Source organism: Sciurus carolinensis, chromosome 16, assembly GCF_902686445.1.
Source record: "Sciurus carolinensis chromosome 16, mSciCar1.2, whole genome shotgun sequence".
Classification (NCBI taxonomy): domain Eukaryota; kingdom Metazoa; phylum Chordata; class Mammalia; order Rodentia; family Sciuridae; genus Sciurus; species Sciurus carolinensis.
In genome coordinates, this window is record NC_062228.1 from 59,938,608 (window position 1) to 60,082,786 (window position 144,179).

General features: G+C 41.9%; 3 protein-coding genes and 1 pseudogene across 18 annotated transcripts; all 4 read left to right on the forward strand.

The window, feature by feature from the left end:
• Window positions 1-17,386: 17,386 nt before the first annotated feature.
• LOC124966178 (cofilin-2-like) lies at window positions 17,387-17,733 on the forward strand (annotated as a pseudogene).
• A 16,507-nt stretch (window positions 17,734-34,240) lies between these two features.
• Znf613 (zinc finger protein 613) lies at window positions 34,241-53,524 on the forward strand. 6 transcript variants are annotated; one of them, XM_047527108.1, is made up of 6 exons: window positions 34,241-34,902; window positions 39,141-39,176; window positions 40,756-40,957; window positions 43,717-43,843; window positions 44,116-44,208; window positions 47,602-53,523. In XM_047527108.1, exons 3-6 carry the CDS (start codon window positions 40,943-40,945, stop codon window positions 49,287-49,289), a joined length of 1,923 nt encoding a protein of 640 aa, XP_047383064.1. In that variant the 5' UTR covers window positions 34,241-34,902; window positions 39,141-39,176; window positions 40,756-40,942; the 3' UTR covers window positions 49,290-53,523. The 6 variants fall into 6 exon arrangements, with proteins under 6 accessions (XP_047383064.1, XP_047383062.1, XP_047383063.1 ...); XM_047527109.1 differs by lacking the exon at window positions 39,141-39,176 and having other exon boundaries at window positions 34,650-34,667; window positions 34,802-34,902; XM_047527110.1 differs by lacking the exon at window positions 34,241-34,902 and adding an exon at window positions 34,937-35,101.
• A 9,117-nt stretch (window positions 53,525-62,641) lies between these two features.
• LOC124966020 (zinc finger protein 432-like) lies at window positions 62,642-75,950 on the forward strand. The gene is made up of 6 exons (XM_047527105.1): window positions 62,642-62,739; window positions 63,711-63,893; window positions 66,512-66,737; window positions 68,876-69,002; window positions 69,262-69,351; window positions 71,880-75,950. The coding sequence occupies exons 3-6, from the start codon at window positions 66,567-66,569 to the stop codon at window positions 73,571-73,573; spliced, it is 2,082 nt and encodes a 693-aa protein (XP_047383061.1). The 5' UTR covers window positions 62,642-62,739; window positions 63,711-63,893; window positions 66,512-66,566; the 3' UTR covers window positions 73,574-75,950.
• A 13,312-nt stretch (window positions 75,951-89,262) lies between these two features.
• Window positions 89,263-129,283, forward strand: LOC124966019 (zinc finger protein 615-like). Of its 11 annotated transcripts, XM_047527103.1 has the most exons (7): window positions 89,263-89,294; window positions 89,696-89,791; window positions 103,468-103,594; window positions 103,865-103,960; window positions 108,651-110,580; window positions 118,381-118,385; window positions 127,407-129,283. In XM_047527103.1, exons 2-7 carry the CDS (start codon window positions 89,765-89,767, stop codon window positions 128,396-128,398), a joined length of 3,177 nt encoding a protein of 1,058 aa, XP_047383059.1. In that variant the 5' UTR covers window positions 89,263-89,294; window positions 89,696-89,764; the 3' UTR covers window positions 128,399-129,283. The 11 variants fall into 11 exon arrangements, with proteins under 11 accessions (XP_047383059.1, XP_047383048.1, XP_047383053.1 ...); XM_047527097.1 differs by lacking the exons at window positions 89,263-89,294; window positions 89,696-89,791; window positions 103,468-103,594; ... (1 more) ...; window positions 108,651-110,580; window positions 118,381-118,385 and adding exons at window positions 117,829-117,901; window positions 118,448-120,119; window positions 120,349-120,545; window positions 122,745-122,871; window positions 123,146-123,238 and having other exon boundaries at window positions 127,038-129,283; XM_047527098.1 differs by lacking the exons at window positions 89,263-89,294; window positions 89,696-89,791; window positions 103,468-103,594; ... (1 more) ...; window positions 108,651-110,580; window positions 118,381-118,385 and adding exons at window positions 117,829-117,901; window positions 118,448-118,621; window positions 119,949-120,545; window positions 122,745-122,871; window positions 123,146-123,238 and having other exon boundaries at window positions 127,038-129,283.
• Window positions 129,284-144,179: the final 14,896 nt, after the last annotated feature.

Here is a 144,179-nt window from a genome sequence, read left to right on the forward strand (position 1 = left end):
CATTTCCCAGATCCTCCTTTAATGCACCCAGTGATGTGGACAGCAGAATCCATCCCAGTATTTACTAATGATACTCACATGATGGGAAATTTTAAAGATAAAAATGTTATAATTATTCATGCTACTAGACTTAATTATACTGACTACAGTGGGAAATTACCTATATTCTGGTCCAATAATAAATATGCTGGCTATATAAAGGTAACTTTTGAGGAAAAGACAGCACAGGGAGGACCTAGAACAATCATACTGGCCCTTGGAACTTAAGGTTATATGTCTGAACAGTTATTAAAATGGGTCTTTCTCATGACAAGCCAGTCATTTCCACAGAATATCCACCAATATCTTCCCACCTTAATTCTGCAATAGAATTTGGCACTTTTCCTAAATGGATAGAATGTGCAAGTGTCTTGCCAATGCAACATAAAATCTCTAAAAGTAGTATATATGTTTTGTATTGATCTTCAAAAATTGATACATGACAGTTAAATCAGAATGTCACTTCTTCCAGAAGGTCCAAAGCCAGTAGGGCTAAGCATGGTAGCACTGCCACTAAATGTGTTTTGCTCTTACTTTTTCTTGAAAAGAATTTACAGGCAACAATGTTTAATTTGAAATTGTAATGTAGTAGAAGATCTAAGTAACTAGGAAAATAGTTCAATTATCTAGAACTATATTCAGAATACAAAAATAAGAATAGATATACAATCATTTTGATTTTTTTTTTTTGAAACTCCATGTGATCCCTACTGTATGGGTAATGCTTTGCACTACTAGTAACCATGTAATGAAGACCAAATTAGAGCCCAGCAAATTGATGTTACCCTAGAAAGATGAATATTTCACATTTGGGCTTCTAGCAGTTATTTCTTATTTGATAATAATTTGGGTCCAATATATTTTAATGTAAATACTATCTGTTCCCACATTCACTATATCTAGAGGCATGGTCCATTCTGGCAAGGCACTATGATCCCTGGAAGTTAAGTATTGATGAAAAGATTGAGATTAAGCTAAATGCTTTAACAGCTACTGTTACAAACATCAGTAATAAACTTTCCACCCTCAAATTTAAACAAAGACTTAAATGCCATAATGACTCTATGTATGTCTGTGTTACTGCAGCCAAATATGATACTTCCAAATTGGACTGGGAAATAATTAAGAATCATCAAATGGGGTGGGGATATAGCTCAGTTGGCAGAGTGCATGCAAGGCATGCACAAGGCTCTGGGTTCAATCCCCAGTACCCCCCGCAAAAAAGAATCATCTAATGGGCATTTGACACAGTAATAATAAAAGCCTGGATTTTATGGAGTTACATCATCACATCCAGAATATTCAGAAAAGCAGGATAAATTTCATGCCCTACATTTCTAGCTGAATAAATCCTTCATGAATTAATTGGTTTTAATCTTAGAAACATGCTAAACATTCTGCATGGCATATCATTGGAATGATATGTTTGCTACTAATTCTTTTTTGTATCATGATAGTAGGTTGCCGTACCCTAAGAAGCAGGATTTTGGAACTTGAAGTAACTGCCTATCATTTGCTTTTAAAAAATAGAAAAGGGGGAATATGCAGGAAGCCACCCATGATGACGTGCATGAGAACTGAGTGTAATTTGAGCCATTAACCAGGAATATCTGGCCTTAGGATCTCACAGTTGGAGAATGACTATTTGAAAATGCCTGGGTCTTGTGGTTTTCCTACATTGGCTGACTGCTCAAGTTCAAATACAAGCATCGGATGTTGGAGTGAACCGCTAGAGCCAAAGAGTTTGTTTTCCACCACCCACCCATCCTGTTTTTCTTGAAGAAGCTCCTACCAGTCCCCTTTGATCTGTACTGAGTATAAATAAAGCAAGCAAGGGCTCCTTCCTTTGTTAGTCAGAGCCTCCTGGAAGGCTCAACTGATCATGTCCCTGCTTCAAAAATAATTTTGCCTTCTGTCTTTATTTCTAATAAATAAATTTCATAACTTTTATTTTGCAGTCAACCCATCCCTCTGACAAGAACACTTTCCATCACCCATGCAGGACATACTCAAGAATAGAGTACTTGCCTAGCATGTGTGAGGCTCTGGGTTCAACTCTCAGCACCACATATAAATAAATGAATGAAAATAAAGATCTATCAACAACTAAAAATATTTTTAAAATAGTGATGAAGAATGGGGAAATTTTAAAATCCAACCAAGACCAAATCTAGGGGGAAAACTCAGCAACTAACAAGAAATGAATAGGGGTTCATTTCAAGAAAATAGAAAGAGGTACAGTTTCCTCTAGATTCATACAACAAAAAGAGCACCCCTATTTGGGGAGTACATGCAGGCTGATTCATGTCCTCAGACATAACTGGAGTGTTCTCCAGTATGCAGTTTCCCCTCCCTCCTCTTTTGCTGGTTTTCTCTCACTGTCCTGTATGGGTTTGACTGTGCATTTAATCTCCTAATGTCCATGGTGGTTCTCCTCATTCCAACTTGAAGAAGGCATCTAGCTTGCTGGCCAGAAACCCTGTGTGTGGGCAATGAGGGCAGACTTAGGCTCACTGCACCACACTAGGCACCTCTGATATCAAACAGAGAGGTATCATTCTGGGGACATGCAATTTGCAAGTCCATAAAGGAAAGCTTTTTTCTAGGATGAGAAGAAGTTTACCTCTCACTTTGAGGCCAGAGAGGGACTGAAAATATACCACCTGAAAGTACAACTGGAAAGGGAAGGCCAAAGGCTGGCAATCTCTGAGCTGCACAGGGCAGCTGTCCTTACCCACTGACACCAGGATGTTGCAGTTCTCCAACATCACATCTCAGTACAGGTCCTTCTGAGCAGGGCCCAGGATATGCCACTCCTCTTGGGTAAACTTCATAGTCACATCTTCCAGTGTCAGTGACCCCTGTAACAACACAGTTCTGCTCAATGAGTACTTATCTGCTTACCAAAATGGAATGTAAAAGAAGATAACCTGCTCATTTATCATGCAGACTCAATCCATCTTCCTATTTTTTTGACATACTGTGAAAGAAGAAAAGTCATGTTAAAATATTCTGAAATTATGCAGTCATCCTTTAATTCAACAAATCCTAAGCATCTGTAACATGTAGCCATTGAATCCTCTTGTTAACCTGAGGACATGAGCTGTGTTACATTTCAGCACCTATATGCCAGTCACCAAACTCCATGCCACTGCATCACTCACAGTCACACAGTACATGCAGAATACTCTGTTCATGTCAACAATACCAGAATATCAAGGAAAACAGGGCTGGGGATACAGTTTAGTTGGTAGAGTGCTTGCCTCACATGTACAAGGCCCTGAGTTCAATCCCCAGAACCATGAAAAAAAAAGTATTCATTGGCCTTAAAAAAGCCATGTACATGTAAACATTTATGTACAAAGATATATGTGAATGTATACACACATGTGTTTGTGCACACAAATACACAGACAAAAGATATTCACAGGTAAACTTCTATGACACAAGAACAAGCATTTGTTAATGATGTGCTAAGGAAATAGGGAAAAAATATATGGGGGGTGCTTTGTTTAATCACTGTGTGCACTGTGATTTCAGTCCTTTACACCAAAAGTGTACACATGAGTCTATAGTTCTGACACCAAACACATAGTGTCTTTTTCAATAATTTCCAACTGATAACTCCTAGATGTTGAACAGTTCATTTCTTCTGTAACACTAACTACCTGAAGTTATCATCAGACTCCACAGGCTAAGGGGCTCAGTCCCACATGAGTGTCTCATATCAGAAACTAGTTGCAAGCATCAGGTTGCCAGGTCACCTGCACTTCTGTCCAACTTCACCACAAATTTTAGGATTCCCACACATCCCCTCAGGTTTGATAATTTGTCAGAATGACTCACAGAACTCAGTAAATGTTTTACTGAAGAGGGACATAAGGTGAGGTACTAAGGGTTCCCAGGTGCAGGAACCTCTGTTCCTGTGGAGTTGGGATGCATTGCCTTATTCCATATCAATTCAGAAACTGTCCAAACTCCATTGGGGTTTTTATGGAGTTTTCCTGTGTAGGTTGACTGATAAAAATTATCCACCTCTAGTGACAGAACCAGAGGGTGGGACTCAAAATTCCCAACCTCTAAAACAGGACTGGTCTTTCTGGTGATCTGCCTTCCTCCTGGACTATCTAGGGACCCACATTAATTCACCTTATAAGCATAAACTCAGGTATGGTTGAAAGCGACTTGTTATGTGTTGCCACCCGCAGCAATAATCCCACGGGAATTTATCAGAGGTGGACTGAGAATGAACTACTTCTATTTCTGAGCTGCTTCCTTGCTTCCTTGCTTGTTCACTAGTTTATAGAGGAAGAGAGGCTTTGCTGAGAGGAAGAGAGGCTTTGCTTAGAGGAAGAGAGGCTTTGCTTAGAAGAAGAGAGACTTTGCTTAGAGGAAGAGAGGTTTTGCTTAGAGGAAGAGAGGCTTTGCTTACTTTTAGAGGTGCTACACTTTCAGAGAGGCTACGCTTTCAGAGGTCTGCTTCTTAGAGGTGAGTTGCTTCTTGGAGGTGCAGGGTGCGGCGTGTGGCCTGCAGCCTGCAGCCTGTGTCCTGCAACCTGCGACCTGCCCAGGTGAAGAGAATGTCTTATATACTTAAGGCAGCCAATCAACTTAGTATTAGCACAATTGAAGAACGCACCACTGTATCAATCAAGAAAGAATGAGGAACATCTGTTGACCACTAGCGCAGTGGAGACATTAACCAATTAGGCAAAAGGTAACACTAATTATTCACCACCTCTTGGCCCAATGCCAGCCACCATTTTAGGGCTACTTAAACATGTCTCTACAGTTATGAATTACAAGATACTCCTTTCACTCAGGAAATTGAGGGTTTTGAGAACTGTGCCAGAAAGCAAAGACAAAGACTGAAATATATACATAGAGGTTTTGTAATATACAATGCCACAGGAACCACTTACATAATCTTTTGAATAAAGGTAATAAGCTGGGTGCAGTGTCTTATACCAGTAATCCCAGCTACTTAAGAGTCAGAGGCAGGAGGATCACAATTCTGAGTTTCAGGTCAGCCTCAGCTGTGGGGGTCTCTCTGCCATGTCCCATGTGGATGAGAAAAGGGTTAACTGATGGAGGAGGATGCTGGATGTATATCACTTAATTATCCAAAAAACTCATCTACTCAATAAACACACAAGAGCCAATACTCTTTAAATGAGAGGGGTCATGATGGGTCTGGCCGTACCAGCTCTGGCTTCTTACAACAACTTGCCCAACACTCCTTTATTTATAAGAGACAGGTAAAGGAGACAAAGACTGGGAGGAGCTTCTTCTGTGATGGACAGGATAGGGTGGAGTTAGGGGAACCATTCTCTTAAGGGGGAATATTCCAGAAGGAGACAGGAAACCACTCCCACATGCTTCCCGGCAGTTCCTAGAAGCCAGGCATCTGCATCCCATGGCTCAACCTAGTCTGATCCTGTTAAATAAGGATGTCTTCCCACACTCAGCAACTTAGTGAGACCCTGTCTCAAAATAAAAAGGGCTGGGGATGCAGTTCAGTGGTAGAGTTCAATCTGGGTTCAATCTCCAGTAGCAAAATAAATATGTAAATAAAGGCAATAAAACAGGTGCTGTGGTTTGGAAGTATCCCAAATTCTTATATTGAAGGCTCAGTCCCCACCCTGTGGTAATATTGAGAGGTGATGGAACTTTCAGGAGGTGGGACCTAATGGAAGGAAGTTAGGTCACTGGGGACATGCCCATGAAGGGGATATTGGGAGCCCAGTCCCTGCTTTCCTTCTCTCTGTTTCCCACCTGTCCTGAGGTGAGCTGCTTTATTCTACCATTCTCTCCTTTCCATGATGTTCCACCTTACCACAGGCCCTCAGACAATGGAGCCAAACAACCACGGACTGAAACCTCTGAAATCAGGAGCCAAAATAAACTTTTTCTTCTTATTAGTTGATTATCTCAGGATATTTGTCACAGTAACAGAAAGCTAACACAAAAGTAGGGTTGGGGTTGGGATTGTGGCTCAGTGGTAGAGTGTATGCCTAGCATATGTGAGGCACTGGGTTTGACCCTCAAAGCACCACATATAAATAAATAAAATAAAGGGCCATCCACAATTTTTAAAAAAAGAATGAGAGGTTAATAACTGAACACTGGGAAGGGCTCTGTATTTTCTGAAACATGGTTAAGTTCTGAAGCTTGCAATCAACAACCCAAGCCATTACCAGACTTTCAACACCCTGGGCCTTACCTGTAACTTCCATGATTTTCTGGTGATGATGACTGTCAGAGATACCAGATACAAGATATGAGTTAATGTTACCAACAGAGTTATATAGATCATAGTACATTCCAACACATGTTACGTTTCTATGGAAAGCATTCCTGTGTGTGTGGTCAGGGGTACTGGGGGTGGAACCAAGGGCCATGTGCATGTTCAGCACATGCTCTTCTACTAAGATGCAACCCCAGTCCAAAAATATAATCCTCATCCTACTTTGTTTTGATTTTAAAGATAGAGCCCCACATTTATTTCACCCCAAGCCCATTTTCTCCCATTTATACTTTTCATTTAAATGAGTTGATTTCTTTGTGTATGTACAAATCCATCAGAAAATCAAATTAAGAATAAAAGAAACCAAGTCACCTGGACCTTTGTCATTTTCTACTTTGGGAAATCACCCATAACTGGGATGCTTTGTCTTTAGTCTCTTGTGGATCTGCCCTAAATTTTTATTCAGAAATCTTGAGTCTCTGGTCAAGAGTATCTCAAGAAATAGTTTCCACATCCAAGAACCTCTTTCTTCTTTCAGTCAAATGCCCCTGCTCCAGGAGAGCCAGGCACTGTGGGGGAAGAGTACATTCACTTGTGATGCAGTCCCTTTGGCCCAGATGCTGTCACTATTGCTGCTAATGCATCTTATGTCAAGGTCAATACTTCTAAACTGGCTCTTTATTCCATGCCCCAAAGTCTTCACACCCTGGGACAATAAAACATGACAATATGAATATAGGGGAGGTGTGCTTTTCTTTAGCAAGAAGCAATATGAAAGGAAAGGTGGGAAAGAGAACAAGTGTGACTGGGAGACTCAGAGGCAGGAGACTCTTGGACACATCAAGTTGAGGTCTTAGAGAAGGTGAAGAACAGGGATGTTTTCCTTACAGTCATGTGTGCCCACAAACCCACTTGTATGGGTATAATGTGAGCTGAATGGTGGCCACCCAAAAAAATCCCCATGTCCTAACCCGTGAACATGAACTTCTTTGGAAAAAGGGATATTTTCAGGTATCATAAAGTTAAGGATCTTGAGATTAGAACATCCCTGATTATTCAGGTGAGCCCTATGTCCTTATAAGAGACTTATCAGGGAGAAACATCTGCAAGGAAATGAAGATGGAAGCAGAGATTGAATTACTGCTGCTGCAAGCCAAGGAACAGAAAAAAATGGAGCAGTGAATGCATGAATGTTGGGCAGGTGCATTCAGGACCTTAATGACCACTTCAGGAGGCAGTGATTTGCTAGAGGCCTCACACATGTGGCAGGTAAACCCACTCATGGCTATGGTTTATTAGCAAGAAAGGACATAAACCAAAAACAGCAAAGGGAAGAGGCACATGTGGCACAGTCCAGAAGAAACCAGACCCAAGTCTGCTTAGTACTTCCAAGCAGCAAGTTGTGACAACACAAATGACATTGATCACAGAGGCCTGTTAGAGACTCAGGGTCCACAGCTCTTATCAGGCACTGGTCATGTGAGCACTTTCTGCCTAACATGCACACCAAAGGAAACAGGTGTTCAGGATAAATCATATTGAGCCTGTTGCATCAGGAAATGGTGAGAATACCTCCAAAACTCTTTTAAGTTCCCAAATGTCAGCTGCTATGTTTTAAGTATTTGCTTTCTTCTAGAATTCATGCTGAAACTTACTTCTAATGCAATAGAATTAGGAAGTAGAGCCAGGTGTGGTGATGCACACCTGAAATACTTCTGACTTGAGAGACTAAGGCAGGAAAATTGCAAGTTGAAGGACAGTCTCAGCAATTTAGCAAGGCTCTAAGCAATTTAGTGACACCATCTCTCAAAATAAAAAGTAAAAGGGCTGTTAATTTAGCTCAGTGGTAAAGTGCCCTGGGTTCAATCCCCAGTGGCCCCTGCTGCCCCAAGTAAAGAGTGGGGCCTTCTTTAGGAGGTGATTCAGTCCAGGAGGGCCCCTTCCCCATGATTGGGACAGTGGGATGGCACTCTTATGAAAGAGGCTTTGCCCCTTTGGACCTTCCCCCTTCCTCTAAATGGAGACATCACAGCTAAGAAAATGCATGTACCAGACACCAAATCTGCTAGTGCTGTGTTCTGTCTCCAAAACAGAAAAATAAATTTCTACTGTTTATAAATCATGTAATACAAAGCTGCTCCCCCACCCTTTACATTGCATCACAACCTAGCTTGTCAGTCTGAAAGCTGCTCTCCTTGCCCTTTCCACTGCATCACAACCTAGCTTGTCAGTCTGAAAGCTGCTCTTTCTGCTGCAGCCATTTCCCCACCTCCCAACCATTTGTCAGTCTGTGAACATCCTAGCTAGCTATTGGTTCTTCAGCTTGCCAGTATCCTTCTCCGTTATTGGTCCCCTGTTACTCCGGTGGAATTCAACAGCTTAAGGATAGCTTCTCCACCATCTTTTCTCTTGCTTTCTCTCTCCTACTCACTTTCTTTCTCTCCCCTCCTTGCTTTTCCACTCTCTCTAGCATACACCCTTTCTTTTTTCCTCTCATTTTCTCTCTTAACTTGCAGGGAGACACTTTGCTTAATAAACTCCCTTATGTGATTTCCCATGTCCAGCGTGGTTTTCGTAGGTTTCTTACAAATCACCCAGATATAACTGGGCAGCAGATGAAGACACAAGCAAAGAAAAGCCTTGTAAGGTTTTTAGGAACTATGTGTCAGGAAATAGTACAAAGACAAAACACATTTCTTATAAGTCACAATATCACAACTACAATTCCCATGTGTTTTTGATACACATGCTAAGTGTGTATGTATATGTCTATACATACACATTTAGGGTACTTATAAATAAATGCATGTTATAAAACAACTTCAAGATAGCAGTTGTCTTAGTGTGAACATCCCCTAGAATTCATGTGTTGGAAATTTAATCCTTGAGGTTATAGGTAATAGCCTTTGAAGTCAGGCCTTTTGGAGGTGATGGGTTATGAAGGCTCTGTCCTCAGTGGATTAATCCACTCATGAACTAGTAGACTATGGAGGAGCGGCTTTGTTATAAAAGCAGCTCTGACAAGCTTGTTCTTGCCATGTGATGCTCTTCACCACGTCATGATGCAGCAAGAAGGCCCTCACCAGGTGCAGAGATGAACCCAGTGTCATGCTCCTGGAATTTACAGTCTCCAGAAATATGAGATAAGCACATTTTTTTTCTGCCATCCTGGGGACTGAATATAGGTCAATGCTCATGCTAGGTAAGTTTTCTACTACTGAGTTATATACTAAAACCCCCTCTTTTTTTCATACCATGGATTTAACCCAGGAGTGCTTAACCACTGAGAAACATCCCTGGCCTTTTTTTTTTTTTTTTTTTTTTTTAATTTCAAGACAGGGTCTAAGTTGCTGAGGCTGTCCTCAAATTTGTGATCCTCCTGCCTCGGCCTCCTGAGCTGTTGGATTAAAGGCAAGTGACACCATACCTGGCTATCCTCAGCCCTTTTTATCTTGAGACAGGGTCTTGTCGGGGTTTCTAGAGCCCCCAGCCTTAGGCATGGTCAAGATGGCGTCTGACGCTGAGCCAAAAGTGGCCAGCTATACAGTAAACAACCAGCGAATTCCAATGATTGGCTAGTTAACGATGTGACTAGAGCATGCCCCCCTCGTGTACCCATCCTGTGCCTGCAGCTGTCCGCGTTTATCTCGTGTACTCTCCCCTGATTGGTTGAAGTGTATATAAGCCTGGTGGGTGGGAGAGTAGACGGGAAGGAAGAAGCGGCGGCGGCGGCGGCGGCGGCGGAGGAGGCTGGAGCTGAGCTGAGCTGGAAGCTGGGAGTACGCGGGAGCTTGAAGAAGCTGGGAGAAGGGAAGCTGGGAGTGCGCGGGAGCTGGAAGAAGCTGGGAGAAGGGAAGCTGGGAGTGCGCAGAAGCTAGGGGTAAGAGAAGCGTAGGAGAGGAACTGTGCACAATAAACTTCCAAAGCTTCAGACATTTGTCGTGTCTCTCTCTGCGGCCAGAGGGGACGTGATAACTGGTGCCGAAACCCGGGAAGATGAAGGCCTTATAAAAAAAAAAAAAACAAGGTAAGATATTTGAAAAAAATTTTTTTTTGTATACAAGTTGAACCGGTTATAAAAAAGTTAAAGGGTGTCAGGATGCGCCATTGGCGGTCCTGGGGACACGCGGAGTGCGGTCCGGTTGAAAGGTATCGGGGTCCTGACGCGTGGAACGCGGGTATCGGGACACGCCATTAGCGGTGCTGACGCGTGGAATGCGGTCTAATCAAAGTGAAAGTAGAAACACGTTTGGAGCGGTCCAATTAGGTAGTACGTGAAAAGCCGCTATAAAAATTTTAATGCGCACTTGATAGTTTTCCTTTCAGTAATCTCGTTGCTCCTGGCAGCTAGGTCACTGTTTGTTATTGTAATTGCCATAACTAAAGCTATTCAAATTAGTAACAATAGGGTCTGAATGCAGCAACCCCTCAGGGAACTATTAAAAAACAATGGGATGCCATTGAGAGAGAGAGAGAGAGAGAGAGAGAGAGAGAGAGAGAGAGAGAGAGAGAGAGAAACAGCTAAAGTAAGAAAAGCTGTTCAGTGTGCCACAAGGGGGATCTTCATGAACAGGATCTAATAGTAACAGAAAAGAACGCTTAAAAAGAATAAAGTGAGGAAAAATTGAGTGGTGGTGACCTAGAAAATAATTGCTCAAAAAATCTAAGAACAAGGGAAAAAGGGGAACTAAGTCTTACACAAAGAACCCCCAAAAGGAATAACCAAGTGGTAGTGAAAACTTAAGAACAAGGGAAAAAGGTAGGAGAAACCTAAGCCTAATAAAAAGAGCTTCAAAATCTGTAGAACCTGCCCGTATTTGAAGAGCAAATGGAGATACCATCAACCATTAGAAAAACTTTAAAGAGGCAGTTAAGACTATTGGAGACAGCTATGCAGAGCAGTGTTATCTGGAGGACAATGTCTAATTGGAGAAGCTCAGTAGCAAGAAATAGCTGTTGAAACTGCTTGCAGAAACATAGTGGCAAGGTTTCCCGATAGAAATGTTAATAGGAGAAGGCCAATACGTTTCAATAGATGCACAAAATCAGCAGCAAGGAGATAATGCCCTAACAAAAGATAAGAGATAACTATAGTAAAATCTGTTACACCTTATGCCCCAGGGCTATGTCCAAGATGCAGAAGAGGAAGTCATCGGAATAGTGCCTGTCAGCCTATTAGAGATAGGGAGGATAATTTCCTAGGGTTGAACCCTGAACTTCAAAAAAACGGGAGACAGGGCCCTCCCCGGGGCCCGCAACAAATATACGGGGTAATTCAACAAGTTCCCCGACGATGGTATCCTCCCACAGAGAAGGGGAGCGCAGAGCCACCTCAGGAAGTGCTGGATTGGACATCTGTGCCACCTCCAGACTCATACTAACCCCAGATATGGGGGTGCAGATGATTGATACTGATTGGCATGAAAAAATCCCACAGAACAGTGTAGGACTATTACTAGGTAGAGGTTCCTCAACACTAAAAGGACTTATAGTACACCCAGGGGTTATTGATCCTGATTTCACTGGACAAATAAAAGCCTTGGTCTCTTCACCAAAAGGAATTACGGTCATCTCTCCAGGGGATCGCATTGCACAAATGCTTATATTGCCAAGTCGACATTCTTTATGGCCCAGTAAAAATGCAAATAAAAGACAAGGAGGTTTTGGATCAACAGGAACCACTTTAATAAACCTTACTATGGATATGGAACAGAGGCCCCTCCTAAAATTAAAAGTGGGAAATATGGAATTTACAGGTTTATTAGATACGGGAGCAGACAAAAGTATTATTAGCGCAATGGTCTGGCCAAACCACTGGCCATTGATCACAACAGCTCAGAGCTTGAGAGGCTTAGGAGTAGCAGAGAGCCCCAACCAAAGTGCTTCCTCATTATCGTGGAAAGATACAGAGGGACACACAGGAATATTTCAGCCATATGTCTGTAATGTTCCTATTAGCCTATGGGGATGAGACGTCCTGCAGCAAATGGATATGAAACTCACCACTGACCAGATTTACCAAGGGACTCCTGTAAGAAATATGTTACAAAATATGAATTATGATGATAAAAAAAGGATTAGGAAGACATAGCCAAGGATCTACCCAACCACTGCCTTTACTTCCACCAAAAAATGATTCTCATGGATTGGGTTTGTCCTAGGGGCCACTGATAAACCATCAATCCCTATAATATGGAAAGGTGATAAGCCTCGCTGGATTCCACAGTGGCCCCTAACAAAAGAGAAGCTAGAGGCAGCTCATAAGTTAGTACAAGAGCAGGTACAAGCAGGTCATTTACAACATTCTACCTCTCCTTGGAATACCCCAATATTCTTAACAAAGAAAAAATCAGGAAAATGGAGGTTATTACATGATTTAAGAGCCATAAACGAACAAATGTACCCTATGGGACCCATCCAATGTGGACTCCCTCTTGTCACTGCACTACCAAAAAATTGGCCTACTATTATTCTGGATTTAAAAGATTGCTTTTTCTCTATACCCTTACACAAAAATGATTGTTGGAGATTTGCCTTTACTTTGCCCTCTCTTAATCACACTCAGCCTGACCAGAGATTCGAATGGACTGTGTTGCCTCAAGGTATGGCTAACAGTCCTACTATATGTCAAATATACGTAGATAAAGCATTAACAACTACTAGACAAAAGTTTAAGAGATTGTTGATTTATCATTATATGGACGACATACTTATTTGCCATCCAGAAAAAGAAGTTTTGTTAGAAGCATTACAATTTATAACTCAAGCATTAGAAAAGAGAGGACTAACGATAGCCCCTGAAAAATTACAATTAGAGGAGATCCAAGAATATCTGGGTACAAGGCTCACTGCTACTACAGTCAGACCAACAAAGTTGACCATCAGGACAGATCAATTGAATACCTTGAACGATTTTCAGAAACTCTTAGGTGACATTAACTGGATCAGATCCTATTTAAAATTATCCACAGGGGAATTAAAACCTTTATTCGATATATTAAAAGGTAATCCTGACTTGAATTCCCCTAGGAAACTTACTCCTGAAGCACGGATATCCTTGCAGCTAGTAGAGAATAGACGTCAGCAGTGTTACGTTGATCGTTGTGATCCTACTCAACCATTAAGTTTAATCATAATCTCAGAGAAGCATACCCCTTTTGGCATAGTTTGGCAGGGAGGACCTCTGCAAAGTATAAATCTCCCTAGCTCTCCGGCTAAAACATTGCAATCATATCCCCAAGCTATTGCTCAGGTAATATTCAAGGGAATAGAATCTTGCATTACTGTTTTTGGAATCCATCCGTCTATTATTATAACTCCTTATTCCACTCAGCAAATGAAATGGTTAATTAATAATGATGATGATTGGTCAGTATTATATTGTTCCACTTCAGCTCAGTTCGATAACCATTATCCCCAACATCCCTGGATTCAATTCTGTAAAAATACTCCCATAATTTTTCCAAAAGTGACTAGTGTCCAGCCTCTTAAAGACTGTGTAACCATTTTTACTGATGGCTCCAAAAATGGAGTAGGTGCAGTACTTATCAGTAAACAACTTCACACCATAATAGTTCCACCCAACTCCGCACAGGTTACTGAACTTGCAGCTGTAATATTAGCCTTTAAATTAGCAGATAATCAGCCATTCAATCTTCTATCTGATAGCTTATATATCGTTAACGCTTTACAGGTTCTTGAAACGGTACCCCATATTTCTTCCATGTCCACGGTAGCTTCTTATTTTACAATGCTACAAAACCTTATCCTACAGCGTAAACATCTATTCTATGTAGGACATATTAGAGCTCATTCTAATTTACCAGGACCTTTGGCCAATGCTAATGACTTGGTAGATATGGCCACCAAATCAATTTTTGTTTTTTCCATAGAGGAACAGGCAAAACTCTTTCATGAAAAATTTCATGTAAATTCCACTACTTTGAGCAGAAAATTTCCTATATCTAAATGTATGGCTCGACAAATAGTAAAAAATTGTCAACATTGTGCTCCTTTAATCCCAGTACAATCCTTTGGAGTTAACCCCAGAGGACTGCTGCCTGGTCATATTTGGCAGATGGATGTAACCCATATTTCTGAATTTGGTACTGTTAAGTATGTACATGTGTCAGTAGACACTGCTTCAGGGGTCATTATGGCTTCCGCTCATTCTGGAGAAAAGGTAAAAGATGTCATTCAACACTGCCTACAAGCATTTGCTGGCTGGGGCATACCTAAAGTTATTAAAACAGATAATGGTCCTGCTTATACTTCCAAAAGCTTCCGGTTGTTTTTACAAACATTTAACATCCAATCAGTCACTGGCATCCCCTATAATCCTCAGGGACAGGGCATTGTGGAAAGAGCACATCTTACTTTAAAAAATTGTCTAAATAAACAAAAAGGGGGAATAGGAGCCTCCTACAAGTCTCCTAAAGATAAACTTAACTTAGTTCTTTTCATTCTAAATTTCTTAACTCTGGATAAGGACGGCCATTCTGCAGCTGATTGACATTATAATCCCCATAATACTCCTCAAGTATGGGCAAAATGGAAAGATATCCTGACAGGTTGTTGGAAAGGACCAGATCCAGTCCTTCGTTGGGTCCGAGGGTCTGTTTGTATTTTCCCACAGGATCAACAGACTCCAGTCTGGATTCCAGAAAGGCTAATCAGAGTTTTACAGCATGCAAGTGATGCTGCTCCTCCTCGCAATGGCGAGTCTGAGCCTTCCTCCAATAACAAAAACTCAGACGGAAAGGCAAACCCGGAACCTATGGGCCATTGTTAGCCTGGCCATATTTTTCATTTCTAACTAACATATTTTTTATCCTTCCTTTTCTTGTTTTTCACCAATTTCTCTACAAGCCTGTCAATTCTACTGATGATTTTTCAGGTCGTGCTGTTTTTGGTGACAAGGATATTTCTAGCCTTTCTTTGCTTTAACAGGAGGAATTTCTGCACTTTGCCGTTGGAATCATACTACAAATCAGACCCAGAGTAGAGCAACTCGTTCTGCTGACCCTAGCTGTGATATTGCTTTTCCTCCCACATCAGCTTGTGTATTTCCTCCCTTTTATGTTTCTACCAACTAACATTTCTAATAATACCTCTTAACTGTTCACTAACTGTGTGCTATCTTTCACAATACTGGAATGATTCTTTTGCCACCCGTGCAATTTGCACATTTCTATCTTCCTACCAGTCCTAGTTTCTGTTGCAGATATAGAATTGCCAGTGCTATTATCAAGAAACAGAAGAGGCTTTGACATTGCAACAGCCGTGATCATTGCCACCACAGTCCTTGCAGTAGCAGCATTGACACAACCATAACAACGATCATTTGGTCGAAGATACAGCTGCAGCCTTACAGACCATAGAGATTCTATCAGAAAATGGACTCATTATAAGAACAAGTGGATACCCTGCAAGAACTTTTGGGACTGGGATGCGTTTATTCCCTGAGAGCTGTTTTGTGTTACCCATATTGTAACTCCATTGGGATGTATATTGTTTCTGTATTTAATATGGCTATATGGTTCTTCTTCTGTTTATAGACTTGTCAAACAGCAGGCAGGCTTAGGAGCTATGGTGGTACTCCTCTGCCTTGGCCTTCTTCTCTTCATTCGTTTTGGCATGCATCTGCAAGCTAGCCAATAGAGAGATCAAATTATCTTTCATCAGGCCATGACCGCCCTAAAGGCCGACAGCCCCCCATTAGTATGGCTCTTGATGCTGGATCGGTAGTCAAAGACGGGTAATGAAGGAGGTGGCTGTGTACCGACCTAAGACAGGAGCTGCAGCATGCTCTGCAGGCTCTGATGACGGGTAAGGACATATGCTGACCACTCAGCCTAAGACAGACACGGTCCCGAGCCTTAGTTTAATATTAAAGAAGGGGGATCTGTCGGGGTTTCTAGAGCCCCCAGCCTTAGGCATGGTCAAGATGGCGTCTGACGCTGAGCCAAAAGTGGCCAGCTATACAGTAAACAACCAGCGAATTCCAATGATTGGCTAGTTAACGATGTGACTAGAGCATGCCCCCCTCGTGTACCCATCCTGTGCCTGCAACTGTCCGCGTTTATCTCGTGTACTCTCCCCTGATTGGTTGAAGTGTATATAAGCCTGGTGGGTGGGAGAGTAGATGGGAAGGAAGAAGCGGCGGCGGCGGCGGCGGCGGCGGCGGCAGAGGCTGGAGCTGAGCTGAGCTGGAAGCTGGGAGTACGCGGGAGCTGGAAGAAGCTGGGAGAAGGGAAGCTGGGAGTGCGCGGGAGCTGGAAGAAGCTGGGAGAAGGGAAGCTGGGAGTGCGCAGAAGCTAGGGGTAAGAGAAGCATAGGAGAGGAACTGTGCACAATAAACTTCCAAAGCTTCAGACATTTGTCGTGTCTCTCTCTGCGGCCAGAGGGGACGCGATAGGGTCTCACTAAGTTCCAGGCTGACTTGGAACTTGTGATCCTCCTGTCACAGTCTTCCAAGAACTAGGATTACAGTTCAAGTATGCACTACTGCACCAAGCAATACTTTTCTTTATAAATTACCCAGTCTCAGGTATTAAGTTATAGTAACTTAAAAATGACTAAGACAGCAACTATCTCCAGGTAAGAAAGAAAGGGAAGAATAGGGGATGATATGACTTAAATTGTATTTGTATTAGTTACATCTTTCAAAAGTAAAAGTGTAAAAATAAAAAATAAAACAAATCCAACTGAAATTGAGTGACAAAATCACTTTCACATCTGGGCATGGTGGCACATAACTGTAACTCCAGTGACTTGGGAGGCTGAGACAGGAGGATTGCAAGTTTGAAGTCAGCCTCAACAACTTAGAAAGGACATAAGCAAATTAGACCATCTCAAAATCAAAAGGGCCAGTATTTAAACACCCTGGGTAAGTATTTAAACACCCCTGGGTTCAACCCCTGGTATTAAAATAAATAAATCACTCTAAACAAAGAGCAAGGGGAGGTAATAGCAGTATAATTATTTTTCACTACTGTTCTCAAAATGCTTATTAAAAGAAAAATGTAAGAATGCAGCACCACACAGCCTTGAGTGTAAGCCCACTGTTTTAACCTGATTTTGGCCTCCAAGGTATCTGGAGTTACAGTGAATGATGAAATTATCAGTTTTTTAATGATATGAAAGTAAGGAGATCTTCTTCAGAGGAGATCAAAAAGAGCAAGCAGTTTTTTTTTTTGTTTGTTTGTTTTTTTAAGCAATGACAGAAGACAAATAATTATAGAAGAAGCAAAGCAGATCCTGGGCTCCTGAAAGTGCACTCTTAAAAAAAAAAGCATGATGATTTATGCTAGCTCTAAAGATACAACAAAAAAGAAATATAGGTATTAAATATAAGTGGCAAATAAATGGCTTGGATGTTAAGCACTGTTCAACACTTAGAGAAATTGGGAGACAATAAAGTAGTTTTGCTTGAAGGAAAATCATAAAATAACCATCGAAAGCCATCTCAATCTTAAGGGGTTTTCATTACTCCAGCTTAGTTCACTGGAATAGCATTAGGCTATTTTGGTGGTTTTGATGGTTTTTCCCTTTCCACCAGACCCTTCCCAGACAATGAATGAAACAGATGTGGTTCATTCAAGCAGCCTGCCAGGGATCACCAGGGATCACCATTAGATGCTTTAATATGGTTACTTTTATATAGAACTCAAGGAAGTTCTTCCTGTCTTATTTTAGCCAAGAAACTGGTTATATGCCTCCCTTGGAGCAAGCACTACAATGAATGTGATTGTCAATGTAACTAGCTTAGAATACTGCAAAGGGCACGTGCCCTGAATGCTTTGAGTGTGACCCAGTGTCAGTCGGGGGACTTTTTTTCAGATTATTGATCATTGCCTTTGATTGAAGTTCTGTGGGGCTCTGGCACATTCATATGCTTCATGTGCCTTGGAAAGTCTTTTTTATGATACAGCAGTACAATATGACACTATGCATTACAAGCACTTTTTTACATGAGTTTAATTCCCCCAAAGGAATGTCAATGAAGTTGCATTAACTGTGTCATCAATTTATCCTAGTACCTAGTGTTCATTCCTGTTATCTGCATATTGTCCTAAAAGAAATGCCTGTCAATAATGCCTTTTTATTTTCCACTGAGCATACACCACCAAATAAGTGTAGGAATTTTGTGTTTACCATGTGAGTCTTGCAGCACTCAAGATATTTTGAATATTGGTCATGATGGCAATTTCTGTATAAAAGAACCTTAAAGGGAACATTATTTTGAGACCAAACTCCCCACCCTCACATAAATGACCATGTTAAAATAAAAACTGGCATGTTACCAGAAAACAAAACAAAACAAAACAAACAAACAAACAAACAAACAAAAAAAAACACTAGAGAGGAGGTGATAACATCAACATTTGTCCACTATGACTAGTAATGGAAGATCCTAGAGATCCACCAGAATAGACACCCAAAACAAGACTACTTGATTAGCTGGGAGGTCCTACATCTACATAAGAATGGATAGCACTGCAAATGATGACATCAGTAAAAAGGAAGTGAACACCGCCATGGGGTGTGCTCCTTCCAGGCACCAAAACACCTGAGCAAAGACAGAGTCGACCTCACTGGAACACAGAAAGGGAGTCCGTGGTGAGTGCAAGAAGCACTCAGATGGAGAGAATGCTGTGGTATTCTAATTAGCCTAATTACCCCTACCCCAGCAACAACCTTGAGAGGGAACTATTTACACAAATGAAGAGAAGACTCAGGTTTAGTAACTTACCCAGGTCATCCAGTAAAAGCATAAATTTGAATTAAAGTCAAATGAATCCTCAGCACCACAAAATTAATGAATTTTTAAAAGGTCAGATTTATTTCATTCCAAAATTCATGCCTTTGCCCCTGGGCCAATGCTATTCTGAGATAAAATAAAATTGTTCACTTTGCCCAGTAGTGCACACCTGTAATCCCAGCAGCTCTGGAGGCTGAAAAAGGAGAATTGAGAGTTCAGGGTTGGGGGGATAGCTCAGTTGGTAGAGTGCTTGCCTTGCGTGCACAAGGCCCTGGGTTCAATCCCCAGCACCACACACACACACACACAAAGAGAGTTCAAAGCCAGCCTCAGCAAAAGCAAGGCACCAAGCAACTCAGACCCTGTCTCTAAATAAAATACAAAACAGGACTAGGCATATGGCTCAGTGGTTGAGTGCCCCTGAGTTCAACCCCTGGTACCCAGAAAAATATAAAGGAATAAACTAAAAAGATCTCAGAACCCTACAATAGGAACACTGAAGTATTTAGAGCTACATATGACACTGCAACTTCGAAGAGCACCATTTTTTTTGAAAGAGAAATAAGGTGAATTAATGAATGAAGAGATGGATAGATGTTAAGTTTAAAACAAGAACATTCTTGAGTACCTGTTTGCTTTTGGTAAAGTCTTATTTAGGCATAGAAAAAGATACCCCGAAAAAACCCTAGGTTTCAGAAACATGAAAACTAAGTTGTTGAGGGGAAAAAAGAGTAATCAATGCAGAAACATTTCTATAGTTTTTCTGAATTACAAAAACTATGCAGAGAAAAGTTAAAGAGAAAATCTGAAATACACTAACATTTCAGAGTTTTTTGGGGGAGAATAGGGCTTGGAGAACTAGAAATGTTTTATCCATGTCAGAAAAACCACCCACCCACCCACCCACCACCACCTCAGAGGTGAAGTGAAGTCATCCTATGTTCCCAACACCAGCCCGGACGTTGCACTGATGTGACCATGCATTGTCCTCCTTGGAGGCCACCTTAGCCTCCAGGTCTCACCACATCACCTTGGCTGCAACCCCCAAGAAGCCCAGCTCTGACCTCAGGCCTTGGTGACTGGGCACCACTGGCTTCTGACTCAGCAAACATGTCCCAGGCCACAAACTCCCACGGGAGCTGCCTCCAGCAACCAGGGCTGTCAGCACCTCCACTTCTGGCTCCAGGCACTGGCCTATGGCAGCTGATGAGGTCAAAAGTCCTTCCTTCTGAACTCTGACCTGGGAACTTCGTGTGCATTCAAGTCCCTGAGTGACTCACTGGGGTGGCCTTCTGGGAACATTTGCCCTATGGAAGGGTTTTGGGATTTTTGCATCACTAGCCTGGGAGAGCTCTTGTTCAAACAAAAATCTGTGGCACAATAAAAAAAATTCATGTTGTCTTATTCGCTCCCTGTGCCTGAGGCCTAGCTCCTCATGAAGGGTTATGGAAAATAGTATTTCTGCACGATAGCCCTGGAAGAAAAATGAAGAGAGGTGTGGCTGGGAAGGAAGGGAAATGAACCAAGGAACAATGGGCCCTGGGGGAAAGGGGTGGATACTGAATGCTGGGTCCTAAACTTTGAACTTCCCCCAAGGCTAGTTAGTTCTGAACGGAAGCACAACAAATACCAATGGGTGAGATTTAAGTACTCATTCCTCCCAATCTGGACTCTTATCTCCCCAAACAATGAGTTTCAATCTTTTTACAATTACTCTCCTAAGTTAAAGTTTTAACCTGTTCAACTAGCCCCTGATGGTCAAAACCGCACAAGCACAGCTTCCATTAATTATATATCATTATACCCTATAAAACCAAAATAACCTCTGAAAGCACCCAGAAACCACTCTGGACATGGGAACTCATGCAAGAGATCTTATTAAGTGTCAGGCAGAGTGTCTGTCTGCAGGGAGAGAGAGAGAGAGAGAGAGAGAGAGATAGAGAATGAGTGAGACAGTGAGAAAGAGTGAGGAGGAGAGAAAGAGAGAGAGAGAGAGAGAGAAGAGAGAGAATGAGAGTGAGAGCAATTGAGAGAGTCAGTGAGTGAGAAGAGAGAGAGAGAGGGAGGGAGAGGAAAAAGCGAGGGAGAGAGCAATAGAGCACATGCAAGAGTAAGAGCAAGGGAGAGAAGAGAATGGTGGTGGAGCTATTCTTAAGTGGTTTAATTTCATGGGCTAATAACAATGGACCAATGACTGCAGAGAATGTTCATTGGCTGATGAGTGGACCAATGGCTGACTAGGATGTTCATAGACTGACAATCTAGGTTGTAAAATGGTGTGTGTGTGTGGGGGGGAAGAATACTGGCAGCAGCTGATGTCAATATTCCTCCCTTTGTTTTTATAGATACTGGGGTGGAATGATGGTCTTACTTCTGTAGCTTCTCCCTGCTGGTTAGGGGTGAAGAGTCTCATTCATGTAAAAAAAAAAGGGGGGGGGATTAGGGAGGGCTTTAGGTGGGAGCAGAATTTTTGGAGTGAGAATTTTTGTCAATATTGAATCACAGGTCTTGACTTGGGGTGTCAGGGGCTGGTAGTCTTGAAGGAGAAGCGGTTGATTGACTGATTGGCTGGTGAACTTGTGTGTGTCTGCCAGTTCTGGAACTTGTTTATCTTATCTTGTAGAAACTTCTATAGGAAGTTTACCAGGCATGTTCCTTTTTAGGAAGATCTATAGACCTTAAAATGACCAAAAATTTCTGACTCTGGCAGTTTCCTGCCTAGGAATCTCTTTTGTAGCCTCCAATCTTACTTATTCTTGGGGCTAACACAAGTGTACATCTTAAGTTCCAATAAAGAAACTATTGTCTTTCCTTTTAAACTCAGTTTTATGCCTGTATTTTGGTTATAAATGTTTTTGCTAGGTGTTCAAGACCAAGCTGGTCAAATTGACCTTGTTCCTATCTGCTGTTAAGGGTCAGCTGAATTCCCACAGGAGTTACTCATGGAGAACTTGAAAGCAGCTTCTTAGCTTCTTTAGTGCCATTTGCTAGGTAGGGTCTCCTTGATGAGGTGCCTCCATTTTTCAATGACCCTCCTCTGCAGCTGGTGTGCTTATCAGTTTCTCATCCTCTAGTGGTCTCACCAATCTCCCTGATTAGGAGATCAAGTGGTCCAGAGTTACAAAGCTCCTTAGAGAAGCTCTCCCACTCCCTGGGTTCAGGCTGACTCAGAGGGCAAGAGGCAAATACTGTTTTTTTGGTTTTTTTTTTTTGTTTGTTTGTTTTTGTTTTTGGTGCTGGGGATCGAACCCAGGGCCTTGTGCTTACAAGGTTAATCTTGATCTTAAACTTGATTTTAAACATCCAGCAAGCTACTCTCACCAGTCATAAAGTAAGGGTACTGAGTTTTAACTCTAATATTTATGACTTTATAGTCATTTACCCCCTTTTATTTAATTGAGGTCTATATTATCTTGTCCTATAGGTGATGGCTTATTATCTCAAGTTAATTTAGGTTGTTTGTTCTTGAAGCAGTACTTCTGCAAAACATTAATCAGGCAATAGTTACAGAGTTTACAAGGAAAATACAAAATGGAATTAACAGTAAAACATTTAATTTGTGTAATAGCTATCTTGAATTTTGCCTGAGATATACATGATATCCCCTGTTTGAGATCACAGTAATTTTACAACAAAAAACAATCTTTAGAATTTCAAATAAGCTGAAGTCTGGTTTATTTTGGAGCCATTATGACATGCAGCAGGATGGGACACAGAGCCTTATCTCAGGTAAGACCGGGCTCTTTTCAAATCTAAAGTGTTCTAGTTCTGAAGTTGATACATGTATTGTTTCCTGAGTCTATGTGAATGTTAGTTAACACAATGATATTACATCCAAAACATAAATCAAGGAAAGGCCGAGAGAGATTTTAATTGTCCTTTTGTGCAGCAAAGTGGCAAAATGTTTTCATGTTTCAAGATATTAACCTTTAAACAAATCAGACTCTAATAGGTCCTATTATAGAACATTAAATGATATAAATAAATCCCCAATACTATTCTTATTGACACAAAGAGGGGTGAGAGTGAAGAGAAGGTTTGAACATAGTGAATCTCTACCCACTTGCTGCTGCATTGACAGAAGTTGTATAAGTCCCATTCTCCAGCCAAGAGGAGTCTAACTTATATTGGGGTCAGACTGTGTTGCAATGGAAAATGGGCCTGTGAGGTTTGAGACCTGGAGTCAAATGGAGAGGCTAAATGTTTTTGAGGAGACAGCCAAGGGGTAGAGGTTGTAGAGAATTTTAGATTGGACAGAGCCCATGACTAAGAGTTCTAAGGAGCCCAGAGAAGGGAAACAGGAGAGGAAGGGACATTCCCACAACTTTTCTGGTTTCCCACATAGGAGTGGACCATCAGTGAGGGTCATTGCCATCCCTGACAGGTAGGTCTGTGGCCAAAGCAGAGGGAGACCCTTGTAAGGAAAAATGCAGCTCCCTAGCAGCGCCCCTAGCGGTGGACAGTTGGGCAGGTCTAGCTGGCTGAAAGGCTTTGGCCAGCATTTGGTATTTTAATTTTTGGTTTTTTTCTTCCCTTCCATTATAAACCTTGAATGCCACTGCTAGAACCTCTGCAGTGGGGTAAGGGACCCCCTATCCAACTGCCTCAATGTAGCCTTTATGTCAGGGTAACTTTGGGAAAAATAATAAGTCATAAGTAACTGCCATCCCTCTGGAGTTTCAGGATCCTGGTTAGTATACCTGAGCATGGCCTCTGTGAGGTGACTTAGAAATGCTGATGGGTTTTCAGTTCTGTCCTGTATTACTTCCTGAAGTTTGTCATAGTTAATGGGTTTAATGGCAGCTTTTCATAGACCTGCAAGGATGCGGGTTTGAAACTCATCCAGCCGCAGACACCCAGCCTCTGTATTATAGTTCCATAGGGGTTCCCTATCTGGTACTTCTTCAGCCCTAATGGGGTGGGTTGGGGTCGATTGATGAATCTCATCTGCATAATTGTGCACCTGTTCCCAAACTCTCCTGCATTCCTCAGAGGTTATGGTTTTGGACATGATCATGTAAATGTCATGCCAGGTAAGGTTATAAGACTGGGTAAGGTACTGAAATTCCTTAATGAAGTTTGCAGTGTTGGAGGTGAAGGAGCCTAGCCACTTCTCTATTTGGGACAGATCAGACAGTGAAAAAGGAACATGGACTCTGATTACTCCCTCCTCGACAGCCACCTCCCATAAAGGAGCTAGAACATGTGCACCAGACCACATGGTGGGAGGACATGGTGCACCGAGTGGAGGAGCAGAAGGAGAAATGGAATGAGGCAAAGGAGAGGAATGAACAGGGGTTTCTGCAGCAGGAGGCCTGTAATGGGATGATTCATCAGCTGGATCAAACTCAGAAGAGAAGGAAGTGTTAAAAGTGGGAGGAGAAGCCAAGAGAATGTGTTCAGATTTTTAAGGAGAGCAAAGATTAGGTTTAGCATGAAACAAAGGAAAAACATGAAGGGGAAAAGTCTCTTTCCATTCACCAGGTCGCCCACATATGTACTTAATTATACCTAGTATAATTATACATATAATTATACCTAGTATAATACTGGGATCTAGGATGTCATAAATAGACCATTCTGATTTACTATCTAAAGGACAGGTTGGCTCTAATTCAGGGAACAGGTGAAGGTGCTTGGGATTGTTTAGTAAACATCTCAAGGGCGAGTTTGCCAGGGTAGAGGTCCTGGATTCCATGGCAAAGACTGAGAAACACCTAAGTTAGTGCTCAAGGCATCCCATGAGCACATGTTAGGTAATGAGAAGGTAGTGCAAAGGTCTGGTCATCACACAGTACCAGGGCCTACCGGGCAATAGCCGAGAGGGTTTGAGGACCTGATCAGGATTTCGAGCGTGAGAAATGAGCCTCAACCCTGAGAGAGAGTCTCCATCATAAAATCAGGAATCCACCCAGCAAATAAGACCAACTATGGGGACCAACTGTAACTTTGAAAGTTGTGGATGGGGGTACCCCCACACCTCAGCAGCCTCGAGAGCCCCAGATACTCAACGGTTGCTTCTTAGGTCAGCAGAGGTGTGTTTTAGTCAGTCTAGGGGGACCTGCCTAAGGGGAACTCACCAATTTGAAGTCCAGTGTTGCATGCAGAAAACTGGGTGTCCAGGTAAATGGAAGGTGAGGTGAGTCTGTGTCCACAGGCACTGGGGCATTGGATGGGGTTCCGCTTACTTAGTCAGCAGAAGGACCCATCTCAAGTCCACTGCACCAGATGTAAGGAAAAATGCAGCTCAACCTGGGACCTGGCAGTTCCAGCCCCTCCCACGGAACTGCTGCTCCGCACGCCCATCTCAGTTGCTGCTTGACAATAGCTCCCAGAAAAATCCACGGTGGACACAGGGCCTCACGCAAGATACTTTATTAGCATCTGCTCCGGGGTGAAAAGAAGGGAAAAGAGAGAGATGGTGTGGACGCTTCTCCCAGATATTGGAATCTCCCAGGCTGGAAGGAACCAATAGTAGAGGAGAATACTTACAAGCTGACTGATGAACCAAAAGCTTGCTAGCATGTTAGGACTTAATGTGGGAAGCAGGAAAATGGCTGTAGCGTAGGCCGGAAATTCCTGTAACGTAAGAGGCGGGCGGAGCACAGATTGACGAGTGGTTGGGAGGCGGGGAGAACTGGCTGCACCTGGAAGGGCAGAGTATCGGTTTTGTATTACAACCCTGACTCAACAATGGGGCTGAGAGAGAGAGAGAGAGAGAGAGAGAGTGTGAGTTAGTGAGTTAGTTTAGGGCCACTGTAGAAGCACTCTGAGGACTCACCACAGTAGAGGGAAGGCTGTCCAGAGTCTAATTCTGTGGTGGGCAAGGAGGTCAGTAACAGCAAGAGACAGAAACACCCTATGGTGGATATTGGCCAGGGAGGAGGGGGCATAGTCAAGGCAGCTCAGATCTCCACGAGGAGAGAGTCAGCAGGCAATGATGGTGGATCCCATCTGGGGTTTCATCACAGAAAGACTTTCCTATCCAGAAACGTTTTCTTCTCCCTTCTCCCTAATCCAAAGTAACTGTCTTTGTGAATGGGTAATGATTTCACAGAAGAGCTATGTTCTGGAAAAAAATTTGTTTCTTCTGTAATTAGAGAAAAGGGTAACTTCTACATGGTTTACATTTTAAAGACAGAAAGAGAATTAAGTTTGATCTCATGTTTGTGTAAGCTCAGGGGCATGGTTAGCGGCCAAATTAAATCAGGCAGAAAGTGGCCAAAGCAAGTTTTATTAGAATTTGGCCCTCGGGTGAAATTCCCAGTCCCCAGGGTAAGGGTAGGGAGCTGGAGAAAATCGCGTGTGGCCCCGGCTGCCCAGGGTCTTTATAGGCCAGAATGGGCAGGGGTCCTGCTGAGTGACAGGTGGAGTTAAGGGTCAGCAGGTGGAGTTAAAGGTCAGTGGAGTTAAGGTTCCACAAGTGGAGTTAAGGGTCAACAGGTGGAGTTTTGTTGTCCGTTTGATGGATTACCGTTTGGCCCACTGCCCTTCATCTCAGTTGCTCTGCTCTCTCTCCTACAGTCGCCCAAATTCTGACCCAACAGTTTGAAGTGACAAACTAAAGTTAGCTTAGGTTTAAATTCTTGATGAACTTGTACACTACTCGTCCATTTGGATCCTCAGGGAAAAGCCAGGAAATTCTTAAGGCTTTATGGGAACATGCTCTTTTTTTTTTTTTCTTGCAGTGCTAGGGATTGAACCCAGGGCCTTGTGCTTGCAAGGCAAGCACTCTACCAACTGAGCTATATCCCCAGCCCCTCTTTTCTTTTCAGGTGCTTGATACTAAAGAAAAACATCTTTTTCTGCTTCTACTAAATATGTTTTTATACCTAGAATCTTTATTTTTTTGTTCACATTCTGAAACAACTCTTATGAAATTTCTGCATTTAGATAAATTAAGATGAAATATTTTGTTGTGTACCATACTCTGAAACAGTTGAAATTTTGGGATCCCTTTGTACATAGAATTAAACCTGTTAGGGCTTATGTCTTAGTAACCTTGTTTTTAGTGATGACACAAAGCAATTTTTTAAGGAGTTCGCATGTAAATTAATCAGAGTCTCTAACAAACACATTTGAGTAACCCCATACATGTCAAATCTAATGAAAAAAAAACAAGATATCAGACAAGTGTATTGTATGGTTTATGCTGTCTCTTTCCTGTTGAAGAAAAGTCCTAGAAACAATTGATATTAGTCATTTTATAGACATAACATTTTATTAATTTGGCCACCTGGAGACTTGTGAGGTAAGTAATTTCAAAGACATTTCACCTTCATTTGTTTACCCAATATTAAATTGGCCCTTTTTAAATTATGGAATTTGGATCCATTTTAAAATTTTAGTTCATGAGTGCTATATTCAGATGCACTTATATAGACAAACAAGAGTTGAGAACCTGACGTCAGAATTTTTGAGAGAGAGAGAGAGAGAGAGAGAGAGAGAGCGCAAAATGGAGCCTCAATCCTAGAATTTCCACCATAAAAATTGGGGACCCACCCATCAGAGTCAAAGTTGGAGTAGGAGGAGGGATTAAGAGGGGGAGAAGAAGCCAGAAGGAGGTGTTCAGGTTTGCATGAAGACCAAAGATCAGGTTTATCATGCAAAAAAGAGAAAGCTTGAAGATAGGGAATTCCTTTCCATCTGCCCACTCGATCACAGAAGTTGTATGCCATTATATGGTCATTTTGGATTGATTATCTAAAGGATAAGTTTTGGTGGTTTTAGGCCAGGGGTCAGGTAAAGGGGTTTAAGATTGTCTAGTAGACATCCCAGGGGTAAATCTAGGGGAATGGAGGACCCAGATCCCATTGTGGAGACTGATACAGCTGAGTCAGTGTCCAAGGTGTCCTGAGGTCACAGACTAGTCAGCTGGAGACAAGAATGCAGCACAGTGATGGGGTCGTCATCCGACCATCAGTGGGTGCTGGGCAAGAGTCAAGAGAGTTCAGAACCTGATGTCAGAATTTTCAAGAGAGAGAGCGCAAAGGGGAGCCTCAAACCTGAGAATTTCCACCATAAAAATTGGGGACCCACCCATCAGATAAGGTCAACAAAGGGGGCCAGCTGTCATGGCTGGGGAACCCCCACTCCTGAACCGCCTTCAGGGCACCAGAAAATCAACAGTCACATCTCAAGGTCAGCCAAGGAGTGTTTTAAGTTGACCTAGTGGAAAACTCACCAATCTGAAGCCTGTTTCTGGATATGGAGGATTAGTGTCCAGGCAAATGGAAGGTGAGACCAACGTCCCAGAATCTGGGGCAACAGATGGGATTCCATCTGTCTAAGTGGCAGAGAAGAGCCCATGCAAGTCACCGCACCAATGAAAGCACCCATAAACCACTCTGGATGCGGGAACTCATGCAGGAGATTTTATTAAGTGGACAGGCAGAGTGTCTGCCCACAGAGTGTGTGTGTGTGTGTGTGTGTGTGAGAGAGAGAGAGAGAGAGAGAGAGAGAGAGAGAGAGAGAGAGAGAGAAGAAGAAGAAGGAGGAGGAGGAGGAGGAGGAGGAGGAGGAGGAAGACAGTGATAGAGCGCATGCAAGAGTGAGAGCGAGGGAGAGAGAGAGAGAGAGAGAATGGTGGTGGAGCTATTCTTAAATAGTTGAATTTTGTGGGCTAATAACAATGGACCGATGACTGCCGAGAATGTTCACAGGCTGAGGAGTGGACCAGTGGATGGCTAGGATGTTCTCAGACTGACAATCTAGGTTGTAAAATGGTGTGTGGGGGGGGCACAATACTGGCAGCAGCTGATGCCAATACCCTATGTAAGTGAGGGCTGTTTTCCCAGCTGGAAAGTGCATCCCTACAGCACTGGAGTCCACGAAGGAATAAAGTCTTCTCGGGATCCATAGATTCCTGTCCTTTTGCACTTACACCTCCCAGCTATAACAGCAGTAAGCTGCAGCAGAGAAAATCAAACACTGTTTAAACACTAAGACGATATAAGTTGGCCTAATATACCTTTACGGGCATTTCCAAAGTCATTAAAACTATCCCAGCCAGCTTGGCCCACTGTATCCCCAGGCATAGTGTGTTCGATGCCCCAGGATCAGGGTGCTGAGTATTGCCCCCACCACCATTTTACAACCCAGATCATCAGTCTGTGAACATCCTAGCCAGCCATTGGTCCACTCGTCAGCCTGCAAACTTTCTCAGCAGTCATTGGTCCAGATTGTTAGCCCGCAAACCTCCTCATCAGCCATTGGTCCATTGTTATTAGTCCATGAAATTCCACTATTTAAGAATAGCTCCCAGGGTTAGGGTTGTGGCTCAGTGGTAGAGCACTTGTCTGGCATGTGTGAGGACCTGGGTTCAATCCTTAGCACCACATATTAATAAAATAAAAGTCCATTGGCAATGAAAAAATAAATTAAAAAGTACAGCTCCCATATGATAACACAAATGGTTTGACTCTACTTTGTGTACTATCAGAGAAACAATAGTTGTACCCATTTTGTGTAAAATCAAAATATATAAAAATGAATAGCTCCCCCACCATTCTCTCTCTCTCTCTCCCTCTCCCCCTTTTCCCCTCTCTCCCTATCTCCCTCTATTTTCCCCTCACTCTCACACTCTTGCTCTCTCTTGCTCTCTTTTTCTCTCTCTCTCTCATCCTGTGGACAGACACAGCCTGTCTGCTTACTAAAATCTCTTGCATGAGTTCCCACATCTGGAGTGGTTTCTGGATGCTTTCACTGAGGACACAGGGGTCAAGGTGTCCACAGGCCATTTCTCCATGGGGCCATGCCCTGTGTGTAGAGTCCCCAGTGGACTTGAAGTGGCCCTTGCTTTCCTCCATCTCCCTCCTCATTCCCTCCCCTGCCCACCAATTTCAGACTTGAACCTCGGTCCTGGTGCTCCATAGCTGGTGACAGGAGCCAGAAACTCCTGTCCTTTGCCTCCTGGTCCCTTAACAATGCCCATAACTGATTTGGGCTTTGTCCTTGGACTGAGACCATGTTCTATACCCTTAAAAGATGAAATAAATAGAATGTAGGATTCAACAGACATGGTACCTTACTTGCAAAGCATAAAATACTATTTATGGCCCTATACCAAAAATGTTCATTGACCTTTAGGGTCAAAGCATTGTTTCTGTAGGGAATAAAGTACAACTTGATTTTATTTTTCCCATGGTATAATTCATTGCCCTAGCACCCTTCAAAAAATAGTTGTAATAAAGAATTTGATGGGTCTTTGTACCTGTGGTCAAGGTTGGAGCTTTGAGCCATGTGATATCAGTCTGACCTCTGGGGAGTGGGAGAGAGATTGAGTTCAACCCAATTGATCATGCCTATGTAATGGATCTCAATAAAATTATGAATGGGAAACTCAGGAGGGATTCCCTGGTTGATAATACTCTACTAAATATTGTTAGCCATCAATGCTGGGAGGGTAACACATTCCTAAGAAGACCAAAGATTCATGTTTGGAACTCCCACCCTTCCCTCTGGAGTCTCCTCTTTTGCTGGTTCAAACTTGTATTCATTATAAATAAATCTGTAATCCTAAGTATAATGCTCCCAGTGACTTCTGAGTCTTTCTCACCTAAGGTGGTGATCTGTTGAACCAGAGGCTTGTGGAAAACCCCAAATTTGAAGTCAGTTGGTCAGAAGTGTGGATTGCCCAGGGGACTTCTGAACTTGCAGTTAGTGGATGAATTGAGAACTGTGTTCTTTTGAGGGGGAGTGGGAGTAGGTACTTGGAATTGAACCAGGGGTGCTCTACTAATGAGCTACATCTCCAGCCTTTTTTTTTCTTTTATTTTTTTGTTGCCACCCACAGCAACAATCCTGTGGGAATTTATCAGAGGCAGACTGGGAATGAACTACTTCTATTATTTTTTGCTGGGCTGCTTTTTTGCTTGCTTGCTTGTTCGCTAGTTTATAGAGGAAGAGAGGCTTGCTTGCTTTTAGAAGTGCTATGCTTTCAGAGAGGCTACACTTTCAGAGGTGCTACTTCTTAGAGGTCTGCTTCTTCTTCTTAGAGGTGCGCCTTAGTGGTGCATCCTACGTCCTATCAGAGGTGCTGCTTATCAGAGGTGCTTCCTATAGGTGCGTTCCTTTCCCAGCTGAAGAGAATGTCTTATATACACTAAAGCAGCCAATCAGCTTAGGATTAAGTAGCACGATTGGAGCACGGCCACAGTACCAATCAAGAATGAGGAACATCTGTTGATCAACCAATCAGGCAAAAGGTAATGAGAGATCACGCCATATTAACACTAATTATGCGCCACTTCTTGGCCCAACACCAACCGCCATCCTAGAGCCACTTAAACATGTCTCCACAATTTTTGAGACAAGAATTTGCTAATTTTCTAAAGGTAGTCTTGAACTTGTGATCCTCCTGCCTCAACGCCCCTAGTAGATGGGATTACAGTCATGTGCCACCACTTCTGGTGAGGACTATATTCTTAACTTCAAGTTTGCTAGTTCTGTATAATAACCTTTTTGCACTGATTTGTAATGCTTAGTTATATAGCCAATTTTCACATGCATGGGTAATTTTCTGAGTTGTTATATTTTGGAATATGTACCTATCCCTGTACCGAAATCACACTTTTATTTTCTATAGATGGATGATAAACTTCATTTTACATTAAATACAGAAAAATCCTTAATATATTTCTGTGTTAGAATTGTTTAAAATATTCTTGATTCTTTGTCACCTGTGAAAATTTTAGAACTAGTCTGTCTAGGATTATAAAAAGTCCTGTTGAGAATGTTTTTTGGTTATGTATCAATAGAAAACCCAAATCCTATACCATACTAAAGAGACTGTAACTTCATTTGTTTTTTAAGTCCATAGAGAGTTGGAAAACAGTTTAAGGGATTTCCAGATTGCATGAGCACTTGAGTCTGTGGACAAAACCAAAGATTTACTTCTCACTCTTAATGCATGTGCATGAGGGTGGGTTGTCTGGGAGTTCTATTCACACCACCATTGTCCTCACTCAGGCAGGACCCAGGTGGAAGGAAGGAATCACTTCCTGGAATATTACTGGTTACTAGGGAAGATGGAACCAGAACATAGGAAAATATACATTGGTTCCTAAGGCTTCTATTGAGAAATAAAGGGCTCTACTCTTGCTTCTTTGACTACAGCAGATCACATGCAGTTAAGAAATGCATGAATGTATTTTTCAAATGAGTGGAGAAATACATTCCTTCCATGTATCTGTAAGGACAGTGATTTTGTATGTTTATGAACAGCCCCAGTGATGATGTTTTCAAAGACTGAACTACTGGGGGTATGGAATATAAAAGGGTGGCAGGAATGGAGGTACCACGGTGCATATGACTGCAGTCATAGAAAGCTTCATTGGCATTTTAAATCAGAGGGGCTGAACCACATGTCTGAAATTACACTGACAAAACTAAGGACATCATGGCCTAAACTAAAACTACTAGATTAAAAAGGACAAGACATTGACTTTTGTTGCTGCCCGCAGCAACAATCCCACGGGAATTTATCAGAGGCAGACTAGGAATGAACTACTTCTCTTAGAGGAAGAGAGGCTTGCTTAGAGGAAGAGAGGCTCGCTTGCTTTTAGAGGTGCTACACTTTCAGAGGTGCTACTTCTTAGAAGTCTGCTGCTGCTTCTTAGAGGTGCTCTTAAAAGTGCATCCCAAGTCCTATCAGAGGTGCTGCTTATCAGAGGTGCTTCCTATAGGTGCATTCTTAGTCCTCCTCCCAGGTGAAGAGAATGTCTTATATATAAACAATCAGCTTAGGATTAAGTAGCACGGTAGGAGCACGGATGCCATGCTACCAATCAAGAAAGAATGAGGAAAACGTGTGGACCATGAGTGAAGAGACATCAACCAATCAGGCAAAAGGTCATGAGAGATCACACCATGTTAACACTAATTATGCGCCACCTCTTGGCCCAAGGCCAGTCACCATCCTAGAGTCACTTAAACATGTCTCTACAGATTTTATCAAAATTCTTTGCAACATCTTCGGAACACATGTACATTGGAATAGCCTCACCCACACTAGGAGAACTAAACTAGTTATCCAGCTTATGTATTAGAAGGTTAGTCAGTAATACCAGATGTACACTTTTGCCTTCTCTCTTCTGGTCCAATAATTTTATAAATCTCTGGGATATTGTGTTCATTATTTTTACTTCATATTATAAATTGTCAATAATATTAAAAAATAGCCCATAATTCTTGGATATACCCACCACCCAGCATCATACCTTGCCTTCTTTTTGTTAAGATTGTTTCTGTGATTGAGGGATTGTGAGGCACAGCAGCAATCCTTGGGTTTATGTAATCCACTGCAGGGTGTGGGCTGGGAAATAGTCTTGATGTCAAAAACACGGGAATCCAACCCAGTGATGACAAAGGCCCTCAAGAAGAACATAACCAGCTTAGTACTTGAGGGACACATCTCCAACATGCCAGCTCTCCTGAAAACCCACTACCAGTTTGGGGGCTGTCGCCTGATAAAATGGAAAGGTACAACTGGAGAAGCGTGTACCATGTAGTCAGAGGGAATCATGACAAACTCCCCAATATTTATTGTTTCTGAGGCGTCTTCCGACCAGCCCCCATATTGCTGATAACTGGCAAAGGTGAACTAGTGATTCTGAAACTGAACCTTCCTCCTCTTGTTCTTCTCCCTGGAGAAGCTAGGGTGGCAAGAGCACCAGAACACCAAATGATGGGGTCAGCTGCACGCTCTACGGTCACCAACCCACATCACGGTCACCGAAAACGGGATCACAAGTGCTGGACTACGGACGAGTGTGCCAAGCAGGGGGAAGTTTATTTAACCTTCGGCCTCGCGAGATCATGGAGACACTCTAACGGGTAAGTTTGGTTTAGAATTCTAATCCAACATAAAGAAGGATTGGCTTTTCCTTTTCCTTCCTTCTCTCTCGACCCCCGACGCAGGGCTGTCAGCTCAGCGGCGCGGTCCGCTCCGATCCCTTTTCCTTATTCCGCCGCTCCTCCTCCCCGGCGCGGTCTGGCTTCCTTCCTCGCACCACTCTCTCCCGGCCTTCAGCCTCGGTGGGGCACGTGATGTTGGCGTCTCCGGACTTGGGAACCGCTCCAGCCCCGGGGAGAAGCCCCGCCTCCCGCGGGATCCGCTCTCCCCATTGGCTCGCTACTTCTCCGCCTTTCCTGAACGGAAACCACGCCCCGCCCACAAAGGGAAAGGAGGTGGCTCCTCTAGGACGCTAGTTTTCACTTCACTTCCCGAGGCCGGGATCCTTCTACCGCGGTTGCCTCTTCAGACCCTCTTCTGCCCTCAAAATCGTGTTCCGGTCCTTCCCACGCGGCCAGAATCGTTCTGCGGTGTTCATCTGCTGGTCGGCTTGCTCTTTTTCCTCGCGGAGGGAAGCCTTTCCATCTGTACGGACACCTCTCTTGGAAGATGGCCGCGCCCGCTGTGCCGTTTCCAGCGACTTCCTTGTGCAGGGTCTGATGTTCCTGAGCTGGCCGTAGCTTACCACGTGTTTATCTAATGGGAACTTGAGCCTCTGAAAGCCAAATCCGGGAGGGGGACGAGATTGAAAGTGCAAGAAATGGGGTGGCTTCAACAGATCAGAGACGTGCTCACTAACGGGCAAAACGGCCGCGTTGCCGCCTGTAAGTCCAGTACTGCAAGATGGATGCCCCCACCATCCGCGGCTGAGTGGGCGCCGACATATTCCCTCCCCTACGTACAAGCCGGAAGTCTTGGTGTCCGCGCTGGCAAAACATTCTCAAACTCTCCCTTGTAGGCCGCCGTAGGCCGAGCTCGGAGGCTGGCAGGGTCCTGGACTGGGAAAATTGGCGGAAGTGCAACCTCGCCGAAGGTCCGCTGGGTTCCGGGGAGACTCAGGTGAGTGCGGGTTCTGTTGTAGAACAGGTCCCGGGGCGCATCGTCCGTAGGTGTCGCGTAGGCGGCGCCGTTAGCGGGGACAACCCTGGGAGCCTTTGGGCTGGTCCTGAGGGAGCCTGGCGGTTAGCGAGTAGGCCTGTCCCGGCTTGGTGTCTGCGGCTCGCCGTGGGGCGGGGTGACAGAACTGGAGCCGCGAGAGGTGGGTCTAACCGGGTGTGACTGAGGGGGAGGGCTCGGGAGGCCCCCGAGCCCCGTGCTCTGTCGGGGTGCGGAGCCGCGCCCCCCCAGGCCCGAGCCTCAGCGCAGGGCTACAGGCCCTCGGCTTCGCGCGTCTCGCATCCCCGGTCCCGGTGAGCAGGAGAGCGATGGGGGAGATCGGGGGAGTCGCCCATCCCAAGTGTGCCCCCAGGGGTGGCGTTGGTGACACTGTTACGTGTTTCACATTCAGGCTTCATTTTTCTATGCTCCGCGTTTACAATTAAGACAAACTGCTGGAGTATTGGTATTGGTAATTTTTTTTTTTTTTTTCTTTTTTGGTACCGGGGATTGAACCCAGGGCCGCTTAACCACTGAGCAAACATTCCCAGCCCTTTTTATTTTTTATTTCGAGACAGAGTCTCCCTAAGTTGCTCAGGACCTCGCTAAATTGCCTTGAACTTGCAATCCTCCTGCCTCAGCCTCCTGAGCTTCTGCGATTACAGAGGCATGTGCCACACCGCACCGGGTGGTTCATTTTACTTATTTGATTTCATATCCTGAACGTTAATATACTTGGCATGAACTTTTGTTTTAAAAGTAGTTTTTATAACTTTTTGTTTTAAACATTAATTTTTAAAGAGTTTAGTGATAGAGCCAGACATGGTGATACACACCTATGGTCCCAGCTGCTCAGTTGGCTGAAGTGGGAGTAGTGCTTCAACCCACCACTTTGAGACAACCTGGTGAGACACTCTCAAAAACAGAAGAGAGTTCTGTGATGGTACGCACCAAGAGGCAAACCTGTGCCATGGGGACCAGATTCAGTAAGTGTATGCGTATACTTAGATAGGTTATTAATATTTTAAAAGTTATCATTTTCAAGGTTAGGTAATGAGACTGACGTCATGGCACGTGCCTGTAATCCTAGCTACTCCCAACTATTGGGGGCGCTGAGGTAAAAGGATCACAAGTTCAAGGCCAACCTGGGCAACTTAGTGAGGTCCTGTCTCAAAATTGAAAAAAAATAATAAAAAGGGCTGGGGATGTAGCTCAGTGGTAGAACACTTGTCTAGCATGTGGGAGGCTGTGGGTTTATCCCCTCGTAACACATGAAAAAAAAAAACAAACAGGTTATGAGGGCTGGGATATAGCTCAGCTGGTAGAGTGCTTGCTTTGCAAGCACAAGGCCCTGGGTTCAATCCCCAGCACCGCAAAAAAAAAAAAAAAAAAAACAAAAACAAAAACAAAAAAAACCAGGTTATGATTCTGTGTTAACCCCAACGTTTTGCTCCCTCTGATCTTTTTTATTTTTTTCAATTGTAAATGGTGACTTTTGACCTTTTTGCTCTCTTAGTTTACTATTACATAGAAGAGTAATTAGTTTAAAAATAGTTTTTTGCTTGTGATTACCTTACTAAACTCTTATTAGTACAAGCTTTACCAACCTCTAACACACTAAAAAATTTTGAACATAACAAGGTTTGAAGAATTTCATAGTTGAATGCCTGTGTGTCTACCATCTAGATTTTATTGTTTTCTTGCTTCTTTTATCATGTATCTATTTGTGTATCACCCTTTCTCCTCATTAACACTAAGTATTGGGGGTTTTGGGGGGACATTTCAAAGTAAGTTGTAGAGGTTCATACTTTTCCCCATAAATCATTACTAGTTCTACTGGTAGCTTTTTCTAACTATTCACATACGATAATTCACCCATTTAAATTGTGAAATTGAGGGGCTGGTGGCTCAGTGGTAAAGCCCTTGCCTAGCATGTATGAGGCACTGGGTTCGATTCTCAGCACCACATACAAATAAATGAATGAAATAAAGGCCTTATCAACATCTAAAAATTAAAAAATAAAATAAAATGTGAAATTGAATTATGTTTCCTATGTGGAACCATCACCAAAGTCTAATTTAGAGCTTTTTTTTTTTTTTTTTTTTTGCAATACTGGTGATTTACCCAGGTCCTTGTGCATACCATGTAAGCATTCTACTACTACATTACATTTTCAGACCCAATTTTAGAACATTTTTATCACTTCCCAAACAAACCTCAAAACTTTTTGCTATAACTCCCTATTCCCCTTTTCCTCCTTCCCTACCCCACCTTTAAGCACCTACTAATATACTTTTAGTCTCCATGTATTTACCTATTCTGAACATTTCATATAAATGCTATTGTAAAATATGTGGTCTTTTGTGACTGGCTTTTTAAAGAAATCCTACTGTTCTTAAGGTTCATCCATGATGTAGCATACTGTCTGTACTTTATTTGTTCTTATACCTGAATAATATTTTCTCATATAGATATAGTCCATCAGGTTTAATCCTTCACCAACTGGTAGATATTTGTATTGTCTCCTCTTTTCTGTTTTAAGGGATGCTTTTGTAAACATTTTTTTGTAAACTTTTGTGTGAACATATCTCTATTTCCCTTGTATGTAATCCTAGGAATAGAGTTGATAGTTTGAGTACAGTTTAAGTATTTGAGAAACTAGTAGGCAGTTTTCCAAAATGACTGCACCATTTAATATTTCCACCAGCAGTGTATGAGAGTTCCTATTCCTTCATACTTATCAATAGTTTGTTTTCAGTTTATAATTAGGGTCATTCTAGTGGTGTGAAGTGGTATCTCTTGACTTTCTCTGAAAGACATGCTGTTGAGCAACCTTTCACATGCTTATTCTAGACAGTTTCCATTACATGTAGGCTCCTAGAGTTTTAAATTTGTTTTGTTTGTAAGCTGGGATCAAACCCAGAACCTTATGTATGCTAAACAGGTGCTCTTCTACTGAGCTCCATCCCCAGCCCTAGGTTGTTAGTATTTTTAACAGCTGCATAGTGTTTCATTGGGTGTATAGCTTTACTCATTCAATTACTTCTCTGTTACTAGACCTAAATAATTTTTATGTGTGTGGTACTGGGGATTGAACCCAGTGGTGTTCTACTGAGCTATACTTCCAGCCCTTTTTGTTTATTTATATGTTTTTATGCTTGAGATAGGGTCTTGCTTGGTTGCTGAGGCTGTCCTTGAACTTGCAGTCCTCCTACCTGAGCCTCCTGAGTAGCTGGGATTACAGGCGTGTGTAACCGGCTGACCTAAATAATTTTACAACAACTTCATGTGCATATGCCAGTATTTCCTTTGCAAAACTTCTTTAAGTGAATCTGTTTAATCACTACAGATTGTTAAACTGTTCCCAAAATTGTTTCATTCTTTAGTATTAACAGATGTGTATTTTGGAATTCTATCATTTTTTAGATATAAACTCTGTAATCTTCCATCTGACTGAAAACTTACATTGAATATGTTCAGTTGAATCTGTGAAACTCTGACTTGTGTAGTCATATTGGGCAGTGTCCTATAATTTGCTTCCTTTTCCTCTAATATTGATTATTATTAGTTGATTCTTTATATAATTAATTAGGTAATATTTCCAGAATAGCTCTAGATAATAATGGTGATGCTGCTTATCCTTCCCTTGCTCTTGACTTTAGAGAAAGTACTTATATCATACATATGGGCATGTGTAGGATATGTTTGAATTTTTTTTTGTTGAGGCAAAATTTACCAAGTGTATTTGTGTTTATAAAGTGTTTATATTCTGTTTTTCCTTGATTTTTTTAAAGTGTCCGTGGAGGAATGGGTCTACTCTGGCATTTTTTACTCAGTGGTATTTTCCTCTGTGATACACATGATTTTTTTTTTTTTTTTTTTTTTTGTGGGTGCCGTTAAAAAAAAAAAAAAAAAACAAAAAACCTTCTACATGTGTACCTTCAGTGATTCCTCTAGTCCATGCTCTCCTCCCTCCCCAGAGGTGATTGCTTTCTTGAACTTATTTTACATCATGCATGTTTTACTAAATGTGAGCGTGTCTGTGTCTGCAAATGAGCTTTGTTTTATATATTTAAAATTTTTTTTAATTTTTTATTTGCTCTAATTAGTTGTACATGACAGTAGAATGCATTTATACATTTTGATAAATCATACATAAATGGAGTGTAATTTCTCATTTTTCTGATTGTACATATTGCAGGATCACATCGGTCCTGCAGTCATACGTGTACCTGAGGTAATAATGTGTATTTCACTCTACTTTCCTTCCTACCTCCATACCCCTTCTCCTTCCTCCACTTCCCTCTACCTAATATAATGTAACTCTATTCCTCTCTAGCACCACCACCCCTTATTGTGAATTAGCATCCCTAAAGTTTTTCTATTGATTTCTTTTGTTGTTTTGTTTTCTTCACATAGTGATGATTATGGCCTTTTTAGGAATGTTGTTCTAGAGTTTGTGGAAGTTTCTGTGTGACTCCCCATGTGTATATATGTATCTGTACTTTCAGGAACAGTACTCCCCCTTTCAATGGAATGATCCAGCGTCTAGAGGTAACAAATGATTATATTCCACAGAAAAGTTTTAAAGGTTAAAAATGAAGTGGAAACTTCTAGTGTTTTTGGATGCAGGCTGTGGAGATGTGAGAAAGGAAGCTTTACCATTTAAAGTACACATCTGGATGCCTCTGAAGCGTTGCCCCCACTACCTCCTGCTCAAGAGCCTTACATCATGTAGGCTCTGCACATTTCCATTGGTGTTCCAAGAAGACAAGTCTGAAAGTTCTGCTGCCTCATTGATGGGCTTCTGGGATTAAAGAGGGAGGGGAGAATATGCAGTCATGGGTTGGAGGATGAGTAAGTTCAGGCCCTGTGGGTTTGGAGGATCCAGGAAAGTCACAGGGAACTTGTCATCTTGCTTCTAGCCAGTGGGGTAGAAGGAGAACTCAAGGTGACTCCTCAAGTTGATGCTGTTCCCATGTGAGCTTCTCACTGGAGCTCTAGAATTTGACCCTAAAGCCTCTAGGCTGCTGATTCCCTATGACTGCCAGGACAGGTGTGTGGCATGAACTTTTCCACTTGTTTTTGTGGAAGAAGGTATTGCATGTGTTAAGGGAGCTGATTCTAGAAGTTTAAATTGTATCTGACTGAGTGGCCATTCACCATGTGACCTTGTGCCGTGTAAACTCTCTGAAGGTAGTTGCGAAGAGAGAAGAGGCTTAAGAGGTGCACAGCCAAGGGAATACAGTGGCAACTGAAGTCTTAGAGATGGGCAGCTGAGTTCAGATTCTAGCTTTAACACATGGTGTGTTTTTAGGAAAGGTAGTCAATCCCTAAGCCTTTGGTTAATATTGGAATTGGCAATAATGATTTGTAGTTTAAGGTGTAATAAAGTGGTTGACAATAAAAAAATGAAGATCACGCCTGTGTTTTACTTGGTACGTTTATCTTTAACAGTATGCATATGCACAAGATGTACATGAACTTTCACACAGGTACGTGAGTGCACATGTTTTTAAAGCAGTAAATTTCCAGATCTTCACCTTCTATATGTCCTCTTTCTAAACACAGACCTGAGAAGTCTCTTGGTGTTTTGATAGTTTGCTTTTCCTACATCTTCATTCAGTCATCCCTCTTCCATTTCATAGAAGAGAGACATTCCCATACATTTAAAATAGTGGTGTTGCACTCAGGTATTGACTCCCAAGTTCTGGGGCCCCAGATAAAGGTTAGAAGTGAGTTCAAAATAAGTATTTGCAATAGTGCCAGCCTCTGTTCCCAGAGGGGATGTATGCTCAAATGTATTTACTCTTCAGCACACAGGTAGCTCCTGGAGCAAGATATATCAGGTGAAGTGAGGAGGTTCCTGGACCTGGTATCGCCATTTGTGGAGACACCATTGACTGGAGACTAAGATTTCTAACCAGAAATTTAGAGCAGTTCGAGAAGGAACTAAAGACACGGCCCCCCAAGTTACTGGCCATCTCCCAATAACAGAAGAATATGATCAAGGCCCAGGTGACTTTGGGTTTGCTTTAATTTTCTCTTCATTGCATGATTGATATCTGGAGGACTTTAAACCTAATTTCAGCATCAAGGGAAAGTGGGATCATTTGTGGTTTGTAGCTGTGGTATGTAAAAAAGATATTTGGTTTTTGTCCCCAGGTCCTGGCACAGCTCTGAAAAGCCTTGGAATTTTCTGAGTGTGATAGGATGATAGAAGCCTCTTTTGTTCTAGTATACTGTGACTTTTAGTGGATCCTGGATAGCTTCAGGATGGAGACTGGTCACCAGAAAGACCAAACCTTGTTTAAAAGCTCAAACTTTGAGCCTTACCGCATTCTCTAGGGAGAGAATGGTACTGGAGATTGAGTCTACTCCCCCATGGCCGGTGATATAATTAACCACACCTGTGTAATTCAGCCTGCATAAAAACCTCTGAATGACAGGGTTTAAGAGTCTGGGTTGTGAACACATAGTGGTGTACCCAGGGAGGACACAGATGTTCCCAGTCCCCACATCCCATGCCTTACTTACCCTGGGCATCCCTCCCATCTGGCTACTCCTTGGTTTTACCCTTTATAATAAACTGGTAGTAGTGAGTAAATTGCTTTCCTCAGTTCCGAGTTGTAGAGCATCATTGAATCTCAGTATGGGTTGTGGGAACCCCCAGGTTTATAGCCAGGTCACATAGAAGTGTGACTAACTGTATAACCTGGGGACTCCATGCTTACAGCGGGTATCTGAAATGGGGTTAGTCTTGTGGGACTCAGCCCTTAACTGATGGGGTCTTCACCAACTCAAGAAATTGGTGTCAGAATTGAGCTGAATTGTTGGACACCCAACAGTTCTGATACTGTGTCAGAAGTGTTCCGAATAAAAACAGTAAATAGAATTCATAGTGAATGACTAATACTGAAGCATAATTTGTTACTGGAGTGTCCTGTTACTTATTTTAGCTGCTCCTTCTGTCCAGTGTCTGACAGTCATCACAACCAGAGAATCACGATGGTCATGTGCACTGACTCAGAAGAAAGCAGATCAGTTTGTAAGAGGTGTCACATCATAGCACTTAGGCCTTCCAGAAGTAATGTGATTGATATATATATATATATATTTTTTTTTTTTTTTTTTTTTTTCTCCTGATGGTGCTGGGGACCAAACCCAGGGCCTTGGGCTTGCTGTGTGCATGCTCTACCACTGAGCCACACCCCTGCATGATAGATGATATCTTTAACTGCAGCTTTCTTATAAATGCCAAGCACAGTTCTCCAAAGTCTCCTTTGGGAAGAGGCCCAGAGAAGTCAGGACATAGTTGTTCATGGGGCTATAGCAAGGTCACCCTTGGACCCAGCCTTAATGGGTGTTAGGGTCAGTCTAGGAATAAAATGTAAATGAACTAGGAAAATGAAAAAATTGTGTGACTTCCTTTAGGTCCTGTATGAACAGGGGCTAAACTGATGTTTGAGTGCATCTTTGACAGGGAGTTGAAGGTATTGTTATATGTTAAAAGCTTGAGTTGATGAGATCCAGAGGGATTGCTTTAAAACTTGCCCCTAGCCCAGACAGTACACACTTCTTTTCATTTAAAGCTAGTCCTTACCTACTGACTCCTTTATTACCTTTTTTAAAAAATTAATTCTACAATTGTGCATGAGTATACCAAAAGGTTAAAAGATTCCCCTTCATACGTTTTTTTCCTAATCCCTGGTGCAGTTTTAACCAGTGGGTATTGGTGTGTACTTCATGTACCTGTGTGTGTCTCTCTTTGTGCGTGCGTGCGTGCATATGTGTATAATGTATATTTAAGTCCTCAGATCTCTGGATAGTACATTTTCATTATTCTGTTTTCTCTTTCCTAATGAAATTGGTAAATGCGAGACCTCATCTGTCCTCCATATTTAGTAATCTTTTATATATTTCATCATTTTGTTCTTACACTGCATTCCAAAGTAGTTTCTTCAGATCTGCCTTTCAGTGCACTAATTATCTCTTTGATGTATGCTGTTAACACATCTGATAACAAAAGTTTTTAAAAGGTGTGTATGTGGCCTGTTATCCCAGGCAGGGGTGGGTGTGTGTTTTTTATTTGCATGTGTTTTGGAAAGATACTTTTATTCCTAACACATAAAATGTATTTATTTAATGTGTCGTTTCTTACAATGTCCAGAGTTTCTTTGTGGTCGATTCTTTTTTTTTTTTTTTTTTTTTTTTGGTACTGGGGATCGAACTCAGGGCCTTGTGCTTGCGAGGCAAGCACTTTACCAGCTGAGCTATCTCCCCAGCCCCTTCTTTGTGGTCGATTCTGATATTCAGTATGAAGATCCATGGTGAATGTAGGAATCTGCTTTGTTCATCCTAATATCACTAGAATATATCTAGTGCCTGTCAGACACTTACTCAAACAAAACAAGGAAAATTAGCAAGAAGATTCAATGATTAGTTATTACAGAAACTTCTCCTTTGCCTCTATTACTGTGTGTGTGTGTTTGGTCCTGGGGATAGAACCCAGGACCTCTGAGCTGCATCTCCAGCCCTTTTTATTTTATTTTGAGGTGGGTCTTCCTAAGTTGCTCATGCTGCCTGAGCCTCCCCAGTAGCTGGGTAACAAGCCTGTGCCCCTTGGTCCTTCACAGTATGTTTTTAAAAAAAATCACAACACCTGGGTATATAGATACAGGTTATGTGGTGAAAATGAGCACAAGAGCATCCTTCACATTCCTTCCATATCAGTGAAAGAGAAAGACTGCATATTAAGTAGGATTTTTTTATTTCAGGAATTGCTGAGACTGGAGGATGTGGCTGTGGTCTTCACCCGGGACGAGTGGCAGCTCCTGGGCCCTGCTCAGAAGGACCTGTACCGGGACGTGATGTTGGAGAACTACAGCAACTTGGTGTCAGTGGGTGAGGACGGCTGCCCTGTGCAGCTCAGAGGGTGCCGTTCTGTGCCTTCCCTTTCTCAGCATCTGAGAGCCTTCCTGGGCCTATGGTGTCTCAAGGGTGGTCTCAGTCCCTCTCTGGCCCCAGATAAGAGGGTGCATTGTTCTGCCTTCTGAGAGCAAAGCCTTTGCTTTGCAGATATAAACTACATCCTTCCTAAAATAGAACTTTGTCCCCTGTTGACAGATCACAGCCCATTTGGATGAGCCTAAGACTCTGTCATTTCCCATGAACAGGGTGTCAAGCCAGCAAGTCAGGTGCCCTCTCCAAGTTGCTAGGAGGAGAACCATGGACAGTGGAAGATGAGATCCACAGTCACATTTGTTCAGGTGAGTGAGTGCAACCTGCAAGGAGGGTGGACCGGGATGTCCCAGTCTAACTGTCTGAGGTGTCGCAGATGTGAGTGCCTGAGGGTGCGTAAACAGCCTCCACTAACCCTTCTCCCCACACAGGACCATTTTCTTTTAAGATATTTAGAGCCTACTCCTCTTTATCTTTTCTTGAATTTAATCACTTTAGGTCTTGGTTTTTCTTTCTAGGTTTCTTTTTAGGATTCTCAGTTCTTGCCATTTTTGCCCCACCAGCATACCACTACCTGTTTCTTCTTTTTCTGTTACTTTGGAATTCTACCTTCCACACCTTTCTCCAAGGAGAGATCTTTGGTTTCTATGCGGTCCTCATATTATCCCTTTTGACTCTGTAGGTGATGTTGCTTTTCCTTCCTAGCATCCACCCCATCTGGGTTTCTGTGTCCTGGGTAGCCTGGTCTGTCCCTGTGCACTTCTTTGCCTCCTGAGCTTTTCTTTGCCCATTCTGAGATCCTGCAAAGGTTTAGTTTCCCAAATTTTGCTTTGTTCTTGAGCCTATAAAAATTTCCACCATTCCATTGTCCTAAACTCTTATTCTCTGTGGAGACTCTCAGGTCAATATGTCCCTTCATGTTCTTCTAAGTGCTAAGTGTTTACTCATTTCCACTGCACTCCTTGAGTCAGTGCTGGCCACTGTGGAGCAACCTTGAAACTCCTACTTATTCAGCTCCCTTCTTTAATTTCCTCTTCCTGTTTTTTTTTTTTTCCCCCAACCCAAACATGATCATTGAGCCTTATGCCTGCTTTGCTTTAATTTCCTTGTGCAGTTGTTATTTCTGATCATTGTTTTAGTTTCTCTTTAAGTGATATTACTGGGATTTTTCCCTTAAAGCTTTCCTTTTCTTACCATTATCTGATGGAATTAAATCCTAGTTAATCATAGTGGTCATTCACATGAGATGGAAATTTCTCTTCTGTCAAGTGATGTTCTGGATAAATCTCCATGATTTAATAGAGGAGAGCTCTAAGTGTAATAAATGTACAGAAGTTCAGTTGTTGAACTGGAGGCATCTTCTGCTGCAGTACAGGACTGTGTGAAGTTAACTGTCAAAATAAGCAATAAGATAGGGAATACATTAGAAATTTAGGGAAGACAGCTTCTGGTAACCCATAATGGGGAATGAGAGCACAACATTTAGGAGATATATCTAGGGTTTGAATGAAGAATATGATGAAGGGCAAGGAGTGAAGGCACTACATGCCTGCGTACTTATGTAGAGGAATAGATTTGTTAAGTAGGTGGATCGTGGTGGTCATTTTACACCATGTACATATGTCCAAACATCAAATTGTATACCTTAAATGTACACAATCTTTATCTGTCACTGGCATTTTACTGAAAGTAAAAGAATTAAGATGTGACATTAGAAATATGCAAGGCCTTGTGAGGAACTGTCACGAGATTGGCCTGACCCAACCCCATGAAGGTTGGAAGGTTTTCAAAGGGGAGTTAAATGAGCGTGAACCTGGGTAAGTGGGGAAAGTTATGGTAAATTTTAATTTTTAGGCTGTTGTGAATATTTATATGTAATTGAGGTAGAATTAGTTAAGTTTGTTTCAGATTTATAGCCTTCCCCCCCCTTTTTTTTTTGTTTTGGTACTGAGGATTGAACTTAGGGCCTCATGCATGCTAAGTATGCACTCTACCGTTGAGCTCCACCCCAGTCCTGTAGTCTTCCTTTTAAGTGGGCGGGTAGGAGTATAACAATAAAGTACATCCAGTATTTCCTAGGAAAATAGAAGCAAAACTGGCAGAAGCCTTGGTCTGGGGTCACAATTGTAATCCTTCAGGATCCCTTAAACTAAGCCATTTACATAGAAGTTTGAAAGACAGTGTGGAGAGTGCCAAGTAGTGGGTTTGGGCTGGACATGGTGACAACTTGAGAGACTGAGGCAGGAGAATTGCAGGTTCAAGGTGAGTCTCAGCAACTTAGCAAACCCTGTCTTGAAAGAAAAAAAAAAAAAAAAGACTGGGGATATGACTCAGTAGCAGAATACTCCTGGGTTCAATCCCCATTAAACCCCCAAAAAAGTGAGTTTAGGGATCGTTACATCAGAGACCCTGAAAGAGGAACAGTTTGTACCAGTACAGAGTGTGATCAGAAGAGGCAGCTTTTCCCTGCCTAGTGCAGCAGCATGTCACCTGAAGATGACGTGATGTGAGTTCCATGGGATAACTGTTTTTTCTCTTTTTCAACTGATAAAGGAGAATGTGTCACAGCCGTCTAAAAAGTTGACGTGTTTACTGCAGAAGTTTGCTTTTAAATGTAAAATTGATGCTTTGGGAGATTTGGTTTGATGGTAGTCTATGGAATGAAATATTAGAACAATAAAATGACCACCAAGAGTCTTACCAGTTTTCTTGAAATTGGACGTTGAATTTATAACATTCTAATTTAGGTCTAATGATTTTAGTGTATCTCTACTTATTTCCCTTGTCAGTATAGTCAGTGTTTGGAATCCCTCAGTGAACTTTTCAAAACTCAAACTCTAAATGTTACAGCAATCATAAACTTGTTCCTGTGCCTTCATCTGGTTTTTCCAAACCTGATCTTGCCCAGTCCTCTTTTCTTCATATTTACATACTGGTGATTTCCACAGAATTTCCATCTGTGACCTTTCTTGATTTATATATCCTTCTCAAGATGATTTTCTTTAAAGTGCATACTTCATTACCCCACATTCAGAACTTCAGTGTTATTCCCCTTCTCAGGAAAATGGGTGCTACTCCATTAGGAATGATTCTTAATTCCTATTATTGATCTCCCCATGTTGAAATCATGAGTGAGCCTTGTCTTTTCTTTCTGCAAATTGTATCATGATTTCCACCACTTCCCTCTCTATTGCTACCTCAGCCCAACTTCTATGATTTGTTCCTACTTTCTGTGTTTCATTGTTTCCTTGTTTAATTTTCCCTAACTAGAATGTATGCTCAGAGAATATAAGGAATATATTACTTTATCAACATCACTAGCACAGTGCTTGGCACAGTCTTTATTTAATGAGGATTTGTGGATATATGAATTTGCCCCTATTGTGAAACAGATACCCCTCTGATTTCTGTGACCTAGTGCTCACAGTGGCTTCATTTTTTTATTTTAGCATGCCTCGTAGTCACATTTATTCATTTTGAATGATGTAACCTTGCTTATACTCTGATCATTTTAACCTCTTTTTGTTTGAACTGTTGTGTTTTATTCCTATCCAAGTGATAATGAACATATCCACTTGGAGTTTCTTTAACTTAATATAACAATGCTGTCAATAAAGAACCAATCTATACAGAGTAGTTTGTGAAGTGGTTTTATTCTGTTCCATGCTCATAGAATGATTTATTGTTCTCTTCTTCCCTAGAAATCAAGAAAACTGATGATCATCTACAGGTACAGTTGCAAAATCAAAGATGTCAGAAGAAAGTGGAACAATGCCATAAATACAGTGCGTCCAGGAATATCATTCATCAGAGAACAAATAACTTTCCTTTAAGACAAAATCATGATGTATTTGACTTACACAGGAAAAGACTGAAATCAAATTTAAGTTTAGTCAACTGTAACAGAAGCTATGAAGTAGAGAGTCCTGTTGAGGTTAATGGAGATGGAAAATCATTCCTCCATGCCAGGCACGAACAGTTTCATACTGAAATTAAATTTATCGAATGTGGGAATTCTGTAAATACAAGTTCACATCAGATATCCCAAAAGACAGATAAGCCTCATGTATGCACTGAATGTGGGAAGGCCTTCCTCAAGAAGTCTCGTCTCATTGATCATCAAAGAGTGCATACAGGAGAGAAACCTCATGGATGCAGTATATGTGGGAAAGCCTTCTCCAGAAAGTCCCGGCTCACTGAACATCAGAAAACTCACAGAGGAGAGAGACGGTATGAATGTGCTGAGTGTGACAAAGCATTCCGCTGGAAATCACAGTTCATTGCACATCAGAAAATTCACACAGGAGAGAAACCCTATGTGTGCAGTGACTGTGGGAAAGGCTTCATCAAGAGGTCTCGGCTCATTAATCATCAGCGAGTTCATACAGGAGAAAAACCTCACGCATGCAGTCTGTGTGAGAAGGCATTCTCCAGAAAGTCCAGGCTCATTGAACATCAGCGGACTCATACAGGAGAGAAGCCCTATGAATGCACTGAGTGTGACAAGGCATTCCGCTGGAAGTCACAGCTCAATGCACATCTGAAAACCCATACAGGGGAGAAATCCTATATATGCAGCGATTGTGGAAAAGGCTTTATTCAGAAAGGCAATCTCACTGTCCATCAGCGAACTCATACTGGAGAGAAGCCTTACACTTGCAACGAATGTGGAAGAGGCTTCATCCAGAAGGGCAATCTCCTTATACATCGGCGTACTCACACTGGGGAGAAACCCTATGTATGCAATGACTGTGGGAAAGGCTTCAGCCAGAAAACATGCTTGATCTCACATCAGAGGTTCCACACAGGAAAGACTCCCTTTGTGTGTACTGAGTGTGGGAAATCCTGCTCACACAAGTCAGGTCTCATTAACCATCAGAGAATCCACACGGGAGAGAAGCCCTACAGGTGCGGTGACTGTGGGAAAGCTTTCAGAGATAAGTCATGCCTCAATAGACATCGGAGGACTCATACAGGGGAGAGGCCCTATGGGTGCTCTGATTGTGGGAAAGCGTTCTCCCACCTGTCATGCCTTGTATATCATAAGGGAATGCTGCATGCAAGGGAGAAACAGGTTGATTCAGTCAAGCTGGAAAATAGTTTCTCAAAGAGTCACAGCTCATCACATACAGGTGATCCCATGCAGGAGAAGAGTCTTGTTAGCATGATGAGTATGCAGATGCCGTCTTTGGCAACTCAGACTTCATTAGGCAACAGTGAGTTCCAAGCAGATAAGAGTACAGCCATTGTGGGACACTCAGATGTCAGGTGTTCACCCTCAGCAGAGACTAGACCTTGCACCAGAGAGAAATCTTACAAATGCAGTGAATGTGGTAGTGCTTTCAGTGATCAGTTACATCACATTTTATGTCACAAAAAACAGGAGTAAATCATCATACATTAAAGAAAAACCCTTGAGAAATATAGCTCATTATATGGCTGACAAGTGTATGCAGGGAGAAAAATAGTATGAATGCAAGTTGAATAAATCTATCGGTGATCACAGATCTGTGGGTTCAGCGTTGGTAGAAATATAATGACCATGGAGAAGTCCTTGCCCAAAAGCAAGATCTCTGTAGGTGTCAGAATTCATGCAAGAGAAAAAGAGTTGGGAGACGCTTGAAGGCAGTGAAAGTGGCAGGGCTGCCAGTGGTACGTTCTGTATCATACCAGAGGAAAGCAGTAATAAAACTGAACACTGAAACATTTCAGTGAAAGCATACTTGAAGCAAAGAAACCTGTGAAGATGAAGAATGGAGATTTTTACCTCAAGTCTAATATTTCATGAGAGATAATGCATAAAGGGCATTTTAGGACAGTGTACCTTGAATCAAACAGTTAACATGTCAGTGACTTCTTCATTAAAAGGAGGTGATCTGTGTTAGTTATAGTGCACCTTATCTCCCTTTCTGGTTCATGTCTTCTATTTCCACCCACGATCATTATGATTAGTTCTTACCTTTTTTTGGTTCTAAGAAATGAAGTCTTTCAAAAAGAAACAACATATTTAATTCAGAAAGGGAATACAGCCTGTTCCATAGGTTTAAAATTTAAATACCACCCCAAGGGAATGAACCACACGAATAACTAGCCTCACTCTGAACCCTGGAGGTAGTTCTTATCCTAACCCTGTAGTTTGTCTCATTGGTAAACACACCACACAGGAAAATGCTTACTGTTTACTTTTCCTGGTGCTGCTGTAGAAATGAGGTGATAGCAGTGATGAAGGAAACAAAAGCCCTGGCTGTGTTTATACTGGGGATCGCACCCCAGGATGCTCTACCACTGAGCCGCATCCCTACCCTTTTTCATTTTGAGAGAGGATCTTGCTAAATTCACAAGGCTGGCTTTGAATTTATAATCCTGCCTCAGCCTTGGGTCACTGGGATTACAGACAATGCCACCATGCCTGTCATCTAGGTGGTTTTGAATGGGCATTTCTTTTTGGTTGGGTCATGTGCACATAGCATTTTATCTTCCAGTGCATGTGGTCAGGTTGTAAATGCCTAACTAGTTAAAAATGCACAGAGTTGGAGGACAGATGATTAACTCAATTATACTCACATGAAGCATAAATTCCTTTATAGATAATTGTATTTTCCCAGTACATAACAAAATAGAGATTAATTGTAGATTTGGAAGGTGAAGGTGCATGAATGACTTAATTGACTCATCGAAATGTCATGGAAGGAAGCACTAGTGGGGAAATTCTAAGGATTAGTACTTGCCCCACAAACTTAAAAAATAAAAATCTTAATTGTGACTTGCATCTGGCATAATATGAAAGGGGCAGACCATAGAATCCACAGAATAAAGGGGCTGGGAGTGTAGCTCAGTGGTAGGACACATGTTTTGCATGAACAAGGTCCTGAGTCCAATTCTAGTACCTCTCACCAAGTCACAGGATGTGCCCAATTAAAAAATAAAAAAATCATGCAAACAGGATAGCAGTATGTGAGATGGGTCAAAGTAAGACTATTTGGATATCTTGGAGACGAATCATTTGTCCAGAGGTCTCAACCTAGAGAGTTGCCATGATTTCGCAGGTTTTGGCTTCTCTGTGACATGGCAAATGAGAAATGTGATTTATATTTGTTCCTCCTTACTCTGGAGAAGGGGACCCTTGACATGTCACCCATACTCAGTTCATTTTTTATCTAATAAAGACTATCCAGGTTAGAAAGTCCTTTTTGTAAGGAAGGGGTGGGAATTTGACATAAAATTGCCTCACAGTAGAATCCCACACTGGGAGCTTTGATAATCCTTTACAAATATTTGGGGAGCACCCATGTCAGGCACTACTGTAGACACTAGTTTAGCTGGTGAACAAAATGTGCAAAGTAATAGCCTGTAGCTGCATTCAGGACAGGTGCTCAACAGCAAAGAGAAACGCCTCAGCCCACACTTCAGCTGGTCTTCGCTTACTGTCATGAATCTGCACTTCCCATGGTGACAAGTTGGGGCACCTAACTCCCGGCGCTCTTCAGTCAGGGCCCAGAATGAATGGAGAATGAATGGGCTGCTCAGGCCTCCCTTGAGAACCAGGTGGGGAGTTCCCATCAGAGGCTGGCATCCCAGAGAAAGTGAGACAATGGCAGTGCCAACTTAAATCCCTTTTGGCTTCACCATTCACCAGGCCATGGCTAACATGAAGCCTGCCGTGTCCCAAAGGGAAACTGTATTAACTGCTTAATACTTTCCTGTGCTCCATTTCCAACTTCATGTGTGGTAGGGTAAATGACCGATTGCGTGTGACTTCTCATCCCTTTCTTCTCCCAAGTAACCACATGCTCTTTGGTTGTGCTTGGCCACTGGTCTTCACCGACTGCCCTACGTTGGACCTCTGTATGATTCTCTCCATTCCCTGATGAGACAGGCAAAATGTCAGGGGCTTTGGCCCACTCGGACCACTGCCTCTGTGCCCCGCATCGGCCACCCCGCCATGCACAGACCTTGCTGGCCCTCCAGGGGCACGTCCAAGCTGGAGGCCCCCCCAAGTACTCGCGGATCTCTCCCAGGAGACTATTTGCCGAGTGGAAAACGGACACGCCCTAGGATGACCTCGCCGCCAAGTGTGCGGGAGGGCGCGGCCCTAGTTCGGACGCCTCCGGGGGACCCCCGCGGGGACCTGTGCTATGGGCGCGGCTTCCGGGGGGTCGTTGCTGGAGCCGCAGGGACCGGGGTTGGGAAGGCCCGGGCGTGGCTTGGGAGCGGAGGGCCACGGACGTCTGGTTTGGTGCTGGGCCAGGCGGTCAGTGGTTAGAGGTGTCGGGGAGGCTAAGGCCCGAGACCGGCGGTCAGGGCTGTGGTGGTCGAGGCTGTGGTGGTCGAGGGACCCCGGCGGCACGGAGGGAGGCGGTGATGCAGAGGCGTCCTTGTCTGGCCCCGGTGCCTGTGCGCTCCGGCGGCGGGAGCTGCGGGCTGGGCTGCTGGGCTCCTGGGCCCGGGGCTGAGGCTCAGGGTTGGATGCTGGGAAGGCCGTGCTGAGGCCACGTCTACCGCCGCTGCATGTCGGGTTCAGTTCTTCAGGTCCGAGTTCGCCCTCGCCACAACAGTAAAGCGCTTGGCATCCTCACCATGGCACACTGGTAAGGTAACTACCAAAGACACTTTTTGTTGTTACTGTTGTTTTGACTATATCCTCCAGGAACCAGTGAGAAGAAATCAACCAAAGAGACAAAATGAGCCTTTTCTCCCCCCCAGGATCTAGGCTTTCCCCTCTACCAAGGGATGGATGCTGTTACTGGCAGAGTGAGGGATTAGTGTTTTAAGGACTTTAAAATGGGACCAGTTCAGATGTGGCCTCTGTTCAGGTACAGCGTGTAGAATGTGAACAAGTTCAGTTCCTTATTTGGTTCAGAAACACATCTGCTTCTAGAGACATCTGTGTGGTCCACTGCCGCACTGCAAAGTGCCCAAATGATTGCTGCCTCTCCTCTTTCCTTTCTTTAGAAATATAAAGACTGTGTCCACAGATAGTCAGAGGTTGGACACTGAGAATAGGTGTTTTCCCCTAAACAAGATGAAAATTAACTTGATACTACAGATGGAAGAAAAGGAATGAATTTTAGAAGTAGACTATCACGAATTTCGAATTTCAAAACTATCACAGATGCACTGAAATGAAAATGCTGCAGACTTGACATTCTGACTTGCCTCTTCAATACACGTTTTCAAACAAGTTATTCACTTATTTTTCTGACTAGTATAGTCAATATGTGGTTACCCTTAGTGGGCTTTTCCAAACCAAAAGTCGTAATATTTGCATGACTAAAATATTGGTTCTTTGCTGCAATCTTTCATCTTTGCATTTTACCTTCTGTGGTGCTGGTGGTTGAATCCAGGGCCTCATTAATGCTCGTCAAGCACTGGGGAGCTAACTCCCCAGACATTTGTGTGTGTGTGTATGTATGTGTGTTTGTTTTCCTGGTACTGGGGATTGAACCCAGAGTTGCTTTACCCACTGAGCCACATCCCTAGTCCTTTTTATTTACTTAATTTATAATTTTGATACATCTCAGTAGGTTACTGAGTGCCTGGTTCTACAGGTGTGTGTCATTGTGCAGGCCTGGCTGACTGCACTCTTTGAACATGATTTCATAGTTTCTTTAATCATAAAATATTTATATTTGGAGATCCAAGATGGTGGACTAGAGGGAGACTGCATTCCTTGTCGCTCCATAACTTGGGTTTCAAGCAGAGGATATCTGTTTCTCGGTGAGGCAGTTTTTGCTACTTATCAATCCCCTGCTGTTTACCCCATTTGTCCTCTACGATCACCTGCAGTCTGCCAGCATATCGACTACATTTTGAGTGCAGATTGCTCACTGATTGGCACCTACCATCTGCCATTTACCTGCCTCTTTCCTGTCCATCACCTGCCTTTCACCTACCCATCACCCAACACCCGAGGTTCACCTGCCAATTGTCCGACAGCAGCCAGCAGACCAACCACAGGCCACCAGTGGAGCACCATCTATCTGCGGTTGCCTGGAAATCCACTGTCAACAGTACCTGCAGGTTGGTTACACATGGCTGCCGCCATTTTGAGACAACAGCCAGGACTGCAGGACCCTGGTCGACTGACGAAGCCCCATCTCCAGGACCCCTCAGCTGGACCAAACACTCCCTGCCTCTGTGACCCCCAGACTGACTGCTTCCAGCTGCCAGGACCCCCAGACTGACTGACTATGCCCTGCCTCCAGGATCCGACTATGCCCTGCCTCCAGGGCCTCCAGCCTACACATCCACACCCTGACCTGCACCTCCCCATTTGCCAACACATTTGGAAGCCAGAGTGGCCATCTTGGATTATCCTGGAAGGCATATCTCACATCTTTAGGTGGGGCAAATATCATCCTGAGATGCCTGCTGGGGACTGGAAGCTCATTGGCAGGTACCTCTCATACATCAGGCTACTGAAGACTAGGAGGTTTGAATACTATATGACTGTTACAGTGTAGATTTATTTTTTTCTCCTTTTTGAAAATTTTTAATTTTAATTTTATTGCTTTACTTATCTGTTTTCCCTTTGTTTGCCTGTTTACTCAGAATCTCTTTCTCCCTTTTCTCATGCTAAAAACCAACTTCTTTTGATTACACTTTCACTCTTTCTACGATCTAGAACTTCTATATACTCTTTTCTAATCCCATTAACATCTACATCCTACACCCCTACCCATCATTTTGTCTTCCATTAGAAACTGCAGGTCTTATTGCAAATCTGTTTGTTATACCATAGATAATAATTGAACTCATTCTGTTTATTATGACAATATTGTTAACATCTTCATGGGGCTATTTGGTTTAGGGTTGTATATTGTCTGTACTGGGCACTGCTAATATTGAGCTCCCCCTTAAAGAAAAGATTTTGGAAACCTATAGGGTCACTATAAGCCTATGGGGGTAAACTGCAATACCCCAGATCTGCACTGCTAGAGGGGAAGATACATGAACAACATGAAAAAACAAGGGGAGAAAATGATCCAAACAAATCTAGATTCCAATGACAGTATGGTAAAAGAAATGTCAGAAAGGACTTCAGATTATACATGATTAAGATGATTCATGAAGCAAAGGATGAGATAAGAGAGCAAATGCAGGCAAAGAATGATCACTCCAATAAGCACTTGAAAGAGCAACTGCAGGAAGCAAAAGATCATTTCAACAAAGAGATAGAGATTTAAAAAAACAAACAGAAATCCTTGAAATGAAGAAAACAATAAACCAAATTTAAAAAACTCAATGGAAAGCATCACCAACAGACTAGACCACTTGGAAGACAGAACCTCAGACAATGAAGACAAAATATTTAATCTTGAAAATAAAGTCACCCAAACAGAGAAGATGGTAAAAGAAATCATGCACAGGATCTCCAAGAACTATGGGACATCATGAAAAGACCAAATTTAAGAATTATTGGGATTGAGGAAGGCACAGACATACAAACCAAAGGAATGGACAACCTATTCAATGAAATAATATCAGAAAAATTTCCAAACCTGAAGAATGAAATGGAAAATCAAATACAAGAGGCTTACAGAACACAAATGCACAAAATCACAACAGATCCATACCAAGGCACATTATAATGAAAATGCCTAACATACAAAGTAAAGATAGGATTTTGAAGGCCGCGAGAGAAAAGCATCAGATTACATATAGGGGGAAACCAATACAAATATCAGCAAATTTCTCATCCAGACCCTAAAAGTTAGAAGGGCCTGGAACAACATACTTCAAACTCTGAAAGAACATGGTTGCCAACCAAGAATCCTATACCCAGCAAAACTAACCTTCAGATTTGAAGATGAAATAAAATCCTTCCATGATAAACCAAAGTTAAAAGAATTTAGAAATAACCTGCACTATAGAATATTATAGGCAAAATATTCCATGAAGAGGAAATGAAAAACAACAATGTAGATCTGCAAAGGGAAGAACTACCTTAAAGGAAGAGCCAGTCAAAGGAGAAACCAAGTCAAGTTAAAAACCAAAAATAAGCCCAAATGACTGGGAATACAAATCACATCTCAATAATAACCCTGAACATTAATGGCCTAAAGTCATCAATCAAAAGATATAGATTGGCAGATTGGATTAAAAAGAAAGACCCAACAAAATTCTGCCTTCAAGAGACTCAACTCATAGATAAGAACATCAACAGACTAAAGGTGAAAGAATGGGAAAAAAACCTACCATGCACACGGACTCAGTAAAAAAGCAGGGGTTTCCATCCTTATTTCAGATAAAGTGAACTTTAAGCCAAAGTTAATCAGAAGGGATAAAGAAGGACATTTCATACTGCTTAAGGGAACCATAAATCAGGAAGACATAATGATAGTAAATATTTATTCCCCAAACAACAGTGCATCCATGTACATCAAACAAATCCTTCTCAATTCCAGGAATCAAACAGACCACAACTAAATAATTCTGGGTGACTTTAACACACTGCTGTCACTACTGGATAGATCTTCCAAACAAAAACTGAATGAAGAAACCATAGAACTCAGTTACACAATCAATAACTCAGACTTAACAGACCTATATAGAATATTCCATCCATCAATGAGTGAATACACTTTCTTCTCAGCAGCACATGGAATCTTATTGAAAACAGACCATATGTTATATCACAAAGCAACCCTTAGGAAATGCAAAAAAAAAAAAAAAATAGAGATACTACCTTGTGTTCTATAAGATCATAATGGAATGAAATTAGATATCAATGACAAAATAAAAAACAAATTACTCCAACACCTGGAAACTAAACAATATGCTATTGAATGAAACATGGATAACAGAAAACATCAGGGAGGAGATAAAAAAAATTCTTAGAGGTAAGTGAGAATGACGATACAAATCATAATCTCTGGGACACTATGAAAGCAGTACTAAGAGGAATATTCATTGCATAGAGTGCATTCAAGAAAAGAATAAAAAGTCAACAACTAAATGACCTAACATTGTATCTCAACACCCTAGAAAAAGAAGAACAGAACAACACCAAAAGTAGTAGAAGACAGGAAATAATTAAAATCAGAACTGAAATCAATGAAATTGAAACAAAAGAAACAATTCAAAAAGTAGACAAAACAAAAAGTTGGTTCTTGGAAACAGTAAACAAAATAGACAAACCCTCAGTCACACTTATAAAGAGAAGGAGAGAGAAAACTCAAATTACTAAAGTTCATGATGAAAAAAGAAATATCACAGCAGACACCACTCAAATGCATAACATAATGAGAAGCTACTTTGAAGATCTATACTCCAACAAAATAGAAAATGCCGAAGACATCGACAAATTTCTAGAGCCATATGATCCTCCCAAACTGAACCAGGGGGACATACACAATTTAAACAGATCAATATCAAGCAATGAAATAGAAGAAGCCATTAAAAATCTACCATCCAAGAAAAGCCCAGGACCAGATGGATTCTCAGCCGAGTTCTACAAGACCTTCAAAGAAGAAATTATTCCAATACTCCTCAAAGTATTCCAGGAAATAGAAAAGGAGGAACCCTACCAAACTCATTCTATGAAGCTAATCTCACTCTCATACCCAAACCAGACGAAGACACATCAAGGAAAGCAAATTTTAGAACAATATCTTTGATAAATATAGATGCAAAAATCCTTAACAAAATCCTGGCAAACTGTATCCAAAAACTTTAAGAAGATAGTGCACCACGATCAAATGGGGTTCATCCCTGGAATGCAAGTTTGGTTCAGCATTTGGAAATCAATAAATGTAATTCATCACATCAATAGACTTAAGGATAAGGATCATGATTATTTCAAATGACACAGAGAAAGCATTGGACAAAATACAGCACCCCTTCATGCTCAAAATACTAGAAAAATAGCGATAGTAGGAACATACATCAATATCGTAAAGGCTACTTATGCTAACTCCACGGCCAACATCATTCTTTTTTTTGTTTTCTTTTTTTGGTGGTGCTGGGGATCGAACCCAGGGCCTTGTGCTTGCAAGGCAAGCACTCTACCAACTGAGCTATCTCCTCAGCCTCCCAACATCATTCTTAATGGAGAAAAACTGAAACCATTCCCTTTAAAAACTGGAACAAGATAGGGATGCCCTCTTTCATAACTTCTATACAACATAGCCCTTGAAATACTAGCCAGAACAATTAGACAGACTAAAGAAATTAAAGGGATACAAATAGGAAAAGAGGAACTCAAGCTGTCACTATTTGCTGATGACATGATTCTATATTTAGAGGATCCAAAAATTCCACCAGAAAACTTCTATACCTCATAAATGAATTCAGCAAAATAGCAAGATATAAAATCAACATGCATAAATCTAAAGCATTTTTATACATAAGTGATGAAACATCTGAAAGGGAAATGAGGAAAACAACTCTGTTCACAATAGCTTAAAAAACAAAACAACAAAAAAACAAAAAACAACAACAAAAAAAAAAAACAAAAAAACTTGGGAATCAATCTAACCAAAGAGCTGAAAGATCTCTACAGTGAAAACTACACAATATTAAAGAAAGAAATTGAAGAAGACCTTAGAAAATGGAAACATCTCCTATATTCTTGGATAGGCAGAATTAATATTATCAAAATGACCATACTTCCAAAGTTGCTATTCAGATTTAACACAATTCCAATTAAAATCCTTATGATATTTCTCATAGAAACAGACAAAGCAATCATGAAATTCACCTGGAAGAACAAAAGACCCAGAATAGCCAAAGCAGTCCTGGGCAGGAAGAATGATGCAGGAGGTATCACAATACCAGAACTTAAACTCTACTATAGAGCAATAGTAACAGAAATGGCAAGGTATTGGCACCAAAATAGACAGGTAGACCAATGGTACAGGATAGAAGACACGGAGACACAGCCACATAAGTACAGTTATCTCATACTAGACAAAGGAGCCAAGAACATACAATGGAGAAAAGATAGCTTCTTCAACAAATGGTGCTGGCAAAACTGGAAATCCATATGCAGTAAAATGAAATTAAACCCCTATCTCTCACCCTGTACAAAACTCAACTCAAAATTGTATCAAGGATCTAGGAATTAGGCCTGAGACCCTGCGGCAAATAGAAGACAATGTAGACCCGAATCTCCATCATGTTGGCTTAGGACCAGACTTCCTTAACAAGACCCCCATAGTGCAAGAAATAAAAGCAAGAAGCAATAAATAAGATAGATTCAAACTAAAAAGTTTTTTCTCAGCACAGGAAACAATCACTAATGTGAAAAGAGAGCCTACAGAGTGGGATAAAATCTTTTCCACACATATTTGAGACACAGCACTAATCTCCAGTTTATAAAGAAGTTAAAAAACTTTACACCCAAAATGAAAAGAACCCAATCATTAAATGGGCTAAGGAACTGGGCAGACACTTCACAGAAGAGGATATACACGTGATCAACAAATATATGAAAAAGTGCTCATCACCGCTAGTAATTAGACAAATACAAATTAAAACCACACTAAGATCTCATCTAACTCCCAATTAGAATGGCTATTATCAAGAACATAAGCAACAATAAGTGTTGGTATGGATGTGTGGGAAAAGGCACACACATTCATTGTGGGTGGAGTTGCAAATTGGTGTGGCCATTCTGGATATCAGTATAGAGATTCCTCAGAAAACTTGGAATGGACCCCCTATTTGACCTAGCTATCCCACTCCTCAGTTTATACCCAAAGGACTTAAAATCAGCATACTACAGTGACACAGCCACATCAATGTTCATAGCAGCTGAATTCACAATAGCTAGATTGTGGAACCAACTGAGGTGCCCTTCAACTGACGAATGGATAAAGAAACTGTGGTATATAAACACAATGGAATAATAATCAGCCATAAAGAATAAAATTCCAGCATTTGCTAGTAAGTGGATGAAGTTAGAAAATATGCCAAGTGAAATAGGCCAAGCCCCCCAAACCAAAGGCTGAATATTTTCTTTGATACGTGCATGACAATATATAACGAGGAGGGTGGCAGTAGGAAGAGAATGAAGGAACTTTGGATGATGTAGAGGATAATGGGGTGGGATGGGTTGGGGCACAGAAAGAATGAAACAGTATTACCCAATGTATATGTATGATTACATGAATGGTGTGACTCTACATTGTGTACAACCATAGAAATGAAAAGTTGTACCCCAATTGTGTACAATGAATCAAAATGCAGCCTAAAAATAAAAGATTTTAATTAAAAAATATTTATATTTTATCTTTCATATTGCTATATCCATTCAAGCCTTCCTTAGTATGTTTCCAGTTGGTTACTTTGCACTTTGATATCAAATAAAAATACAAATGTTTCTATTCTTCAAAAAGTTCATTTATTCCCCACATTCAGGAAGTTTCTACTTATCTCTTGATGGAGTAAACCTTGGTTCTTCAATTTGTCCTTTCATCTCTAACTTATCCTTGAGCCTTGTCTTAATCCACAATACACCCTCATTTTTTTTTTTTTTGGCCTCTCCATCTCATAAGTTTTTCAAAACACTTCTCATGATTTGCAGTTGCCTCATTTTCTTTGCTTGTTCATTATGTTTTCCTTATCAGGAATGTGAATTCAGTAGAATAAACAATACGTGCTTCTCCAGCACTGACATCAGGGCCAGCACATAGTTAGCATTTAATTAGAATTTGTAGAACTGATTGCAGCCGTCTTAATTTTGGATCAGTTTTTCTTCTACTCTGCTCCTTTCGTCTAACAAGTTTTTGGTTTTTACTATCTTTACATGTTTCACAAGGTGCTATTTGTAGTGTAGCCAAATCTATATTCATTATAAATCATTGTGAATAAATAAGAAGGAAAGATTGATGGGACTAACCCTTGTGATCATTGTGTGGTTAAAATTTATGATCATACTTTTCTCCAAGTATACTAGAGGGGAAATTAGTAGCTCAGGCACACTAAGATGAAGTTTGCCTGGTCGCTGACCGAGCACCCACATTAACATATTGACCTGTAGATGAAGCCCCCAGCAATGGGATTGTCACCATGACAGTTCCAGGAAGGACCAACTAGGGTCAAAAACTTGATGTGAAGAAGTTAAACATCCGATTGATGAAGACTGTAGAAAGTGGACCCCAGTTCTCCTGGTAAACATTAATAAATTTGGAAATAGCATTGTTTCCTTTGTCATTATTTTGCTTGGAGATGATCCCCCCTCTCTCTTGTGTTCTTATTGAGTCTTGTTTTCACAATTCTCTTGCTTGGCTTTTGTGTCTAAATTTTCTTTTGTTCAGATGTAACAGGTTTGGAGCTTCAGTTCCTCACTCCTCTGTGACACTGTGGAGTGCCAAGGAAGCTGAAACTGACATGTTCTCTGGCTTAAATCTAGGTAGGTGTATCTCCTGGCTGCTTTTTTTCCCTTCTTCTTTTCTTTCTATAAATGAAACTATTTCTGTAGGACCTATGGAGAAACAATCTAGGGGTTTCTCCCCAGTTTGACCAAACTGTATCAAATTTCTTTTTCCTTTTTACATCCTTTTGCTTTTTTTTTTTCACTTATGGTGGGCCTAACTTGGCCAGCTGGGATCTAAGCAGGCGCCCTGGCTTGTCTGCTGGTAAGGATGACACTGGAAAGATGATCACGATGATGGAGACAGACAGAATGATGGGAACACAAATTCAAGAGGATAATTATATAATCTGGACCCACTGTGCTGACCCCCACATGCTGTCTTTCCCAAGAAGCGATTTAACTGCCTGGCTTTAGTGGACAAGATATGGTACATTCTCAGCAAACTACCTGTTATCTGTAGGGAGAAATTCTCAGGCTGGGAATGATGTTAAGGATACAAGTTACCCTGAAAGGGCAGGGGTGGCAGGGGAGAGATTTTGTGACACACAGACCAGATCCCAGAATCCTGAGAGAAAAAGATCATTCCCCATAAACATGAAATCTGAAACAGGTTCTAATTAGAACCAATCGGCACAGGCCAAAGTGAACTAGAATGGCAGTGGGGACTTGAAAATCTGATGTCATCCTGCTGTCAGTCAAAAGTCAAGGTGGACCTGGGCCCCTCCCCAAAATAAAACCAGAGCGCAGGAAAGGCACTGTCCCTGTCCTTATAGAGGTGTCCTTTCCCTTCCATAAATGCACCCTGCCTGTTACTCTGAGTAACAGTCTGAAATCTTCCTGACTTGACGGTGAGACTCCCCGTCTGAATGGAGGCAGCCTCGCGGGAGGCCCCGGCAGGGTAACGACAGTCACCCTTCCGTTCACTCGGTCTGGCGTCCCAGGGCGCCGCTCCCCTGCGGCAGCAGCCGCCTTCTCGGTCGCGCTTCCCTGGGCGCCACCTCATAGCCCCACACTGCGGCTCCCACGTACGCCGGTTCTTTGGTCCAGCACGTTTTCACACGGCGTCTGAAACGGTTCGCTTTTGGAATAGCGAGGAGGCGCCCAAAGGCCGTCTGAAGTTCCACCACCCGCAAGGGCGGCAGCGACGCCTTTCCCGGGCGCGGGCTCTGGCCTTCCAGGTTTGAGCCACGTGCCGCACGGGAGAAGAGCTTGCCCACGGCCATGTCTGCCGTGTGTGAGCGCGAGCAGCGGACGACCTCTCCATTCCCGGCCGGGGCTTGGTGCTCGGCCGCCGGACGAGCGGCGGCGCTCGCGGGTCCCAGGAGCCAGGGTGGCCGCCTCCCTGCCTGTACGGCAGGTGCCCAAAGATGGCGGGACCCGTGCGCTGCAGCGGCGCTATTCATGACGTCACAAGACAGAGCCGGAAGCCGCGGTCAGCGGTCGCTTCGCCATAGAAACGCCGCTGACCGCGGGCCCCGGTCGTTTCGAGGGGGAACCGAAGGGCAGGAAGTTCGGGAAAGTAAGTTCTGCCCTTCTTGGCCGCCGCGGGATCGGAGGGGCCCGGGTCGGTTGGGGTCCCCAAGAGCGCCGGGAGGGAGCGTTCCCTGCGCCCCTGCAGGCCATCGCGCCTCGGCGGCGGCGGGGCGGCGGCGGGGCGGCGGGGCGGCGGCGGCGCGGCGACCCGGGGGGCGGGCCCAGCGGACGTCTTCCTCGGGGCGGCTCGGGGCGGCTCGGGGCGGGGTGGGGCGGGCTCCGGACGCCAGTGATTGGAAGTCGGAGCCGCAGGCCGCCGGGGGCCCTGGGGCGGGGCTGCGGGGCGCTCGGCCTGCGCGGCTGGGTGGCCGCCCGCCGGGGTGCGGTTGCCGGTGCCGGCCGCCTCTCCAACCCTGAGCCTTGCACGGAGCCCCGCCGTGCTGAGCCCAGGAGTGCAAATGCGGGGGCTGGTGAATGGTTCGGACGTCTAAGATTAGTGTTTTCTGTTGGCTTTTAATCTTTCCCCTGGCAAGTTTACTGACTATTTCCTGGCAGATTCTGTATGAGTATAAATGGAAATATAGGTTCAATATTTTTATGAATTGTTTTTTAGATTTATATTTATGGCTCATGCTCTTTCTGTTTTTTTTTTTTTTTTTTTTTTTTTGGTGTTCATCGTTTTTCATGTTGAAGTCTATGCACAAACAGGGCACATTTTTAAAGAGGTTATGTAGGCAACATAGTCTGCCTGGGCTCATCTCTAAAACTGATTTGAGAATTACTTGCCCCTCAGACCTGTGCTGGGCAGATTCTCCTTTGTCACCTTCCTTTGAAATTCATATTCCTCCTCCAGTTCAAGGGGAAGACCTTGCTCCCACACAACCAAAGGCATATATTTTGGTTGGCTGAAGTTTGAAATCTGGGGAACCAAATAAAGAGTCTTAAATATTTGGGACCATGTATTAAGTTGAGTGCATAGGAAGAGAATGCACTCTTAAAAGTTGTTTTGCTCTTCAGTCCACAGGTCCTGGCAAGGGCAGGAAGTGAATGAAGAGTTGGTTCCAGGACCTAAATATCATTTCTGGAGACACCCTTCACTGATGACTGGGATTTCTTACTAGAATATTAGGGCAGATACAGAAGAGACAGAGTATCCCAGTTAGCCACTTAACTAGACAGAAGAAAATGATCAATGTTCAGGTGACTTTTGTCTTGTTTTATTCAAATTGCCTTATATTTGCTAATAGATTTGCAAATGCCTGTAAATTTTTTTTATCACAAAGTGTCTAGAGAGAAATTAATTTTGACTCTTAACTCCATGAGTTCTTATGATTCCCACTGAGTGACTGATGGAACATCATATATGAATCAAAAGGGTCTTGTGGGTAGCATAAATGTCAGCTTGTGCCTCATAGCTCTGACAGCCACCACCACAGGAGAATCACACTAAATTATAAGAAAGTGATTATGAGGAGTAAGTAGACAAGTTCCTGTGGGAATGATGTCGCTATTTCATGGCATGTAGGTCTTAGGAAAAATTTGATATTCTTTCTAGAGGTGATGAGTGGACACGAACAGTGTTCTTATAAACACAGGGGTATATTTCCTATTGCTGTTTATTATAGGTTCCTCAGAGACACTTGTGGGAATAGACCAAACTTGGGACACAGTTTATCAGGGTTTCAAAGTCAGGTCACTTAGAGGACTCAGCTTTGTGCCTAAGCTTATCTAGGAATAAAATATAGGCCTAGGAAATGGAAGGCTTCCATCTATCTTGAACAGGTGGATTAACTGGCATTTAAGTACAGATTTAGCATTAGCAAATTTTAAGAAATACTGTTGGATAAATGCTTAAGTTCTTGGATTCTTCAGTATTTGTCATTTCAACATACAGAATCCTCTACTTTCAAATTTTTTATCTACTTTTTATTGCTTTTTTTTGGTAATTATATAACATACATTTTAAAGAAAAAAAATTTCAGGGCTGGGGATGTAGCTCAGCTGGTAGAGTGCTTGCCTTGCAAGCACAAGGCCCTGAGTTTGATCCCCAGTACAGTTAAAAAAAAAGAAAAAAGAAAAATTTCAACACTGACATTTATATTAACAAAAAGTAAATTCTCTCTTCAGATGGACAAGGGGATAAATTCCCAGTAACTCAAAAGATTGAGGCTGGAGAATTGATTGAACCCAGGAGTTCAAGATCAGCCTGGGCCACATAGTGAGACCACCTCCATCTAAATAAAAAGGAAAATTTCCTAACTGTATCGTAATTCCCTCATACTGGTTTTGCAAATGTTTGGTAGTTACTCAACTGTCACCAATCATGTGTTTTGTGTACATATGTATGTGTGTTTACAAGTATGTGTACATGTCTGTACATAAGCACATGTATTTTTTTTTTTTTAAATTTAATTTTTTTGTGTGGCACTGGGGATTGAACCCAGGGCCTTGTGCTTGTGAGGCAAGCACTCCACCAACTAAGCTATATCTCCAGCCCACGTATTATTTTTTAAACATTTTTTGCACCAATTGAATCATACTTAAAAGAACATAACCCATTGGCCTAAGATGGTACAGTTTAAAGATGTAAAGGAGTAACAGCTTCAATTGAAGAATGTTCACTATGTAAAACTATATTTGATTATAGACTATAAAAAAGTGAGTTAATATGTATAAAGCATTTAGATGAGTGCCTACTATATGATAAGTGATATGTGGTGTCATTATGCCTTAAGTCCTTCTTAACACTTAATGATGTTACCAAGTTTCATAGCTTGTGGATTATGGTGGTGCACAAGGATCACAAATTCAAGGCCAGACTGGGAAACTTAGATAAGACCTTATCTCAAAATAAAATAAATAAAAAGGACTGGTGATGTGGTTTAGTGGCAGAGCAACCACTTAAAAAAAAAAGCATAATTTTCAGTCTTCTGAGGGGCCTAATGTTCTTTTTCCTTATTTTACATTTTCCTTGTTACATGTAGAGTTGAAATTTTTTGTATAGTTTTTGGTTAGTTGGACTTATTTATTTTGTGAAATGCTTGTCCTTATTTCTATACTAAAAATGTTTTTACTTAGCTTAATAGAGTTTGTTTATATCCACCATTTATTGATCTTTTTTTATTGAAAATATTTTTCTTACCCCTCAGCTTTTCTTTCAGCATTGTTTATTGCCTTTTTCAATGCAAAAGTTTTTATTTTTCCTCTCAAAAATGTTGTTGCTTCTTTTTTCCTTTAGAGGCTTTTGCCTTGTGTATTTTCTAAATGGATTTGTTTCATGTGAAGTAATTCAGACTGTTACAGTAGCATTAAGAACTTGCTTGTCACTCAGTGGTAGAGCACTTGACTAGCATGTGTGAGGCACTGGGTTTAATCCTCAGCACCACATTAAAAAAACAAATAAAATAAAAATACTATGTCCATCTACAACTTAAAAAAAAAAAAAATAGAACTTGCAGCATTCCTGGGTGCAGTGCCACCTGGTAATTCCAGTGGCTTGGGAGGCTGAGGCAGGATGATGAGCAACTTAGCAAGACCCCATCTCAAAATAAAAAAAAAAAAAATAGTAAAAAGGGCTGGGGATGTAGTCCAGTGGTAGAGTGCCTCTGGGTTCAGTCCCTGATACTGGGGGAAAAAATATTGTAGCCTTAAACCAGGAACAGTGACTTGTAGTCGCAGCTGCTTAGGAGGCCGAGGCAAGCTTGGACAACACTGCAAGATTTCATCTCTTTAAAAATATTTTTGAAGCCTTTACTTAGTCTGCGTTTTTTTCTGTGTAATTATCTCTGCAGTAACATGGGGATAAAATGTCTTTTCAGTTTTCCCCTAGGCTTCCCCATCTCAATCTCCCACACTGCTGTATGATTGCAAGCCATGTTGAGACAGAAGAGTGGCTGCTCAGTGTACAAGCAGGTCCCACTTCATTCTCCAGTGGCAGTCAGAGCTAGGCTGCTTTGCCACATGAAGATGCTGCTCTGCACTTCTCTGGATGATACTGTGTTTGTGGAGAAGTCACCTGATAGTACTTATTATCTTTTCTTTGTGGTAATGTTTTTCCAGTGTTTTCACAATTTTACTTTTGCATCAGTGTTGTGTACTTTCCATTTGATGCTTGGCTTTGCTGATTAATGGAACTAATTCTGGTTGTGGCATGTTTTATCAGTTCTGAAAATTGCTTATTCTTCAGATCTTTATATATTTCTTCTCTATTTCAGTATGAATTGTGTGTAGGTTTATATATCACTGTTCTCCATATTTATCAAATTTGCCTTTATATTTTATCTCTCTTTGTGTTTCTGCTGTTGCTGCTGGGTTTCTTTTTTTTATTTTTTTCATTTTAATTTGTTTTTATTGTAAACAAATGGGATACATGTTTCTGTTTGTACATGGAGTAACAGCATACTATTTGCGGAATCATACATTTACATAGGGTAATGATGTTTGATTCATTCTGTTATTTTTTCCTTCCCCCCACCCTTCCCACCCCTCTTTTCCCTCTATACAGTCCCTCCTTCCTCTATTCTTGCCCCCCTCCCACCCCCCATTATGTGTCATCATCTGCTTATCAGCAAGATCATTCGTCCTTTGGTTTTTTGAGAATGGCTTATCTCACTTAGCAAGATATTCTCCAGTTTCATCCATTTGCCTGCAAATGCCATAATTTTATTATTCTTTATAGCTGAGTAATATTCCATTGTATATATATATACCACAGTTTCTTTATCCATTCATCAATTGAAGGACATCTAGGTTGGTTCCACAGTCTGGCTATTGAATTGAGCAGCTGTGAACATTGATGTGGCTGTATCACTGTAGTATGCTGATTTTAAGTCCTTCGGGTATAAACTGAGGAGTGGGATAGCTGGGTCAAATGGTGGTTCCATTCCATGTTTTCTAAGGAATCTCCACACTGCTTTCCAGAGTGACTGCACTAATTTGCAGCTGGGGTTTTTTATCTTATCTTTTTCTTTTTTCTTGTTTTGTTGCGGGTCTTGCTGTGTTGCCAAGGCTGGCCTTAAACTTGTGGGCTCATACAATCCTCCTACCTTGGTTTCCTAAGTAACTGAGACTACAGGTGCACGCCACCATGCTTGGTTTTCTGCTTCATTTTGGTGATTTATTGTTTATTTTTTGATACAAGGGATGGAACTCAGGGGCACTTAACTAGTGAACCACATCTAGCCCTTTTAACAATTTTTTATTTTGAGATGGGGTCTTGCTAAGTTGTTTAGGACCTTACTAAGTTCCTGAGACTGGCCTTGAAATTGAGATCCTTTTGCCTCAGCCTCTAAGTTCCTGGGATTATAGGCAAGTGCCAGTGCACCCTGCTGATTATTTATTTTTTAAAAATACATAATCTAGTTCACTATCTCTTCAGTTTGTCTAATTTAACCTTTCTGTAAATAAATAGATATCTGGATATATAGTTGTGTGTATTCTTCTGTATACATGTATTTAATACATATAGTTTCAAGAATAATTTTTTCAAATTTGATTAGTCTATGACAGTTCCTTTTTTTTGTGTGTGTGGTGTTGGGGTTTGAACCCAGGGCCTTATGCATGCAAGGCAAGCACTCTACCAACTGAGCTATATATGCAGCCCTACAATAGTTCTTATGCTTTATGTATATTTCTACTTTTTTTGTTGCGTTCTGTAATTAAACACTTATATAGTGTCCTGAAGTTCTGGCATCTTGAGTCTCTTACATATTATACTGTGGTGTTAGCCGGGAAGACTCACAGTAGATAGAGCAATGTGTTGTATTTGTCTGGATGTCACCAGCCTTTAATTTTTTCCTTCTTTTTTTTTTTGGTGCTGTTGGGGATTGAACCCCAGGGTCTGGTGCAGGTCAGGCAAGCACTGTACCCACTGAGCCACATTCACAGCAGTATTTAATATTTTGATTGTCAATAGATGCTGAAATGAAAAATTATACATAAAATTCGTTTTTAAAGAGCGAAGTTAATGGCTGCATGTTTTAAACCTTACACTTTGTTGGGTGAATAGCTCACTGCACAATTGTAGAATATCTGGAGAGTGATTCTATACTATGTATTAAAAATACAGTAGGCTTATATATTCACTCTATTTATCTTATTATGAGCAGCACAACTTCCTTTACATTCTTTATGAATTAGTAAAATAATAACACTCAAATTTAACCAGGATTCTATTATTTCAGGAGTTGCTGACACTGGAGGATGTGACTGTGCCTTTCACCCTGGAGGAGTGGCAGCTCCTGGGCCCTGCTCAGAAGGATCTGTACCGACATGTGATGTTGGAGAACTATAGCAACCTGGTGTCAGTGGGTGAGGACAGCTGCCCTGTGCAGCTCAGGGGGTGCCAGTCTGTGGCCTTCCCTTTAATAGCTGCTTAATGAACCAGAGCCTTTGTCATGCTTTCTTGTAGTAGATTCTTGGTTCTAGGCAAGAGGGTATAATGTGTTGTCTCCTAAGAGAAAAGCCTCTGCTTTGCAGATGGAAAAGCTGTCTTAAGCATAACCTCTCCCATATTGACACATCTCAGCCCAATAGCTATGTCAAGTCTTTTCTCATTTCACACAAACAGGGTGTCCAGTCAGTAAGTCAGCCCTCTCCAAGTTGGAACGAGGGGAAGAACCTTGGACAGATGAAGAAATGCACAGTTGGATCTCTCCAGGTGAGTGAGAACCAGAAAGATGTTTAACCACAGAATCATATTTTGGGCAGTCAGAAAAAGCCACCTGGGTGTCTGAGTATACAGAAACACAGCTTCCTTGGATCTCTTTCCCCATTTCAGAATGTTTCTTTTAGGTCTTGAGAGGGAAATATATCCTTTTGTTGTCTTTGGAGATCTGATTCCTGCCTATTTCATCTTGCTTTTTGTTTGTTTTGCCTAATTTTGTTCTTCCTTGGATTCTTTCAACCTGACATTTTAAATCATTTTTTTCTCTTCACTTTTTTTATACCAGTCACAGTGTCTCTGTCTGTTCTTTCCACCTTCCTATGGAATTCCACCTTCCAGACCATGCTCCATGTAGAGATCTGTGAACTTATCATCTGTCTGACTTGTGCTTTCCTGCTCCATTGGGAAGTACCAATTTCTCTTCCAAACTTCCAAACCCACCATGTATATTACGTCTTCACTGTAACTTGATCTTACTGTAAAGCTAAGTGATTCCTTAGCTTCTTTTCCCCCATTCTGAGGTTCTTCAGTGATTTTTCCGTTTTATTTGTTTTTATAATCCTTAAATTTGGTCTTTGTCCCATGATTAAGCTTTCTCTGTTCTCTGAATGAGACTTCCAAATCGGTATCTCCCTTAATAGTGCCTAATATACACTTTAGTTCTACATGTTTTGCTTTTATCCATGGCAGCTGGCCTGTGTTTCTAGCTTCTGAGTGAGAAATAGGAATCACCTTCCCTCCACAAAAACCCATCTCACCAGGATTGGGTTATAGTTCTGTGGTAGAGTGCTTGCCTAGTGAAAGAATGAGGCGACGCCAACTGTCCGTCCACCGGAGAAGTTCTGCTTTTTTCAGAGAATGTGCACACTTTTACAGAGTGGAGAGAAGTCTCATAGGCCAGGGTATGGGACGGGACGGTAGGTGATTGGGCAAGCTTTGTCACTAGGGGATTGAGGCAGGGCGGTGGAGAGTGATTGGGTGCGGGGCCGCACTGGCGGGAAACTGACACTCCGGAAAAGAAGCAGGATATGTGCCATATTGCCGAGGTGTGGTCCCAAGGGGGGGGGGGAGCTTTTGCAGCTGCTTGTGGGGGGTTAGGCCTTATTCCTAGCTTGTGTAAAGCACTGTGTTCAGTCCTCAGCACCACATAAAAATAAATAATAAAATAAAGGTATTTCTTTTTTTCTTTTTTTTTTTTTTTTGGGTGCTGGGGATCGAACCTAGGGCCTTGTGCTTATAAAGCAAGCACTCTACCAACTGAACTATCTCCCCAGCCCCTAAAGGTATTTCTTAAAAAGCCCATCTCACCATCCTTTTCATGCTGGTGGCATCTTGTGTGTTATAAAGTCCTTTCTACACATGAATTTAGCCAATTTAGGGTTAATATTATCTAAATTTAAATAATCCTAAGATGCATTTCTCTTATTATGGCTAAAAGTAAAAATAAAAACCATTTCGAAGTTTATGCTAGACAATGTACATGTTATTCTGCATGTTCTCTCATGGTAGTGTTCCCCATCTCACTATGAGACACTTTCACATCTCCATTGGTTCAAACCCCATAGCAAAATACTCCTATTTACTCATTTACTACTCTCTCCTTGAAGTCATCATTTAGCTTTATTTTTTCTTTATACAGATATATTCTGATTTTGCCCCATTTCCATCAACTGCTCCTTCAAACCACATTTTAACTATTTCCAATGTTCTTCTTTCTTCATTTCCTCATTTATTCATTTCCCCAACTGGAATCTGAGATCAGTGGGAATATGGCATATTTTCTATATCTTAAACATTAGTAGAGTATTTTGTTTTGGACTTTCTAGGGATCGAACCCAATGGCACTCTACCACTGAAGTACATTTTAGATTTTTTTATTCTTTGTAGTGCTGGGGATCAAATCCAGTCCATTCTATTTTTTAATTTGGGAAAGCATCTTGCTAAGTTTCTCAAACTGACCTTGAATTTGAAATTCTCTTGTTTCAGCATTCCAAGTAGGTAAGATTACAGGGTGTGCCCCTGTGTCCAACCAGTAGAGTATTCTGTACATGGGAAACATTTAATAGTTATGGAATGAATAAGCAGAGTCATCATCATTTTTGATCAGTGTCTTTTCCATTTTTATGGTCTGATAATCTCTCCAACTTCTGTGAAACAGTGTTCCTCTAAACCCTCTCATTTGCTCACAACGATGACTTGCTTATATTTTACTGCGTATGTGTGTTTCACAAGATCCTACATTGAAAGCAGCCAAAATTATATAGATTGTCAACTACTGAAATGTACATATGGTTTTAAATTTTTGGCTTATTCATATTGTGATTTTACCAATAAGTTATAGAAATAAGGAACAATTGTACATGGAGTTTTTTTTGTCTTGTTATAGTATTTTCACTAAAAAGTTTTTTTTCTAAACTTGCAGTGCTGGGTATTGAACCAAGGGTCTCACTCATGGGCAAGTGCTCTTTTATGTTTTATTCCACACAAGTTATGAAAAGATTCATTGTTCTCTTGTTTTCTAGAAAATGACAGAGTTGATCATCTTCAGAGTCACTCAGAAAATCAAAGAATGCTGAAGAGTGTGGAAAACTATCATGAACTTCAAACCAAAAGTAATTTTCCTTTCAAAGAGAATCATAATAGGGTTGAGTTATATATAAGGACTTTGAAGTCAAATTTAAGTTTAGTCAACCAAAACAAAAACTATGACATGAAGAACTCTACTAAATTAAAGGAAAATGTGAAATCATTTGTGAAAGAGAAGTATGAGGAATTCCATTCTGCAGTTAAGTTTCCTGTAAGTGGAAAACCTGTTAGTGGTAAGTCCCAAGTCATTAAGCATCAGAGAGTTCATGAAATAGATAAAACCCATGTGTGCAGTGAATGTGGGAAAGCCTTTTTCAAGAAGTCTCAGCTCACTGATCATGAGAGAGTGCATACAGGAGAGAAACCTTATGGGTGCAATATGTGTGCCAAAGTATTCTCTAGAAAGTCCAGGCTGAATGAGCATCAGAGAATTCATAAAAGAGAGAAATCCTTTATATGCAGTGAGTGTGGAAAAGTCTTTACTATGAAGAGCCGATTGATTGAACATCAGCGAACTCATACTGGAGAGAAACCCTATGTGTGCAATGAATGTGGAAAAGGCTTCCCAGGCAAGCGTAATCTTATTGTACATCAGCGTAACCATACAGGAGAGAAGTCCTATGTGTGTAGTGAGTGTGGAAAAGGCTTCACTGTGAAGAGCATGCTCATTATACATCAGCGAACTCATACAGGAGAAAAGCCCTATATATGTAGTGAATGTGGGAAAGGTTTTACCACAAAGCACTATGTCATCATACATCAACGAAATCATACAGGAGAGAAACCGTATATATGCAATGAATGTGGGAAAGGCTTCACTATGAAGAGTCGTCTGATTGAACATCAGCGAACTCATACTGGAGAAAAGCCCTATGTATGTAATGAATGTGGAAAAGGATTTCCCAGGAAGAGTAATCTCATTGTACATCAGAGAAATCATACAGTAGAGAAGTCCTATCTATGTAATGATTGTGGAAAAGGCTTCACTGTGAAGAGTATGCTCATCATACATCAGCGAACTCATACTGGAGAGAAGCCCTATATCTGTAGTGAATGTGGGAAAGGCTTCCCCTTGAAAAGTCGACTGATTGTACATCAGCGAACTCATACTGGAGAGAAACCTTACAAATGCAGTGAATGTGGGAAGGGGTTCATTGTGAATAGTGGACTGATGTTACATCAGCGAACTCATACTGGGGAGAAACCCTACATATGCAATGAATGTGGAAAAGGTTTTGCCTTTAAGAGCAACCTTGTGGTACATCAGCGAACTCATACTGGTGAGAAACCTTTTATGTGCAGTGAATGTGGAAAAGGCTTCACCATGAAACGCTATCTTGTTGTACATCAGCAAATTCATATAGCAGAAAAATCCTACATATGTAATGAATGTGGAAAAGGCTTTTCCGTGGAAACTGAGCTCAGTTTACACAAGCAGGTTCATACTGGAGAAAAACCATATGCATGTAATGAATGTGGTAAAGGCTTCACTGTAAAAAGTCGCCTAGTAGTTCATCAGCGAACTCATACTGGAGAGAAACCCTTTGTATGCAGTGAATGTGGGAAAGGCTTCTCCTCAAAGAGAAATCTTATTGTACATCAGCGAATACATAACGGAAATAAACCCTAACGGTGTAATGCACATGGTAATGCCTTCAGGTAGAAAACGCCTTGTGCAATATCCAAGATTTCACATAGAAAATACTTCTTTATGTATAGTGAGTGGAAAAATTTTACACACCTTCCATCTCATCTACCAAGGAACTTACATGGGAGATGAACCATATTAACTGTGGGAAAACCTTCAACATGAATTCAGTGCTTAAGTTCCATGTTGTACCCAGTGTTCATCAAAGAATTCATACAAGGGAGAAGAGACTGATTCACTGATTGGGGGACCATGCTCTCCTGTCAGACTTCATCAAAAATATGACAGTAGTAATTCTTTGCACAGACTCTCAACTCATTACATTCAAATTCATGCAAGGGCAAACTGTGTTAGTACTTTGAACTCATCAAATATCACTGCTTCTACCACATATGAATATTTAGCCTAGAGCAGTCTGTTCATAGATTTTCACCCTTGAGACATTGTGGAATTTCCATAGGTGTGAAAATTTAATGAATACAGAGAAAGTATTAGTGCCTTCAGTAATTACCTCACTTTACATGTGAAAAAAATAGAAAAACACTGATACATTTAGGGCAGAAGTCTTGAAAAGTCTATGAGATAAATGGGGAGACTAGAAAGGCCTTCTAGGATAAAATAAAAACTCTCATTAATTATCAAAATAGATACATCAGTGAGCTCATACATAGTAGCAACATAATGATCATAAGAAAGCCATTACCTAGCAGTAAAACCTTAGTTGTGAGGTATTTTACTCTGGACAAAAAAAATTTTCAAATGGCAGGATCTCAGTGATATGTTCTGCTGCTTTATCTGTTATTAATGCACACAGAAATAAAACTTAAGGTCACAGTAAATGTGGAATGACTTTTTCAGGGGTGGATTCTGGGGATTTAACTCAGGGGCACTTTATCACTAAGCTATATCCCCAGCCCTTTTTAATTTTTATTTTGAGACAAGGTCTCACTGAGTTTCTGAGACTGACCTTAAACTTGCAATCCTCTTGCCTTAGTCTCCAGAGTCACTGGGATTACAGGCATGTGCCACCATGCCCTGAAATGTGGAATGGCTTTAGCAAAATGTCAAAATTGATGAAGTAAAGAAGTTTCATGAAAATGATATATATTGGAAGGCTATCAGAGGTCTAAAGTCATCATACTTGATGCCATTTTGGGACAGGGTAACCTGAATAATGTTCTCAATTATCCATAATTTTAAAGTGAAGTGTTTTAATCACTTATTAATTAGTATTGCCCACCAATCCCCTTCTGTTTACCCATTTATTAGCCGCAATCACCTGCCATCTACCAGCATATTACCTGCCTTTTGAGTGCAGATTGCTCACTGACCACTGCCTATCAACCACCAATTGCCCATTTGCCTGCCCATTGCCTACTGCCTGCTGCTAGCCTGCAGATCACCAGCAGATCACCTGTTGCCTTCTTTTGCCTGGAAGCCCATCATCAACAATATCTGTAGGTTTGGTTACACATGGCTGCTGCCATTTTGGGACAACAGCCAGGGCCTGCAGGCTTGCTACCATAGCCACTGCCATCGCAGGCCATGGCCACCTTGGCCTAGGGACCCAGACCAGACCTGGAGATATATTGGGGTACCTGCAGGTCTGGTTGCACCTGAGATCTTTCTGCTTGGTGTGGTAGTAGCTTCCATCTGGCTGCCTCTTTGCAGGGTTGTTCCTTTGAGTGTATTCCTGGTGGTCTCTCTGCAAGTTGAAGGGACATTTAGATCTTGGAACTGCAGCCAGACAGGGCCTGGGGAAGCTAAAGCCCAGTTCCATCAGATTGATGCTGGTTTTGCATGGGCCAGTCCAGGTCTGGCAAACCTGTGGAAAGGTAGAGAGTAGGGACAGTTTCCTGGGGGAGCACAGGTTGAAGAAACCTGGTGCTCTCCAGCTCAGTGAGCCCTGAAGTGTGCAGGGATGAAGGGGCTGGCTACAGCAGGTGGGAAAATTGTAACAGGGTATGAGGGCATCTTGCTATCGGCTCACCCATGCAACTAGCACCCACTGGACTGGAGCTAACATCAAATGTCAGATGACCCCACCTATCAGTGGAGAATGGAAGCTGAGAAAACCTTTGAAAGCCAACAGAAGCAATCATTCAATTTTCCATTGAGATTTTCCTTTTTTTTTGTTCTTTTTTCACCGCTCTCACACCTCTACCATCTTTGAATCCACATATTTTTCATGCATCAAATTTACTGAGGAATGAGATGTCCAAATACTCTTGACAGTTTTGTTGTTTATTCTTATATTTTTACTTTTTAAAAAAAAGTTCATTTTTTTTCCTCTCATCTGTCTCCCTCGATTCTTTCTCACTTCTTTCATACTAACAACCAACCTCTACTAATTCCTCCCTCACTCTTACTATAAATTTTTACCTCTATCTTCTCTCCTTCTTCCTCATAAACATCACATCTTATACTACTTCTGTTCCCTCATTGTCCATCATTTGAAATGGTAAACCCTTTTAGCAATCTTACTATTTATGTTGTAGACAATAATTGAACACTTCATTTCTGTCTATTGTGACAAAACCATAAAGGCCTTAATAGGAGTAATTTGGTTTAAGGTGGTATATTGTTTCCATTGGGTGCTGTAAATATTGGTCTCCCCCTGAAAGGTGAGGCATTGGAAGGCTTCAGGTACACTGTAAGACTGTAGGGTAGAATCTGTACTGCCTCAGCTCTATACTACTAGATGAGAAGACACACAACATGAAAAAACAAGGGAACAAAGTGCATCAAACAAACCAAGATGTTCCAACAATAGAATCCTTAGACAACCACAGTAGAAGAAATGTCAGAGGAGTTTAGAGAATACATAGATTAATCTTTGAAAAAAAGGATGGTATTGGAAAGAAAATACAGGAAGTGAAAGATCACTTCAATAAAGAGGCAGAGATTATAAAAAGGAATCAAGCAGAAATCCTCAAAATGAAGGACACAATTAACCAAATTAAAAATTCAATGGAAAGAATCATCAACAGAATAGACCACTCTGAAGGCAGAATCTCAGACAATGAAAACAAAATGTATACTCTTGAAAATAAAGTTGGCTGCACAAAGATGGTAAGAAACCATGAGGAGAACTTCCAAGAAATATGGGATAACATGAAAAGACCAAATTTAAGATTTATTGGAACAGACAAATGTGTGAAGATATAAACCAAAGGAATGCACAATCTTTTCAATGACCTATCAGGAAACTTCACAAATTGAAAGAATGAAATAGAAAATCAAATACAAGAGGCTTACAGGACCCCAAGTGTACATTATGTACAGCTGACCCACCCCTAAGCACATTATAATAATAATTGACATATAGAATAAAGATAGAATTTTAAAGGCTGCAAAGGAAAAAAATCAAATTATATATAGGGGAAAATTAATTCAGATCTCAATTGATTTCTCAACCCAGATCCTCAGTGCCAGGAGGTCCTGGAGTGACAATATATCAAGCTGTGAAAGAAAATGGATGCCAACTGAAAATTTTATATCCAGAAAAATTAAGCTTCACATATGAACATGAAATAAAGACCTTCCGTGATAAAAGTTAAAAGAATTCACAACTAGGAAGTCTGCACTACAGAACATTCTCAGCAAAATATTCCATGAGGAGGAAATGAAAAAAAAAAAAAAAAAACAATGAAAACCAGCAAAGGGAGGAACTACACTCAAGGAAAGATCAATCAAGGGAGAAATTAAGTCAAGTTAAAACCAAAACAACCCCCCCCAAAACAAACAAACAAAAAAACCCAAAATGACTGGGAATACAAATCATTCCTCAACAATAACCCTGAATGTTAATGGCCCAAACTTATCAATCAAAAGACAAAGACAGGCAGATTGGATAAACAAACAAACCAAAAATATATGTCTTCAAGAGACTCACCTCCTAGGAAAAGACATCCACAGACTGAAGGTGAAAGGTTGGGAACAAATGTATAACTCACACGGACTGTGTAAACAAGCAGGGGTTTCCATCCTCATATCAGAGAACGTGGACTTCAAAGTTGATCAGAAGGGATAAAGAAAGACATACTGCTTATGGGAATCATACACCAAGAAAACAAAACAATCATAAATACAAATGCCCCCCAAAATGGAGCATCTATGTACATTAAACAAACCCTTCTCAATTTCCAGAATCAAATAGACCACAACACAATATTATTGGTAACTTTAACACACCTCTCTCATCTCTGTATAGATCTTCCAAACAAAAACTAAACAAAGAACTATAGAATTAAATAATACAATCAATGATATAGACTTAATAGACATTTATACAGTATTACATCCATCATCAAGTGAACACACTCTTTTCAGCAGCACATGGATCCTTCTTTAAAAGAGCCCATATGTTATGCCACAAGGCAACTCTCAGCAAATAGAAAAAAATAGAAATACTACCCTGCATTCTATCAGATCATAATGGAATGAAAGTAGAAATCAGTGATAAAATAAAAAATAGAAGCTACTTGAAAACCTGGAAACTAAATAGCATACTATTGAATGATGAATGGATAAAAGTAGAAATCAAGGAGGAAATAAAAAATACTTAGAAGTAAATGAGAATACCAATACAACATATCAAAATCTCTGGGATGCTATGAAGGCAGTGCTAAGAGGACAGTTCACTGCATTGAGCTCATGCATTAAAAGAATAAAAAGTTGACAAATAAATGACCAAACTTTACATTTTAAAGCCTTAGAAATAGAACAAATCAACACCCAAATCAGCAAAGTTAGGAAATAATTAAAATCAGAACTGAAATCAATGAAATTGAAACAAAAGAAACAATCGAAAAAATTGACAAAAAGTTGGTTCTTTGAAAAAATAAAACTGATAAACCCTTAGCCACACTAACAAAAGAGAGAGAAAACTCAAATTATTAAAATTCGTGATAAAAAAGGAAATATCACAACAGATAGTACTGAAATACAGAAGATAATTAGAAACTATTATGAAAATTTATACTCACAATAGAAAAACTTGAAGACACTGAAAAATTTCTAGAGAGTGATCTACCAAAACTGATGGAGGAAGACATACACAATTTAACCAGATCAACTTAAAGCAAAGGAATAGAAGATGCTGTCCAAAGCCTACCAACCAAGAAAAGCACAGGACCAGATGGAGTCTTCAACTGAGTTCTATAAGATCTTCGAAGAAGAATTAACACTAATACTCCTGAAATTATTCCATTAACTAGAAAAGGAGAGAACTCTTCCAAACTCATTCTATGAGGCTAATATCACCCTGATACCCAAAACAGACAAAGATACATCAAGGAAAGAAAATTTCAGATCAAAATCCCTGATGAACATAGACACAAAAATTCTCAATTCTCACGAATCCCATACAAAAACATATTAAAAAGATAGTGTACCAGGATCAAGGGGGGTTCATCCCTGGAATGCAAGGTTGGTTCAACATACAGAAATCAATAAACATAATACATCAATAGACTTACCTCCATCTCTCACCCTGAACAAAAACCAACTCAAAGTGGATCAATAACTTAGGCACTAGAACAGAGACCCTGTGCCTAATAGAAGAAAAAGTAGGCCCAAATCTTCCTCACGTTGGCTTAGGATCTGATTTCTTTAAGAAAACTCCTAAAGCCCAAGAAGTAAAATTAAGAATTAATAAAAAGGACAGATTCAAACTTTAGTTTCTTCTCAGCAAAGGAAACAATAGTGTGAAGAGAGAGATTACAGGATGGGAAAAAATCTTTACCATGCACACCTCAGATACAGCACTAATCTCCAGGATATATAAAGAACTCAAAAAACTTAATGCCCCCCCCAAAAGAAAACCCAATCAATAAATGCACTAAGGGACTGAACAGACACTTCACAGAAGAAATACAATTGATCAACAAACATATGAAAAAATGTGTCTATTGCAATTAGAGAAATGCAAATCAAAACTAAGATTTCATCTCATTCCAGTCAGAATGGCAGTTATCAAGAATACAAGCAATAGTAAGTATTGCTGAGAATGTGGGGGAAAAGGTACACTTGTACATTGCTGGTGGAACTGCAGATTGGTGCAGCCACTCTAGAAAGCAGTATGGAGATTCCTTAGAAAACTTGGAATGGAACCACCATTTGACCCAGCTATCCCACTCAGTTTATACCCAAAGGAATTCAAATCAGCATACTATAGAGATACAGCCACATCAATGTTTATAGCAGCTCAATTCACAATAGCTAAGCTATGGAACCAACCAAGATGCCCTTCAACAGATGAAGAAGAAAAAATGGTACATATATACAATGGAATATTAGCCTTAAAGAAAAATGAAATTATGGCATTTGCCAGTAAATGGATGGAACTAGAAAATATCAAGCTAAGTGAAATAACCCCCGCCCCCCCCCAAAAAAAAACCCAAAATCTAAAGGGCAAATGTTTTCTCTGATAAGTGGATGCTGATCCATAGTGGGGGGTGGGTAGAGAAAAATGAAGTAACTTTGGATTGTGCAGATGGGAGTGAGGGGAGGAGTGGGGTGGTGGGTATAGGAAGGACGGTAGAATGAGACATTATTACCCTATACATGTATGAAAAAACTTGTTTAAAAAATAAAAAAAATAAAAATTAAATTTCCACAACAACTAGGATGCCAAACAGTTGTGCCAACACTAGGAAATGTCATCCTGGTGTCCCTTTGAGTCACATTCCCCAACACAAAGCCGCAGTAACCACTTACCAGTTACCTTCCTCCAATAATTTTGTCATTTCACAAATGCTATTAAATTAGAATCATTCAATAGGTAACCTTAGAGATGGGTCCTTTATTCACTCAGTAAATTGCCTTTTAAGATCCATTCAAGTTTTGGGGGTTTTACTTGTTGTTACGGAGTAGTATTTTGTAGCGCTGTACTACGGTGTTTCTCCACTCACTGTGGACAAACATTTTGAGTTTTCATTTTCTGCTGTCAGGAATACATATGCTGTGAACAGTTGTGTATCTAATTTTGTGTGAACATTAAGCCTTTGGGTCTCAGATGAAGACCAAAGAGCAGGGCTGCTGGTTCATGTAAGTTTGTTTGTAAGGAACTGCCAAGCTGTTTTCCACAGCGATTGTGTTCTCGTTTACATCCCCACTAACCATGTATGAACACTCCCATTTGTCCCAGGTCCTTTGTAGCCCTTGGCACTGTCAGTTACTTGGCTTTACTGGGTGTGTAGTGGAATATATGGCAAATGTCTGTCAACATTTCGACATCCACTGAAAACCATGACTATAATTTTTGGTTCCAACCGAATTTTTAAAATTCAAAAGCACAACCTATCATATTTGATGATATATTTACCCCTTTTGTTGCTTTTATTTCATTCCTAATGTATTTCCTTCCATTATTTCCTGCTTGCCAGGACGTCATCAATTCTATTTAAGTCCATGTGCAAAAAATTCTAGTTTTCCTAGGAACAAGGATCTTGTTCTTTCTATCCAGTTATTTCCCTTGATATTATTAAGGTTACTTAATCCAGCTTGTAAATACTGAGTCATCTCATAACAAGAGAAGTGGATGTCTGCCATGTGGTGGTTTGGCAGAATTCAGTCTCTGTTGGGAGCCGAGAATGAATGTGGACTTGTCCGGGTCACCGCCAAGCGGAGGTGTGCCCCTCGGAGAACTCTTCATGTCATCTCAGCAACCTGAGACCGCTCCATTGCCTCGACAATGTTCTGTTCAAAGAGAATTCTGTGATACCATGGAATTTATTGGCTGAGAGCGCCCTAGATTCAAATGCAACTCCCTGGAGGTGGAAAGGGCTACCAGTGTGCCCAACTAGCCTGGAGGCCCCAGCAGCCGGGAGGAGAAACTACTGTGCAGGTGGTAGGTCTCATTCAGGATGACTTCCCCACAGCCTGGAAGAACCCTCCCTCCCTCACAATAAACTCCTCAGACGTGTTTCACTATCAATAAAGCATTCCTGGGTTTTTTCCTTTGTTAGGATCAAACCCATCAGATCTTTTCCACCCATAACACATTTCCTTGTGTCCTTTGTTTTTATTTCTCAATGCTACTTTTCAACCTTTTATTTCCAGCCAGCCCACACCTCTGTACAGTTACTGATTTCCCTCCCCACACAGGCTGCGGTGAGAAATTCCCAACTCAACATGTTGAGTAGTTCATTCTTTGAATTTCTTTTCCTTTAGCTTCTATACATTGCCCGTCTTGTTTCACTTGTTTGATGGGAACACATCCAAACCAAGCAAGCAAAGTGATGAACTTGACGGAAGCATGAGGAGACGGGCACACACAAAGCAATTTAGGTGATAAGTGCTAGGAAGAAATAAAAAGTCTGGTATGTTTATCAGTTGTACTCAAACAGCTACTTTAGTAAGTTCTCAGGGAAGGCTTTTCTGGGCAGATGCAATTGGAACCAGGACTTAAGAGTATCAAAGGGAGATATATTTGTAAGTCTAGGACACTACAGGACTCTTCCTGAATGTTTCCTCTAGGATGCTGTATTTCTAAAAGAAGCTTTCTATTCTATAATCCTGGAGGGAACATCATAACTCTTTAGGAAATTGAACAAGCTGCATGTGGTGGCACATGCCTGTATCTCAACAATCCAGCAGGCTGAAGAAGGTGAATTTCAAGTTCATGGCCAGCCCTGGCAATAAAGCCAGAATAAGGACAGGTAGTTAGTGTAGAAATAGGGGATACGGTCAAATCAAGGAAACGAAGGCCATGAAAGACATCTGCCTCTGGAAGTTGAAGACAGACCCTGGGAGAATGGAATGTCAAAGATCTCCAGAGCCCATTGATTACCAAATTTACCTGCCTTTATCAAGGACAGCAAGCAAGGAGCTGCTAATTAATGCTCCCTGGGCACTTAACTGCCTGAATCACCTTGGCCCTCCCCCTGCCCATGGCTTCTCACTTAATGCAAAACCAGGCCTAGACACATAGGTAGGAAGGAGAGATAATCGGGGAGAGAACTAGAGAACAAAAGAGACTTTAACCTATAAAAGATGTAAGGTGTGCTCACTTCTTGGGACTTTAGAACATCAGCCATGGCCCCCTTCTTCCTGCCGGGAGAAATCTGTACTATTACCTTTAAATAAAACCTGCTTAATATGCTCACCTTGGCGTTCTTCTCTAGTGTTCAATCTTCAACATTAGAAGCAGAACTCGTCATCAGTGAACGGCAGTATGAGCAACTTAGTGAAACCCTGTTTCAGGATAAAATTTAAAAGGGCTGGAGATGTTGCTCGGTGTTACAGCATCCCATTTACAAAAAAATAAATAATAAATTCTTGCATAGAAGTTGGAAAATACATTTGATCTAACTGAAGAAATTTCAAATCACCATAACTGTACCTAAGAATTGATAACTATATTCTCCCACAATGTTCAAATGCATGTAAATGTACTTTGTGAAGGAAAAATAAGACTAGTCTTCTATATTCACTGTGTGGTGAACTGCATCAGTCATCTAAAATCTTTTTTCTAATGCCAACATTTTTATAATAATGATTATGTTACCTTAGAACTGCAAAAACCGTTTTTTCCTAAGTAAGCACTTACGATATTCTCTACTTATTAGTATAAACCTTAATGCTATTAAAACAATCTCAATTTTCAAAAAAAACCCTGATTCATACCAACCCTGCAGGTTGCTTTTTTTTTTTTTTTGTTACTCTGAAAAACAGTGAAATTTTCTACTGACAATTGCAATATATTCTTTTTTCTGTCCTCATTCCCGTCCAGCTCCATACTGGGAATTAAACCCAGTATGCTCTTCCACCGAGCCACATCCCCAGCCCTTTTTATTTGGAGACATGGCCTCCCTAAGTTGCTGAGGCTGGCTCTGAACTAGAGATCCTCCTGCCTCCGCCTCCAGACCCGCAGGGGCGCTCAGCCAGAACCAACATCAATGTGCTTAAAAACAAAACAAAGGCGAAAACTCGGTAGCTACGCAACGTAGCAGGACTGCAGCCTCACCGTCTCGCGTTCCCAGAGCGCACCGCTATCCCGGCCTACTTCTACAAGAAATACAAGCTGCGGCCCTAGCCCCTCGCCCCTGCCCCTCAGGAGGCGGCGGTGGAGTCCCGGGCAACCGCAGCGACCCACCGGCCGCGCCCACTCCCGGGGCGCCTTCCCCCATCCCGGCTCCCCGCGCTCCACGCACGCCGCGCCACCGCAGCCTAAGCTGCCGAGTGCCTCTGCGCGCATGCCTCGTTCAACGTCTCTCTCGCCGACCGCGCCTCTTCCGGTCCGGCCTGGGCTCGCCCTGTGTACGGACGCTGTTCTGCTCCACCATGGCTGCTTCCATGGCGCGAATGGGCGCCTCCATCTTTCTTCCTTTTCGGCACCACCAGCAGGATGCCGCCGGCGCTCCTTTGACCTCCGACAGGCACTGGCCTCTGAGAACGTTCGCGGGGAACACGGCGTAGCACAGCGTCCGCCGCAAGCAGGAGGGCGAGGCCATGAGGGGGCCGGGAGGGCGGTGCCTCTGCTCAGAAGCGCCGCGCTGGGCGTGGCCTGGTTGCCTCACAGAGGGCGGGCGGCGGGTACCGGAGGTTCCGGCTGCGCGGCGGATCCCGGTAGTGTCGCGGCCGGGCTGGGACTTCCGGGTGCAGAGGCGATCGGGCAGGTAAGCCTCGTCGGGGTCTCGCGGGAGGCGGGCGGGGACCCCGACCCGGGTTAGGCTGCCCAGGCTCCGGTTGCGGGACAGGCGAGGCCACGAGCGCTGGGGCCTCCGCACCGCGCTGCTGCCTCCGCGCAAGTGAACTTCACCCTCACCTTCAGCTCGAGCGGAGGCACCTGTGTTCTGGGCTGCTGGGGAGGCCCAGGCAGGAGGGTCGCAAGTTCGAAGCCAGCTTCAGCAATTTAGACCAAATAAAAAATAAAGGCCTGGTGATGTGGCTTTGTGGTCAGGCGCCCCTGGGTTCAGTCCTTGGCAACAAAAGAGAGAAAGAGAGAAAGAAAAGATTCGCCTGGGTTATTTGGGACTGGAAGTGTTTCCAGACATTCCTGCCCACGTTTTGTCCTTGACACGCTGTTTCCGTGACCGTTTTTGCAGTTATTTACAGTGCTGAGCATGTGCTCACACCGACTGTGGTCCCCGAGGCCGTGTGATGGCTCCTCATTTCCTCTTCGGAGCTCTAGAAAAGTCTCCAAGTTCTACTGAGGTTCGGTTTACGTGCTCTTCAGACTCGCCGAGTGTAACTCCCCACCCCGGAGTCGTGCTCTGCCTGCGTGCTCTCGGAGGGGAGCTCGGCCTGCAGGGTTAGTGCGAGCGGGTGGGCGGTCAGGCTCCTGCGAATCCCGCTGCCCGTCCGTTACGTCTTCCTTTCGGTTGGGCACAGCTCTAGAAGTCCAAGGCTAGATCGTGCGGTTGTATGCGTCTAGCTTTTGGAGGAGCTGTGAACAGTTTCTCGGGGGTTGTCCTGGGCGCGCGGGAGCCCAGCACCTGCAGGCGGTTCTGATGGGCGCCTAGTGCTGCCGGGCAGTGGTAAGCGTTTCCTCACCGCTTATTTGCGATCACGTACCATCTTCAGTGAATATTTTTCATGTCCTTTGCCAGTTTTCTCGAGTGGTTTATTTGCGTACTGTTGGTTTTTGAGAATCGTTTATATAGTCTGGATACTGATTCTGTGCTTTGCCAAGGGTTCTTTCCTAGTTTTTGGCTTTTCACTTTTCTTAGGATTTTCCACATAGAGATCATATTGTCTAGGAATAAGGACAGTTTTACTCTGCATTTCCAATCTGGACGCCTTTACTTATTTGTTATCTTACCACACTAGCTAGACCTTCTAGTATAGTGATGTGTGGAAAGGCGAAAGCAACTTTGTTTCCAATTCTAATGGAAAAACATTCTGGATTTTTACTATTAAGTTTGTTGTTCATTTTGCTTTTTTATGTAACACCATTTACCAGTTTCAGTAAGTCCTCATCTGTTCGTAGTATTCTGAACGTTTTACTAATGAATTGATTTTCACATGATATACCAACCCAGAATTCCAAAACTAAATCCCTCTTAGACAGTCTGTAATTCTTTGTATATTGCGCCTCATTCCTTTCCTTGGTATGTTGCTATTTTTCACTTGTGTTCATGAAGGATATTGGTCTGTAGTTTTCTTTTCCTTCACTGCCTTTGGCTTTGGTATCTGAGTTATAGCTTGATGATCCTTGATGGCTTCATAGAATGAAGTTGGCTGGATCTAGGCTTTTGTGTGTGAGATGAATTTTCACTGTAGTATTCCTGAAGTGTTTCTAATTAAATTAAAATTATTTAAATTAATTAATTAAATTTAATTAAATTAATTAAATTAAATTAATTAAATTAAATTATTTATTATTAAAATTAAATTATTTCTGTAGTTATTATGTATCCATTTAGATTTTCTTTTAACTTTTTTTGTCATTTATCTTTAGACAAATGCTGATTCAATGGTCAAATGCCTAAAAAGATAAATTTTTATGTAGAGGTATTTTTATATGTTTTTATCTATGGCATAAAGTTGTTCATGACATCACCTTGTAAACCTTTTAATTCTTGTAGGATCAGTACTGATGTTGTCACATCTTCATTTCTTTCTTCCTTTTTTTTTTTATTTTTGGTGTCCAGGGGCACTTTACAACTGAGCTACATCCCCAGTCTTTTTTATTTTAATTTTGAGACACAGTCTCTCAAAGTTGCTGAGGCTGATTTAGAACTTGGGATCCTCTTGCCTCAGCGTCCTGGAATTGCAAGCCTGCGCCACTACACTCAGCCACACCTCTCGTTTCTAGTTTACTTTTGCGTAGTGGGGATCAAAGCCAGGGCATGCTAAACAAGCACTATGCCACTAAGCTACACACCACACTCCCACAGGTTTTTTTCTGACCTAGGTAATTTCTTTCTTTTTTCTGGGTCACTCCAGTTAACATTATCATTTTTGTTGATTTTTGTCAAATAATTAACATTTTGGTCCACTGATTTTTTAAAATTACCTTTTTGTTTTCCAGTTCACTGACTTCTACCTTTATCTTACTAGTTTTTTTTCAGTCTGCTGCTTTGGGTTTAACTTTGTCTCCTTTTATAGTTTCTCAAGTTGGAAATTTAGAGTAGTGATTTGAAATTGCTGATATAATCTTTTTCCTTCTTTGATTTAAAGCTATAAATTTCCTTTACTATTTTAGGAACATTTAGGTATGCTATTGTTTATCTTCTAGTCAGTTTAAAATATTGTCCAATTTCCCATGTGATTTTCTTTTTAACCTATGATTATTCAGAACTGATCTCTTCAGGCTAGGTAATGTGGTACTTGCCTATCCCAGCTGCTCTAGAGGCTGAAGCAGGATGATTGAAAGTTCAAGGTCAGCCTGGGCAACTTAGCAAGACCCTGTTTCAAAATAAAATATTTATTTATAAATAAAAAGGACTGGGGATGTAGTTCCAGTGGTAGAGCATCCCTGGGGAATTTTGTCTCCAATAGTGGGGGAAGGGTTGCGGGGTCTGGAAGTCTGGCCAGAAGAGTATGCTCTTTAATTTCCAAATGCTTGAATATTTCTTAAATTTTTCTTAAGTACTCCTAATTCAATTCTGTCGTGGTTGGAAAATATATTTTGAATCTATTGGTGCTTGCTTTACATCCTAGCATATGATCTTTACTGGAAAATGTTATGTGCACTCTTTTTGGTTATACATGACAGTAGAATGTATTTTGGCAGAATAGACACATAGAATACAACTTACTCTATTTGGGTTCCCACTCTTGTGGCCATACATGATGTGGAGTTACTCTGGTTGTGTATACAAATACAAGGGTAGGACAGCTGTGAGCAATTAGTTCTACTTTCTTATTTCCTTCCCCCTGCATGCACTTTTGAAATGAATGTATATCTTGCTACTGTTAAGTGTATTTTAAATGTCAGTTAAGTTTATTATTTTTTTCTAGGTTTTGTGTGCCCTTGTCTTTTTTTGGGGGGTACCAGGGATTGAACTTGGGGGCACTCAACCACTGAGCCACATCCCCAGTCCTTTTCTGTATTTTATTTAGAGAGAGGGTCTCATTGAGTTGCTTAGCAGCCTCCTGAGCCACTGAGATTACAGGCATGCACACGCCTGCCTTTTTTTAAAGACTTAATGTCTAGATCCTTATAACCTTTTGTATCTTCTTTCCTAAAGTTGATCTGCCTATGAATTTACCTGCATCCGAGGCATTGTGCTCTGCTGGTTGTGCTTTTTTTACTTCCCCTAGTTGTCCTGTCAGCTTCTGATTTGCAAAACAAAGCTTATCTTCCACACAGTAGCACCTTCCTTTATTGGCCCAGGGTGTGAAATCCTTTGAGGTACCAAGTAAAGACAAAGTGGGAAATACTTGGGTCCTTTACATAAGGCAGATGCACAGCAACAGTGACTACATCTGGATCCAGAGGGAACGTACACTTAAAGTCAATTTGCTCTTTAGCCCACAGGTCATTGCTCCCCAGAAGCAAGAAAAATGGAGGAAAAGAATGAAGGACGGAGGAGGAAGTTCCTAGCCTAGAATATTATCATTTCTAAGGACACCTTAAACTGGATACCAAGATTTCTGAACATAAGAACTCCGTGGGGAATATAGAAGAGATATAAAACATAGAATTATTTTATATCCATTATTTTCTGGGTGTAGAGAAAAATGATTGCGCCTCAGGTGACTTTTTGTTTTGTTGTATTTTTCCTTTGTTTTCTGATGGACTTGTAGAGGCCTGAAAAAAAAAATCTATTCAACTAAAATTATTGTAAATTGAATAATTGGGTCCTGGGTGGGGAGAAAATAACTTTGAATCTAACTTCAAAATTAAGGCAAAGTGGGGTCAGGAATATACTGTTTATAACAGTCCTACTAAATGACTAATATTTGGAACACGATATGTGACTGGTGGATCCTGCAGGTTACGTTAGATACTACCTTGTGTCTAATATCTCCAATAGCCGTCACAACCAGAAAAACAAGATGATATGCATTGGGGCTGGGATTGTGGCTCAGTGACAGAGCGCTTGCCCAGCATGCGTGAGGCACAGGGTTCCCTCCTCAGCACCACATAAAAATAAATAAAATAAAGGTATTGTGTCCATCTACAACTAAAAAAAATATTTTTAAAAAATGACATGCATTGGTTTTTGGGAAAAAGCAGACCAGTCTCTTAGGAAATTTCCTTGATGATATTTCAGAGATGATCAGTGGACAGTATCCATACCTGTGGCCTTTAACCCAAGTTTTAATCAACTTTAATGATCTACTGTACTTTAGATGCATCTCATATAGTTTTTTAATTCTTTAACATTTATTTAAAAGTACTCTTATAAATTGAGAATGTGAAGTCTGTTTATGATCTGTCCTTTTATTGACCATGAAGTCTGGTAATGTAGGCATGTTTAAATTGTTCTGATGTCATTTGCATGTTTCCTATTTAGAAATTGTGCTAAAATGCATGAATTTTACTCGTATGAAAATATATTTGAGAAAGGTATAGGGCTAAGCAGGCTATCTGGTGAAAATTAGAAAAACTTCCCTCATATTTCTTCTATATGAATGATTGGAATTTACATCCCATTAAACAGAACTATGTTACTGCAGGAATTGGTGACACTGGAAGATGTGGTTGTGGACTTCACCTGGGAGGAGTGGCAGCTCCTGGATCCTGCTCAGAAGAACCTGTACCAGGATGTGATGTTGGAGAACTATAACAATCTGGTCTCACTGGGTAAGGATTGGTCTGCTGTGTCACTTGGTCACGTACTATCTTTTGTCACCACTGAAAGTTTTGCCTTCATTGTGGTATTCTGTTTTTTTTTTTTTTTTTGGGGTGCTGGGGATCGAACCCAGGGCCTTGTGCTTACAAGGCAAGCACTCTACCAACTGAGCTATCTCCCCAGCCCTGTGGTATTCTGAAGTGTTAGATTTTCAGTTCTCTTTTGGTACCAAAGAGGCATAATCTCTCCTATTCTGGAAAACAAAACAAAACAAAAACAAAAGAAAAGCCCTTCTACTCTGCATATGAGAAGTTTTGTCCCTCAAATGTAGTATTTTCCACTTGATATACTATACCCCTCTTCAGTGTGTCTAAAGTTATCTGTTTTGTTTTTTTTTTTTTCTTACAAACAGGGTTTCTTACTGTCAAACCAGATGCACTCTCCAATTTGGAGCAAGGAAAAGAATGGTGGATAATAGAAGATGAAGTCCAGAATGGAACCTGTCCAGGTGAGTGAATGTCTTAGTTCCTTTTGTGCTGTTATACCCGAGACTGGGTAATCTGTAAGGAACAGAGACATGCTATTTACATTTCTGGGGGCTCAGAGGTCCAAGATCAAGGCGTTTGCACATGGCAAGGAGCTTCATGCTGCATCATCACATAGCAGAATGCAGAAGGGCAAGAGAGTGTGCAGGAGAGACAGCAAGAGGTCAAACTTGCAGTCTCTTGCCCTTTTAAGTCATCAGCATTAATCCATTTATGAGAGCCCACATAGCCCACCTCTTAATAATGTTGCATTGGAGATTTTATTTCCAACACGTGGCTCTTGGGGCACACCTTCAAATCAGCAGTTAGTGAGAAGCAGTTGGGAGTGGCTGTGGAAGTCATTCTACTCACTAAGGGAGGTATCACTGCTGTGAAATATCTGAGATACCAAAGAGTTTCTCCACACATTTATCTCCCCATTTGAGAACTCTTTTTTTTTTTTTTTTTTTTTTGTCAAGGTGTTTAGTTTAAATATACCCCTGTGTTATCTCTTTTTGGATAAGTCTTTGTTTATTTCACCTTGCAATGTTTATTATTTTCTTTTCTACTGGAATCATTCAATTGACAATAAAGAGCCAGCCCCAACTTTTCTGTTAGTGAGCTTTTCATCACTGTGACTAAAATATATGATAAGAATAGCTTAGAGGAGAAAAGACTCATTTTGGCTCATGGTTTCAGAGGATGTAGTTCATGGTTAACTGACTCAAAGGCAGGAACATCATGGTGGAAAGATGTGGCAGAAGGAAGCTGCATATCTCATGACAGCCAGAAGCAGAAAGAGAGGAAGGGGCCAGGGACAAGATAAACTCTTCCAGAGCATGCCCTAGGGTCCTCCTCCCTCCAACTTGATCCCATTTCCTAGTAGTACATTTTGCTATTGATAGATTAATCCATCTGATCAAATGGATTAATTAACTGATGAGTTCAGAGCCCTCATGATCTAATCACTGCCTTAAAAGCCACACCTCTGAACATTGCTGGATTGGGGGACCAAGCTTTCAACATATGAGCTTCTGGGAAACTTTTTAGATCCAAACCAGAACGCCCAGCAGATCATCATCTAAGAATTTTTACTCCATACCATTCTTATGGAAGAATTTATTCTCTCCTTACATAGAAATTAGGAAAGTTGATGGCCACCTGCAGGAGTACTCTCAAAACCAAAGATTCCTGAAGAACATACAAATACATGATTTGTATAGGAAGAATTTGAAATCAAGATTAAGTTTAGGTAACCAGAAGAGAAGATATGAAATAAATAATCCTCTTGGGTTTAATGAAGGTGAGAAAATCCTCCTACATGATAATGATGAACATATATATACTGAAATGAAATTCCCTGAAAGTATAAAATGCACAGGTACTAAATTTCAAGTCTTCAGGCATCAGAAGACTCAAAAAATTGAGAAACCCCTTGCATACACTGAAGGTGAGAAAATCTTCACCAGAAAGTCTCTGCTCATTTATCATGATCGCGTTCATACAGGAGAGAAACCTGGAGGTGATCCAGGTGAGAAATCATCCAGAAGTGTTATGACCATTAAGCATCAGAAAACTCATATAGGAGACATACCCTGTATCCTTAATGAACACAGGAAGGGCCCTACAGTGAAGAGCAGTCTCACTGTCAATGAGCTATCCCAGACAGGAGAGAAATCCTATATATGCAGTGAGTGTGGAAAGGGGTTTACAATGAAGCGCTATCTAATTGCTCATCAGCGAACTCACAGTGGAGAGAAACCTTTTGTGTGCAGTGAATGTGGAAAAGGCTTCACCGTGAAGAGCAATCTCATCGTCCATCAGCGAACTCACACAGGGGAAAAACCCTACATTTGCAGTGAATGTGGAAAAGGCTTCACTATGAGGCGCTATCTAATTGTACATCAGCGAACTCACACTGGAGAGAAACCCTATGTTTGTAATGAATGTGGAAAAGGATTTACTGTGAAGAGCAATCTCATTGTGCATCAGAGATCTCATACAGGGGAAAAATCCTATATATGCAATGAATGTGGAAAGGGCTTCACTGTGAAACGCACTCTCATCATACATCAGCGAACTCACACAGGAGAAAAATCATACATATGCAGCGAGTGTGGAAAAGCCTTCACCACAAAGCGTACTCTCGTTATCCACCAGCGAACTCACACAGGAGAGAAACCCTATGAGTGCAATGAATGTGGTAAGGCATTCAGCCAGAAGATATGCCTCATACAGCATGAGAGAGGGCACACAGGGAAGACTCCCTTTGTATGTACCGAGTGTGGAAAATCCTATTCACACAAATATGGTCTCATTACCCATCAGCGAATTCACACAGGAGAGAAGCCCTATGAGTGCAATGAATGTGGAAAAGCCTTCACTACAAAGTCAGTGCTCAATGTACACCAAAGAACTCATACTGGAGAGAGACCATACGGATGCAGTGATTGTGAGAAAGCCTTCTCCCACTTGTCAAACCTTGTTAAACATAAGAAAATGCACACAAGAGAAATGGGTAGATTCATTCAAGTTGAAAATTCCTTTAAGAGAGAGTCACAGCATAGCACTTAAAAGTGAACTCAAGCATCAGAAAAGCCTTGTTTGTGCAGAGTGGAAATGTCTTTTGTGGCAACTCAGACTTCAGTAAACATCAGTATTTCTAGCAGATGGGAATGTAATCATGGCACTGCCATTAGGTGCCCTCAGAAGATTAAAGGATCTTCCCAGGAGATGAACCTGGTTGCAGTAAGTATGGCAGTGCCTTTGGTGAGCCTTTACCTCTCATTTTCTGTCAATGAAAATATGTTAGATAAACTCAGACGTATTCAGTTATGGAGATGCCCTGTGCAGAAATTTCTAGCTCATGATCTGCAAAGGGTATAACTAGGTAAATTCTGTGAATGTGGAGACTAGGAAAGTCAACTTTGAAAAGATGTTATTATCAGGGCTCATCATGGATTGTGAGCTCATTGATTGACAGAAATAACAGTGACCATGGCAAAGCCTTTACCCAGCAACAAGACCTCAGTTAAGTGTCAAGTGTTTACACTGGAGAATATGGTCACAAATATGACAAGACTTTAGTAACACATTCTACTTCATCGTTTGTCAGGAAATCAAATAGGAAAAAATGTTCTGAACATGTTAAATGTAGACTACCTTTGGCAAAATATTGAGAGCCCATTAAGGAATGAAGTCCAATGTTTGAGTATGTTTGAGTCCAACCTCATTGGATGTCAAATATCACACCTGATGTGCATTTTCAGGCAGGCTACCTCACCTCATTCCTTGTTACTTTGCCAAAAGACCCCGAATTTTTCTTCCACTGATGCTGGACATCAAACCCAAAGCCTTCAAGCATGCTAGGGGAAAATGTTCTACCACTGAGCTACACTCTCAGCCCCAGTTCCACAATCTAGAAAAATTGCTGTCTACAGCAATTTTTATTCTAAGAAATATATTTGGTCTTTGTCCCTGATTCCTTGCAGTGTTAGGAATGTTTTGTTTTTCATAATGAGGTCCTTTCAGTCACACCTCAGTTTATCCTAATGAGGTGAGAGAGGGTCAGTCTGGTTACCATAAAGATCAGATAATCATAGGATAGAATCCTGGGCAGAGGGGTCTGAAGATTGAACTCCTGGATAATGAAATTGCAGAGTATCCAAATTGGTGAAAATACCTACATGGTGACAGGGTCACACCCCAGCTCCGTGGGGACAGAGGCTTTGGAGCTCTGGACTCTTCTACTCATTTTTTTTTTTTTTTTTTTAGTGGTGTTGGGGATCGAACCCAGGGCCTTGACTTGCTTCCATCTGAGCTATATCCCCAGCCCCACTTCCACTCTTTGCATCTTTTTGTCTGACTATTCATTTGTATCCTTTATAATAAACCAGTAAATCTAATTTTTCCTGATTTTTGTAAACCATTCTAGTAAATTACTGAATGTGAGGAGAGTATCGTGGGACTCCCCATTTGTAACCAGTAGGTTAGAAGTACAGTTAGCCTGAGACTTGTGACTGGCATCTGAAGTGAAGGTGAGCCTGGGGGACTGTGCCCCTTCACTTGGTGGAGCCTGCACCAACTTGCAAGAGTCTCAGAAGTGATTGTAGGTTGCCCTTTTGGTAGGGGAGAGTTGTTGAGGTTGTTAAGTTGGGACTCTAGCAACTTGCTGGTGGGAATGTAAAATGATGTGGCAACTGGAAAATAATCTGGCACTTTCTCCAAGGTTAAACATAGAATTGTCATGTGTCCCAGAAATTTACTCCTAGGTATATACCCAAGAGAAATGAGAATACAGGTCTACACAAAAGCTTGTCCAGGAATGCTTTTGACACCGAGCGTGGTGGCATACACCTGTAATCCCAGGTACTCCTCAAATTTGAGGCCACATAGTGAGGCCTTGTTTTGCCTCACTATGAGATTGTGTTTTTTAATACTAGCACTTATGAATAATATAAATTTTAGCAAATAAATATAGGTGTGGCAAACTAAACACCAGTGATTTCCAACATTTAAAAAGAGTGAAAATATAGCATGTGCCTAAGTTTGCTAGGGCTACCATAACAGACTACTACAGACAGATTTAAACAACAAAATTTCATTTTTTCACAGTTCTGGAGGCGAAACAAAAGGGGCTTGGTGGTCAGTGGTAGAACACCCTCAGGTTGTCCCTAGTACCACCAAAAAAAAAAAAGTTCTTGTGATAATATTTCAAATGGCCAAAAGAATGGAAGCAATTTAAATGTTCATCAGCTGAGGAATGGATCAGTATATTCAAGTAACCAAGCATTAGGTGGCAATAAAAAAAAAGAAAAAGGAGTTATGAACTGATATATGCTAAAACGCATGATCCTTGAAAATATGCTTAATAGCCAGTCACCAAAGACCATGTATTATTTGGTTGGATTAATATGAAATATCTACTATAGAGCCAGTGGAGAGATTTGTGGGAACAAATGGGGAGATACTGCTAATGGGTATAGAATTTTATTTTCGGGATGATGGAAATGTTCTAAAATTGTGGTAATGGTTGTACAACTTTTTAAGAATCACTGAATTGTATAGTGTAAGTGGGTGAATTTTATGATATGAATTATATTAATAAAGCTATTTTTGATGATTATCTTTCATTGATCTGTTTATTTAACTATGCAGTTTTACGGTTACACAGTCTTCAAGTTGCCATTCTATAATGTACTCAATTATTCACATTTGAGTTTCCTGAAATTGTTCCTAAGTTTTTTTTTAATACTAACACTTGTGATTAACATAAATTTTGGGTATAGAACTTATTTTCAGGATGATGGAAATGCTCTAAAATTGATTATGGTGATAGTCGCACAACTCTAAGAATCACTAAATTGTATAGTGTAAGTGGGTGAATTTTATGATATGAATTATATCAATAAAGCTATATTTTCAGTGACCATCTTTCATTAATCTGTTTATTCAACAATGTAGTTTTATGGTTACACAGGCTTCAAGTGGCCATTCTATAATGTACTCAGTATTCACATTTGAGTTTCATTAAAATTTTTCCTAAGTTGTGTTTTTTAATACTAGCACTTATGATTAAAATAAATTTTAGCAAATAAATGTAGATGTGGCAAACCAAACACGAGTGATTTCCAACATTTAAAAAGAGTGAAAATACAGCATGCGCCTTAGTTTGCTAGGGCTACCATAACAGACTACTACAGAGTTAAACAACAAAATCTCATTTTTTTCAGTTCTGGAGGTGAAAAGTCGGGTATCAGGATGTCAGCATGGTCAGGTTCTAGTGAGGACCCCCTCTTCTGTCTCGTAGTGCATTCTGTGTCTTCATGTGGCAGAGAGTAGGCTCTCTGGTGTCTTATAAAGTACATTTATACTGTAAGATTAAGGCCCCACCTTTATTACCACTTTAATTATGAATGTGGGGAGAGGTACACAATTCAGTACACATCACCTTATAAATAGACAGGAATTTTCTCAGTATTTTCTTCATGTATTTGGCTTCTAACACTTTGGCTGTGATGTATCTGTATGTGGATCTCTCTATTAGAAGTCTGAAATTTTTGGATCTGAAGAGTAATATATTTTTCATCATACTTGGGAATTTTTTTTTTTTTTTTTTTGGTGGTGGTGCTGAGGATTGAACCCAAGGGCCTTATGCTTGCTATCTGAGCTATCCCCATCCCATATTTGGGAAGTTTTGCAGTATTATTCAAATATTTTCTTTCCTCCCTTTTTAGTTTCTTTTCCCTGGGAATTCCATTACATATATTTTGACATGTTTGCTGTTGTCCTATGGGTTTCTCAGGCTGTTCCTTTTTGTCACATTTTTTTTTTTTCCTTCTGTCTTTTACACTGGATAATTCCATAACTGAGTTTTCAACCAAAATAGTGTCCGGGAATGTATTTCCCATGGTTGTGCACAGACTTATAATTTATATGGGTTGATCTGCTGACTGTACCACCACAAGCCGTATAGGAAAAGATAATATTTATTAAGACATAAAGTATATACAAAAGGAAAACCATCCCAGGTAGCATACCAACTCAGCACTGGAGAGACATCACGGGTATTTCACAGCATACGTACGTAAGCAAAGAAAACAGTCTTGTCACCTTTGAGTTCTTCTCATCTCTTAAATACACCAGAATAAACACAAAGTTATTGTCTGGAGCCACTGGGCTCAGTGCCATCAGTACATTTGGTCTCTAGACCTAGATCTGGCCAGGAGCTAGGCCTGAGAGCAGAAACCAGATGTCTTTAGGTTTTTTTTTTTTTTTTTTCAATGTTCTCAAACAGCTTATCTGGCCTTGAACAGCACTGCCAGACCACTAAATTTCTCATGTAAGTTGTTTACTCCGTGTCCTGATTTCACCTTTTGAAAGCACTCAAACAAGACTCCATTTTTCTCTACAAATGAAGACATACAAAAATTGACGTGGCTAGTCAGGCGTGGTGGTGAATGCCTGTAATCCCAACTACTTGGGGGGTGAGGCAAGAGAATTGCAAGATCAAGGCCAGCGTGGGCAACTCTGCAAGATCCTCTCGAAATGAAAAGGTCTGGAGATGTAGCTCATTAGTAGAGCCCTGGGTTTAATCCCCAATCCCCTACTCCCACCCCCCCCCCAAAATTGGCTACTGTCAAATAATAGAAGGTAATACTCAACCTATTGAGAATTGTAGAAATCTGCCAAATCCTGAGATACACAATGGTATGTTCCATTTTATATACACTGAAGATGTTGAATTGCATGTGTCTACGTTAAAAAAAACTTCACACTATTTGCACTATTCTTATGCAATCTGTTCTGATATTTTTTAGTTCAATAATTACTTATTTTCTTCATTTACATGGAAATTCTAAAGTGAATATTGTTCATAAATAATCACCTAGTTTTTGCATTACAAACCTTCCTCAAACTTAATATCTATAACATTCTTTCAGTTGTGTAGGTTTAAGTTTGGATTTGAGCATTTACTTTGCATTCATTTAAATATTAGTGGCATTTGAATTCTTTTGTTTTTGTACAGGAGAATGAACCCAGTGGTGCTTTACCACTGAGCTACATCCCCAGCCCTTTTAATTTCTTAAGACAGGGTCTCACTAAATTGCTGAGGCTAACCTGGAACTTGTGAACTTCCTGCCTCAGCCTCCTGAGTTGCTGGGATTACAGGCACCACCACAACCGGTGGGCATTTGAGATTTAAAAATAAAGGGCAGATTGCGTGGGAAGGGGTGGTGCTGGAGAGTGAACCCAGGGATGCTGTACTACAAAGCTACATCTCCAGACCTTTTTATTATTTATTTTGAAACATGGTCTTCCTAAATTGCTAAGGCTGGCCTCAACCTTAAAATTCTCCTGCCTCAGCCTCCGGAGTCGCTGGGATCATGGGTGTGCACCACTGTGCCCGATTTTTGAGACCTCTTTTATAGCAAATGATAGGATGTGGGAAAAGTGGCTCTCACATTGGTGGGGGGAGGAGAAAGTGGTGGTCGGCTCTGGAAACCCTTTCCTTCTCCCGCGCTCTGGCTGCACTGACCTCACACGCACCAGGTCCTTCTTTCGCGTCAGTTACCAGCTGGGGCCTGCGTTCCTTCCGCGCCCTCCGCCGTCGGAGACGCGACGTCGGGTCCTCCGTCGGGCGCTCTGCCCCCTGCAGTCCGGTCCGCGTCCGGGGCTCCGCAGAGCCTGCGAGCGCTCGGGTTCCGCCTGGGGTCGTGGCGCCGCGGCGCCTCCCGCCGAACGTCACGCGTTTCCCGGCACCTCCCCTGCTGTGCTCGAAGGCTGCTTCAAGCCGCTGTGAAGTCGGGTCTGGGCGTCCGCCCTCGGCCGCCTGGCCTCCTGCCTTCTCCAGCGCGTCCCGCGCCGCGTGGACACCCAACTTCCTGCCCGGGTCTGGCACTGACGGAAAAGCTGAGGGGCTCCTCCGCGCCGTCTCTTGTCTGATGTACGCCCCAGCCTGTTCCCGCGGCGCGTCCACATCAGGCGCCGAGGTGCCAGGAAGTGGGGCTGTCTCCCCGACCTTTCCCTTTTCCCGGCCACGCTGGACACCGCTGCGGAAACGGCCGAGGGGGCGATTTCCCCGAAAGCCCGGCGCCGAAGATGGCGGCCTCCGTGGGCTGTACAGGGAGCGGCCATCTTGCCCCTGCGGGCGTCAGGCCCCGCCCCGCCCCTCGCGCCCATTCCCGCGTGGTGTCGGGAGGAGGCGGGGTCGCGGGCTCCGGCCTGGGGTTGGGAGAGAGGCGGCCGCTGGTGGCCGTTCCCCGGGCTGCGTGGCCTGTCAGGAGGCAGTGCGGGCTCGGGCTGGACAGCGCCAGCGGCCGAGGGCATCGGCCTGAGGTCGCGCGGCGGCGCTGCGGCTCGGGTCGCCGCCCACCTGCCCTCCGGACCCCGGCGGTCCTGCGCGCCCGGAGGTGGTGTGTGCGAGCGGCGGCCTCGTCCCGCCGCTGCGAGTCTCCAGCGCCTTCTCCCGTGAGTCGCAGGCTCTGCGGCGCAGCGCGGCGTGCCTGCCATGGTGAGTCCTCCGCGGAGTGAAAGGCGCCCGGGTCCGGTGTCCGCTCCCGGCGGCGCGCCGTGCGCCTAGTGTCAGGTCCTGAGACGCGGGGGTGTCGGAGGTGCTTCGTCACCTGGTTTCATGAAACAAACACGCTTGTTGTTTAAAAGGTCTGAACTGGTGGTTTTAGCGGGTTCACATTAAGTGCGGGCATGTTTTGATAGAGCTGAACTGTTTTTGATATTTAGGTCTTTTTTCTTAGGAACGTTTTATGGTTAAATACTTACCCAGGGGCTTGTTTTCCTATTTTTCATTTCCAGCCTAGACTTTTTACTTTTATTGTAGTGTGTACTCTTACTTTCTCACTCCCCTGTCCTTGTAAGTTTTTATGACAAATTAATTTCGGATGTTCATATTTGACTATCTTACTAAATTCTTTTTTTTAAGTTGTAGATGGACCCAGCACCTTTATTTATTTTTTATGGGGTGCTGATCAAACCCACTTGTGAGGCAAGCTTGCTACCACTGTTTTTCTTGCTGTCACAATGTTTTTCTCTGTGCCCAACATGCAATTGTGAAAAAATTCAAAGCTATATAGATTTTGGAAGAACTTTAATCACTCTCATGCCTGCCACCTGGATTTTACCATTAGTTGTTCAGACGAGCTCTGTCGGTTATTTGAGTGCCTGCCTCCCTGCTCAGGAGAGCCAGTGCCTGCTGTTGATTTTGATCGCTTCCGTTCCTCCAAATCTTTCTTCATTCATATGATTCACCAGAGTTCTAATAGCCTTTTAGTTGTTTTCTTTGTTTACTTAATAAGCAAACATCTTATTTACAAATAATTTTGGCAAGGTATAAAGGGGTATGAAGCTGGCCTTGGAATGAATCGAACCTGGTTTTCAATCCTAGTGCTGCTTTCGCTTGTGGTGGGATTTGTGTGAACTGTTCCGTTTCCTCCTTATCAAAATGAAAGTTAAAAATCTCTTCCTCTGGGTTACCTTTCAGGGTTATTTATGGTTTTATCTTACTGATTGATTGATGCAAGCATGCAGTACAGGGGATGGAACTCAGGTCATCACACCTGCTAGGCAAGTGTTCTAAGACTGAATTACACCCCAGCTGGGTATTGTTTTTGTATTTAACTCATTTTCTCTCTTCCTCTCCTCCTTCCTCCCTTCTTGTTTCTCTCTTTTAGTAAGGAAAACATTTTAAAGCAGGGATTTACATTAACAATTAACAGCTATTTTGTTTTAAATGTAAAGTGTTATTTTTCTGATTTAAAAACTGTGTACTTATGAAAAATACAATGAAGGAAGGAAAAGTACCTGTCACATATCACCTTACCAATATTTCTTTTTAAGAAATCCCTAGAAATGGAACTTTGTGGGGCTGGGGAGATAGCTCAGTCGGTAGAGTGCTTGCCTTGCAAGCACAAGGCCCTGGGTTCCATCCCCGGCACCCCCCCCCCCCAAAAAAAGAAAAGAAATGGAACTTTGAGGTACCTTTATTGGCAGTCTTCAATAGAATGTTAAATTATTCCCAAGGTATGTTTTGCTTTCTACCTGTGTATGACCTGTGGATGGTGTAGGATTTTTCCGTTAAAATTTTGCAACCAGTTACTTGCCCAAAGAGGTATGCTAACATACGAGGCCAATGCTAATAATTGGCCCCTTCTTATTTTCTTACATTGCTAAACCTAAATTCTCAATTTTGCCAGTGTAATATGAAAACAACCTGAGATAGTATTTATTTTTTGGTAAATGACTGTTTTGAGATACAACAGTAGAGTTGAGTAGTTGTCACAGAAACTATAGAACTCAGTTAACATGTAAATTCTGTTTTCAAAAAATTATTAGTTTTATTGTCTATATCAGATTACAGATAACACACAATTGTCAGTATTATGGTAATTAGTACCTTTACGTTCTTCTACTATACAGATGTCTTAATATACTTTTTTGTTCACAATTCTCCTAATGTAAATGGTTAAAACCTTTTAAGATATTATCTTTTTTTTTTTTTCCAGTTGTTAGTAATTTTGACTGAACCTCTTACCAGTATTGTTCTTTCTTACTCCTTGCTCCTCTGCTTACACTGGAGGCTTTTTTTCCTTTTGCTTAAAGAATGCTCACTAGTATTTTCTGTAATACAGGTCTTAAGAATATTTTCAGGTGTCCTGAAGTTGTCTTTATTTCAGTGTGATTCCTCAAGGATATTTTTACAGTATATTCTTAACAGATTTATACTTAGACTTTGTGGGGTATCAAGAAGTAGATGTAATACAAAATTAAATAAGATTGAACTTACTATTTTCTTTTCTTTTTTTTTGGGGGGGGGGGGTGCTGGGGATCGAACCCAGGGCCTGTGCTTACAAGGCAAGCACTCTACCAACTGAGCTATCTCCCCAGCCCCAAACTTAGTATTTTCTTAAGATGGTGTTCTCAAATTATAGTGTATTTACCCTAGAATGTAAAAAGACTTGTATCACTGCCCTCCGCCGGCGGAGGCAATGATAACGCGTACGCTTCCTTTTCACACGAACAAAAAAGCCCAAAAAACAAAGACCAACGAACGACGAACAATGAACAACGAACAATGCCCAACAAACAATGCTCTTTATTCGAGGAAGTGTCTGGGTTATATAGCAAGCATAAGCCAATCAGAGTCAGCCTGAGATCAGTCTCTAGGCAGTTACAAGAATCACCTCATATACAGCAGCCAATCAGAGTTACTGAGCATGTGGGGAGAGCATGATAACAATGTAATACAATAAGGGCAACAAGAGGGCACGCAGCGAGCATGAGTCAGCAGTGTTAGCTGTTTGTTGCAAACCAGGGGCCCCAGACTGAGGTCCTCGATGTTGCAAACTGGGCGGCTCAGTGCCAGACTAGGGTGGAGTCCACGGTACCCCGACAGACTTGGAAGAAGTAGATGGACAAATGGTTTAAAAGAAAAACTGGGTACTTTCTATCTGTGTGTCTTCATTCCTAAAAGTGGTCTGCTTGCGGATTCCACTGCTGCCGCACCGCACCGTTGTAGTGTGCTTGTTCTCTTTCCCACAGCCTCTGTCACTTAAGGGTGATAGTCACACTTCTGCCATTCTACAGAAGTAAGGTATTACCTGCCCCCCAAATGGGGGAAAAAAAACCACTCAGAGTTAATGGATTACTAATCCAGATGTGTGAGCTTCCAGAGGGCTTTAGAAATGTTGAGGTGCCTGATTTGAGATGGGTGTATAGCAAGAGTGATAGCCTCAGGGCATAAGGAGACTGAACCTCTCAGGGTGCTTTGTTCTTCAGCCCACAGGTGCCAGGTTGCCGGGAATAATAGAAATCAAGTGAAGCAAATAGATTTCAACCCTTGGGTATCATCATTGCTTAGGGATACTCTTAGCTGGAGACTGAGTTTCTTGAAAAAAAAAAAAATTGTAGCTGATCTAGAAGAGGCAAAAGACAGAGCATTCCAATTAATGGCTATTTCACAGATTCAGAAGAAATTGATGCAGGCCCAGGTTACTGATTTGCTTTATTCTTTATTCCACAGTGGATTTGTAGAGACTGGTAAAACTAAGTGCATTTAAACATAAGTATGAATTGGGAATAATGATAGGTAGGTAGATACTGGGGATTGAACTCAGGGTTGCTTACCATTGAGCTACATCTCCAGTTCTTTTCACCTTTTATTTTGAGACAAGGTCTCATTATGTTGCCAAGGCTGGCCTCAAACTTGGAATCCTTCTGCCTCAGTCTCCTGAGTTGCTAGGATTACAGGAGTCTGCCACCATGCTCACCATCCTGTTATTCATAGGATTTTTACTACGCGATTCATGTTGGCACATGATGTGTGACTGTGGTTTGCATTAGCTGTCAACTTGTGTCTGATATCTCTGCCAGTCATACAAGAGAGTCACAATAAGTTGCATGAACTGTGAGGAAGCAGACAGATTTTCAAGGGGTGTTGGTGTTTTCTGGCACCTGGTTCTGAGGCTCACTTAGGTCTTAGTGACTTTTCTTAGAGGTGGTGTATGGTGATATCCTAAACTGCAGCCTTCTCATAAATACAAAGGCAGGTTTCCCTGTATATGTCTCTAACATATTGATCTGTCTGATATTCATGGGCATTTAGGTATATGTGTCTGATACACTTCTTAAGTGTAATTCTTTACACATTTGCCTAATTATCTATTAATATTTTGTACTTTGTACTTGTTCTTTAGTTTCTTTCGTTTTGTTCTGTATATTGACCATAACTGTTTGGTATATTAACCTGTGATACTAGCATTTGAAATTTTTTTCATTACTTACTTTGATAGTAGCTCAAAGATTTGTGGTGCATGTCACAATCTGTATTATTTCTCTTTAGTATGTAGTTTGGTATTAGAAATAGATGCTCTTATATACATAGACATGTATACTTATAGTAGATGTTTTACATTAGCTGGAGGAATTAATGGCTACATATTACTGAAATTTGAATTTTCAACTTTGTTGAATCAACAAATGATTGCATAGTTGCAGAGTATTTTATTTGGATTCTTATTCTATTGCTGTGTATTAAGAAAACAAATACCAATTTTCCTTTATGGTGAAAATGAGCAGAATAACTTTTGCATTCTTTCCATATCAACAAAGGAACTTCACTTCATTAAACAGGTATGTATTGTTACAGGAATCCCTGATGTTTGACGATGTGGCTGTGGTCTTCACCCTGGAGGAGTGGCAGCTCCTGGGCCCTGCTCAGAAGGACCTGTACCGGGACGTGATGTTGGAGAACTGCAGCAACCTGGTGTCAGTGGGTGAGGACGGCTGCCCTGTGTGACTTGGAGGGTGTCTGTCTATGGCCTTCAGTTTCTCAACTAAGTCTGTAGAGCACCTGCAGTACTCTCAAGTGGTAGAGTCTCAGAGTTTCTCTTGCCCCATATGAAGGGTATAGTCCACCTTTTCCTGAAGAAAAAGCTGTGAGCTGTAGATATGAAATCTGTTTAGTCCCTAAAATGTAACATCTTCCCTTCTTGTCATATCCCACCCCATTTCAGTGTAAGTCTTCTGTCATTTTCTACAATTAGGGTATCTAGCCAGCAAACCAGATGCCCTCTCCAAATTGGAACGAGGGGAAGAACCATGGACAACAGAAGATGAAGTCCACATTCGACTTTGTTCAGGTGAGTGAGAGAACTGACCAGGTGGGCAGCCACAGAACTCATATTCTGCTCACTCAGAATAGCAGGCAAAGCCAGGAACCAGCCTCTCCACGGCCCCCTTTGCCTGTGTCAGAACTCATTTCTTTGTAGGAAATATACCTTTTCTCATCTGTGTTCTCATCCTTTCTTATTTTATACTATCTTGTTTTGGTTTCTTTGCATAAGTATGTTCTTCCTAGGATTTTCAGATCTGCTGTCACAGTGTCGCTGGCTGTGAAAAATCACTCTCTTCAGGCCTCTGTAGACAGGACATTCTGAATTCACCACTGTAACTACTGCACCTTAATTTTCTTTCATAGTATCTAACCTCATCTTGGATGCTGTGCCCCATGGTGACCTAGTCTCTCTCTCAGGGTTTATTTGATTCTTAACCTTCTCTTTTGCTCCCCTTTCTAAGATTCTCTTTCTCTATTTTCTTTTCTGTTCTCATATTCCTTTATTCTTTGTTCATTCTCTGAGTTAGTCTCTTTCTGGTCTCTGGAAGAGACTTCCAAATTGACTTCTCCCTTAATACAAGCTAATCTATACTTTATTTCTGTATATTGTCCATCTTCATGGCAACTAACTGGTAACTTCCCATTTTGTGTATTATTAGCAAGAATCCTCTTCCTTCAAAGATTTTTTTTTTTTTTTGGCTATCCTTTTTTGTTGGTTATTTTATATTTTTTATTTATTTAGAGCTGAGATCTCTCTGTGTTGCCTAGGTTGGCCCCAAACTCCTAGGCTGAAGCCATCCTCCTTCCTCAGCCTTCTGAGTAACGAACTACAGGAGTGTGCCACTGCACCCAGCATGGCTATTAGTCAAATTTAGGTTCTCCTAGTACTATCCATTTAAGTTCCATCCATCCTGGCATTACCTTAGATCTTCCTGACATGCTGAGCTCTGTCTTCTTGTTTTGGTTGTTTAATCTGTGAGACGTTTCTATCCCAAAGCACTTCAGAACTTAAATCATTTCTGTCATAGTTTTGCTAATTCTGTTTTCTTAATTCATCTTAGATATTGCTACTGTATTCATTTCCCTAAAGTTTTTGGGTTTTCATTATGTTTTTTGTAGTGTTACTGAGATGTGTTCCACATGCCATTTAAAGTGTACAATTCCATGGTTTTTTGGTAACTATTTGTTGCTTAACCATCATCTAATTATGTACAATCAATTTTGGGACATTTTATATGTGTATAAATTATGTTCTTAAATTGTCTTGATTACTATACTTTTGTACTGAACTTTGAAACTGAAAAGTGTGAGTCCTTTAATTTGTTCGTCTCTTTCAAGATTGTTTTTATTAGCTGAATGAGCTGATGCATACCTGTAATCCCAGAAACTCATGGGAGACTGAGGCAGCCAGCTTCTGCAAGTTAGTGAAACCCTGTCTATAAATAAAAATAAGGACTGGGGATGTGGCTCAGTGGTAAAGTGCCTCTGGATTCAATACCAAGTATCAAAAAAGAAAAAGTTCTTTTTTCATTTGAGTCTTTCAAATTTCAATTTGAATTATAGAATAGGCTTTTGAATTTCTCCTTAAAAACCCAGTAGAATCATGCTGAGTCTGTTAACCACTTTGGGGAGTATTGCCATTTTAAGTATTAAACTTTCTGATTCATGAACAATGGACATTTTTATATCTAATTAGACTTTTTAAAATTTATTTTTATGTGGTGCTGAGGATCAAACCCAGGGCCTCACACATGCTAGGCAAGCGCTCCATCACTGAACTCTACAGCCCTAGCCTTCTAATTAGATTTAATTTCTTTCAACATTGCTTTGTAGCTCACAGGATACAGCATAAATTTGGCACTTCCTTTGTTAAATATATTTCTGAGTAGAGTTTTCTTTTTTGATTCTGTAATAAAATTTTCTTTGGAATTGCATTTTCATTTTATTCCTTGCTAAACTATAGAAATATTATTTTCCTATCATATGAGATTGCTGTTTCACTTTAAGTGGTCTCAGTGCTGCAGTACTATCTTCATTATAGAGTTTTGGTTTTCATCTTAAATATTAGCTCTGTACATGTGATTGTCTTAATTTATTTCTTCAAAACTTGTGTGCTGAAAGCCTAGCTAACAGCAAACCAAAAAAACCAAGAAAAAATATGCCTCATTTCTCTTCACATTGCTTTTATTTTCATTGGAGGTAACCATATGGTAAAATGTAAACATAAATAATATGTTTTGGGGTAAAAAAAATACCACTAGGAAAATTAAAGCAGCTATAGGAACGTAGGTGTTGGGACTTGGCACTGTGCTTGTAGGGTGGGTAGGGTGGGAATGGCTCCGTGTTAAGGGCCTTTCAGCAGATAGGTGGTGGAAGTAAGTACACCCTGGGTGTGGGGTGTTCCAAATGTGAAACAGTGGAAGTTGTGAGACACTGGGAATGGAGAGTGTTTGAGGAACTTCTGGAAACTTGTGTAGAGTAAAGCAGAAGGGAAAGTAGAAGTAAGGATGGTCGGGTAGTAGCAGGAGGTTCTGGTCCATGGTCTGCATATTGCCTATCAGAGGAGTTGAGAAAGCAGTAGGTTTTGAGTAGAGGAGTGGCATTATATCACTGTTTTTTAAAATAGATTTTTTTTTTTTGGTCTACTATGTAGAATGTCGGCATTAGCTAGGATCGGCAGGAACTGTTACACTCTTGGTCACAGTTTTTGATAGTGAAATGATACAGATTAAAATCATCAGGACTGGAGGTGTAGCTCAGTGGTACAGCATTTGCCTGGCACACGTGAAACTTTGGGTTCTACAAAATCAAATAAAAAACAAAACAAAAAATTAAATTTGGTGTAAGCTTTCAGTCATCTTCTTTTAGTGAATTTCTGCAAACAGTGCTGAATTTTTCTAGTAACAGTCTTTGACAGCACATATGAAGTGTTACCTACCAGGGAAGTTCACTCACATATAGAGTAATCACTGGGAATCAAAATGATACAGTTGGGTCCAAAACCTCAGCATACACAAACAGGTGTCCAACATACATTACATTGCCAGCATTAAAGTATCTGGTGTGACCCAAGGCCTCAGGCATAAAAAGACACTTGTTAGGCAGATATTCCAGGGACTTGGTTGTCTTTCAGGAGCCAGTCAAGGTCAGTGCTTCTGTGGAGTGTGTCGTGATGGAATAACCCATGCCTGTGAACACTTAACTATACGTCATTGCTTATTTCTGTAGCAACGTAGGAAAATATGACCCAGCAAGTTTGAGATTGGGGATTGGTGATGTAACTTAGTGGCAGAGCACTTGCCTAGCATGTGCAAGGCTCTGGGTTCAATCTCTAAACCACCACCACCAAAACAAAGATGCTGATTTAATTCTGTGGTGAGAACACTTTTTATCTACTCTTTTAGTAGTTTTCAAGGGGATTTCAATCCTCTCTTCCCTACGTTACGGGGGATTGAACCCAAGGGATGCTCTACCTCTGAGCTATATTCCCTGCCTTTTATTTTGTCTTGAGATAGGGTTTTGCTGAGTTGCCCAGGCCTAGGTATCCTCTTTCCCGAGTTACTGGGATTACAGGCAAATGCCACTGCACCCTGCTAGAGGATCTCGCTGCTTGTCACTGTTGGGTATTAATTCTGTATATTTGGATCTCCAGAGGTTCAACTGATCACAGTAGTCAGTATTTGGTTTATTTTTGGTGGGCTTAACAAATTTCAGAACTGTACATATTGGAATGTCTAAATTGTAGGGCTTATGCAAACATACCTTCTCTTTTTCAGCTTGTTTCTGAATACAATCTTATCCAGTAATTTCTTTGAATAATTTTGTATAGGTTGATGATATCCACATTGCTATTTTCAGATAAAACCTTTTTCAGTATTTATGTATTCAACCAGTTTCTCCATTTTTATATTGAATGTATAGTAAGTCATCTGACTTTGTTTCTTAATGTATACTAGATTTTCCCTTCATTTCAGACTTCAATAATATTTCTTGTTTCCTCATGAGGCTTTCCTCCTAACCTGGTAGCTGAAGCCATGTGATTTGCAGAGTAATTATTGGCCCTTAATTTCATTTACCAAACTCTTTCCATTCCTCCCATTGGACCTATTAGTAAACTTTGACTTTTCTTCCTTTAACTATATTCTGATTTCCTCTACCTGCTGTATATCTTCATAATATTTTGCGGATTACAATTACATTTTTGATTTCTTTGCCTCCTTTTAAATTTTCCCATAATTAGAACTAAACTTCCATGAAACCAAGGAATATATTTGTATATTTGAAACACAAACACAGCAACTCACACATAGCTGTTCAGCAAATTAATTGTTGAATAAATGAATATGGCCCTGTATGTTCTGGTATGTTTCCAACTTACAAGGTCTGATGGTGTCTTGTCAGATTTTGGGGTTCCTGCTAAAAGTGACCTTGTTGATACTTTACTATTTGTACATTTTGTAAAGATTTATTTAGAAAGTAGTCAAATCTATATATATCACAAATCATCTACATTTGTACACTTACTGCTTTTACTTTCTAATATGTGTATATTATTGTTTTACCAATATATACAGGAGATAGGAACATTTATGTACAAAACTTTTTATTTTTATACAGGGTTATCATTAAAGAGTCACACCACACCAAAACATTTTTTTAACAGTTTTATTCCAGAGGAAGATGATGAAATGATTCACTATTCTTGTCTTTCCTAGAAATCAGAAAAGTTGTTGATCCTCTGCAACATCACTTGAAAAATCAAAGCATTCAGAAGAGTCTGGAGCAGGTCCATGAACACAAAGCATTCAGAAATATTGTTAATCAGAGCAAAGGTCATTTCCCACTAAAGCAAAATTGTGAAAAACCTTTAAAATCAACTTTAAGTTTTGAAAACCAGAACAGAAGTTTTGACCTAAAGAAATTGACTGAGATTAATGAATATGGGAAATCCCTTATCCATGCAAACCATGAACAGTTTTATGAAATTAGATTTCCTTTAAATGCAAAACCTACCAATATGGCCCTGGTCATTAAGCGACAGAGAACTCACAACATAGAGAAAACCCATGATTGCAGTGAGAGTGGGAAGGTCTTCATCAAGATGTCTCAGTTTATCAATCATCAGAGAGTTCATACAGGAGAGAAACCTTATAAGTGTACATGTGGGAAAACCTTCTCCAGAAAGTTCCAGCTAACAGAACATCAGAGAAATCACACAGGGCTGAAACAGTATGAATGTACCAAATGTGATAGGTCCTTCTTCAGGAAATCACAGCTCAGTGTGCATCAGAAAACTCATATGGGAGAGAAAGCTTATAATTGTAGTGAATGTGGGAAAGCCTTCATTAAAGTGTGTCGACTTGTTTATTATCAGCGAACTCATACGGGAGAGAAACCCCATGGGTGTGGCATATGTGGGAAATCCTTCTCTACAAAGTTCAGTCTCACTGCTCATCAGAAAACTCATACAGGAGAGAAACCTTATATATGTAGTGAATGTGGAAAAGGATTCATTGAGAAGAGGCGTCTTATTGCACATAGTTGGACTCATACTGGTGAGAAACCCTTCATATGCAATAAATGTGGGAAAGGCTTTACCTTGAAGAATAGTCTTATCACACATCAGCTAACTCATACAGAAGAGAAATTGTTTACATGCAGTGAATGTGGAAAAGGCTTTTCCATGAAGCACTGTCTCATTGTACATCAGCGAACTCACACAGGAGAGAAACCATATACATGCAATGAATGTGGAAAAGGCTTCACCTTGAAGAGCCCTCTCATCAGGCATCAGCGAACACATACAGGAGAGAAACCCTATGTATGCACGGAGTGTCGAAAAGGCTTCACCATGAAGAGTGACCTCATTGTACATCAGCGAACTCATACTGCAGAGAAGCCATATGTGTGCAGTGACTGTGGGAAGGGCTTCACTGTGAAGAGCCGCCTGACTGTTCATCAGCGAACTCACACAGGAGAAAAACCCTATGTGTGCAATGAATGTGGGAAAGGTTTCCCTGCAAAGATCCGACTGATAGGACATCAGCGAACTCACACAGGAGAGAAGCCTTATAAATGCAGTGAATGTGGAAAGGGCTTTACGGAAAAGAGTCACCTCAATGTACATCGGCGCACTCACACAGGGGAGAAGCCCTACATATGCAGTGAATGCGGCAAAGGCTTAACTGGGAAAAGCATGCTTGTTGCCCATCAGCGGATTCACACTGGTGAGAAGCCGTACATATGTGGTGAGTGTGGGAAGAGCTTCACCATGAAGAGTACTCTAGGCATACATCAGCAAACTCACACTGGAGAGAAGCCACACATATGCAATGAGTGTGGTAAAGCCTTCAGGAAGAAGACATGCCTCATCCAGCATCAGAGATTTCACTCCGGAAAGACTTCCTTTGCATGTACGGAATGTGGAAAATTCTCTTTGCGCAAAAATGATCTCATTACCCATCAAAGAATTCACACAGGAGAGAAACCCTATCAGTGTAGTGAATGTGGGAAAGCCTTCACTACGAAGTCAGGGCTTAATGTTCATCACAGAAAACATACAGGAGAGAGGCCCTATGGGTGTAGTGATTGCGGAAAAGCTTTTGCCCACTTGTCAATCCTTGTTAAACACAAGAGAATCCACAGGTAGTTATACTGCAGAAGTCTGTTGCTAGTTGTAGTCCTTTGAGAAAATATATACAAAGAATAATAAGATGTAGAGCATATGGTGGTGCACTTGGGGATCAATTACCTCATGTTCCATATTAAAATATATGAGGCAACTGTACACAATCAGCCTTCATAAAGTATTTCAGGACATTATATAATGGCTAAAAAGTGTATACTCAGAAAAATCGCACAAATGTGACAGACTAGGGAGACCTTTAGTGGTAAGGTAAACCCCATCTCCCTGGGTTCATTCCCCAATGCTGAAGAAAAGATACCAAAAAATTACCATAGACTCTGGTTGAAATATCAGCTGATAGAAATACGATAAACATGGGAAAGACTTTGCCCAGAAATTAAGACAATAGATTGAGAGTGTTGACACTAGAGAAATGCTTTCCTGTGGCAGGAAATCAAGCAAGTTTGTGAATAGATTCAATGTGGAGAACCTTCAGTAAAATATCAGAGAAGTTAATGAGGGAAAGATGCCCTGGCAAAATGAATGAGGCGTTTGTGTCACAAGTTCGTCCTAAACACTATACGCCTGATGTGCATTTAGGGACAGGATACCTTGAGCCATGTTTCTCCTTGCATTGCCATTGATGTGAAGTTACGGGAGTTCTTCCCAATGCCAGGTGTGTTTGGTGCTTGTCTCGTTTCATTATGTGATAAGCTTTTCCATTTCTTTGATTCTAAGAATACTTGAAATACTTCACAGAGGAAACTATTAATAAAAGTTTAGTAGTAGGCAATGTATGAAATCGATATAAAGTCAGGCATGGTGGTATACACCTGTAATCCCAGTGACATGGGAGGCTGAGGCAGGAAGATTAGGACTGAGATCAGTGTCAGCAATACATTGAGACACTGTCTCAAAAAAAGGACTGCAGATGTTGCTCAGTGGTAAAGTGCTCCTGGGTTCAATTCCAAGTACAAGAAAAAAAAAATACAAAATTTTTATAAATTTTATTCAGAAACAAATTTAAGTTCACAAAATCTTACCAAAATAATCCAGGGTTCTTGAATGCCCTTAACCCAGCCTCTCCCAAAGATAACATCTTACATAACCACGGTTCATTATCAGATACATGAAATTATTATCACACTCTTGACTAATAGAATTTATTTGGTGTCGTCAGTTTTGACATGTTTTACTTTGTTTTTAAATTTAGAAACATTTTATATATAGATTTATGTAGCCACAACAACCAAGAACATAGTCACATCAACAGACTCCTCCATGCTACTTTCCCAACTTTTTACTTTTTGGGTAGGGTGAAGGTAGTGAGGACCAAACCCAGGGCCTCACTTGTACTAGTTGAGTGCAGTAGTACTGGGCTATATCCCAGCCCTTTTTGATTTTGAGACATGGTCTTGCTGAGTTGCCCAGACTGGGCCTCAAAACTTGTGATCCAGCCAGTTTGGTGTTCTGAATAGTTGGCATTAGAGGGATGTACCATCATGCTCGGCTTTCAACCCTCACCTTTGGTGATAAGATTTGTTCATATTATAATTTTTTCATTTGTGCAATGTTATGCAAATGAGTGTACATCACGTACCTTTTTGAGATTTGAGTATTTGGCTTTAAGCAAGTCCCATCCTGGTGGTTCTTTTTGCTGTTAAGTAATGTGCAATATGGATATACAACAGTTTGTTCGGCTATTTGCCCACTAAGGACATTAGGGTTTTTGCCAGATATTTTGCTAATACAAATAAAAATGCCACATTCTTGTACCAAGTATTTGTGTGAGTACAACTTTTCATTTCTCTAAGATGATTATGAAGAGTTTGATCTTTGGGTCCCATAGTAAGTATCAACTTTATACTGCTGAACTGTTTTCCACAGTGGCTGTCCCACTTCACGTTGGGAATGTATGGGTGTTTTAGCTCCTTGTTCTTTCACTTGATTGCCACATGTGTTGTTTTAGTCATTGTATTCTGTAAGTAGTGCTGTCTCATTGTGGCCTTCATTTGTGATTTTCTGATGGTTCTTTGTTGCTTGCTTTTGTGTTTTGGTGGTAGTGGGGAGTGAACCTAGAGCCCTGCACATGCTAGGTAAGTGTCCTGCCACCAAGCTCCATCCCTAGTCCTTTTTATGTTGAGATATGGTATTGCTAAGCTGCCCAGTCTGGCCTTGAACTTGATATCCTCTTGCCTTTGCCAGGTCACTGGGAGTACAGGTGTGTGCCACCGTGCCCAGCTCCTGTAATGGGTTTTGATGTTATTTTTTCATGTGCTTGTCTGTCTTCCAGGTATCTTTGATGAAGTGTTTACTCAAATCATTTGTCTTTTTTTTAGTTGGAATGTTTCTTTCCTTAGTATGACATTTAGAGAGGTTTTTAAGTATATGCTGGATACAGTTTTCTTGGACATATCACTTAAAAATATTTTCCAAATGTGGTGTATCTTTTTCCTCAGAGGAATATATTTTAACTATTAAATCCAAGTTACCATTTTTTCTTTTATGAGTTATAATTTTGGTGTCATATCTAAGAATTCCTTACCTAGTCTGTATCATGATTATTTTCTCCTACACTTTACAAATGTACTTTTGCTTTTAATATTTACAACTATGATCCATTTGGAGTTAGTTTTTGGATAGGGGTTGAGGGTTAATTTCATTTTCTTTGCCTGATTGTCCAGTTGGTCCAACATTACTTTCAAAATTACTTCTTTCATTAAATTGACCTTGCACATTTGTAAAAACTGTTATATTTTGCCTACTTTGTGACTCTATTCCATTGATGAATTTGTAGCTTCACCAATAATCACTGTAGTGATGATAGTCATAAAACCCAGTAGTCATATTCTTCTGACTTTAATTTACTTTAAAAAGTTTTATTTATTCTAGTTTCTTTGCCTTTCCATATAAATTTTAAAATATGCTGGTATAAAACAATATGCTGGTGTATATATAATTTTTTCCTGTTTTATTGAAATTGCATTCAACGTGTTAAGTCAAAGTGGGTTGATCTGACATTTTTATCATTGAGTCTTCTGACCTAGAACATTCTGTCTTGCCATTTGATTAATATGCCTTGCTTTTTAAAAAAAAGTGCTTTTTAGTTTATAGTGTACACATCCTGTATGTTGTATGAGAAGTTTACTCGAAGGTATAATTTATAGTCATTGTAAATGTTCCTGTGTTCATAATTGGTTTCATATGTGTGTTGAACTTGTACCTGGTCACACTGCTAAACTCGTTTAGTTTTGTAGACTGCTGTTGCAGTGTTTACCTTTCCTTTGATAAGAACAGTGAGAGTGAACATTTTTTGCCATGTTTTGGCACAGAAGCAAAGTTTTTCACCATTTAAATATGTTAGCTATAGTTTTGCTTTTTGCCAGGTTTAGGAAGTTCCCATATAATCCTGTATTTTCTCATTATTCATATATTCCTTCTTCCTCCTTTTTCCTCTTTCCTCCTTTGGCTTTCATTTCAAATAGTTTGGTGCATTTGATGTCTCACACATTTAAGATTCTTCATTTTCCTTTAATATTTTTATTTTTATTTGTATTTGATAATTTCTTTGTTTTTTTAAGTACACTCATCATTTCTTACATTGCTATCCACTGGTGAACCTATTAATATAAGTTTTTCATGCATTGTTTCAGCACCAACATTTCTGTCAGATTTTATATTACATTTTCAGTCTTACCAAGATTCTCTATCAGGCCATTGTTCTCTTACTTTCCTTTAAACCTTTCAACATGGTTTTCTTTAGGTCTTTGAATATACTTATCATTGACTTTGAAGTCACTGCTATTTCTATCATTAAAACTCAATTCATTTTATTGACTGCTTTGTTTTCTGAGTATTAATGATTCTTTTTTATTTTTATTGTACACAAATGGGGTACATGTTGTTTCTGTTTGTACATGGAGTAACAGCATACCATTTGCGGAATCATACATTTACATAGGGTAATGATGTTTGATTCATTCTGTTATTTTTTCCTTCCCCCCCACCCCTCCCACCCCTCTTTTCCCTCTATACAGTCCCTCCTTCCTCCATTCTTGCCCCCCTCCCACCCCCCATTTTGTGTCATCATCCGCTTATCAGTGAGATCCTTTGGTTTTTTGAGATTGGCTTATCTCACTTAGCATGATATTCTCCAGTTTCATCCATTTGCCTGCAAATGCCATAATTTTATTATTCTTTATAGCTGAGTAATATTCCATTGTATATATATATCACAGTTTCTTTATCCATTCATCAATTGAAGGACATCTAGGTTGGTCCACAGTCTGGCTATTGTGAATTGAGCAACTATGAACATTGATGTGGCTGTTATCTCTGTAGTATGCTGATTTTAAGTCTTTTGGGTATAGGCCGAGGGACGAGTGGGATAGCTGGGTCAAATGGTGGGTCCATTCCAAGTTTTCTAAGGAATCTCCACACTGCTTTCCAGAGTGGCTGCACTAATTTGCAGCCCTACCAGCAATGTATGAGTGTACCTTTCTCCCCACATCCTCTCCAACACCTATTGTTGCTTGTATTCTTGATAATCACCATTCAAATTGGGGTGAGATGGAATCTTAGTGTAGTTTTGATTTGCATTTCTCTTATTACTAAAGATGGTGAACATTTTCTCATGTTTGTTGATTGCTTGTAGATCTTCTGTGAAGCGTCTGTTCATTATTAATGATTCTTTACTGTTTATTTGCAAGTTTTAAAATTTTTTTTCCATTCAAGACCTAAGTATTTTTTCATCTTGTATAGTATGCAAGTGGAGTCACATTATACGGGCTGGGCAGATGCAGGCTTCCATCACATGATGCACTGTGTAGAGTGCAGAATGGTGGTGGAGTTGGGGGCACTGGGTAACAGAAGGGAAAGGAAGGCCGCCTGTGGGAGAAACATAGCTGAGTTTCAAGTTCAACTGGAGATAACAAATTCACATGATTGAGAACTGATTGAAATAGAAATATGCCAACCTTTGATAGCTTTCTCAGGTCTCAAACCTAAGAGAAAAGCAAATTAATTGTCATGTTGAGAATTTTGAATTTGTGTTTGTGTGTGTGTGTGCGTGTATACATACATATATATGTGTATATAGTAGATTTGTACTGTGCACAGTTATTTTGTAGAATGCTCTGGTTTTTCTATTCATATCACCCTCACTAATGTATGTTGAAATTCCATATTAAGTCTTGCAGATTATTTTTATGAAATGTCCTATGGTTTATATAATTAACCTGCATTTGCATATTTATATTCATAAAAGTTGGTATTTGCCACCTATATAAACTTCACTTGGCTAACAAAAAACTTAATGGCTGCAGATAAGGAACGTTTAGTATAGTTCAGCTGTGCAGGTTGAAGGGTGGATTCCTTGCTTGGTTTGTGCTGTCTTGACCTGACTTGAGTGGCCTAGATCATTTTGATCACACGTCTAGGCCTCAGGTGGAACGGACAGGGCCTTTATTGACAGTCTTATTGACAGGAGACTGGCTTGGGTGTCATCACATGGAATGGCATGTACATAGAACTGCATCACCATCTTCTCATTTTTAGAATTGTCACCTCTTCCAGTTCCACTCAGATCAAATGTGCCTACCCTGCTCCATCCTCAAACCTGAGTAGGACTCTAAACCAGTAGTGCAGAAAGCACCCATGAACAATTGTGCCCTTGACCCTTGCCCTCCTAACATGAGGGCAGCTCCAACCTGGCTCCACCTCTAGTCCAGTCCCTGGCAAGGTTCTTCTGAATATCAGCACCTCACATCAAGGGGCTGCAGTCTCTTTGGAGATGGCCTGCACTTTCCCTTGAATGCTTATTCCTTGCTTTACTGCAATGGCATCTCTCATTCTTCCTTGAACATGTATCTATTTCCCTAATAAACCCCCAGCCTTTGACTGGTGTGCTGAAGTTCTTTTCAGCACAAGTGAACCTTGATGGTCCTGTCAGGTTTCCCCTGCTCTCCAGTAACTCCTCAGACATCTTGTCTGTGACAGTTACACTTTAGATCTTACATGTATAACTCATGTACGTAAATTGACGTTTATAATGTTGCCCTACTCAAGAGAATCCAATTTTTGGAAAACTCATGATCCCCATCAAAAGAGTAATTCGATGGTGGTTTGTCAGATGGAAACGTGTTAATATTTACTCCCAATCTGTGGTTGCTTTTTTCACTTTCTTAAATGTGCTTAAAAGCACAAAAGGTCTTTTAACAATGTCCTATTTATTAATTTCATGGCTCAGGCGGTAGTGTCTTGCCTCAGAGCTAACCCAGTTGAAGGTTATTGCCTCTTTAAACTTTAGCCGTTTTTTTTCCCCTTTGTATTGCTCGGGATTGAATCCTGAGCCTTATGCTCTAACACTGAACTATATTCTCAGCCCTTTTAATTTTATTTTGAAATAGGATCAAGTTGCCAAGCTGGCCTCAAACTTGTTCTCTTCCTGCCTCGGTCTCCTTAGTAGCTGGAATTATAGTCGTATGCCATCTAAACTGTTACCTCTTAAATTCAGTTATGTCCCATTTTGGCTTACTTTTTTTTTGTATGCTTTAAGTAATGCTTTTACTTCAGTTTTTGGGGGTATAGATATCCGAGTATCCCAACAACATTGCTGGAAAGTCCGTTCTCATGCATTCTTTGGCACTTGTGTGGAATCACTCTGGACCCGACTCCCCCGGGCTCCTGGCCCTTCGCACCCCGGCGGGCTCCCCGGGCTCCTGCACCCCGGCGGGCTCCCCGCAGCCCTCTTCTCCCGGGCTGAGGGGTCCGACGCAGGCGCTGCGCCAGCTCTGCCAGACCTGTTTGTTCTTAAAACCGCTTCCTGCAAGCTCTCCCGGGTGTCCGTGTAGCGCTGTTGCGGTTCCCTTTCCAGAGGCGGCTCTGCGCACAGGCGCTCGAACCCTACCAGTCAAAAAAGTGTTTTTCCTTTAGAAACGGTGGCCGGCGAAGGCCGCGGATTATACTATTCATAGCCCGCTGGACGCAATTCAGTCTGCCTGGAATTTGCCCGGTGAAGCTCGAGTCTCTGGATATTTACCCATTTTCATTCTACACATTTTCTGCAAGTATCCCAGTGCCAGGAAATGAGGCAATATCATGGCTTCTTGGTTTCCTGGCCGTTCAAGGCGCCTACTTCCAGCGAGGTCGCTGGGTCTCCTGTACGTCAGTGTTCAAACATGGCGGCTCCCGCGGGCCCACGGCCGTCTGGGCGCCGCCATTTTGCCCACTGGGAAGGCCGGAACTCCGTTCTGTGGGTGCGCCTTGGAAGGCTTCACACCCGTCTCGGCCGCCGTAGGCGGAGGGACGCTGGGCTGAGGTCCTGAAGTAGAAGCCGGTCGCGTAAGTGCAGCCTTGAGGTAGATCTCTATAATATAAAGTCAGGTCGGTGTGTGGTTTTGTTCCTGGACGTCTTGTCCCCTTGGAGGCCTTGCGGGGCGAGGGCGGCCTGCGGAGCGGGACAGCCAGGGCTTCTTGTGGGAGGGCGGCGAGGTAGAGGCGCTGGCGCGCGGCCGTTGGGGCTGTGACCCGCTGCTCCGGGTCGCGGTCCCGTGCCGGGGCGTCGTGGAGCCCTTCTGCTGCGGGTGCCCGCGTGCCGGGGCGGTGGCCTTGGAGGCGGAATGCGCCGGCGGTCGGGCTGCGGATTGTTAGGGGTGTGGGGCGGCCCGGGAGCCCTGCCGGGTGCTCGGGGTGAGTGCCAGCTCGGCTGCAGCCCGGCGCGGATGGAAAGCGGGCGGCGGCGAACCCTGGGGCAGCTCTCCGCGGACCACCAGTCGTGCAGCTGCCGTCCCGCCGCTTCGGAGCTCAGGGGCAGGGCCGAGTGGCGGTGGTGGAGGCCTGAGGTCTGCGGAGCGCAGCATGTGTCATGCAACGTTTGTTCCTTTGCAGAAAATGTTTGCCAGGTTCAGCACTCGCCTCCTGACACGGTAGTGGACTCTGCTGCCCTCCTGCCTGGCCATCACTCTTCCCGCTTCGCTAACAGCCTTGTCAGTTAGTGACCTGGCCAGATGACCACCACATGGCAGTTGATTAGCAGTTCTCGCTTGGTCTCACCAGGTCACGGTAGTTCCAGTTCCTGTTCATGTTGGTGATGATGATGATGTCTGAAAATAACTTTAATTTTTTTCCTACTTTGTTATGTTTATATTTATTTTTATGTTGCTTTGGCTCGCTCAACCCTCCAGGACAGAGTGGAAAAATAAGGTGGTTGTGCGCTTTCTTTTTTTGTTGCCTACACATAAAATTCACTCGCTTTATTGTCTGGAGTTAACATTGTCCCCGGAGGTAGGATCATAGAATAGTGAATTCATCCAGGATTTCAAATTTAATGACATAAAAATGTTGGTAGTGTTCTTTCAAGACAAAAACGACCTGAGTCATGTTTCCCATGAATTCCTTATAATTTTTCTCTTTCTCTTTTGGTCTTTACAGATTTATATATTTTATGATCTTTTCAGGCAAGTTTTTGGTATTGAACTTTTTGTTGGTTATTTTTCTTAAATTTGTATTTTAAAAATGTACAATTTAATGATCACAAAAGCATACATGTGTAAGCAATCGTTTTCCACACGGAGAAATAGACCATTGCCAGCACCTCAGTGGTGTTCTGTGGGCCTTTTTCATTCCTCCTCCACGGGTAATTACTATAGTGAGCACTTCTCAGATTTCCTTAATAACTTGTAAATTAGAGTATAATTAATCATTCCTCATCATTGTATTGCATCAAAGTATTGCATACTTTGAACTGTGTATCAGTGGCATGGTGCATATTTTTGTGTGTGCACACTAGGGTTTTTCTCACTATTGGTGAGTCTCAAGTCGTTGCACATAGGTCTATTTTCCTTGTTCTATAGTGAGGGAAAGGCAAACTTAGTATTTTGGGACTTGCAGTTTATATAAGGTCATTTGTATATGCATTTTTGTTTTTATTTTACAAGTTTTTAAAATGTAAAAACCACAGGGGGTGTTGGGAGAGAAGGGAAAGGAGGTACTGGAGACTGAATTAGAACAAGATATATTCCATGCTTTTACAATTATTTCAAAGTGGATTCTATTGTCATGTATAACTAAAAAGAACCAATAAAAAATAAGTAAAAATGTAAAAACTGTTCTCGCAGGTTGTAGTTTTTGTCTTGATCCATTATTTGAATAAAGTTTTTCGTACTACTTAATTACATTTGTATTACTCACAGTTTGGATTGTTATGCATAATACTGCTATGAGAATTTTTGTGAATACCTTCTGATTCAAATGTACCTTTATTTAGGGAGAGGTAGGCAATAGATATCTAAAGGTGTATACCTCAGAAGTTTTGCTGTGTAGGGTGTGTATGACATCATTTGCTTTATGTAACCTGTTTAAGATATTTTTTCCATACTCTAATTGATAGAACCTCCTAAATCATTTTCTGAAAGTGGTATTGGTTTGCCACTCCCACTGAGGTTGGCAGTTGACTACAGAATGGTTTTTGTGTGTCCTAAGCTGGATTTCAGCCTTCTCTCCCAGCTCCAGTGGATAGCTGGGATATCTGAACTCGCTTACTCCTGAGACGAGTGCTGAGGTGGGTCTCATTCCCCACCTACTTTCGCAGTCATCCTACTTAAATCTCATATAGTAAAGACATAGCTCTACCACATTCAGAATCTGAGGCTTCATTGGCCAGATACAAAATCAGATACAGGGACAGTTAGCAGTTCGGGGGCTTGGTGCTAAGATGAGTGCCTGGGCAGCTACAGTACCAGACCCAGAGGAAATGTACCATCAAATGGAGTTTTCTTTTCAAACCACAGGTCCTGACTTCTCAGAACCAAAACGATTACATGAAGGAGGAAGTTACAAGATTGCAGCGTTAGCATTTCTGAGGACACCTTTGATTGAAAACTGAGTTTTCTGAATAAGCATTTAGAGCTGGTCCTGAAGACACCAAGGGAGAGCATTCCAGTGGCCAGCTGTTTTCTGAGAACCGAAGAAAATGATCCAGTCCCAGGTAACTGACTTGGTTTGTTCTCATCTTTCTTTTCCTTTGTTCCCTAATGGATTTGTAGAAGCTTGTAAAAAAATCAGCTCAGTTAATCTGAAAAGTATAGATTTAAAAAGTAGGATCTGGAAAGGAATATAATCATCATCATCATCATCATCATTATTATTTTCAGTTGTGTGTATGCAGTACTGGTAATTGAACCCAGGAGCGCTCTACCACTGAGCTACACCCCAAAGCCCTTTTTGTTTTTTGAGACAGGGTCGTACCAAGTTTCTGAGAATTGTCTTGAGCTTGCAGCCCTCCTGCCTCAGGCTCCCAAGTTGCTGGGATTAAGGTGTGTGTTCACTGTGCCAAACTTCCTTGGTTTTTGACACGGCTGTCTCACTATGTTGTCTACACTGACACCAAACTCCTGGGGTTAAGTGATTCTTCTACATCAGCCTCCCAAGAAGCTGGGGATGAGACTGCAGGTGCGCCCCCACCCCAGCTTACATTTAGCCTTCAATTCAACATTAGGCAAAGCAGTATAAGGGAAATAGTGTTCCTAGGATGCACACAAATTAATAATTGTGGGATGTCATATGACCGGAGGAGGGTCTTGTATGTTACATGGGCTCTCAGCTTGCACTTGTTATCTCTGGCAGCCATCACAAGAGAAGCATTTTAATTTGCATGGCGTGCACTGATTTTGAGTAGAAAAACAGGTCATTTTCTCTACTGCTAGGAGCAGTACACTCTGATCTCCTCCAGAATGGACTGGGTCTCATTTTAATCTGCTTCCTACAGATTGTTCTCATTGTAAATGTGATTTCTTGTTATTTTTGTCATTTTAGAAGAAATCGTACTTCTAATAGCTACTATTTTTGCCTTTTATGTGTCAGTACATGCCAGCCCGAACAGCTTTTTGACTGGCTGCACTGTCCTCCAGGTGCTGCGTATGCCATGATTTAGCTGTTCTGCTGTTAGATGTTTAGGTAGCTGTTATTACAGGCTGAGCACCTCCCTGATAGTGCCTTTTGTGAAGGTATGTCAGTATTTCTGAAGATGGCTACAGACAGGTCACTTGATGAAAGTGCTCATTCTACATTTTAATGGATATTTCTCACTGCTGTTCAGAGTGACTGGCCATCCCGTTTTATGGGCATTGTAGTAAGTGTTAGCTCCAAGCCACTGTCACTATCACACTATGATAAAAAATATATATTTTACTTTTTGGCTTTGACTCCTGGTCAGAGATCCTAAAACCATTGTAATTTCTTTAATGATAAGAATAACAGGAGTCTCTCTTGTTATATTTATTTGTCCTTGGCTCTTGGAACAGCTCTGGAGAATGTAGGTGTTATTTTTAACCTGAGTTTATGTTAATGAGGTGACTTGGAAAGCTCCTAAAGAGAGGCTGGTTGCCTGGGGAACCAACCAGTGAATGGAGGGTGGAACCTTCAGCTCCACCCCCATCTCATTCTCCCAGAGGAGTGGAGTGTTGGTGACTAACTTAATCTTTTCATCAGCCACGCCTAGGTAATGAAGCTTCCCTAAAAACATGAATAAGCAGGGTGTGGTGATGCATGCACCCAATCCCAGCAATTTGGGAGACTGAGGCAGGAAGATTGCAAGCTCCAGGCCAGCCTCAGCAACTTAGGGGAACTTTTGCTCAAAACCCGTAAAGGACTGGGAATATGGTTCAGTGGTTAAGTACCCCTGGGTTCAAACCTCAGTACCCAGATTTATAGTGGGTCAGTCAGAACTATGGAAGGCCCAGTTGGGCCTATATAATGACATTTAGGTCAATGATGGGCTGCATATACCACTGGGGCCCCATAAGATTATATTGCCTTGTGATGTCATAGCTGCCTCAGGTTGTTTAAGTATGCTCAGTGATGTTTGCACCAAGAGGAAATTGCCTAAGGACTCTTTGCTTAAGAACATAAACCAGTTATTAAGCTATCCATGATTGTATATATGTAATTTGTAAAGGTAATGTTTCTAGGTTCGCAAGAAGATTTAACTACTATCCATTGTAGAAACTTCTCACTGGATGAAAAGATGATGACTGGATGTATAATTACAGACTATTTTATTAGCATTTTATACTGTAGTGTATTAAATACCACCAACAGCTAGGCGGATAGATGGAGCCTATGAAGTGAAAGTGAGCAGAAAAACTAATATTCCGTGTTATCACAAGGAAAGTCGCCTCATTAACAGGAGTTGCTGACACTGGAGGATGTGGCTGTGGTCTTCACCCAGGAGGAGTGGCAGCTCCTGGGCCCTGCTCAGAAGGACCTGTACCGGGACGTGATGTTGGAGAACTATAGCAACCTGGTGTCAGTGGGTGAGGACGGCTGCTCTGTGCAGCTCAGAGGGTGCCGTTCTGTGCCTTCCCTTTCTCAGCATCTGAGAGCCTTCTAGGGCCTGTGGTGTCTCAAGGGTGGATTCTCAGTTCCTCTCTGGCCCCAGATAAGAGGGTGTGTTGTGCTCCCTTCTGAGGGCAAAGCCTTTGCTTTGCAGATGTAAACTACATCCTTCCTAAAATAGAACTTCATCCCCTGTTGATAGGTCACAGCCCAATTGGATGAGCCTAAGACTCTGTCATTTCCCATGAACAGGGTGTCAAGCCACCAAGCCAGGTGCCCTCTCCAAGATGCTAGGAGGAGAACCATGGACAGTGGAAGGTGAAATCCATGGTGCAAAAGGTTCAGGTAAGTGGCAGAGCCAGCCTGGGAAGGCAGGATGAGCAGCCCCTCCCACATCTGCCTCGCAGACCTTTCTCTTTGGAAAGATTTAGAGAAAATCATACTCTCTGCCTCCTCTGAAATCTGATTGCTCCTTATTAACCTATGTCCTGGAGTTTGTTGGCATAATTTTCTTCTCACAATCCCTAATATTTCCTTCTTCATACACTTCCAGTTCCTGTGCTATGAAATTGCACCTTCCAGGCCCTTCTCCAAAGAGAATACTCTGAATCCTCCCTACCTTCTGATGGTGGGTCTCTCGCCTCATGGGGGTGCTACCCTCAGGATGCCTTGGCCCTGAGTCTCTCCTAACTTGGAGGTCTCAAGATGCTCTATTTTCTTATCTGTCCTCATCCCTTAAAATCTCCTTCACTCTAATGAATTAAGATTCTTTTGTTCCCAGAGCAGATTCCAAGCTGATGTCCCCTGTTGTCATCTAGCACAGACTTCCAGTTCTCTCTGATTTCCTGATCTGGACCTTGAATCTACCTAGAGTTTCTACTATCTGCAGAGTGAGAATCATCTTATCCCCAAGAAAACCCTCTTTGAGTTTAGCTTCTCCTTTATTTTGTGCATCCTAAGTTCCAGCCGTCCACACATTACTTCATATGTCCTCTACCTGTGGTTCTTTAATGAAAGATCTCTGCTGTTCATGGAGAATTTCTAACTAGAAAAAAATTCTTTCTTTCTTTCTTTTTTTCTGTCTTTCTCTTTCTTTCTTTCTTTCATTTGTTTGTTTATTTGTTGGTACTGGGGATTGAATCCAGGGGTGCTTTACCACTGAGCCACATCCCAGCCCTTTTTATTTGATTTATTTAAGTTTTTTTTTTTTTTTTTTTGAGGCATGGTCTTGTTAAGTTGCTCAGTCTGACTGTGAACTTATGATCCTCTTGCCTCAGCCTCCCACGTAGCTGGGATTTATGGTGTGAACTGTGGGCCCATCTAGAAAAGATATTTTTCATAAGTTGCACTCACAGGTCCAGCCTGAACCAGGTGCTAACTTACTGTCTTCAGTGTGATTCTTTTGTATTTTCACTAATTCTGAGCTTGCTTCTAGTTCACTTTGGGTCTTACCATCATATTCGCTTTTGTTTTCTTCCCCATCTTAATTCTGATGACACCAAGTTCCCATTAACCGTGTCATCTGTCACAAGACACTGAAGTTCTTCTTTCAGTCATCTTTTTGATAGGGTATCATAGACTTCCATGTTGCAGATTCTCCCCAGTGTGTTTCATATGTGTTTACTTCCTTGATTCCTTCCTTTGAAAATGATCTTTTGGTAGCTCCATGTATGCTGGGGATAACATCAGCAAGGAAAAAGAAACAGTAGATGAACCACTTTTATTCCAAGAAGTGGAGAAATAAAATAAGGCAGAGCTATGGGACAGAACACGTAGGGCTGGGCTGCTCTTTTAGGAAGAGAATCAACTCTCGAATGAAGCGCTATTGAGCTGAGAGAGGTAGAAGCTAGCAGGCTGCTGACTTGGAGGAGGAGTGGGTGCTGATCAGATATGGGTCTGCTTATAGAGGCAGGTGGAGTTCACCACTGAGCCATCTACCTGAATCTTAGGGCAAGGGAATAAAAGAGAAAGAATGGTGCTGACCAGGTTGGGCATGAAGAACAAGAAAAGTGGCGCTCCTTTTTACTGTGGTGCAGATAACGAGGAGAAGGAGAGTTGGGTTGGGGAATTTAGAAGATTGTAAGATAGACATGTTTGACAGTGTCCAAGTGGAGCCCTCTGCTGCATTTGATTGTGCCCAAGTTGTTCAGGGAGAGGCCAGGCCTGGAGAAGAAATTCTCTACTTAAGAAATCTTCCTAAGGGAGAAGGAAAGCCATAAGAAAAAGAAGAGCCTGGGGCAGTTAGAAATTAAGTGAGGCCCGGTGTGGTGGCACAGGCCTGTAATCCTAGCTACTCAGAAGGTAGAGGAAGGAGGATCCCAAGTTGGAGGCAGGCTGGATAACCTAGTGAGATTCTGTATTGAAAAATAAAAAGGGCTGGGGATGTACCTGTGATAGAGCACCCCTGGGTTTCTTCCCCAGGACCAGAAAATGAAAGAAAAAGGGATTAGGTGAGTACCTAGTGAAGTGGGCTGAGAGAGCACAAGAGGTCAGACTCAGACTGGAAGTTCTCTAGTGTCCTGCTGGCAATGGAACTATGGGTCCATTTTCACAGTAGCATAACCTTTATTGCTAGACTGACTATTGCAGATCGTATTGTTCTAATTGATGATGGAGTTGTAGACTGCAGGTTTCCTGTTCTATATTTTCCTAGCTTTCCTTTTCTTCTCAGGTTAAGAATCCTGTGCTGTGTCAGGTCAAGTTGATGTAAAACTGCCATGACCATGATTCAGAAAGAGGCAGTCCATTCAGACCTGTGACTGAAGCCAGCCGACACCAGGGCAGTTGTGGGATGATGCTGTGTTAGTGGCAGGTTGAGGGCTTGGGAAGGCTGAGGCAGGAGGCCTCTACCTGTGCAGAAGCAGCGTGAAGAGAGGGCTGCAGGTCCTGCTAGTGCAGCCTGCTCCCCTTCCCCATGTGATGGTCCCTAAGGGCCACTGTGTGTGGCACTAGGGACTGCACCCAGGAGCCTCTTCTTCCACTGAGCCACACCCCAGCCCTCTTTCTGTGTGAATAGACTAAAGTGTCACAGCTAAGACAGTGGGAGGAGAGTTTCCAGTGAATGTGAGGCAGCACTTTGAGAAAGCTGGTTTTGAAGGTGTTGCTAGGAGGAAGGTGAGTATTAGGGACAGCACCCCAGGATCTGTCCCAGCAATAGGGCAAGTATGGAAGAATCTGACTTGCCCCTTGGCTGCTTGTTCAGTGACCAGTGTGCTCCCTGTTCCCTGCTGTGATGAGCAGCCTGGTTTCCTCCAGGGGACTTTCCCTAGTTTCCAAACTCTACATGTAGAATGATTGCAGCCTGGCCCTGTGTCTTCATCATTTTTGAATTCATGTGTTCTCTGAAGGTGATCTTGTCCTGTTCTGTTTATTTACTACAGTTTTCCCAAATCCATCTCTCTAGTCAAGGCTTTTTTTCCAAGGTTTATAGATCCTTCAGAATCCCCATGTAGTGGTCACCTTCAAGTTGACATGCTACTGTTCCACCCATTCTGTGCTTCAGTGATTTCTCTGTTTAAAAGGCATTACGACTTGGGGCTTCAAGTCCGAGACTATTCCCTGATTCCTGCTTTGCTTTACTCTCCACGTGCTGCTGCAGCAGCAGTGACCCCCTGTAAGCTCTGTCTTACCTGATGACTTGCACTTCTCTCCGTCCGCACTGCTCCTTCCAACACCTCGTACAGTCTTCGGCTGCTCCCATGTTTTGCTATTTTAAGTATTTTACCCAACATTGGTGCAGGCTCTGTGGACACAGGAATGTGTTTGTGAACCCCCAGCACTGACACTGAACCTGGCACACAGTGGTCATTCAGCAGGATCTGTAGAACGGATGGGTCTCTCCCTCCAGCCTCTTGTCTCTACTCACAGTTATTTGGTTATATTTAATAGTGTCTCCATGTTTCGAAAGGCCTTGTTTAGAAAGCATCCACATCTGTATTTTTTTATGAATTATCTAACCTTGTATTCATCATTAACTTTTGGTTTGTTCATGAAATTGTTTTCTCCCAGTACCCAGGCAACCAAGTTGTGTTTACACTTTTGATAGCATAGTCATTACAGAGAGACCTCACATCAAGGTATTTTCTTAAAATGCTTTTATTCCAGATCAAGGTGATAGAAAACCCACTGTTCTTTTCTTTCATAGAAGTTTGGAAAATTGACGATCATCTGCTAAAACCCTTAGAGAATGAAAGCAAGGTGAACAGGATGGTATGGTGGTATGAACATAGTGCCTTTGGAAATTCTGTTCATCAGCACAGAGCTCCGTTTCTATTAAGGCAAAACCTTGGTATATTTAATTTTCATGAAGAAAGTATGAAACCAAACTTAGCTTTGGTTGACCAGAGCAGACAATGTGAAATAAAGAACTCTGCTGAGATTTCTAGAAATGGGGAATCCTTTCTCCATGTTACTTGTGAACAACTTCATACTGGGATTAAATTCCCTGCAAGTGGAAAACTCATCACTAAAACTCAGTTCACTTGTCCCAAGCCTCAGAAAACTCAAAAAGTAGAGAAACCTCATATATGCAGCGAATGTGGGAAAACTTTCATCAAAAAGTCTTGGCTGACTGATCACCAGATCATCCACACTGGAGAGAAGCCCCATAGATGTCATCTGTGTGGAAAAGCCTTCTCCAGGAAGTTCATGCTCACTGAACACCACAGAACCCACACAGGTGAAAAACCTTACAGATGCACTGAGTGTGGCAAAGCCTTTCTCAAGAAATCACGGCTCAACATACACCAGAAGACTCATACTGGAGAGAAGCCCTATATATGCAGTGAATGTGGAAAGGGTTTCATCCAGAAAGGAAACCTCATTGTTCATCAGCGGATTCACACGGGCGAGAAGCCTTACACGTGTGGCGAATGTGGAAAAGGCTTCATTCAGAAGACCTGCCTCATAGCTCATCAGCGATTTCACACAGGGAAGACTCCCTTTGTGTGCAGCGAATGTGGAAAGTCCTGTTCACAGAGGTCAGGGCTCATCAAGCATCAGAGAATTCACACAGGAGAGAAGCCCTTTGAATGCAGTGAGTGTGGGAAAGCCTTCACCACAAGGCAAAAGCTCATTGTCCATCAAAGAACTCACACGGGAGAGAGGCCCTATGGCTGCAGCGAGTGTGGGAAGGCTTTTGCATACATGTCTTGTCTGGTTAAACACAAGAGAATACACACAAGGGGAAAACCGGGAGATTCAGGCAAGGTGGAAATCCCTGCAGAGGGAGACAGCTCATTCCATACTCGTGATGCCCACCAGGAGAAAAACCCTGTTAGCATGCTGACTACACAGGTGTCTTCTGTGGCCCCTCAGACAGCAGTGGACATCAGTGGACTCCTTGCTAACAGGAACCTGTTCCTTGTGGGACAGCCAGTGGCCAGGTGTATACCCTCAGGGGACAGCATGGGATTCACACAGGAGAGAGACCTCACCAATGCAGTGGATGTGGTTGTGCCTCCAGTGATCAATTATGTCTTATTTTATGTTACAGAAAATCCATAGGGAAAGGCTCAATTCATTCTATTTGGGAAAGGGTTGAGCAGAAGTTTCTAGTTCACTAAATGGCTGAAAATTATGTGCTGAGAGCAATGACAAAATGCTGAGACTGGGAAAGGGTGACAGACTCATCCTTCCTCAGTGTTGTGTTATCACAGAGGCACATGTGATGTTAAGTACCCAAACACATAGGTACCAATTGCTGTTTTGTAAATTAAATGAGTGAAGGGAGTCTGCGTTCACTTAAGTGGAGGAGATAAGTAGAGTGAATTTTTAAATCAGCATCTTGCATGTTGTCATGAATGAAAAAACCTACGAGATGGTTGAAGGGAAAGGGTTGGTACTGGATGCAGGACACACACATCGTCCCACTTTTCCCAGACAAATGTGAGGGAATCACTGAAACCAGAAATTTCACGAAACCTGTGGAACTGCTGTGGAGGGACTGTGCAGTGAGAGCCTTCCCTGAGTCAGCGTGTTCACTCAACAGGTATTTGACACATGCTTCCTCTGTACCTAGACCTGTCCTGGGAGCTGAAGTCACAGAGGTGAACAAACAAAAAGTCCAGTCCCTGGGAGGAGCACTGCATTAGCTGGGTCTTCCGTAATTGGTATCTTCACGTTCCAGCTGATCTAGTTAGAGGGTGTGACTGTCTGCATGGGTGAAATGGGTACCGGTTGACTGGTTCAAGAGAACACGATGGCTTATGGCTAAGAGAGCATCTCATTTTGAGGGGTGAAATGGACTCCTCCTTTGAGAAGAAAGGAGGGGTGCCAGGGATTGAACTCAGGGGCACTTGACCACTGAGCCACATCCCCAGCCCTATTTTGTATTTTATTTGGAGACAGGGTCTCATCGAGTTGCTTAGTGCCTAGCTTTTGCTGAGGCTGGCTTTGAACTCGTGATCCTCTGGCCTCAGCCTCCCAAGCTGCTAGGATTACAGGTGTGTGCCACTGTGCCCAGCTGAGATGAATTACTTTTTAAAATTTATTTTTTTATTAGAGCATTATAATTATATATAGTATTTATAATTATGTGTACCTCCTTTATGTAATTTTGATTGGTACTTTCTACATATACATAAAGGTGAAATTTTCTTTGGTACATTTTTATATGTATCTAACATGATTTTGTTAAAATTCATTCCATATTTCCTTTCCTTTACCATCCTTTCATCCTCTCGTTCTCCTGCCACACTGATCTTCCCTATATATTTATGATATTCAGTCCTCCCCACACCACCTTGTTTACCTTATTTGAGGAAGGACTGCTTTTAATGGTATTTATGCATTTCAGAGCACAAAGAAATTGTTATCTAATGCCTATGCCTTGTATGTCCAAGATATTGCATACTCCCTATAATTTTTATGGCAACTTAAATTTTAAGTTACAAAATTATTAGAAACAAAATTAGAAATTAAGTTCCTCAGTTCCTGGGCCACATTTCAAGTGCTCAGTAGCTGTGTGTGAGTAATGGCTATCAAAATGGACAGCCCAGTGAGCAAAACTATTCCCATCATCCTGGTTGGTTAGTTTGGAGAGTGCTAGCTCATGTGATTTTCCCAACACAGAAAAACAAACTATATTTTGTTTGGAAAATGAATGAATGAAATGGAAATTTTCCATGCTGTGGCTATCTTAGAATTCAGTCAGATTGATGAGTTACTAGAAAAATTCACTCCTGGAATATATTGAACTGCCACCACTGGGCAAGGCATTGTTTTACACACTGGAGATACTCTAGTGAATAAAACAGGCAAGGAACAGCTTCTGTGGACCTTATCACCTAGTGAGACAGAGAAATAGAAAAATGAATTACATAATGTCTGGAGGAAGCAGCAGCAAACCTGGTAGCTGATACTAATGTACAGGTGCTAATGGTGTCACTCCCACCCTGGAAAAACTTCTCGATAGCTGTAATTTGAGCCAAGATCTAAGTGTGCTGAGGGAAGCAAGCCAGCCCTCATTTATAAGCAGAGACTACTCAGGACTGTTTGAAGTTGTTTTCTGTGGGTTTTCTATCTCAGGAGTCCAAGAGTTAAAAGAGGACACATTCCTGAGCCACACCCTGGACCTCAGGGCTGCAGGCAAGAATTCTGCATCTCTAAGAAGGGCTTCCTGGTGTACACTTAATTTTGAACATCTCCCCCCCACACACACCCATTGTAATCTGATGGATTCAGGGCAGATAGTCTCCAGCAGAGAATCAAATGGGTGATCATAGATGGGGAGTTCTCCTGGGCTTTGGATTCTGTCACTTACTTCTGTGAATCTATCCTGCCATGGCAGCATCAGCTCAGCTCACTCCCTGAACTGGTCGGAGGTTGGGTGGGTGAGACCTACCCTGAGCCCTGTGGACCAGAAGAAAACTTGACAAGTTTGATGTCCTAGAAGGAGGCCCAGTGCACACCTAACGACGCTTGGTACGTGTATGTCTGTTACCAAACAGAATGGTCAGTGCACCAATGAAGATCACCCTTTGTCTGCTCTTGTGACCTCTGTCCCTGCTGGGATGAGGCAGTTCTTCGTAGTGGTTAGGAGCTGTCCTGGAATTGTGCTGTTTGGTTTAAAGCCTACCTGTATCTCCAGTCCCCTTGTCCGTGTCCGTGTGTGTGTGTGTGTGTGTGTGTGTGTGTGTGTGTGTGTGTAGGGGGACAGTATTGGGAATTGGACCCAGGGGTCTTTTAGCACTGAGCTACATTCCCCCAGCCCTGTTTATTTTGAGGAAAGTACTCGCTAAGTTGCTCAGGCTGGCCTGGAATTTGTGGTGGTCCTGCATCAGCTTCCCAGGTCACTGGGATTAAAGGTGCACGCCACCCCACTTGGCTCTATTTGCTTTTAAACAACTGTATACTGTTCTGTTGAGACGTTCCTTAATATAGTGAACTGTTCGGCTACTGAGACACATTCAGATTGTCCCTTACAAAGATAATTGGATCTGATTTATATCACTTACACTTTTCAGTCATATTTTTAATAACTGCTGTGGTTATTTAAAAATTTAAAAATCTTGCTGGAATTGCTGTATCAAAAAGAATGAAAAATTCGCTCATAAAGTAGGTCAGTGGTAGAGAGCTTGACTGGAATGTTTGAGTCCCTGGGTTTGATCCCAAGCACAGGGGTTGAGGGTGGGGGGAATTGTACACATGATTCTAAATCACGTTCCAAAAGATGCACAAACCATATCCTCTACTACTACACTTCCCTTGTCTGTACAAAATAAGAGGTAATGTTCCTTTAGTGTGCTGTTTTATTTTTTAAATTGGAATGGTGCCAAACAAGGTAACATTACTTGGCCACTCTCAAATACACTTTTCCCCCCATGAAATAGTCACTTTTAATTTGGAATTTAACGTGCAAAATTTTAGTTTTGCTATTAGGATGTATACTCAATGAGTGGGGACATGGGGTAATGGAGGCAGAACCTTCCCTTTGATATCATATGTAGCATTATCCATCACTTGCGATGAATTGTGAGCATCCCCTGAATATGAGTGACCTGGTCCTGGCTCTTTCAAATCAAATACACTCAAACTGACAGTGTGAATGTGTCCACAGTGCACCTAAAACTACCTTTTAGTAAATGTCTTCACATTTAGGGCTATGGGTAGAATAAGGCAGGAAAACAGAAAATGACACTAAAATTGTTGGCAGCATTAACTAATAATGACCAGATTAACAGTCATGTGTAATTAAAGAATAATCAGAAAAAAGTCGCCAAAACTCTAGAATATTACATTTTTGATTCTTAAAAATGTAGGGGAAAATAGACTCAATTTAAGAGAAAACAAACATTTTAAACCATTTAGATTTTCAGTCATATTTCCAAAATACTGTGAGTTAAACAGGAAAGAATTTATTTGCATAAACTTTAGCTAGTACTTGTAAGTCCAGTTTTGAAGAAACTGCTGTTTTGTTTCCAGATGTCTTCCCCTCTCTACCCGTCCCACTGCCAGAGGGTAAAAGTGAATAAGTTAAAGAAAAAGTTAAGATGCATTCTTTTATTGTGAATACACCTTTTTGTTTTAAGTATCTTTTGGTTGGCGATGGGCCTTTATTTATTTATATGCAGTGCTGAGAATTGAACCCAGTGCCTTGCAGGTGCTAGGCAAGCGCTCTGCCACTGAGCCCCAGCCCCAGCCTCAAGAACACGCTGCTTTTAAGGAACAGTTTGCATATGCGCGAAGCCTCACTCCTTTCCTCCGGAGACCACCTTCCCAGCCCTCCAGCCCTCCAGCCCCCAGCCCTCGGCCGGTTCTGCTCCTTCACAGGGTCTCAGAGCAACCTCACCCAGAATCCGCATTCCCTCTCCCGCTCTTCCTGAACCGCATCAGGATCCCAGGTGCCTACTACACAGGTCACGTTGTCCCCGTGCTTCTGAGTGGGCTGCAGGCGGCTCCGCCTGGGCCTGGGGTGGCTCTGGCCGCAGAAGAGACGCGCGGCTGACGGCAGAGGGAGGGACAGTGGGTTCCAGTGCGCCCCGCAGCGCCAAGCCGCAGTGGCCGTGATGCCTCAGTCGGGGACATGGAGGGGGGTGGCCCGGGCGGGCACCTGAGCCCAGCGCCTGGCAACGCCTGGCGTCCCTGGCGAGGACAAGGCGGGCGCCGCGCCCAGGCCCCGGCACAGGGCAGCGCTGGAAGCAGGTCAGCCCTGCAGCCGCCAGGGAGGCTGGAGGTGCTCAGGGTCTGGCGAGCGTGGGTGCAGCGAGGGACCAGCGTGAAGGACTGGGCCCCCGGGCAGTCCTGGCTTTAGTCTCGGGCCCTCTGGAGCTCAGTACTCTGACCCTGTGAAGAGATGAAAGGCCGAGCGCTTTGGGATGGGCTCAGCGGCCAGGAGCCAGGGCGGCAGCTGTGCGTCGGGGCGCGGCGCCTGTCCAGGCTCCATTTAAAGCGCGGGTCAGACGTGAGAAGCCCCAGGAAGGAGCGGGCAGCCAACGGGGTCTGGGTGGGAACTCGGGTGTGGGTGGGAGCGCGGTGTTTGTTTCTGTTTGACTGTCGGGAAGGCCCCTGTGTTTGTGTGGAGAGGTTTGGGCGGAGGTCTTGTCACTTCAGTCACGTCTGTCTGACCTCCCTGCTTCCTTCTTCCTCTTGTGAGGACACGGGCTAACCCAGATAATCCGGGAAATCTCCTATTTTGAGTTTGGTTGGTTAGCGACGGTAACATGAAGGCAGCCTGACTCCCGTTGCCATGAAGTGCTTCGTGTGCACAGGTGCTGGGAAATCGGACGTGGCATTGTTCCGCCCACCACCGCTTCGAACCACAGGTCCGGGCCTTGGCTCAGGATAATGCGCCACTTTAATGTGCATTTGCTTTTGAGTCCTTAGAATCAAGTGAAGTAAGAAGAGAATTTCAGGATTAGGTGATCACTTTGGGGGGGGGGGTAGCATTAGTTTGAGATTTGAGATCATCCATCAGAATTTTCTTGATAATAGAAAATTCAAAAGACAGAAATACTGGACATTCCCTGAAAACAGAAGAGAATGACCAACCAGGTCAAAGCCGGTTGTTATGTTTATTTATTTCCCCCTTTCTTTCATGTTAAGTTTATGAAGGTTATACAAATGGATCAAATTGGAAAAGTTTTCCTTGATAAAAGCCAAACGAGTTCTGACCATTGTGTCAATGGCCAAGACCAACTTGGAATGAGGGAATATGCAGGTCATAGAGTCTGCTTATGATTTTAAGTTCAGATGATTAATAAAAATTGAGATCTGTGGGTCATTTTGTTGAACTACCAGATGTCTTTGGCAGCTGATTCCAGCAAGAAAGCACAAAAGTTAGGTTATTTGCCTCTTCCTACAGAGGAAGCAGGTCATCTCCCCAGAGAAGTAAATATGTCCAGGCACTGAAGCATGAATTTCTCCCTTGGCCTTTAAATTTTTTAAAAAAAAAAAAAACTTTTCTTTTTAGTTATACATGACAGTATATGTATTTTGACATACATGGAGTATGACTTCCCATTCTTGTGTTTGCACATGTGGAATTTCACTGGTCTGTATTCATATATATGAACATAGGAAAGTTATGTCTAACTCATTCTACTATCTTTCCTATTCTTATTCCTCCTCCCTTCCTTCCTTACCCCTTTGTCTAATCTAAAATACTTTTACTCTTCCCTCCCCATGCCCTTAATGTGTGTTAGCATCCACATATCAGAGAGAACATGTGACCTTTGTTTTTGGGGATTGGTTTATTTCACTTAGCATGATGATCTCTAATTCCATCCATTTACTGGAAAACATCATAATTTCATTCTTTATGGCTGAGTAATATTCCATTGCATATGTACACCACATTTTATTTATCTATGTATTTGTTGAAGAGCATCTAGATTGGATCCCTGACTTGGCTATTGTGAATTGAGCTGCTAAACACATTGATGTGGTTACCTCACTGTACTATGCTGATTTGAAGTCCTTTGGGTATAAACCGAGGAATGGGACAGCTGGGTCAAATGGTAGTTCCCTTCTGACTTTTCTAAGGAATCTCCATACTGCTTTCCAGAGTGGTTGCACCAATTTATTGTTCCACCAGTAATGTATAAGTGTACCTTTCCCCCCACATTCTCACCAACATTTATTGTTATTTGTATTCTTCATAATTGTTATTCTAACTGGAGTGATATGAAATCTCAGTGTACTTTTAATTTGTATTTCTCTATTTGCTAGAGATGTTGAACATTTGTTCATATATTTGTTGATAGATTGTATTTCTTCTTCTATGAAGTGTCAATTTAGTTCCTTTGCCACTTATTGCACTTATTGATTTGGTTATTTTCTTTGGTGTTTTGTGTGTGTGTGTGTGTGTGTGTGTGTGTGTGTGTGTGTGTGTGTGTTTGGGAGGAGTACAAGGGATTGAACTCAGGGGCACTCAACCACTAAGCCACATCCCCAAGCCCTGTTTTACATTTTATTTAGAGACAGTCTCACTGTGTTTTTCAGCACCTTGCTGTTGTTGAGGCTGGCTTTGAACTCATGATCCTCTTGCCTCAGCCTCCCAAGCCACTGGGATTACAGGCATGTACCACCTCATTTGTTAAGCTTTTTCTTTATATTGTCTCCCTGGGTCTTTAAAATATTTTTTTTCCTTGCCATTTTATTTTGACAGTTTTCTTCATATTTTACCTTTTGGTATTTTTTATGTTATCTTCATGTTGAGACAAAAAAAATTACATTGTTAATAATGCAGCAAAAAATAGAACAAAATACAAATGAATTTCACTTGTGATCTGATGTTAAAATGTTAGCAAACAGTAACACATTGAATTTTTAAAAATTGGAATAGATTTCAGAAAAGGCATTCAGAAGTAATGGTTTTTGAGCATGTTCTGAGCTCCTCAGAATCTTAATTCCCAGATTAAGTGACTTTATTCGCTATCAGGAAGAGTCCACAATAGTTTGAAAAGCCAAAAATACAACATAGGCATTTCTCAAACTATTCTGGATATTTGTGTTTGAGCATGTGTTGGGGTCTTTAGCCCCCTTGCTCTTCTTGACCAGCGACAAGGGAAGGGAGCACTCCCCAACAAGGCCAGACCAGCAAAGGTAGGGCCAACTCACAGCCCTCACCCAGCCCTCTAGGCAGAGGACAATCACACGCATCAGGGAGACCAGTCACAGCAGGAACTCGTTTATTGAGGAAGTCACACAGCTTTTATGTAGGGTGAAGGCTAGGCGGGAACCAATCAGCTTAAAGGTCAGCAAGGTGGGGAGGAGTGTTCACACAGGCGAGAGTCCCATAGGACTATATGGCAAGCACGAGCTGATCACGTTCGCAGAACTGTTGTTAACCAATCCCTGACGGTGGTCCGATTTATCGCCATTAACTTTTGAAACCACCTTTGAGGCCTTGATCTTGCTCACTTGCCAGGGAGCAAGGAGTCAGCCTGAGTTAGTTAACGTGTCATTAGTCCCAACATATCCCCCTTTTTTGTTTTATATTAAGGATGTGTCTGTCTTAGGTTGCCTCTGGGAGGGTCTTACCCGTCATGGAACATCACCTTAGCAGTTTGGGGGTCTGCCTTACTAGAAGGTGTGCCTGTCTTAGGTTGTCCTTCTCTGAGGATCTTACCTGTCATTGACTACCACCTCAGCACTTCAGGCAGGGCCCTCAGGAGGAGCAGGGCTTAAGGGAGAGATACTTAGACCCCAGTGTCCTGATATGAGTGATCCATGATCCTATAGGACTCCCAATCATCATTATGAAGGGCAGTATAATGCTGTTGGACCACCATGAGCTGCACATACTTAGCCTGGCTTTTCAGGAAATGGATAAGCTTATTGATTATGCAAGGCCCAAAGGTGAACACAAGGATAATGGTGATTAGCGGTCCCATAAGTGGGAGGAGGTAGGGGAACCCCCCATGTAACCCAGTCCAGAGGAAATTAGAGTGGCACTCGCTCCTTTGACGTTCCAGATCTTCTTGTAAGGTTTTGATTTTATCTTGTACAATGCCAGAGCAGTTGGTGTAGAAATAGCACTCTTCACCAAGGAACAGGCAAAGCCCTCCTTCCTTTGCTGTTAGCAGATCCAAACTATGACGATTTTGCAGGATGACAGCAGCCAAGGAATCAAGTTGAGACTGTAGATCTAAAATGGTACTGGCAACATATCGTAAATTGTCTGTTGAGAAAGCTTATTAAAGAGAGTGAGAGACGTGCTTATGCCTGAAATTCCTGTCCCTACTCCTGTAGCCACTCCTATGGGTTGGAGTGCTCCACAGATGGTATGGGTAGGGACTGATTATTTGGGAGGATTGTGACCTCTGGGTAATTTTTGCTGTTCTGGTTGTTGATGTAAATATTTAAGATTTCTGGCAGGCACCCAAATAGGGTTTGATTCTCCAATTGGGAACACACATCCAAAACCTCTGCCAGCACTTATTAGAGGATCAGGACCACGCCAGCATCCAGTTAACGGATCTTTCCATTGAACTTCAACTTTCAGGTAAGGCACCTGATTGGGCCAGTGTCTTTGGAAGGCAATTAAAGGCTGATTTTTTGAGAAATTTAAAATATTTCATGTAAGCATTGCTATTCTTAATTGATCATGGGGGTTATTTCCCCCTTTTTTTATTAGTTGATCTTTTAAAGTTTTATTATGTCTTTCAATTATGGCTTGTCCTTTTGGATTATATGGGATTCCTGTAGTGTGTTTAATATGCCAATTGTTGAAAAATTCTTGTAATGATTTACTTGTAAAACAGGGCCCATTATCTGTTTTGATTTGTTGAGGCAAGCCTAAAATGGCAAAACATTGTGAGAAATGGCTTGCAGTGTGCTTGGCCTTTTCACCAGAGTGAGCAGTGGCCCAGTAGGCATGGGAGTAAGTATCAATAGACATGACTATATATTTTAATTTTCCAAATGGTGCATAATGAGTTGCATCAGTTTGCCAGATAATGTTAGGTTTTAAACCTCTGGGGTTTACCCCGGGGGATTGGAGAGGTGGAACCTGTAAGAAAAGTAGGCAAGATTTGCAGATTCTTACAATCTTTTAAAAATCCTTTACGGGGACCAAAGGAAACTTATGATGTAACCCTCTCCAATTTAAATGGGTCAGGTCATGAAGGCCTTGGGCTAGTTGTAAGTGCTGTTGAGGTTGGGCCGAAGCTATTGAGGTCCCTGATGTGTCTTAACTGGTCGGCCACAGCATCGCCTTCTTCAAGGAGCCAGGTAGATTTTGATGTCCTCTTAGATGCTTTAAGAATATGGGTTCAGCATGCTCCTTTAACAAGGACCATACCTGGATCATCAAGGGGGTAATAGGATTTTTATTTAACTTGATATATGAGGAGACCAATGTGGGTAGCAGGTTTACCACAAATACGCTATCTGAGAAAAGATTCATGGGTTCTTGTACTTGAGTTAGGGCCATAGCAATTCCATTAACTCCTTAAATTGTGCTGACCCAATAAGTGGTTCAAAATGACTAATTACTTCCTGTTTCACTAATCTGGGACTGGGGGCTGTTAATTACAACAGCAGATCCCTCTTTTCCTCCATCTGTGAATACATTTACATCTTTAGGGAGGGGTTTAGTGGAAAAAAGTATAGGGGGTGTCCATTTCAGTTTTGGAAATGAGGATACCCATTTGGTTGACCCATAATGGCAATCAATCTTCCCTAAGAAGCCCTCCAATGCACAGGATACTCTATTGTTATTCCTTAGAACCCATTCAAAATCTGACAGGTGATAGGGCACTGTCAAAACATTAGATTCTTTTTCATAGTGCCTAAGGTGGCATCCCTGCCTTTAATTATAAGGTCAGCCAATTGATTGAGGTGAGTGTAGACCCTAGGAGCCACATCTGTGACTGCGTGTATCCATTGAAGTGTCTCTCCCCGCTGAGTTAGGGCTGCAGTGGACAGCTGAGAACCGGGGAGAATCCAGAGGCTAAGGGGGTCTTCAGGCTGGTATCAAGCCAACCGGGTAGAGTTAAGGACTACTTGTATTTTTTGGAGTATATGTTGATGGGCTTGAGTTAGGGTAATAATGTTTGTAGGATCTTTGTCCCATAGCAGGTCAAAGAGAGGGAGGATATCCTCCATAGAGATAGGAAGCCATGGTCTCAACCAATTAAGTTCCCCTAATAATTTTTGTAAATCAAGGACTAGGAGGATTGGAGGAGTAATTGAGGTTTAAGGGGACAAACAGAATCCAATTTAAGCTCAGTTCCCAGTATCTTGAAGGGAGGGACAGTTTGGACCTTATCATTAGATATATGTAGTCCTCCTTTCTCCAGAAGACCTTGGAGTTCTTTGTATGCTGAGCTTAGTTGTAGGGCATTAGTGGCTCCTATAATAATGTCATCCCTGTAAATACACAAAGTAATTTGTGGCCTTTTTCATAGGGGTTGAAGGAGCTCAGAAACAAAATGTTGACAAGATGCAGGGCTATTTCCCATGCCTTGGGGTAGAACCACACATTCATAACGTTCATCTGGTCCTTGATAATTGGTAGAGGGCACTGAGAAAGCAAACTTCTCACAATTGTCTGGATGGAGTGGTATTGAGAAGAAACAATCTTTGATATCAATAACAAGAAGCAAGAGATCTCTTGGGATAGAGGGGATCCAGGTAAGACCCCTTAAAGGGGTTCCTACTGGAACCATACAACAATTTATTTTCCTGAGATCCTGAAGCATCCTCCATTTTCCTGATATTTTTTGGATGACAAAAATTGAACTCTTCCAGGGGCTTAGAGATGGTCTGATTTGACCTAAGGTTAGTTGTTCTTGTACAATATTTCTTAAATGTCGAAGCTTATTTTGGAGTAATGGCCACTGTTCCACCCATATTGGGGGGCCTGGGAGCCATTGGATGACTGGCATTATTAGAACAGTGGTCCTTAGGATTGGGGGTGAGTCTTTACCCGGGGTTTTGGGACCTTCTGCCTAGATGCCTCAAAAAGAGGGTCTCCTCTGTAATTGCTAAAAGGCCAGATAGACTAAATTGTTGTTCATATTCCTCTTGCTCAAGGAGGTCATCATACACTGCCTTGTGATCAGTTGTTATATAGACCTCTGCTTCCCCTAAGATATCCTGTTCTAGTAAATTTGCAGTGAGACCTGAGGCCACGAGGTGATGCACGTCTCCCTGGGCACCACCCACATCCCACCATTTGAGCCAATCTTTGGTCTCTTCTGATTTAGTATCACCTCCTACCCCAAGCAACTGGGGGCCAGGAATCAACCTCCATTGAGGTGGAACTTCCTCCTTTCTTAACACAGTCCTATCTGCTCCAGTGTCGATGAGACAGCGGAATTTCTTTCCTGCTATAAAATGTCCATTTTTGGCCTGAACCCGGGGACAATGGGAACAGTCCAATGTGCCTTAGGGGGGCTATTGGGGGAGAAACCTCCTTTGTGTGATGGGGCTGGAGGGTGCACCCTGATTAGTTTAAAGATTTCCCCTCAATGTTGAATTTAGATTTGCAATCCTTCTGCCAATGGAATCCCTTTCTGCATCTTGGGAAAGGCATTTTGGGGGTGGTTGGCCTTTGAGCTGAACTGGTGGGGCTTTGAGCTGAACCTGTAGAGTGTCCAGGTGGAGTCTCAGAACACACCCGGCCAGTGGGGCAATCCCTCTTGAAGTGGCCTGGTTGCCCGCAGCCATAACATACTCCTTTGCCCTTAGCTGCGACTGGTGACAAGGCTGCCATGAGAGCCTCAGTAAGTGAGGCAGTTTGGGCCTGTAGGGCTGTGACCAAGGATTGAGACAGATGCCAAGGATTGAGACAGATGCACTTGTGTGCCAATATCTTTGGTAGCCACAATCCACCTTCCAATGGAGTGATCTTTCATCCCTGCACAGGCCAATTTGTGATTGGTAGTCATTCCTTCCCAAACTAACATTTTAACAAATTGATTTCTTAGGGGACCCGGAGGAAATTTTCTCTGAAGGCTTCTTTCTACACTTTCAATGAAGGTTGCTAGGTCCTCAGTTGCCTTCTGGGTAATCCCTGCGATGGGGTGTTCTGAGGGGCCCTCCTCTAGCTTTTTCCATGCTGTTAACCCTAGGGCTCTTATTTGTTCTTGATACGGGGCCAGGATGGCAGCCTGTAAGAGGCCAGTAGAGAATTGGTCACTGTACCCCGAGAGCATCCCATAAGTAACTGGGGCAGGAGGGTTAGCGGCCTGGTTACGCTCAGCCTGAGCATGACATTCTTCATTAAAAAAGGCACACCACTTTAGCTATAAAGGATCAGGAAGGACAGCTTTAGTTAGGTTCTTCCAATCCTGAGTGGTGCACTGCTGGTGGGCGAGGCCCTGGAGGATGGTTTCAGCCCAAGAGGAATTGGGCCCATCCTCTGAAACAGCTTTCTTTAGTTCCTTTAAATCTTTTGCCTCCCATGGGTACCATATAGCAGGCCGGTTTCCACCAGGTTAGCATTTACTGGGAAGGCCCCCTATAGGGAGGGGGGAGGTTAGAGTCAGTGAGTTCACTCCCAGTATCATAAAATGGCCGCTGGGAAGATTTCCCACCATCCAGAAGGAGGAGGATGAGGGCTTTCATTGGACTCTGGTGTGGCCCCAGAATACAAGATGGCGGCAGTGAGCCTCCTCGGGGTGGAAGTGAGCCCTCGCTATGTGTAGAGGCTGGCTGCCCTCGTGGTTCCTCAACCTTGGGAGGAGCAGATGGAGATGGATTGGGCTCCTCTTTAAAGGTCTCCCAACATCTACTATGTGGCAAGTTTCTGGAAGGAGATACAATGGGAGGAGCCAATGGTTCTTTAGGTGGTGGCTCTTTGGGAGGAACATTGGAGCCCCCTTTGGGAGGTCCTGGAGAGAAGCAGGCCTTAAGGGCAGATAATGTAGGGTAGACTCACAATGGGGGACCCTCCCTAAATTGATTTCCCTCTTCCTTACAAGTTGTTCTACATGATCCCATGTGGACCAGTCAAAAAGATTAGTGGCAGGAAACCAAGGGGCCACCCGAGTAAAGGTGTCCCAGGCTTTTTCTGCCTGTGTATCAGACAACTCAAGGCCCCTACTCTTCAGCATGAGTCTAGAGCTGAGAGTGCAGGGTCACCATGTGTGGTGTGTGTTTGCCCCATCTTTTCAGGGATGCCCTTACCTCGGAACTTGCTTGGCCCAATCTGCTGGTACTTTCAGTTTCGAAGCTGCCTCTTTGCTTTGGCTGCAGATCAGCCATGAGGTGCCCCACATTGGGCGCCAGATGTTGGGGTCTTTAGCCCCCTTGCTCTTCTTGACCAGTGACAAGGGAAGGGAGCACTCCCCAACAAGGCCAGACCAGCAAAAGTAGGGCCAACTCACAGCCCACCCCCAGCCCTCCAGGTGGAGGACAATCACACGCATCAGGGAGACCAGTCACAGCCAGAACTCATTTATTGAGGAAGTCACACAGCTTTTATGTAGGGTGAAGGCTAGGTGGGAACTAATCAGCTTAAAGGTCAGCAAGGTGGGGAGGGTGTTCACACAGGTGAGAGTCCCATAGGACTATATGGCAAGCACGAGCTGATCACGTTCGCAGAACTGTTGTTAACCAATCCCTGACGGTGGTCCGATTTATCGCCATTAACTTTTGAAACCACCTTTGAGGCCTTGATCTTGCTCACTCACCAGGGAGTAAGGAGTCAGCCTGAGTTAGTTAACGTGTCATTAGTCCCAACAAGCATGTGGTTGAGGCTTAGCCAATCAGAGAGATTCACTGTAGAGTGCATTGGGAAGTAATGAAGAAAGGAAGCAGGAAGCAGTATGGAGATTCCTTAGAAATCAAGTGGTGGAATGGAACCACCACTTGACCCAGCTATCCCACTCTTCAGCTTACATCCAAAGGACTTCAGATCAGCACACTATAGTGACATGGCTGCATCAGTCCTTATAGCAGCTCAATTCACAATAGCTAAACTATGGAACCAACCTAGGTGTTCTTCAACAGATGAATGAATAAATAAAATGTGGTACATATACACAGTGGAGTATTACTCAGCTGTGGGGGACCCCTCTGCCTCATCACATGTGGATGAGAAAAGGGTTAACTGCCAGAGGAGGATATTGGCTATTTTTCAATCTATTACCCGCAAACTTATATATTCAATAAACACACAAGAGCCAATACTCTTTTTAAATGAGAGGGGTTGTGATGGATCTGGTCATACCAGCTCTGGCCTCTAACAACAACAACCTGGAGTAGCCCAATTCTCTTTTATTTATAGACAGATAGGTAAAGGGAGCAAGACTGGGAGGAGCTTCTTCTCTGATGGACAGGATAGGGTGAGTTAGGGTAGCCATTCTCTCAGGGAAACTATACAGGGAACTGTCTGATTCTGCTAGATAAGGATGACTTCCCACATCTCCCCCTTTTTAATATTATTTAAAATGCAAATGATGGGCATTTTGAGGTTCTGGCTTTTGGTTCTGAGGGTATGGTAACTTGACAGCTCAATAGAGCTAACGTGGCTACAAACATTGTGATTGGAGATTTAACTTCTCCTTATTGTTCAATCATGCTTTCAACCTGTTGAATCAGATTCCTCATTTGTCCCCATGTTGGCAGGTGGAGTGTTTGGTTCACTTGGTTCTTTCTCTTCCTTCTCCTCACTGACTTCCTGTTCTCCCTGGAGGTCAGGGATGATGTCTCTGGTTCAATCCTCAACCATTTGAACCTTGGCTCCAGGTCCTCCATGCTTGATGGTATGTTCAGTTATCCAAATAAGACAGAATGCTTCTTCTGAAAAGACACAAACATGGCCTCTACACCCAGTATTACTGGATCTGGGCCTTTCCACTGTCCTGTTTGTAAATCTTTCCACCAAACTAGACCCAATGAACCTGTCACAGTGGAAGACATGTGTCTCTCAACTGCCATGTGACTGTCAGTATCACAATTTAAAAAGTTTAAAAACAAGGCATGATTAAGGTCATTTTGTGGTGTCTTATCTCCCCCCTTTCATTTTTGTAATTGTAGCTTGATAGATAAATGAGCTCGTTCTACAATGACTTAACCTAGAGAATTATAAGGAATGCTTGTTCTGTGTTCATTATAAAATTGGTGGCAAGACTGTTGAAAAGAAGAACTAGTATGAGCCAGTGCATTATCAGTTTTGAATTTAATGGACAGCCTAATACTGCAAAAGCAACTAGACAATGAGAAACAACTTGTTAAGTATTCTGTTTTGTAACCTCCAGTCTTTACTTATTCTAGTGGGCTAACACAAATGTACGTCTTAAGTTATATTTAACTATTGTTTCTTTTTTAAATGCCCAAGAATGGCTATGTTTTGGTTTTAACTGTTTTTCTAGGTGGTGAAGATCAAGCTGGT

Excerpts from the sequence above, each read along its gene's own strand:
- LOC124966019 (XM_047527103.1), top strand. The coding sequence starts at position 89,765 with ATGAAGTCCAGAATGGAACCTGTCCAG. Across the intron at positions 89,792-103,467 it reads CCAGAATGGAACCTGTCCAG|GAATCCCTGATGTTTGACGA; the intron begins GTGAGTGAATGT and ends GTATTGTTACAG. Across the intron at positions 103,595-103,864 it reads CAGCAACCTGGTGTCAGTGG|GGTATCTAGCCAGCAAACCA; the intron begins GTGAGGACGGCT and ends TTCTACAATTAG.
- Znf613 (XM_047527106.1), top strand. The coding sequence starts at position 34,604 with ATGGGGTGGCTTCAACAGATCAGAGACGTGCTCACTAACGGGCAAAAC. Across the intron at positions 43,844-44,115 it reads CAGCAACTTGGTGTCAGTGG|GGTGTCAAGCCAGCAAGTCA; the intron begins GTGAGGACGGCT and ends TCCCATGAACAG. Across the intron at positions 44,209-47,601 it reads CCACAGTCACATTTGTTCAG|AAATCAAGAAAACTGATGAT; the intron begins GTGAGTGAGTGC and ends CTTCTTCCCTAG.
- LOC124966020 (XM_047527105.1), top strand. The coding sequence starts at position 66,567 with ATGTTGAGACAGAAGAGTGGCTGCTCAGTGTACAAGCAGGTCCCACTT. Across the intron at positions 69,003-69,261 it reads TAGCAACCTGGTGTCAGTGG|GGTGTCCAGTCAGTAAGTCA; the intron begins GTGAGGACAGCT and ends TCACACAAACAG. Across the intron at positions 69,352-71,879 it reads GCACAGTTGGATCTCTCCAG|AAAATGACAGAGTTGATCAT; the intron begins GTGAGTGAGAAC and ends CTTGTTTTCTAG.